Raw genomic sequence first — 121,896 nt, 5'->3', positions numbered from 1 at the left:
TGGATCTAGAGTAGGCCTACAAATGGGAATGTATTGTAAAGGGTATACCCAAATATCTAACTTGTTTAGCAAGGCCCCCCATTGAAAGTTATACTTACACACCCATGCGAGGGTGGGGGGGGCGGGGGGTTTATCCACCCATCCAAGAAGGATAGATTTGGTAGAAGAAATCTTGGCCCCAAAGGCTTCACAAAATAGATCAAGTTTCGACATCAAGGACTCCATTTTTGCCTCCTCGAGTTCTAGGAATAATGCTTGCATGAGCATATATGTGAATTTGTGCTATAATAGAAACCGCACAATCAACATAATAAGATGCCTTTATTCATGCAGTTCTTTTTCTATAAGTTGTAATTCTGTATCTTCCCTATTGTAGTTAGCTTCAGTGCACAAGTCCTTTTTTGTTGTATCTTGCACCAAGAGTAGTTAGCCTTGGTCTGCAAGTCCGGAGTAGTGAGCTTCCTTTTTGTAAAAGATTTCTATATAGTGATCATTTCTTGAGTTGGCACTCACCATGGTTTTTTCCAGTTTGGGTTTTCCATGTATAAAATATTGGTGATCATGTGTGTATGGTGTGAATGACTTTATGATGTTATCATTTAATACTCTTTGAAGTGAGTGCTTGGGATAAACTTGTTAGATGCAAGATTGAATTCTGAAATTTTAAATTAATGTTGATTCACCCTGCCCCCTCTCAGCATCCAACATGTGTTCAACAATTTTCACTCACCCAATCACGTGAATATCATTTTTTTACTCAATCCCCTACCTGCAGCTGCAACTGTTGCCCACAAATTCCATTCTTTACCTCTGAAGAATAGAAAGCATAACTTGCTAGCAAACTTGATCGTAGAAAACAATACATTGAAGAAATAGGACAATAGTGAGAATAATAGTTAGACGTCCGATGACTAGGCAAATGGTGTGAAAGGCTGTTGTTAATAACAATGATGCACCTTTCCCTCACTGTCTTCCTCATGCTAATGCTCATTTCCATCATCGCAACCACCCCTTGTCTTGGTAGGTCCCTCATACGATGCTATGTAGCATTTTGTATGATGTAATGTATGTTATAATATCTTAGACATGCCATTTTGTAGGGAGAATAGCCACATCCTCACAAAGTTATGATAATACCATCCAAGTGTCCACAGTGAGTTTTGTCTCATGAATTTGTACATGGGATTACAGTGGCACAGATATGCTTCACATATAGTAATTTCTTTGCTACTGGTTTCTTGTTACAAAGATTTTTTAAGATAGATTTTGTTTATATACAGTATATTTGGTAGTGAACTATGCTCAATTATTTTTAGATAGTAGGTTATTCTTTCTAATAATTTGTACTTTTACCACTTCATTTATCAATGGAAAGAAATATTTGAAAGTAGGAAGAAAAATAAGAAGCAGCCATGCTCCACAAAGTTTTAGTGACTAGATTCTCACATAAAATGCACAGTATAATTCTTTTATTTTCTTGGCAGTCTATTTAAATTTTCGTTGGACTGTTTTAATAAAAAACCACTGAATTTTTGTCACACGTTTAAAATTAGTCATGTTATTTTAAAAATTTAAGAAATTCAACCATCTACAATGTCATGAATCAATGATGACTGTAGGGGTTTTATCCAGCAATTCAAGCATGTAGTTTTCGTCCCACATGTCCCGAAACGTTACTGGATTGGAGAGTAGAAGCTTAACGGTTTCTGTTACAATTTCTTTCCTCCATTCCTCAAAACGGGCTTCTCCAGATCGATCTGCAAGCTGGTCACAATACTGTAGAAACATTACCATGTTAAAAGTAGATCTAAAAATTTCTTAGCTCCAATGCAAAGATATTAATATAAGATATTTTGGAAGATAGAATGGCAAATATATTAATATAAGATATTTTGGAAGATAGAATGGGAAAATTAACGTAAACATCTAGAAAATTCTATTAGAAAACATGACAAACCGATTTTGGATGATCTAAAATTGCTATGGTAATCAAATGACAAGAAATTGAAGTAAGCAAATTGAACAAAGCCTAGTAAATATGCTTATAATAAGTTGTAGGATAGCTGTGCAACGCTCAACTGTTCAACATCCTTGTTCTAGCCCAGTGAGGATTCAGGGAGATCATCCAAGCTACAAACAAGGAATGAATCTGATGGCATCGTCAATGAGGTAGGAAATCAGATCTAGAGAAGACTTCAAATGATGAGAAACCGTGTTGTTGGTATTTGAGATATGGCCTACAATTTTATACGTTTGAGTCATTTTCTGTCTATGCATGAAAAGTTGTTTGATACTGTTAACTTACGTTGTTCACGACTCTTTCTTTATAGGGAAATTGAGTTGAGCGTTTTCATGTTTTTATTAATGGCATTGTATATACTGCCTTGGTAGACATCTTGGTGAGTTGATTGATTGATTAACTTGACAGATTGGTGTTTTTTGGATGTTGATTGAAATTTATGCTTTTGTTGTTCGCTGCTCTTCAGTGTTGAATATGACCAATGGAGCTGACCAAGGATTTCAAATCAATTATATGTTCCATGTTGGGTTCGGAACCTATCCAATACAAGTTTTCCTAAAGGATTATTTTTGTTTATTGATATAGGTATTGAACCAATAGAATCCAATCGAATAAAAATACTACATCTGGCAAATGCAATGGGCTGAATTAGAGTTCTTTGGATGTTGACTGAAATCTACGTTTGCACAATTATTAAGGTTTTTGTTGCTCACTAATCTTCAGTGTTGAATATTCCCAGTGAAGCCAACCAAGGATTTCAAATCAATTAAGTTCCATGTTGGGTTCGTATGTCATCCAAGGTTTCTCAAAAGTGGAGTTTGTTATTGATATAGGCGTAGAATCAAATCGAATAAAATTATTGCATCTGGCAAATTTGATGGGCCTTATATTTGTTTTTTAATATACATATTACAAAATCATTGAATACTTTATCGAGAGCATGAGCGTAATAAGCTCATACTTCTTCTATAGTGGGGGCTAAATGTGGTGTCATAAATTGTATCCTCATACAATTTCATACTCACTTGGACCTCACTTTAATGTTTTTGCCTTCTATGCCCTAATTATATTTGATTTTGCTCAAACTAGTGCCAAATTTGTGATCTCTGCACTTTGTTTTGATTTCCAGACCTTGTCTCAGCCTAGATGGACTAGACTAGGGCACTAGGCACCATAGTCAAAGCCAAAAGGGCCCAATTTTGAATCCACGCTCAGAAAAAGTTGAGTGGGAAATGACTTTCGATATTGACAAATTTTCAACATGTTTCATGAGGATAGGTCTAAAAGCAAGTCTTATAGCCTCATTTGAAACATCTCTCTACAAGTTTTCAATTCAATTCCAATTGAGCAAGCAGTCAAGCATCATTAAGACAGTGAATGAGAGGTCAAGTATTCAAGTTTTCAAGCATTTAAGATGGCATCCATGATCAATTTATGTAAAGACATGCATGAGTTCTACATGACAGAATCAACCTTTTTATGAAGACTTCAAGGCAAAGGAGATTCATAAATAAAGGTATAACATTTCAATTCAGCATTTATTCTAGATCTAGTCTCTTCCTTGCAAGGGTAAGCTCTCTTTTCTATTTCATTCATCATTAAAGAATTAATTCCAAACCCGGGGTTTGACCTAGGAAAACCCCTATCAACTCCAACAACATGTTTCCTCTCTTGTGTGTGCAGGTTTCAAATTCAAAAGAGAAGGAATACAAATCCATAAAGTGTAGATTGAGACAAAGAGAACCAGATTTTGAAGTAGAAAATCTTGGACAGTCAATCGCTGAACAATGTCCGACATTTTTTTGATGAAGTTTCAAGAGAATATTTTGATTGACATCCTGATCTCGAATCTGTTTTCAATCTTTGCATCTGACACCTTTAGGACTAGGTTGCCTAGCTCCATAGTCCAACACTTTTGGGCTCAAATTGCAGATGTAGGTTTCTCTCTAACTCTCATTTCCAAATCTGTACTTAGAGTGCATATGAGATCTATAACTTTCTATTTATGCTGATTAGTCGCAAATTTGCATCATTAGTCCTAATTCTTGCATTTAATCATTCTATCTTATCCAATTGCAACAATTCAATACAAAAGAGGTGATCAATCATTGTGCCCAGATTTCAATAGGTTTGAAGTTGGGCCTATTGATCATTTCCTCAATGTGATTGTTGTGAATGGGTTTAATTCTTAGTTTGCATGAATAGACTAGTCAGCCTCATTCCCAACATTACACAAACCATGGAACCTTTCTCGATTAGTGTCATTTAGGGAGTATCCTAATAAACAAATCTCCCTAGATACTTCAAATTAAGGAGTTTTGCTCACTATTGTTTGAAGTGCTTGCACCATCTCCATTATAATTTGGTAGCTAAATCTTGACGATTGAATTCATTTTTTCTACACCCAAGCCACCATGACTTCTAGGACTATAGGCTTGATCTCAACTAACTGAACTCCATTTTTCTAGTGGAGCATATGTGCAATACTCTATTGGATAAGCACGAGTATTAAAAAATTGATGGGTCTATGCTCATTAATTTGTTAACCTAAAGAAAACAGATAAATATCCAAGGCTTTCCTAACGTTGATCACCACCTAATTTTGTGACCCCCATCAAATTAGTATCATCCCCAAATTGAAGGTGGAATTGTGAGTCAAAGTCTCAAGCCCAAGACCAACCTTGTATAAGACCATCAGCTTTTTGAATCTTAATTAATTTTCCCAAACCTTTGGTCATTAAGATAAAATGGTAAGGAGAAAGGGGATCTCCTTGGTAAAGTCCCTTGGAAGTAGAGAAAAGAGAGGAAAGAATACCATTGATAAGAACTAGGGAATAGGAAGTGGTGCAACTCATGACCCAAGCAATCCACCTTGAGAAAAGCTAAAATATGATAACACATTTGTACGGAAAGACCACTTGACCTTATTATAAGACTTGGACATATCCAACTTAATGAATATACGTTTTTCCCTAGAACAAGACATAGAATGGATAGCTTCAACAACAATTATAATACCATCTAGAGTTTGATGCCCTTTAACAAATCCACCTTGCTTGGATAAAATAAGAGAGACCAATAATTCCTTCAATTGCTCAACTATTAGTTGGGTGATTATCTTATAAGTAACATTGCAAAGGGTTATGGAGCGAAAAACATCAAACGAATTAACCCCCTCTAATTTGGGAATCAAGGCTAGAAAGGTAGAATCAATAGCTTTAAACATGTACTTGTTGGCCTAGGATTCTTAAATCACCTCTAAATGATCAAGTTTTAATTTATGTCTTCGAATTTCTGAAAAAATTCTATAGGAAAACCATTAGGACTTGATGATTTTCCTTTCTTCATATGAAAAACAACTTTATCAAGTTTTTCTATAAATATTGGTTTCATAAGTAGACTATTCCTATCAAAAGAAACCAAACGGGGAATCCAGTCCAAAATGAGCCGCTCCTTCTCGAAAGCCCTAGGATTATTTTTCTTGAATGAGATAAAAATGCAAGATGGCTTCTTTAGAGATATCTTGGAAAGAAGAAAACTAATTATCTTGAGATGAGGAGAGAGATGAAACATTGCCACTCTTTTAACAACATTGTGGAAAAAAGAGGTACTTTTATCCCTTCCATGAATTTAATCAAGTCTTAATTTTTGCTTCCGAAATATCTCCTCTTTGAGCTCCCATTCATTAAGTTCTTTAGAATAGGCAACTACAAGGAGGAGCTCCTTGGTCGTTCAAAGTTCCTTATAGAAAGTGATAGCATCCAATTGTTCTAGGAATTATGTTTTTTTCCTGAAAATATTACCAAAAGAATTTTTGTTTCATTGCTTTAGCTTGAACTTAATAAAAGGAGTCTTCTGAAGACATAATGCATAGCCGTACCAAAAGAAGGATTTCCCTCCAACCACTATGCAACCATGTATTCATGAATATGAGGATCCTTAAGCCACATAAGTTGAAACATAATTGGAGGATTTCTAGGAATAGAAAGCAATAATAAGAATTTTTTTAGCCAATGATCTAATCCCTCGCACCCCAAAATATTAGAAGAAGAAGCCCATTTATCTCTAATCCAACAATTAAATACTAGAAAATGATCAATCCTTTTACAAATGGTATAAAAAAGTCCATACATCCAATAGGTTAAGAACAAACAAATTATCTCTCAATAGGGCAAATGATGGACCTAGTTGGTTAGAACTCCCAAGTTTCTTATCAAGCTAAGGATAGCATTAAATTAATACACTAAGATCCATGGAGATCAAGAAGCTATAGATCAAATAAATCTAATATTGGACCAAATTAGGACCTTACCTTGAGAATTGGTAGGAGCATAGACATTGGTAAGGAAGATGGAAGTACCAAAATCAAAGTAGGAAGCCACCACTTGTAAGGAGTATTTTCTCGTTGTCCAACAAGAAGGTTGAACTTACAAGGGTCCTGTAAACAAGCCAACCCTCCCATTGAGCCTTGCACCCAATACAGTTACACTACCTCTCTCTCCAAATTATAGAAGAAAGTGAAACTATTTCCTCGATAGAGAGTTTAGTTTCTTGAAGAAACATAATATCAATCTCTTGATCCTATATAAGATCTCAAATACCATTTTGATGAGGGGTGCTACCTTATTGAAAATAAATTGTTGATAGAAATATTGTCATTGATGTCAAAGAGAGACTAATGATCAGATAACATGAGGAAAGTGATGAAAAGAAAGAAGAGGATTACTCAGGTGAGAAGTATGATGCTTCAAATGGCTTTGGAAATAAGAAAAAATAAACACTAGCTTGGATCACCAAGATGAATGGAAATATATGTGGTCCTTTTTCCTCTTAGGAATATAATCAAATGACCATGATGCCATCTCTCTTTTGAATATTGTCCCTTTTACTCGAAATGAAACTTGTATTTTTCCATTCGTATCGTAATTATATTGTATTAGTAGCTCGATCTAACAATAAGTAGTTTTTTAAAGATAAATTTTAAGAGTATGATATACTTTTTTGACCAACAATATGAATTGTATTGAATGTTCCATATTCAATTGATGTTTACTATTTCTAATTGCTAGTGTAGACAAGAATGAAACATTTCGATAAAATGCTGATTCAAGAGGAAGTAAGACCTAAATTGGAAAAAAGAAAGTCAAATCCAAGAGGAAGAGAGTAACCTCAAAATTTCCGATGTCATGCATGAGATGCTTGTATAAACCAATTTTCTCCTGGTGATAATCATATGACTCCTCCACAGTTTTGATCATGTCCCTTCTTGACGGAAGCTTCACTTTCCTTGATAATATGCTTGCTATCCACTTGGATTGTAACTCAAAAAAAGGGAAACTTATAATCTACTGCCAATCACAAGGATCCATTTGCATAAAATGGACTAGTAAGGTCAATACATGCATAAAATAAGTTACTTAAAAAGAATGGGATAGAATTAGTTTATTGGCTATTTCATCGATATGTTGCCAGTCAAATTCAGTACATCAGAACTAAGAATTCAACCATGTTGGAAGAAAACAGGAATATCAGCAGTTACAAATTGCACGCAGCAAAAACATACCTTATTGGGTATCCCAACAAATGAAAGAGAAGGAGCTAACAATGGAGGAAATATATGCTCATATAATGGACTCACACCTGTATTCTCCACTATCACCATTCCATTCGTATCAAGAAATGGAATAGAATAAGAATACCTACAGAAATATTTTATAAGAAAAATAGAATGTAAAGAAGAGATTAGAAGCATATAAAATCCAAGCTCGATAAATAAGGTTGGAAGCAGAAAAAGTATCAAATTTGACTACCCTGTGCAATGGATAATTGAATCAGCAATGATTGTGGAACCATCTCCAAAGACCACAATTCCATCTTCATCTAGATAGGTTACCTGCATTAGAAATAATAGTATAAGGAACTGCCTCAACTTTATGTTTATTCTAAAATCAGGTTCTTACAATGATTAGAAAACAAGGAAATGGTATTACAGATACTAAATAATTTTTATTTTAAATATCTACGTTGCATGATATTTTACATTAAACCATTAGGTTATATGAAAAACTTACCAGAGGATGTAGATGCACATTGGGGTGATGCAAGTCGATGTGAATACTTGCATCTTTTTCATGTTTCATGTGTGTCGATCGTATAGACATATGAACTTCCTTTGCCACTGTCTTTAAATCCGATAAAATATCATATGCACTTGCTGAACTCCCAATAATAACCACAACCTTTCATTATATACACGACATAATGTTAAATGGTACTGAATAACATAAGGCAATGGCCATTTACAATTTAACTGATGTTTGGATTAATTGGATGCACATCGAATCAAACTACCAATGGGATTGAAATAAATAGACCATGCCTATGATCTTGTGGATTCATCATTCACAATTCTTGACATGAATTAATTTTGATTTTAGCTGCATTCCAATCTAAATAGAACATATCTTACATTGTTAACTTAGCATTTTATTGCTTGGATGCAATCCTATATAAGTTTCTAAAATCATATCTCCATTAGAAATGTACCAATAAGTCTTAAAGTTTCTTGTTGATAATATCAATTTGGCTTAGTATTTTCTTTTTATGTGAAAATTTGGATGCAGATTTAATAGAAGATTAGCTTTATGTTTATAAAAGACGAAAGAAACTTTCTTTATTCACACCTCAATTATGAGATCTAGCAATATTATGGCATGATTTATCCTTTAACACCAATAATTACCAAGCTTTGAAACAATTAAGTTGGTTTTGTAAAAAACAACTATGTACATGCCATAAACTCACTTGTCTGGACCTGATATAATGGAAAACTTGGTGTGCGATTATGCTTGAAGCAACCAAGATCAAAGAGACCATAAGATAGAACAATGATAAGAGAGATAAAATATGACAAGAATAAACTGTATTCCTATCAAGATGCAAAAGAGATCAACTGGATCATCAGAATTGTTGTTACATACAATGTAGATGAGTATGCTTATAAAGGCAAGGTTAAGAGACAAGAAAGCGCACAATGATGACATGTGGCTCAATGAGATGCAAGGGTAGGTAGGGGTAGGTAGGAGAAATAGTAAAATATTCCACATGAGGTGGATCACCCACCGAAAGTGGAATTATCACTCCACAATAAGTGGATATGATAGAGTAAAAACAAGATCACACCATAAAAGGTGGAAATTCTCCTACATACACACCCCCAATGTATGCACATCTCCCTAAGTGTCTCATATGCAAACTATAATGTTGTTCATGTACCTAAGTAAACTTAAGTAAAGTGTAATTATATCCAAGATGAATAAATAATTACACCAACACCCCCCTTAAGTGCAACTTAGAGGAATGCACTTAAGTCTACAATGCAACTAAGCAATGCAAGATGGGTCCCGGCTACGAGGCCGTGTTAGGTACCCATGTACAAATGCAGATGCACGCAAACCAATGTACTCTCTCATAAAACAGGGAAAGAGAGAAAAACCTTCCCCCAAAAGAGAGATGAAAACTATACAAAGAACTCTCAAAGAAGCATGTGAGGAACAAAACCCCATGTGAGGATAAAGTCCCCCCCCCATATGAGAGAAGAAGAGAAGCTAGGTAGCCCCCCCTCAATGTAGAATCTGCACCAATAGTAGAATCTCAAGAATGAAGGAAGAAACTGCTCCATGAATGTCAAACAACCTTCTTTCCCTTGGGAAGAAACAAAACCAAAGGTGTATCCATGAAGTCTCCCTAATCATGAAGGGAAGATGTAGAAGAAAAACTCATGATGAATGAAGTCTCTGAAAATTGCTCAAGTGTCCCCATGTCGATGCTGAAAGATACCCCCTCCAAAGGTGGTGAACTGCTCCACACTGCTGAAAAAGGCACTCCAAGATCTAGTGGAGAAGAATGTAGAACAATATCCAAAAACTCACATGTCTCCTCTAAGGATAAAGAGACCTCCTCCAATTGTTGTACATAAGTATCCACAATCATGTCAACCTCAAAAGAATGATCATGCAAAGAATGAACAAGAGGGTCAGAGTGTTCCCTCGCAACAATCGAATAAGGATCATCTTCATCAAAGAGAAGATGAATATCATCAATGATGTCTCCCAAATCTGCAATGTAGGACTCCACAAACAAATCTGCAATGTCTGTCAAGTACTCATCCCATGAAACTGAAGTTGGAAATCAAGATATATCCTGCTGCACTGAATCACAAGAAGGCAAAACTGTCGCACTAGCTGCATCATCAGGTGCAATAGGTGATGTGATATCAAGAGGAGAAGATGGAATGCAAGGCTCAAGAATGGGGTCACATGTGAGAATCCTCAAGTTCAAGTACCCAAAGTTCTCCTCAAAATTTGAATCATCATATGTAGAATCATCATGTGAAGAATCGTCACATGTAAAATCATCCTCATCAACAAAATCTGAAAAGGAATATAACCGAGATGCATGATCCACCACCCCAGTCGCAATGATAGCTCTAGTCTCCAAGTCTCTAATGAAAAATGACTCAGGTGTGAACTCCACAATTTTCTTTGTTGCCCCATGTGTGATTTGATAGATGGAAAGAAGATTGTTTGTCAAGTGGGGTACTGTTGACGTGTATTTTGTACACTGCCTAACATAGAATAAAATACCCAAAGGTACCTTATCCTCTCTTGAGTAAAGCCTCTGATTGCTGAAGATATAGCGAAAAAGGATCAATCAGGATGACTCCAAGGTTCTTGTATGTAGGGTCTCTACGTGTGGATAAGCTCTCTGTGGTATAATGTGATTTGCTGGAATCACAAGGGGACTTACATTTGATGATTGAACATCTGATCTGCTTTGAATATTGCTGGAACACAGGCTCTTACTAGCTTTGATTTGAAAAAAAGGAAAAAAAAACGAGGGCGAGGAGAGGATCTAATCCTAACACTAAGGAATGTAGGAGCAATGATTGATCTTCGATGAAATTCTAACTAAGTCTTGTTTTGACATCGCTGGACCATCTCCACAAGGCTAGTGCGATCTTCGAAGGAAAGCTTTATGATGTTCAAATCATCACTGCAAGCATAGACACCATCACGCTGATGCATATCAATGAAGAAGCGATAATTGAAGTTAGGCTTAAGCTGAACGATTCCAGTTGACTACGCAAGGCAAGTCTGCAATCAACAAACTGCTAATAGTATGGATATACGAATTTCACCATCAATCAAGCACATTTCTTCCACTCATCTAATAACATGAAATCAAATATGAGAAGTATAGAGACCATGCGAATTGTCGAATCGACCCATAAATTTCACCATTTCTTCAATGAAGTTACAAGTCTTTTACAACAACATCTTGGCAACAATCTTTGCCTTCTCTCTCTACTCTACTCTAATTGCTATTCTATCAACTAGCTAATCACCTTCTAACTACTCTCTATCTACTAACTGCTTCCAACTATTTCTATTCTAACTATTTCTAATTGCCTTTACAAATGAAATGCCAGGGCTTATATAGTGCCCTCAATACAATTCGATGGCTTAGATCAATTCGAGATCAATGGCCAAGATTCAACAATGAAAACCCTAATTAGGGTTTGTTACAACCATTACATAACATTTAATGCCTGACCAATGATAAAATTGTATTGCTTGGACACATGTCATCTCTAGAAAATTCCACCAATGGATAGTTGGGGTAGGTACATCGGAGTTTGTGCCACCTTCCATGAGTTAGGTACATTGAATCTGGAAATGCTGAGGTGGACCACACTGATTGGAGAAGTGATGACTAGGATGCCACCTCGTCTGACACTTGTAACTTGGTAGATATTCAACTTGATGTTGTTGAGAAGCTAGCTTTAATTAATTCATCTGGAACTATCTGCTTCTTCAACGAACCCTTGTTCTAACTTCTTGTGTCCTTGATGTGCAGGATGATTGATGTACCTCGCCTTGGAATACTGGATTGGAGAAGTCGCCCTTGATGACATTAGTCCAAAGAAGGCCGTCCTTGTCGATGCTAGGCTGGATCGAAGAAGGTCATCCTTGTCCTTGCTTGATCGTCCTTGATGAGAACCTGCCGACTTGTAGAACCTCCGGGCTTTGGAGTCGCCATCTTGATACCTATACAACATTTCAAAATTAGTAATATATCTTGAAATCTAAAAATTAAACTTTAAAAGGAAGATTCAAGATTTTAATTTAGGAAACCTCATGATAAATCTTGAGTTATCATTTCCTAATTAACCATGTAATACTTAGATTTTCCAAAAAATGTCTAAAAAATCAAACCTTGAATAAGGGTGTCAAGATGATTTTGCCATACCTCCTCTTGAGAATTAACTCTAAGAAATGATGTAAAAATAGATGAATTTTGCTAGGCAAAGTGTAGATCAAAGCTCTCCCTTGGATAAAATGCACCTCCTTTAGCTTGGAAAAGAACTCCACCTTCCTCTTCAAAAATCTGGAAATTCGCCTTCAAATGTCTTCAAAAATCTGGAAATTATCCTCCAAACTAACAAGAAATATGCCTCTCCAATAGCCTTCAAGATGAATTTCGCCCTCCACTAGCTTCTCCACACTTAGTAGAAATTCGCTCCACTCCTCTGGATTTCGCTCCTCAAATTGCTCTCCAATTTCGCACTTGAAAGGATGATTGAATGATTTGAATTGTGAAACAACACCTCCAATATATAGAGCGCTCACCTTCTACATCTCTCCATAGGCCGACTTGGTGGAAAAAATAAACAAAGATTAATAAAAGGAGAAGGCCGACTTAATTAAGCAATAAAAAATGATACCTCAAGCGCTCTTCTTTTTAAATTTTAATTTAATAATAATTAATTTCGAAATGCCTCAATTAATAATAAAAAAAAAACGATTTTCCAAGGCTCAAAATTAATTATTAAATGCTATGCGCTTTTCATTAAATGCCAATTTAATTAAAAAATTTTAAAATATTTCGAAGTTTTGGGCGAACTTGGCATCTAGTGTGATTTGCTAAAATAAGGCAAAAAAATAATGAATTTTGATAACTTCGCTCTGGTCCCTTGGAGAGGGACAGGAGCGTTTTGCCTTGGTCCCTTGGAGAGGGACAGGAGCGATTTTGCAAATCCAAGCTTATCTGTCCTTTGTTAGCCTTCCAAACTATCTTCAACGGGCTAAAAATGCCTTCTTTCATTCGTTTCAATCACAAAACTTGCTTCGTCCTTGCAAGAAAATTGCACTTTTTAGAAAATCGCTTTGGACCTTCAGCAAGGGACAGGAGCGCCTTTTGTCATCTTGGTATATTTCCTTGCTTGTGGACCACTCAAATTATATTCAATGGACAAAACATGCCCTCCTTGATCTCTTCCAATCATAAAATTGTCTTGATCCTGCAAGAACAGTGCAAATTTGAAATTCAAGCTCCGGTCCTTCAGTGAGGGACAAGAGCGAATTTTGTCTTCTAGGCCAAAATGCTTCACTTTTCACCATGAAATGTCTTGGCTAAGGAAGATATCATCTTGTTACACGCCATGAATAAGAGTTCAAGTCTAAGAAAGGTCTAAAAAATGTGTATATAAAGAAAATCGCTCTGGTCCCTTGGTGAGGGACAGGAGCGAATTTGACCTTCTAGGCAAAAACTTCATCATTTCATTGTCTTGTCTGGATGCTCTATCATGCTCATTTCGTCCTTCACCATGCCTTTGATGTTCCAATTTGACCAAACAAGGTCAGGAATGACTCAAATAAGCCTTTTCGCCCTGGACCCTTGGTGAGGGACAGGAGCGCTTCGTCTTGGTCCCTTGGAGAGGGACAAGAGCGAAATTCGCTCTGGATCCTCAGTGAAGGACAGGAGCGAAATTTGACTTTTTGAACTCTCTATCAGGATAATTTTTATGGAATATAACATTTAAGTATAAGAATACTTTAAGTTATATTCCATATATACTTTCAGGATGTTTGAGAGTGGTTCCAGACCTCCAGGAGTTATATTGCAAAATCTAGTTTTTTGAGGTTTTTCAGTTTCCAGACTTAGTCAAATTTCAGGATCAGGACATTCCAGACTTAGCCAAATTTCAGGATCAGGACTTTCAGACTTAGCCAAATTTTCAGGATCAGGACTTCACTCCAACAGGACTTGCTATCCTATTGATCTCCCCGACAGCACTCAAAAATGCAAAAGCCAACTAACAAAACCCTAAAAGACCCAAAAACAAACCCTAAAAAGCAAAAAAAAAGCAAGGGTCCCCATTTGCAATGGGGTGATGTGTGAAAACATCACAACAGGTACACACAACACATCATTGAAGGAGTTATCCCCAATGGCAATAGTTCCTTTCCCAATCACATCCATGTATGTATGATTGCCTATCAAAATTTGCGGCATGGTGCAAGGCTCAAATGTAGAAAACATAGATTGCGAAGATGCCATATGATGAGAAGCCTTTGAATCTAGAAGCCAACTCCTTGAATCATGACTTGTAGTAGCACAAAAAACTTTTCCTTTTCTTGTCCCAAAAGAGTGAGTCTTCCCACTTGTAGAAGCCATGAATGCTTGCCCTTTCCCTTTTGATTGTGAGGAAGTAGAAGGTGATGAATCCTCCTTGTAGGAATTAGGCAAATCAATGTTGTGCTTTTTGAGGATATGTATGAGCTCATCAATCTTCTTAGAATGGCAACGATGCTCCTCATGACCAACCTTTTTACAATAGGCACAAGTAGGTCTCTCCTGCTTTGGTGAATTGTCCTTCTTGGAAGAGGATGAATCTCCTTGGTGTGGAGAAGGTGGTGCTTTGTCCTTAGGCTTTGATTGCCATTTCTTCTCGTTTGAGTTGTCCTTTCCTTGATTTCCTTTGTTCCCTTGAGTTGCCACATATGGTTGAGACTTACAAGTCTTAAGAATGCCCATGCTTATCAACTTAGTTTGTTCCATCATCAACATGTCGGTGAAAGCATCAAACGTAGGCATTGTGTAGCTTGAACCCATTGTAATCCTATGGGTTTGGAAACTAGAAACAAATGTTGCATATTCTTGTAGAAGCTTGCCCATCAAATTGAAGATCAATTGAGTATCCTTCTTATCAATGCCACAATCCTTGAGTTGTGCCCTCAACTCTTTTGCCTTAGTGACATAATCTTGTATTGTATCAAAGTTCTTGGGATCTAACATGGTGAGATCACTATCAATTTGATATCCCCTAATCTCATCAACTTGACCATACAAGTCTTAAAACTTTTGCCAAGCATCCTTAATTAAGGTACATTTTCAATATGAAAGATGAGATCCTTTGATACATACTTTCTTAAGGTACCAATTGCCATGATATTTTTAGTGATCCAATCCAAGTGTGCATTAGGATCAGCCTTAGGATCAACGGGAGCAACAATAGTTTCATCAATGTAATGAGTTAACACTTTTTCCATAAGTTTACTCCATGCATCAATTTTTCGAGTAGCATAATTATGAGAAGTTAAGAGAGAAACTTAGGAGAACCCATAGAAGCAAAAGGAAAGAACACGAGAACAAAAGCACACGAGACACCCCCCCAAATTCACTCAATCAAAGTACCCCCCCCCCCCTTACACTTTATATGTAGTGCGTGTGCAATAGGCCACTTGCAAACAATGGCAAAGTGGACTTCTGATTTTGTTTTACAACTTCCCCAATAGGCTGATAACTACAATGCAAAAGACCAGAAAGATAGATCTATGCAATACAAGTGTCAAATTGGCCAAAAAAGACCATATGCTGAAAGTACAATTTCCACTCACAATCACTGCAAAATGATAGAAGATTATAAAAATAGATGAAAAATCATGCACTTTAAAAAAAAACACCTGAAAAGGAGTTCATATGAGCCCAAACAAAGTCCCAGAAGTTGCAAAAAAAGGGATTGGACAGGTACAGTCACCAAAAACTGATTTTTCTAAAAAATCTGTCCACCAAAATCAGAAAATAATACCACCATGTGAAATTAAACGAAAAATTAGCCCATTTCAAAAAACATTGCATCCAAAAAGGAGCAAAAATGAGCAAAATATCGCCATTTGAAGTTGAACTGCAAAATCAAAAAGCTCAATGGGAGGGGCCTGCCAAATTTTCAAAAAAAATGATGTCAGAAAATCACGAGATTAAATTTGACGTCTGTATGACCGTCACAAAAACTTCACCTCCATGGTTGCATGTCGTCCGTACACTACAGACGTGCTGACGTGGCGCGAATATGGCTTGATCCGTACGATGATGTCGTAGATGACGTGGCAGTGACTGCACACAGGTGTCAGTACGAAATGTGATGTGGCAGTACAGACGAGTCTGTGTGGCAAAGTACAGATCGCTGAGTTGTTTGATTACGTGGCAGTCCACGTGTCGGGTGACGGGGCAGTCTGCATGGAAGATGATAAGGCGCTGTTGTGACCATTTCACACATCGCCCCATTTGAAATGGGGACCCCCTCTTGTTGCTCGTTTTTGCTCGCCTTTCGGTTTGTTTTTTTTAGGGTTTTGGTAGTTCGTCAGTTGTCTGGATTTAGGGTCAAGCCTTAGGGTTTTCGTTACTGTCTTTTCAGGCCAGAGTCCAGTCAATCTTGAGAGCTTTTTAAGCTTCCTCTCGCAGGATGCAATTTTGAATGGAATGAATTCGCCAGAATGGTTTATTTTCAATTGGAATTTTGAGTGCAGAGTCTTAATTTGTCTAGGTGTTGATGATGAAATTGCGAATTTTGTCCAATTGAGTGATTTTGACCAAATTTTGAGTTTTTTGATATTTGATCCTGGGCGTGAGGAATGATTTGTTTTTGCCTTGTGAAGTGATTAAACTTGTGAAATCATGATATTTTGGCCTGTAGGAGCAAAATCGCTCCTGTCCCTCAGTGAAGGACCGGAGCTCGTTTTCAAAAATCTTACTATCTCTGTAGGATCAAGATGATTTTTCAAGTGGAAGTGGTAAAGAAAGGCGTGATCTTTCCGTTGAATATAAATTGAAGAATTTCACGAACACGGAAATGCCTCAGGAGTCAAAATCGCTCCTGTCCCTCAGTGAAGGACCGGAGCTTAAAATCAAAATTTGCTTTGTCCTTGCAGGATTTTAACAACTTGACGATTTAAAAAGGTCCAAGGAGATGTGTTTTATCAAATGAATATAACTTGAAGTGCCGTCATGAAGAAAAATGAACCAAAAGGGAAGAATCGCTCCTGTCCCTCAGTCAGGGACCAGGGCGAAATCCATTGTAGCTCCCGTCCCTCTCCCAGGGACCAGAGCGAAATCCTTCATAGGGCATGTTCTGGGCGAAGATCAAGCAAGTTTTAAGTTTGAAGGCAAGAAAGGAGGTAAATTGAACTCGTTGAAGACAAATTGAAGATTACCAAACACCAACAAGGGACCCAAATGCCCAAGTTCGCTCCTGTCCCTCAGTCAGGGACCAGAGCGATTTTTGTCTCAGACAAATTTCTTGCCAAGTTACAATGAATTCCAAGGCATGGATGAGTGAAAGAGAGTGCAACAAGACTGTTGAAGATAAATTTTGAGGATAGCAAAGTGAGATGAAGCCTACAAGAGCAAGTTCGCTCCTGTCCCTCAGTCAGGGACCAGGGCGAAATGATGATTATTTTGCTTTCTACCTAAGTTCAGGACACTCCAAGAACGAAGTACAAGGTGGCGAGGATGTTTTAAGGCGTCTCAATCAAGAACGAAGTTACAAAGACCACTAAAATGAAGGATTTGCACCAAGACACTCAAGTTCGCTCCTGTCCCTCAGGAAGGGACCAGAGCGAAATCCTCATGAAGGCCTAGATTTCGAAAGTTTATCAAGTATTAAGTGATTAGGAAGGATAAAAGGACTTCATTTTACACGATGAAAGTAATTACAAGTCAATAGAAACAAAGACAAGCTCAAAACCTTGAAGTTCGCTCCTGTCCCTCAGGCAGGGACCAGAGCGATATTGACTATATTGGCCAAATCTCTCAAAAATCACGTTAAGTCAAGGTTATGCGAGATGATAAAAGGTCCAAGGTGTCTTTTGAAGATGATATACAAAGGTTTTAAACGTCAAATGAATACCAATTTGAACAAGGAAGCTATATCGCTCCTGTCCTTTGGACAAGGACCAAAGCGATTTTTATTAAAACACTCGTTTCCTTCAAAATCAAGACAAGGCAGGGTCACGCAAGATTAAGGACGTCGTTTGGAAGGCAATGAACGAGAAGTTAAAGGTTAAGTACGAAGAATGTTGGCTAAAACACAAGGATCGCTCCTGTCCCTCTCCAAGGGACCAGGGCGATGATCCTCCAAACATCTAAATGCCTTAATACATCAAGTGAAACAAGCGTGGGATGAAGAAACCATGTTATTATTTGCCTTATAAAGAGGATTGGTGATTTAAAAAGCAAGATCAAAGGGAAACACCAGGATCGCTCCTGTCCCTCTCCAAGGGACCAGGGCGATATTTGCTAAAACACTTGTTATCCTTCGAAGATCATGACAAAACAAAGTTGCAAAGGGTTTGAAACATTGCTTGAAAGGTAACGAACGTGGAGTTGATATCAAGAACGGAGAATTTCAAGTAAAAACATAAGGATCGCTCCTGACCCTCTCCAAGGGACCAGGGCGATATCACATTTAGAGGCACTCATTCACACAGGCAAGTCACTTAAGTTTGAAATTCCTAGCAAAAACGCCAACTTCAACGTAAGGATGAAGATTTTGAACCTCAAAATTGCAAGAATCAAGACCAAATTGATGGATCGCTCCTGTCCCTCAGTCAGGGACCAGGGCGATGAGGTTTGCATTTATCCACTCTCCAATTTTGGCACTCAATCAAATATTTTTGAATTTATTTTAAATGCTAAATTCGATAAGCTTTGAAAATTCAATTAAATAGCATTTAAAATTTGCGCTAGAACATTAATTAATTATTGCCTTGTAAAAAAAAAAAAGATCGAATTTATTAATTAAAAAATGATGGCATTTAATGATTAATTATTAATTAATTTAAAAAAAATTAAATGGAGCGCTTGGATTGTGAGGTCGGCCCTTGTTATTTATTTAAAAATCATTTTATTTGCTATATTTTGCCAAGGTCGGCCTAGTGGTAATTGTGGTAAGAGCGCTTATAAAGGGGAGATGAAGATTGTTATTTTCACATTCTCATTTTACCATTCCAAGTGCAATTTGAGGAAGACAAAGGAAAGTGCGAATTGTGTGTTAGAGGTGCGAATTTTAGTTCAAGCAAGGGAGGCGCAAGTATCATCAAAAGGAAGTGCAAACCTTAGTTTCATTTGTGCAAGTTTGCCAAGGATATTGGAAGATCACGTTAAAGACTTGAAGGGTGGCGAAGTTGCTAACTTGAAGAGGAAATCACGTTGAAGCCATCTAATATCGATTTTGCCTAGGCGATTTTATTCATTTTTGTTAGCTCTCAAGGGAGGTATGGCGATATGGTTTTATTGTTTTGATTTTGAACGTTGATCGTCATAGCTTAAATTTCGAATTTTGAATTTTGAATTCCCCTAGCTCAATCGTTTTTTAGGAAATGATAACTCAAAGACTTATCATGAAGTTTCCTAAAAATAATCAATCTATGTTATGCATTGCAATATCTAGTTACTTATTATGAAATGTTGTGTAGGTATGGCGACCCCGAGGGCGGGAGCATCCACCAGTCGTCCAGCTCTCATGAAGGAAGATCAAAAGACCGAAGAAGTGGAGACCAAGATCGTGTCAAAGTGGAGCAACATTGGAGATACTAACTTGGGCAACTTCAGCACGAAGAAGTTTCGAGATGTCCCTTACATTGGCAAGCCATCACCTGTCGCCTGGAGGATAATTGAAAGTGGCATCATTAAGGCGGCCGGCTTCCCTCCAGCAGTACAGTGTCATGAGTTGATGATCGAGTGTGTTCGTCATTATGATCCTCAATCCAGAACGATCGTGTCCAAGGAAGGAAACACTTTAGCTTATCTTTCAGAGAAAGCTATAAGTGAGGCTTTCCATCTTCCAGAGCACAGAGATATGGTCTACAAGAGCATAGAAGGAGCCAGGTCAATGTACGAGGATGATCCAGATGCGTGTCTAAGCATCATTAACAAGAACTGGTTACTCAAGAGTCGTCCTCGCCTGAGCAAGGTACCGAACACACCACACAGGATTGATTTCCAGGAGGAGTACAGAGATTTGATTACAATGCTCAACCGAGTCACAGGAGCCCCTCAGGCTTTTTACTTTGAAAAGTGGATGTTCTATTTCATCCAGGTGATAGTTCAGGGTAAAGGAACAATTCATTGGGCTAGAATGATTAGCCATTGCTTGGACGTACAGTTGAGGAGACTCAAAGCTACCAAGTCCTTCCACATGAGTTCATACGTCATCTATGCCTTGATCAGGAGCTTCGAATACGCAGGACTACCTCACAGAGGAGTGATTGGAAGAGGACCCGGCGAGGTCAGAGTTTGTGATTCCTATGTCCACTTGCATCATCCGCCAGGAGGCAACTACAAGTTAGTTAATGATACCTTCACTATGAACATCACAAGGACGTTGCAAGGTGGGATTCACAACAGATTATCTCAGGATGCACAGGAATTAATAAAGAGGTATGGTGCTTGGTTTATTCAATTTCCGAAGTTTACTTATATCAGAGTACATGGATGTCCTTCACCTCCATACATGTTGCCGAGATATCCGACAGACAGAATAGTGTTACTTGAAGTAACAAGACAGTTGGCAGCTTATGCGAAGGCATTCAGACACAGACATGGAAATGGAGTTCCGGTACCTATCATATTGGGCAATTCAGTTGAGGTATGTCCTAATGCTTTAGCCATGGATGACGCAGAGAAGGAGTTAGCTTTGTATTCTTTTTCATTCTTTGCCTTGAGGGAGAACTTTGATCCACATGGATATATAGAGGAGACAGTCGGTAGGAAGTTTAAGCATGAGTTTCAGATAGAAGATTTTATGATGAATCTCTTAGACGATCTTGAAGTGAAAAGAAAGATGCATTCTAGGTTGCCTTTGGATTTCATCAGGAAATGCAAGATTTACAGAGTGGCCGACCAAGCACAGGACAGTGGCAGACATCTCCAGTCATCCTATGATCGAGAAAGCAAATCAGTAAGGTTAGATTGGAATGAGCCCGAGGTCGTGGATTTAGATGCTTTGATGGCTCCAATCTTGTCTTGTACTCGCAGATGGGTTGATGTGCAGCATCAGAAGTTGAGAGAGCAAGGCATAGCTATGACTTTCACTTTGGAAGAGAAGCCAGCCGAAGGTGGAGCTAGTGTAAGCGAAGGTAATCCTAATCCCAGAAATGCAAATGAAGGCAACCTTCGAAGTGCAAGTGAAGGCGATCTCCATCCAAGAGGCTCGAAGAGGAAAGAGAGACCTGGAAAGAGAGAATCTTCCAAGAAGAAACAAGAGGCCAGCCGAGATCGTTCATCCGGTACATCTTCTCGACAAGAGAAAAGGACACTTGAAGTGGAAGAGTCTATGGAGTCGATGGTTCAGAATGATAAAGAAGGACAGGTACCTCAAGGGTCGCCAAGTGGATCTCTCCAAGATTATGAGTTACATGAAGACAAGAACAATGACGAGGCAACATCTCCTCACAGAGAAGAAGAAATATTGCATAAGGAGATACAGGTTAGAGAGACAAGATCAGCCATCCCAGATTGGTTGAAGGAAAGACTAACAAAGGTGATTGTGATCGAGGACGAAGACAATGTGATTGATTTAGAGAGCCTTGTTGGACATGCCCAGGAAGTGACAGAGAAGAGAAAGGCTACCAAGATGTCCAAGATGATTAGAGATGAGACTGGATCCAGAAAATTACAGATAGCTACACCGGCGGTGGACAAGTATGAAGGGGAGATCCTAGCAAAGGAATATGATGTAGAGACATTTGAGCTAGGTCCATCCACAGCTGAGCAGACACTAGATGATGCCACAGATTCCTTTGAGGCATTGAAGGACAAGCTTAGAGAAGAAATGGAGAAGAGTAGAAAGCTTGAGAGGGAGGTCGGTGCATGGAGAACATATTTCAGCCACCTCAATCAGCCTTTATGACGTCAGGATCCAGCAAGATCACCTATACAGGCACTTCCCCTTCAATCCATTGGTGAGGCAGAGAGATTCCGGAGTATGGTCCAGCGTATGAGTACTTGGATGGATAAATCTCATACAGTTGCCTTAGAATTTGCAACAAGGATGATGAAGACTATTCATAGGGCTATTCAGGTTCTTGAGATTATCCACAATTTGATGATAACAGTGGCCGCTTTTGCTCATACCAAGGATGTTATCATTCCTGTCTTGAAAGTAATTAGACAAACGTCGAGGAAGGTCTTAGCGCAGGAAAGGATTATGGACGGAGGACCTCACAGTTTACTTCAGTGGTCAACCTTACTCCAGATGAAGGAAGTTCTCTTTGAGGACATCAGTACTAGGTGCAGTCATGTTGAGGAGGTGATCAACCCGATCCAGGATAGAGTATTTGAGGTACTTCGTACCATTCTTGGCAAGAGGATCGAAGTTGAGACAGATGTGGATTTGCAAGAATTGGAAGATAGAATCAAGGTCATCTTTTGCAAGGACATCAATATCACAGATGAGCAACAGGACCAGATGTTTGCTACCATGCTCCTGATCGAAAAGACTAAGGAACTTGAACTTACATGGGACGCAGCTCTTCTAGATGCATTTGATCAGGTCATCCACTTGGAAGAAAGAATGAAGAATCTTCCCGAGATTCCAATTGCTGAGATCGAGGGAATCGTATCAAGATTCATTGCATATGCTAAAAAGGAGCATTGGAAAGAGAATAAGATTCTAGATGAGAGGTTGTTATAGATGACATGGCACCTTAATTGTCATTGGTCTATGTCTCCTAGATTTTCGTGCCAAATTTATAATTGGCTATGCATTTAATGTTGTGCAATAAAAGGGGAACTTTTGTAACAAACCCTAATTAGGGTTTAGGTGTCATGATCTTGACCGTTGATCTGCTTTCAATCTGGACCATTCATTGTAATTGAGGATGCTATTTATACCCTCATTTTCATTTCATTTGTAATAGAGATAGTTAAGAGATTAGGGAGAAAGTTTGATGTATTAGAAAAATTAGAAGCAATTTTTATTTTTGTAGCAAGATTGAGTTTGAGGAAAGGAATTCAAGCAATTGTTGTACATGATGACTTTGAAATCAATGAAATATTGAAGTTATGGTGTTTTGTTGCAACTTTCTTGGTTATCTTCATGGTTGTTCAATTTACTTGAATCATGCTCAATCAAAGTAGTGTGTTAATTCGAAGGACATAGTGTGAGACTTGATCTTTGGTAGGATTCGCTTTCCATACCACTAGCTTCTTGCTGATTGTAGGAATGCCTTGCGTGGTCAACTGGAGATATTTGAATCACTTAACCTTCAATCATTATTGTATCTTGGATATGTACCTACGTGGTAGTATCTTTGATCTTTGATGCGTTGAAAATCATTTGTTACCTTACAAGATCGCATCAATTTCAATTGAGTTGTTATTTTATGGCGAAATTGAAGTTGGTAGAATCTTGCCAAGTTTTGTCCACATGAAGTCATTCTCAGGGTTAGATTAGATTAGACTTCTTGCAAACCCTATCCTTTTGTTATTTTTTTTGAAACCTTCTTTAGTTTAATAAGACTTTCGGAGTGTAAGGCCCCTTGTGACTCCAGCAAATCACATCATACCACTGGAGTTTATCCACACGTAGAGACCCTACTAACCAGAACATTGGAGTCATCCTAACTGATCCTTCATGCGAATCTTCAGCAGTTAGAGACTTTATTCAAGAGAGGATAAGATGCCTTTAGGTATTTTATTCTGTGTATGATGGTGTACAAAATACACGTCAACAGGCGCCAACTAGGCTGTTGACTCGGCCGAGGTGGCACTGACCGAGTGCCTGAGGAGCAAATAATTATGCGCCACGTGTCGCTGACTGTACAGCCGGTGGTAGAGGGGACCGACAGGGAACAGCGGCGGACAGTCACCGACGGGAATGAAGACCTGCGGGGGAGATGGACCAATCGGAAGCGGAGACACGGGCGCCGAAGGAGGCCAAAGCGGGTGCAACCGGGAGATACGAGAGCTGGAGGAGGCCAAAGGGGGAGCCGTCGGGTTACGGGAGGATCGGCAAAGGGCCCTGCGACAAACGCAGGTGTAGAGTACAATAAGGCCAAAAAGAACCTACAAACACATAGGTCGAGTACGGAGGGGCGGGGACAGGGGGTCCCCCCCTAATAATACAATTTTTTTATTTTTTATTTTTTTATTTTAAAAAACTTTTACAATATATATATGCTTTTTTTTTAAAACTACAAAATATAAAAAATGGAATTTAAAAAAAAAATTTGCAGAAAATAAAAATTATTTTTTAATTTTTTTTTTGCAAAATCATACCGCACCACCCTAATTGGGCAAAAATTTCCTCTAAGCCCCGAAATTGACTTTCACCCAATATAGTCGAATTTATAGTCAAAATTCATAGAAATGGCCACCCGGATTCAATGGCGAGGTCGGATCTGGTCTAGGATGCCTCCAAAAGATGCTGCTCCTCAATTCTACCTCTTGACCTCCTTCAAAATCTCTCCAAAGGCTACGCAAAGGTGCTCCAACCGCTCTGATACCATGTGAGATTATGCTTGAAGCAACCAAGATCAAAGAGACCATAAGATAGCACAATGATTAAAGAGATAAAATATGAGAAGAATAAACTGTATTCCTATCAAGATGCAAAAGAGATCAATTGGATCATCAGAATTGCTGTTACATACAATGTAGATGAGCCTGCTTATATAAGCAAGGCTAAGAGACAAGAGAGCGCACAATGATGACATGTGGCTCAATGAGATGCAAGGGTAGGTAGGGGCAAGTAGGAGAAATAGTAAAATATTCCACATGAGGTGGATCACCCACCGAAGGTGGAATTATCACTCCACAATAAGTGGATATGATAGAATAATAACAAGATCACACCATAAAAGGTGGAAATTCTCCTACATACACACTCCCAATGTATGCACATCTCCCTAAGTGTCTCATATGCAAACTACAATGTTGTGCATGTACCTAAATAAACTTAAGTGTAATTATATCCAAGATGAATAAATAATTACACCAAAATCTAGAACAGACAAACTTCAGTTCCACAAACCACCATTATAAACACAAGAAAGAGTATAGCAACATTTATTTAGCATCCACAACTAGTGTCGTACAAGGATCAGAAAATAATTAAAATTCTATCAAATTCTATCAAATCAGGAGTCTCCAATTGATGCACAACAATTCCTTCTATTAGAAAATATTGTTGGCTTGGTCTTGGCTCATCTCAAATTACTCATACGTCGGCCAAAATCCTTCTTGATGTATGCTGCCTCCTTTTAAATAATAGGTTTTCTTTTCGTGACTTCCATTACAAAAATCTTGTGATATGGTCGGAGATGGAGAGGATATGAAAAATTAAACAAGGATTCCAAGTAATGAAATTGCTTATTCTGGGATCATATTTGGTTAGTTTGGTGATTTTGGGGTTGAGTTGACATTGCTCTAGGACAAGAAATTTTTGGAAAGGGAGAACTATAATGTCCCCATTTTCAAGTTCTCTTGCTTTGTAGTTGATTCTGATCTTCTGGGTGTGTGTCAACTTTAGTAGAGTGGTTATTTGATGTTATTAGTGAGCTCAGATGGTCTAAAGAACTCAAAAGACACTTTCTAAAGTTATTTTCTGTTTCTAGTGTGTTCTCTCAAATTCTTGTAGAGAGCGTTTATTTATAATTAGTCACTTGGTCAGGATTGATTCTCATCATTCATCATCGGTATCACTCCAATGCAGTCAGTTTTCAAATTTGATTCCTTCGTATAATAGCTTGTTGGAATGAGAATTTAAAGCTTTAAATGTTAGAGACTGTTAAAGTGACTTTTGATACCAGAGATGTTAAAATAAATCATTTTCGAGGATATAAGATTTAAATGAATTATTAAGATTTTATATTACATTTTCCAGAAAGTCTCTGAGATGATTATTAAAGAAGGCCGAGATATCATTTGTTAGATACAAAAGAATTCAAAAGCTTGTTTATTTTCTCTATGGAGATTCGGAGCCTGTGGCCAAACACTTAGCAATGGGATGAAAACCCCATTGGTTTCTTGGAGATGAGAACGAATACCTTGTGCTGAAAGTGTTGATCAGAGATGGAAACCCTGGATATTGCTGGGCCATTGTAGCATTTAATTCTAAAATCTGAAGCATTTCTCCGACCTGCACATGATTATACTGTGTAATGTCCCGCTTTTAACAGTACTCAAAATAAATAGATAATTAATTTTTTATTAATTTTTATGGAGGTCCAGGCTTGGAGCATTGTAGTTCAGAAAGTCCACGAAATTCACCCAGATTCACCAGGTTTCATATCATATAATGTCGGAACCTTGTATTTATCAAGATTTCATAAAAAATCTTGAATTATTTCAAAGTAATTAATATTTAATTAATTAATTATTTGATATAAAGTGACTTTTAAAGTTAACATTATAAAATCGTAGTCACTTAATAATGCAATAATTAAATTATTTTAATTTAATATTTATGCTGTGATTGCTTTATGACTCCTGTGGATCGATAGCAATAGATGCAGAGATTATCTGATCATGGATTATAACCAGCCGGGAGAAATAAGCTCTTACTTTGGCATTTTGAGGAGATATACCTGTAGCGTCTTCAGTCAAGATAAAGAATACAGTCGCATGTCAAAGTTCAGCATCGAAGGGGAATTTAAGTGATCAGATTATTATTCATAGGCTGAAGACAAGTGACAACGCACATACTGAAGGGACGTGAGGCTTAAGCTGCTTGGTGCGTCTTAATTACCATTGCTGGGCGTCATAGTTGACATGGACTAGTCGTGGATTTACTTCGTTGCTATGCGCAACACTTGTTTCAGGTTTTCTGAGCCTTCATTACGCCGTGGTAATCTCTGAGAAAGTTTGGAAATGTACAATAATTTTTCGGGCCTGGTCGAGAGGCATTGAAGGGGACGTGATTATTGAAAACTTTAGAGCTATATATATATATATCTTCAGTTACTATTCCCGTCACAGTTTGCTTTCCAGCAGATCATGGTAGGTGACAATACTATCTAAGGTTAGAAAGAATCTCATAGCTTCTGAAAATTTCTGAATATTGTTTGCAATATAAGTTTGTCTTTTCTTGCAGCATATTGTTAATTTATCGCTGTCATTGTATTGGTAGTTGTTACTGAAGGTCCTGTTTATAATTATGATGTACTTCAAGTTTAATACCCTTGCAAACTGAACGTATAAAATTACAAATCATGATTACCTACATTACCACAAGATTGCCAACAGTTCGACAAAATGCACATGAAGAAAACAGTTGAAAATTTTGGTGTAAAGTAGAGAGGCTATTAATATTGACATTTCACAGACCTCCATTGTCAGTATGAGGTTGGTCTTTGAATTAGTAGCTTAAACCCGGCTATATTGAACTGAAATCTAAAGTATATGTATATGATACTTTTGTTTTTGTTTTCAGCGGCTGTAAAGGAAGGATGAATCAGTTATAATCTGACATTGTTTTTGGTTCTTAAAGGGTTGTATTTTCCCCGAGTATAGTAAGCATTTTGAAATTTAAGCTATGAAACTCATTTATCTTTGGTGTATGATCAATCTCATTTAAATGGAAAACACGTGCAGAAAAATTTATCACAAACTCAGAAACTGGCGAACACTTGATAAACAAAAATCTACAAAGGCTGTTCATGCAAAATGTTTGACATGATGCTCAGTGGAAAGAAACAGCAAAAATATTGTTGCCACAATCGGGGTTGCCTCTTACAATATATATTTCAAGTTTTGATCACACATTTTTTATTGGAATGCTCTTTATGAGGACGATTATGATGAGATTCATAAAAAATTCCCACAATTGTTTGACAAGACATTTTGCATATAAAGAAAATCAATGATTCTATTATTTAACTTACATTTTGCATAGAAAGAAAATCAATGATTCTATTATTTAACTTACATTTTGCATATAAAGAAAAACGATGATCTTTAAGGGGGGATATATTACATCCCATTTCTTGTCGCCCTCTAGACTATGATATTTCATTGAACATTTCAATTTTGGACTTGAAAACATGAATTGTGATTAACTATGATATGTTAGGTTAATCATTATATCAAGTAGATATATATTGTGAAGTGATGTAATTATGCATTTAATGATGAGCAATAGATGGAAAACTCGTAGAGTACTTGCCAAGTTTCGAAAAACTCGCGAGCTTTTCTACTCGGTGAATATTTATGCCATTAACTTGCACAAAAACTCGCTGAGTTTTTGGCGAGTTTTTCAACAAAAAATGGCGAGTCTTTGGCACAAAACTCGGCTACATAAAAAAAAAAAGGCTCAAACACATCAAAAAATTATCTAATTTTTTTTTTTTGAGTTAGTCTCATTCTCTTCATCAATATATATATTTATGATCTATGAGTTATTTTAGATCTTTTAAATTTTCAGATAGTCAAATTATAGTAATTAATAGGCTCCTATCAGCATTCTCTTGCTCTCTCTATCTCACTCACTTTATCTGCCTCGAATTCTAGACCTGTCTATCTCCCTATCACTCTTCTTTTATCCCCTCTTTCTACCACTCTCTATCTCATTCTCTCCTCTCTCCCCCAAGATCTAGACCTATCTCTCTCACCTTCAGACCCCTGCGAGGGATGCTACCTATTGATGGGTGTTTTATGACCACACCAACACAAAATAAAAATGCCAAAGACACTTTATCCTCCCTTGAGCAAAATCACCTTTTATTCTAAGATTGCAAAAGTTCATAAAAGTGATTCCAAGGTTCCTACACGAACTAGCGACTTTATGATGGATAGAGCTCATTTGGTATGATGTGTGCTGGTAATCCAAGGGGGACTTACGCTTTTGTTGTTCTTTGATCACAATGAGGACTTGGAATGATGCACTCTCTAGGAATGTACGATATAGAAGATATAGCAATGAAGGTTCTCTTCTTTGGATTTTAGATCACAAAATTCAAAAAAAATGGAAAAAAAGGATTGGGTTAGGAATTCTACTCTACTCCTAAGAATTCAAGAGATTGTGAATGATTGGGTGAAAATCAAACCACACTTAGGTTCGCTAAAAGGAACAACTAGATAGAGTGGGTGTGATCGTCAAAGGTTGTGCTTATGATTTTCATACCTTGAATAATTATCATTAGAATGAACGATATTTATCTAAGGATAGAAGTTAAACATCCACAAAAAGAAGCTCAGACTAACCTTACACAATGAAAAGAAATCATCTATTCATCAAAGGTATGAGCAAAAAGATTTCACTACTAATCAACATTATCAAATCTTTGATTCACTAAACAACTTCGAAAGAAACAAATTCTATTTTATTTTGAAGGATAGGAAACCATGCAAGTACAAGACAATACAAATATTCACCAAAGAATCAATGAATGAATTATTATTATCTTGGCAATATCTCAGCAACAATTTCATAATATCTCTCCTTAAGTGAAATGAGGGGGGTAAATCCCTTTATATAGGCCTTCAAAAGGCAATGAGAGCAAACCCTAATTAGGGTTGCAAAGTAAATGACCACCTTTTATGCAAAAAGAACTAGAGTAAAGAACCAATAACTAGATGCAAACTAAGCATCAAACAACTCATCTAGAAGTAAGAGTCCCTTATTTCTCTCTTTGTTGTCAAATTCAATGAACCTGGACATCACTATCTCAAGTTCATCTACAAAGACAAGTAGTCTCATGCTTGTACTCCATGACTATTGTATCCTTTTCACATTGATTGAGGAGTTATTCCAATTTTGCCGCTAGATCACCATCCTCTTCTATATCTTTTCTCATTCGGTCTTTTAGCCACATTGGTACTTATGACGACTGACTATGCACTTCCATTTGTTCTTGTTGTCTTGGCAAAGTTTCATCCTCAAGGAAATTTCTGTTGGAAAAGGGAAAATTGGGATTCCCCAAGCCTCCCACTTCTGTTGTCATATCATGCTAGTCAAAGAAATCCATGATATTCAAATCTTTATCCTGATGGGATTCCTGTTCAATGTTTTCTTGGTGGAGAGGTTCCATGGAAGCATTTTCACTCTATTTGTCAGGTACACTAGACTCAACCTCCATTTGGCTTTTTCCTAGGATGGGATATCTTTTCTCCTGTAAATAGGTCCACTTCTTCTACGCTTGGAAAACTATTTGATGATGGATGAGGTGCCATTGTCTTTTGCTTCTTTGCCTTCCTTGAACTTGGACTTTCGGCAATCTCCTTACCTTTCCTTTGACTATTATTTTCCTATTGGCCCTGTTCATGCTTAGCAGTATCATCGTGTGTTTCCTCAGTAATCCCATCCTAAGTGAATCACGATTCAAGATCACCCATCAAACCATATGTCAATTGGGTACCTTGGGCCTGGAATTTGCTAACCCGCCTTTCAATCCATATCTTGGTTCTTTTAGTCACTTGTCTTGTCAAAGCGTCGAGATCAGATATCTCTGGATCACTCCAATTTGGTGGAAAAATGGGCTTGTTCTTTTCCTTCTCAAAGTCTGGGTTGACTCTATTTTCATCTTCTCCTAACTGATCAGGCACTGAGAAGAGTTCACATGTTCGCACTAGCTTTAGCAACAGTCTGGAAAACATTCTTTTTCTAATCTCAAAATCATCTTTGGCATTTGCCCAATAATCTTCCATGTGTGTATGTCGGCATCTCCAACCATCCGAAGTCCTGATCTTGTTATAAGGATCAAAGTTTTCCCTTGCTATGTATGTGGTGATGTAATGTCCCCATTCTATCATCCCAGGAATCCAACTTTGTGAAGTCTCTAAAGAGACAAAATTGTAAGAGAATACTAGACTATGACTAAATACAAACAGCACGGGATAGAAACGATAACAATAATCAATGATTAAATGAAACCCCATGGTCAACATCTTATGAAGCGGTAAATTTGGGGAAAGATACTAGCAATCGCCAATGATAATTCCCTTAGAAGATGACATAGATGCCAACACTTGGAACACGTCTACAATGTGTTCTGATAGAAGTACGAGTAAGCTATGGATATAGAATAATGTTATCGGTCTAAGACACATATCGGATAGTAGCAGTTAGTTAACATTGATGAGGATTAAGTCAACATCTTAACAAGATCAATTAATCGCAATACCCACAAAGGAATAAAGATTACAGAATGACGCCATTAAGTTTACGAGCCAAGAGTACTGAAGATATCGATTGAGATATCATGTCCGGCAAACTTGTCTAACGGCAATGACTAAAGGAAGACTAGTCAATAATGCCATGATCGATTATGTATGGTGCGATTAAGCATAATAAAAGATGTGATTTAATCGATAATTATTATGTTAATGGAGCATTGATAATGAAAGGCCATAAAACACGACCTTTGGTAAAGTGACTTCTTATCCAAAATATAAGAAGGGAGTTCACAATCTCTCAAGGAATCATCGAATACATATTACCTCTTCTCCTCTCATCCTTTGGATACATTCTATTTAGAGCCAACAGCCTATCAGCTTTACAGGTGCAAGTACGAACAACATATATCAGAGACGGTATCTAAGGAATCACATAGTTTAGATTTTGTACCAAATACAACATCCATTGTAGTGCAAGTATTCATTGATAAGCAGACACAACATTATTTGTTTTCCACTACATAATATCTTTGATATATCCAATATTGTAGTATTGCTATAAGCAATAGATATCAATGGTGTGTTTCCATTGTAAATCAGAGCAAGCATTATCGATCTATCACTGCAAATGATAGAATTCACTGTTCACATTGTATAGATCCATTACATATCAGATATTACAATTGCCATATAAAACATATTGTATGCATTATAACCATATATCAGACATTACAATTATCAGATAACTGTCATGGTGCATATATCTGAGATCACATTTATCTTCATTTATTTTCCATTACTTGCTTAAATCATATTCATTTGACATAGTAAGAAGGAGAGATCGGAGTAATAGTCCCATGAAATATCCTATTGTCTAAATTTTGATGGAATATATGAATTTGTTTAGATATATGCTTGGTGTTTATTTCATATCTTGAATATTCTTGTGCATGCAATGATAAGAACGTTCAATAAATATACATAACAGAATTTTCACAATGGAATTGCAAACCCTTGTATATTACTAGTGGAATGGTGAATTTTGGCACTTATTACAATAGCATTTGATGCTGCAATTACTCAGAAATTTACAAACAATACATGCAACACATACCCAATTCTGCAATCATTTCCAAACATGCCCTACAAGGGGTTGCCCAAGCTAGAAATATTATAGAAATTCATGTAACCTTCAACCTGCAACATGGCTCCATTATTGTGTCCAAACCCTAGCTGGAACTTCCACAAATCTGCTCAAAATTCTGCAAATAAGCTCAATGATGAACTCTGAATGAATCCACCTCACAAGTAGAGTTAGGTTTCCATCCAACCTACAAATATCCAAGGAGTTTCATCCTCAGAAATGGCTGTCACTGTCATACAGCAACTAAGGAGAAATATCAAGTATCAAACAATCACATAATATCCCCTTTGGAGAAGGTCTAGGCTCCTTTATAAAGACTTCCCAAAGCGTTGGTGAGCTTCCACTCTCAATGTGGGATTAAAAATCGCTTTATTTTATTTACTCCTTATAAAGTCACTTTATGACTTTATTATCATTTTTATAAATAAAGTCATTTTACTTTAATAATTTTATTTTATAGCATAAAGTAACTTTTCTCACCAAATAATAATATAAGATCTCATAAAAAATATTCCACCTTCTATTTCTCCACTAATAGAAATTAATGATGTGACCAGCATATCATCCCTTATATCTCCTAATTAGCCTATTGGGATGACGTGGAATAGGCTAATCAAATCTCTTGTGGTCATTGAGGAAAAGGGGACATTACATCCCAACATTCCTTCTTAGTCCAATAGGGACATTACAGGTGAGTTCGTAGAACTGCAATTCCTCAGCTGACTTCTCGGCTGCTAAAAGTGGCAGACGAACTTCGTATGCATTTCCCATGATGAAGGGAAACTATAATCCTTGCTTTTTCTTCTTCTTCTGAATTTTGTCATATATTGTCAACTATCTTGTTACCTTCAATAGGATTATTTTATTTGTTGGATATCTTGGTAGCCGAAGAGGATTGCTATCAAATCCTTGGACTTTGATATACATGAACTCGGGGAATTGGGTGAACCATGCACCATACTTTTCCACTAATTTTCTAGCCTTTAAGGATAACCTCTTGTGAAAACCTCCTTGCAGACTCCGAACAATATGCATTGGAAATACATCATTCACTCTCCTGTAATGAATATTGTTGGTCAATTGTAACTGAGGAAAGTATTGAACTTTTCTTCACCTTGTCCATTCAATCCCTGGCATATGAGTCCATCATACTTCTGAATTTTGGCAATCAAGTAGACTAAGTATGAACTCGTGTATAAAGAACAAGTTTGCTCCAAGTTCCTCAGTTGCTCATTCAAGTTGTCACTTATCAATCTGAACTAGTCTATAGCTCTGATTCCCTGTATACCTTCTAAAATGTAGAAGAACATCCATGGTTCATAGGCATAGGCATGTTGACTTCCCATGAGTCTGTTCATCAGGATCACCAGATCATTGTATTCCTGCCTGAAGTCCATTCTAATGAGTTGTTTTGGCAATTTGGAATGATGAGGATTAGGCTTCTCCAACCACTTGCGATTGACAGTAGCTGCACATTCATCTACTCCTGCGTGGTAGAACTTCAACGCTTTCTCTTTATTCTTATACTCCATAGAGAGGTATGTGGTGATTCCAAATGCCTCTGAGATTGCTCCTGGAGTGAGGTTAGCTAGTAACTTGCCGTTAGGAGTTGCAATCGTTCTTCTCTTTGGATTGTAGTGTTTTGCACATTCAACAATCAATTTTGGACACTGAATGGAAGGAGGAAATCCAATTGCATGGACGATTCCACTCTGGACTATTGTTCGCGCCACTACTGAAGGAACTATGCCATCATGCCCTAACATCCTTCGCCTGAAATCTTCTAAGTTGAACATCTGGAAGTTGATGTCGCCAACATTTTCCCACTTCGATTGGATTTTGGATTCAAGAATAAATCCTTTTGTTTCCCTCTTGATCAGTGCCTATCTAGACTTAGCTATGACCTTGACTTCCGCCATTTAATTTCCTAGAATTCCAAGGATGAATAATGTTGAAATTATTTCTTTTTAAACTTGGAATTTTTATCAATCCACCCTATGGTATAATCTTCTATCACAAGGATTAATAAAATATAAATTCAAAATTCTTGACTGGAAGGAAAAAATGAATAAGTCCATAGCGTGATTTTGGCTAGAATGACTGCATACTTGGAATTCCAAATTTGGAAAATAAATAATTAACCTTGCCAAGAAGGAATTTCAAAATTAAAATAATGAAGAAGAAAAAATGCCTTGGTCAAATTCGCTCCAACTTATCCTTCTCTATAAAGTCGCACCTACCCTTCTAGCTATGAATAAAATGAATTACCAACTTACTTTTATAGGCAATTTTGCTTCTTGAATTCGCACCTCTTCATCTTATTGGTCGATTAAAGGGGAAAACAACCAATTTCATTTAGGGTTAATTGATTTTACTCAATTAATTAATTTTTCTCCATATGTGGACCCCACACCCCAAAAATCATTAAAAAATACATTAAAATATTAATTATTTCTTGTTCCACGTTTCACATCTTCCTTGGGTGCACTTTTGTTAGGGAGAAGGATTTTTTCCTTGCAGAAAATTCCTCCTCAGAGTGGATTTTCCTCTCTTGGGCAGATTTTTGGCTTGGAGGAGGATTTTTTTATTTCGTCAAATTCATCCTTCGATGAGAATTTCCACTCTTGGGCACACTTTTGGCCTAGAGGAGTATTTTTTTTCTTTCGCCAAATTCCTCCTTCGATGATAATTTCCACTCCTAGGTGTACTCTGGCCTAGACAAGGATTTTTTTTTGCCAAATTCCTCCTTCGATGAGAATTTCCACTCCTGAGCGCACTTTTGGCCTGGAGGAGGATTTTTTCCTTATGCACTTACTTCTTTTAAACTTTGCATTTCATCTTTGTTCTACTGGACTTGAATCTAGATACTTGCTCCATTTATAGTCAAGGTTCACATGTTGCTAAATATAGCAACTGCTAAAAATAGAAAGCTTTGTCCAAATGCGAAATTAGGCCAATCGGGGCCATAGCTCAAAAAAAGTTCAAATTTCACTGGTAGGCCCTTTGAAACAGAAAATTTTGTCCAAACGCGAAATTAGGCCAATTGGGGCTACATTGAAACTTTCTAAAAATAGACATTGCTAAAAATAGAAAGTTCTCAAAAATTGCCCAAATTTCACTAGCAAGCCCTTTGAAAGATTCTCTTTTCAATGCAAGCCTTTTCTTTCAGAATTGGCAAGACAAAAATGCTAAAAGTTGATGACATTCTGAACTTGGTGATGTTTAGTTTATTTGCATTACCCTTCAACACTTGAAATTGGGAAAGTCACAAAGATACTGCCAAGAAACCTAAAGCAAACGATCATGTGAGCAAAAATGAGGGGGTCCCCATTTGCAATGGATGATTTGTGAAAAGATCACAACACTACCCTCAACCTCATTTTGGCAAGGTGGAGGAGCCACATCGGACTCCTAGGACTAGACCCTCTAGTTCTACCTCTCCCCTAGTTTTCACTAGAGCTGGTAAGAGGAAGATGTAAAATGTTTTGATGTTGTATTTACTTTTAGTTTTACAAAAACAATTTGCTATTTCATTTTGTTTCAAACCATCAGCCGTCAACATTCCACATAAGGATACCATTTTGTACCCAATTTGCATTTAAGTCAATCAAATATATCGAGACTCAACTAGTTTCTTTTGTGTACTCATTTATTGACTCACTAGATGCATCTCATTGAATTTTGCAAAAAATATGCATTTCTAATTAAATTTAAGAAAAATTTTAAGTTGCCGAGATTTTGTCGAGTTTTTTTTGGGCCTTGGCGAGATTTTGCTTTTGGCTAGTAGTTCAACTATGATCATGGCAACGAAAATCTACATATCATTGTTTATATTTTAATTGAATTATGTTGATATATTTGTACATATTTTAATATTGGACTAACTACACTCTCTTCGGTTAGTGGAGTGGATGCAGGATAGTGTTTTCCCCTCAAAGGATGAGAAGAGTATCACCAAAGAGAGAAGAATATGTGGAGGAAAATCCATGCTCATCAAGGATCCAAGAACACTCATACATTCATGCACTACCAGTTGTTTCTTATGATTGCAATATGGTATCATGCCTTACTCCTTGTGAAAATAGTAGTTGATTTCGTGAATATGCATATCTTGACCTGCATGACAAATGTGTTTTGCATATGAGGATCTATTTGTCTTCAAGTGACATTTGTTATACTACTGGTATGTCTCTCTTAAGAAAATTTTGGTATTTTGAATTATGCATTACTCAACTATGATACTTCTATAGTATGAGTGAGTGATTAAAGGTTTATGATGATAAGAACGTAATTGTATATACATACATGTATACCTATGTAAGTATATGCATATATCTATATATATACATGATTAAAATACATATATATATAGATAAAAATGTATAGTTGTATATGTGCGTGGTATATGTAATTCATACATATGTAGTAATTATATATTGCATATTACATATTAATATGAACACACACACACACATACATACATACTTACATACATATACATATTTTAAATTCTGGAATTCCCACAAAGTGAGAGTAAAGGAAACAAAGAGCAAGTGGAGAAAATCCACAAAGAGGAAGGGAGATGAGGATTAGTGTCTTTCAATTTTCAAGATTTGTCCATGGCTTTTAGTACACATGGGAAAAAGTATACACTTTTGGGGAGACAATCACCACTAAGTGAATTATTAGCTCCCATAGGATGGAGAAATTACTCAAAGAGGGTTCTTATAGTATAGGGGAACAATTACATTTTATAGAAGCACATGATGTGACAACTCAAGATTGACCGAAATTCAAGAGCTCATGGACATCGTCAACAAGCATTTCAAGAATCCAAGGTTCTATCTCTAATCAAGTAGCATAATCATGACATTCAATCAATACCAAGAATCATTGTTCATCCCCAAAAAGTGCCTACTTATCCTCTATGATTATGATTAACAAGGAGAATCCACAAAGAATGTGCTTATATTACAAAACGATCAACAAGATTACTTGTAAAGACAAGTTTCATATTCCTATTTGTTGTGATGTTTTCACACATCACCCCATTGCAAAGGGGACCCCCACTTTTTTCTCGTAGTGTAGTGTTTTAGCTTACTCATCTAGCTTGGCAATAATTTTGGTATCTTTAAGCTCTTGTTTGTGAAGGGATGCAATGCCTTTGTTGTCAAGATGTGATCAAGTCAGGTGGTCTAGCAGCAGTCAAGGCCCCCTCTAGACTAGTTTGGAGTCTTCTCAGCTCTAAGTGCTCTGATAGACTTATAAAGCACTGAGAGGGGGGGGTGAATCAGTGATAGCAAAAACAATAACACTTTAAACACAGACCGGTAAAAACAATTAACCAGTTTACTTATAACTATGCATGCAATCCAAAGTGTTATTGTTATCAATAAAGCCTGTACCCTTTGCTAAAGTTGTGAACTTTAGCTGCCTATTGAAACATGGGAACACTTCAAGGTTGTGGGTAACCTAAAAACTGAAGTGGACCTCCAGAGTAAGCTGGTTCTTTTCAAAATCTTCACCTAAACTAACAATTTCTTCAGGGAAAAGAGTGAGGAGGAGGACATAGGAAACTAAAATCTAACCTTAAGGTGATGCACCAAAATGATATGTTGAAAAAACTTAAAAGTAAGAAAGAGTGACACACAATATGACAGTAATAAAACTCTCTTTCACAACCCAAAAAAAGATAACCTTTGCATCAGTAATTTATAAGGAGGCTAGATAACGACAGTCCTAGGAGGAAAGAAAAACTTTCACAATCCAAAACTGATAACTACTAACAAACAGCTTATAACCTGCAAATGATTATTCCCCTGCATGAAGGCACCAATATGAAAAGATATAGCTCCAAGGACAAGAAAACTCACAAGAATCTGCACTAAACAATAAGGACCTACAATAACCAAAGAAACTGGGAAGGAGTGAACTAATTATTACTACAAAAGGTATCACCAATCTGTACTATTCTTGAAAATGTGTTACAAAAACATTCCCTTTTGCAGAAAGAACTCTGAAATTACAATCTGCCAAAAGATGAATAATCAAGAACCCCTTACAAAAGAGAAGGAAAGCAGTATATATGTTGCTTCCAACAGCTGCATCCCATAAAGCAAACCCTAACCACTTGGTCGAATTCAACCCAAAAAGCTCACTTTTAGGGTCAAAAACAAGTGTAAAACTGAAAGGGTTTGAACAAAAAGTCAAGACACCCCATCCTCTGCCATAAAAGCTCCTAAATGCATCATAAATGGCTCCAAAATATCCCTGACAGGCCTGCAAGCCTTCATTAATGCAAAAAATATCTCCTTGTTGACCTTATCAAATAAAAATAAAAAATACATCTCATAAAGTGAATTTTGAAATTTAATATTTAATTGAATATTTGTTTTATTTCATGTTCATGTTTAAAGGCAAAAATGGTAATAAATGAAATAATAATAAAAACAATTTAATAAAGTGACTTATATCACTTTAACAAAATATTTAATTTTTTCATTTATTATTATTTTGATTTTTAAGTATAAAGATGAAATAAAACAAATATTTAATTAAATATTAAATTTCAAAAATACTTTAATTAATATATATTATATTTTTGATTAATTGACTTATGCTCTAATGTCCTCATGAAAGAAAAATTTATTAAGTGATTCATAAATATCACTTAATAAATAGTTACATTGAAAAAAAATATTATTAAGTGAAATTTATGAATCACTTAATAAATTTTTAACAAAGGGAAACTAAAACATGACCTTAGGCTTTCACATGGTATTTGAAAAAGAAATAAAAACAAACCAAAGGCAAAAATGCCTTAAGGCAATGATGAGGATATAGGGAAAAGAAAACCCTAAAGTCTTCATCTCATTCATTCGATACTTTCAATCTTTTCCTTTGCTGGAAACTTCTGGGTGCCGCCGTGCTAGGGTTTGGGCGAAAAGAAGGGGTATTTGTGACAATTTCCTGCAGATTCCGCCATTAATGGGTGTTGGCGTGACTGTCTCTTCACCTTTGCTGATTCTGGGCACATACTGGGGCTGTCGTGGCCTGATTTTTGCATACTCTTTGCCAAAAATAATAAGCTGGGTGTGATTCTTCTTACTTCTGGACAACTTTCTGCGACCTCCATGCATATTAGGGGTATCGCCATGTTTGATTTGTTGTGTTGATTCCATTGTCGGGATGTCTGATTTCCTGTGGAAATTCTGAAAACGACCTGCAACATATACTATTACCAGCCGTTTCAGGTAAGCTATTTCTTACGCACTCCAACTCGGTTTTTGAAGAATTAGTGACTAAAAAATGGAGAAAAATGCTGCCTCTTGTATATTGCTTCAATATGAATTTGTGTTGGCAATGGTTTTCGATTCTTTTTACTGATATCATCATCTCTTACTGTCCATGATTATTCTTGAATGTTTCCATATCCTTTGAAATGAGGATCCACGTGGTTTATTCTTGCTATTACAACAGTCGCATCAACTGAAAATCACGCATTTCTCACATTCGATATTTTCAATCAAAATGGTGGCCAGAGATGGTCTAAAAGTTCACTTCACGTAGCATCACAATGAAACTATTCGTACCAGAAATTGTGCTTCCCCATTTCCATTCTACCCCTTCAACAACAGCTATAATGGCATTACCCTTTTCTGCAACTCTTTCCATTCTTGATACAGCATCATAGAGGCCTTTTTTTGTAATAACAAGCGAATCTATGGCCTCACCATTTTCCACAATAGGCAAGTGTCGAAAATCTCCTTGAACCATCTCTTTTTCCTTTTTGCTTCTACCGCTAATAAGTCAGCCATTACGAAAATTGAGCTCCCTGTCATCACTTTGGACACAAATATCTCTGTCGGTTTTAAACCTTGTGCTATAACCCTTGCTTCTTCTTACAGTTGGTATGGTACTCTGTCCATCAAGAGGTGTTCATGAAATAACTGTGACAGTCATTTAAAATTCTGGAAAGGTGCCTCTTATTGAGATCATTGTGCACTTGCCCTTGCTTTATGGCTTTGGTGTTTGTTGTTGCAACTGCTCTGACACTGTTGTTGTTGTCAAAGATTTCTCTTGACAATGAGTTACAAGGTTATTGCTCATGGCATGTAAGTGGCTATTTGGCTGGGACTATAATCACTGTATTTCGGCTTTATAATATGTTCTCACTGAGTTTATGAATATATATATTAAATGCACTGTCCCTTCACATCAACCCCTTTCAGAAAACTTTTGCTCTTTGCACGAGACCCTTTGTTAATAAATCATCTCGAAAGCATACTCAATGACTAGCCTGCTTAGTGTGAAAAATGGATCCTTTTCACTATAAAACAACTTTGTGCCAACTCATAATTCATAGACCTGCTGCTTATATTGATATTGATGTGACACTTCACTATCTTCGTGAGGCTGAAGACTGCTATAAGTATCTTATATGACTGCTGTAACTCACAATTTGTTAACAAATACTCCTCCATTTCTCATATAACTGTGATAAAAATGGTTCTTTGCTGTTGTATACCCTTGCTTCTTGGAGATTACTCCGATATGTATACATTCTTGCACACATCTTCTGAGATATGACTGCATGCCCTTGTTGATTTCATATGAGCTGGACTCAACCCTTGTGGGAGCCTCATTTACCCCCACTCATTTGCGAAGTTTACGACCAGCAAGCCATCTTTTCTTGCTCCTACACATGAAGCAAACAAGTTAGAAATAAGATGCATTTGATTTCTCTTGATCTGATATTTGCTTCTTCCGAGATCTTCCGTGATGTTGACTATATGCACCTGATGCATGTAGGGACTATATATACATGCATGCGTTAGTATACATGTTAGGAATGTGATTAGCCATTGCTTAGAACAAAATGTTCCAACCCATTTTATATTTTATTCTTTTGTAGATGCTAGAAGGCAAAGGCAAACAAGGACGAAGTAGCAATACAAAGGCAACATCAAGGCTACTCCAACCATACCAGTCATTCAGGCAATGACTGGTTCCACTCTCAACATGCTCTCTTTTCTTTTATACTCATGCATTTGACTATGTATTTCTTTCTTGCACCAGTTGTGTATAGCTAGTCTCACGACTCTTTGTGTGAGACGCATGCGTTTGAATATCAATAAAAATACTTCCTTTTTTTAAGATGAGATGTCTCTCTCTTTTGCTGCTATGAACTAGAAACATTGAAATGTAATCTTTAGTTCACTCTTCCTTAGTGCACTTGGAATGCAATATAGCAGAAGTAATATGTATCTTTGTTCCATTTTGTAAAAACAAGCAGAACTTAACCTATTTTTCAGCTAGAAGCGAAAAATAAGTAACAGTTATAAAAGCATCCACAACAAGTAAAACATCCACCATAATACAAGTGTTTATACATGGAAAACCCAACTGGGAAAAACCACGATGAGATGGGACTCTGGAGAAACAGGTAACTGACTGGTTAAGGTCTACAAAGTGCTCTGCTAGGAGCGAATCTTGTTAAAGATCCCAAAGCCCTGTTAGGAGCTATACCCGGTTAAAGGTAGTACCCTGTTAGGAGTAACCTCAGTAGAGGATTTAAAACCCAAACTAATGGATCACCTGGTTAGAGGATTTGTACAATGAAGCTTGTTAAAGCTTACTCGGTTAGGGGATTCAACTGTTGTAGTGATTAGAAAACGACAAGTGGTATGATCTAGAAATAGCACATCTTGCCTGTATAGATCCTCTTCTACTCACTCAATACTGCATCACCGACATACTCTGCAATTAGCATCAACTCGAACTCATAACATCACTTGTATCTCGCATCATCAAAATAGTTCATCACAATGTCTTTATATAGACATTAGATTTCATGTCGACCTCAAGAACCTCATCACAATTTCCTAGGTTCAGTGTATCTAGACAATCTTTCATAACACATCACAGAATACCGCCAAATCTGTCGGTTAGACATAACTCATCACGACCGGTGATAACTCATCACACAATCAATGAAACCAGTTGGAACATCGATACCGGTTGAGTGTTAACCGCTTCCAACTCATAGACCGATTGTCCTCCATTTGCCTCCTTGTTGATCTCCCCAGTATCTCCAAACTGGTGTCAATGAAAATGACCAAAACCAATTGTCATTCTTGCATATACCAGTTGTCTACATATATCGGTTAGACACCTTCAAACCGGTTGGACTTCTCTATATGTAATGGACACCCTAGAATGCCCAAAAACTAAACCAACCGCTAATAGGAATTTGGTCAAACAGTTTGCAGCCAACTCCTTATTTCACCGTTTAATGTTTAAACCCCTTATGGCTTCGGAAATGAAATGCTTGTTTGTTTTTATGTCTTTGCATAGATTTGAAATCGCATAACATGAACAAGAAGGAAACTACAATAATATGCAAACTGAAGATTGAACTACTGCTAATAAGATGTTATTTTCAGAATCAATAAAATCAAATACATGGCAGATTATCAACTCACTAATTATTCCAGCATTATTGACATAATACTCCAGCAATCATTTTCAATCTTGTTGCTACAGTGACATGAATAGTACCCACGTGAATAGTGTTGCGGCAATATTAATTTGTCTTCAATAGGTTCAATATCTTCATAAAATCATCTCCTCAAAATGGCATAAGCATCGGACAAGTAGGGAAGAAGATATGAACAAACATTAAATCTGCCTGTAGCTGGAAATGCACCCAATCTGCCTGATAATGAAGTTGATAGCAATGGATTCCAAAGGCCAAACCCCAGGGGAATGACGTCTAGAATGTCACAAGAGAGGATAGATGTCCTCTAATGCCAAGAAGGGATCTGCAACTCACACATACCAATTCTTCTCATATTCAACATGTTGAATGAAGCCACAAAAGCTTCCTTTTATTCTTTCTCCAAGGGATGACCCAACTCACTTGAGCAATGTGGGATAAAAGATGTGCAATATAAAACATATTAAAATATTCACTTATGTCTCCCTTGGGTGCCCCTTTGATTTGCACACATCCCCATAAAATAAATATTAAAGTAACACTTTAATATTTTACAATTAAATTAAATGTTACTTTAATAACACTTCAGGCATTAAAATATATTAGCAATCGGACTTCGAATAGCGCGAGTGATAGCTTGTCGGAAAGCTCTCGCCGAGGAGTATCGAATCCAATCACCAAAACTAGCCTCTGTTGTGTCTTGCTGACTTACTAAAAATAGTAAGTCTGCCTGAAACTAAGTAAATCAACTCCATTTTGGCCCAAACTGGAAATGACTAGGCCAAAACACTCCAGGATCCCCTTAAACCTTTCGTTAGCCCTCGGGACCATGTAGAGATAGGCTAACACACATACACTTGGTCAACTGCTAAAGTGGGGACATTACACTATACAAATGATACCGGTTTGCAATACTAAGACTTAGGAGTAGTACCGGTTTGTCTTAACTAAGATGACTATGACAATGTGAACATATGTGTGTGTATATGTGCCATCAATGACAACACATAAAGTCATCCATTACAAAAATCATCATCAAGCCAACAATCTCCCCCTTTGGCATTAATGGCAACACTTAGAAAATTTTACAACTTTACAACTAAGTGTGCTTACAAAAATTGTACATATTTCTACTCCCCTTTACAAACTCCCCCTTAACAGTACATACAAAATTTTCACAACACACATATTTCTACTCCCCCTTTGACAACAATGCCAATTTGAAAAGTAAAATACATATATATTATATCAAAATTTGCATCAAAAACTACATATACATAAATATAAGAGTTTTTCAAGGAGTGTTCACTGCAATTTTTAAGAAAATGTCACTGAAAGTAATCTTCATCTGTGTAAAATCATTATCCCATGTTTCCAATAATGTTTCAGTGATCTCAATAGTTGTCATAACTTATGCAGTGAATTCTTCAATTGCATCCACTGTGCTCATCTCCGGGGTCGCCAAAACCGCTTCTAAATCCTTGTAGGCCCTTTGTAATATGTCCACTTTTGGACTTAACTAGTTCTTTAGTTCTTTCAAGGATCTGAGTCGCTTAGCTTGTTCAAAATCATAAACATCTAACAGATGTTGCAAAGCATCAACTGATTTGCCAAAATCTAAGGTTGAATCCTATAATGGTATGTAAGCATTACATATCTTCTCCAATTCCTTTTCTGTCTCTTCTCGCCTCTTTTTCAAATCAGAATAGAAAAATGAAACGTTAGATGTATAGGCCAAAATTCTTCCCCCAGTTTCAACAACAGTTCTCAAAATATCTTTATTCACAGATAAAGCAATCTTCCCTTTATCAATATCTGACATTAGTTGCTCTCCCCTTTTCTTTCTGTAATTCTTTTCAGCTAAGGTATGTGTTGCTTCTTCAAGTGATTTCAGTTGGTTAGTAGCAACAACAACCAACTGTCTAAGCTTGTCGATAGGGGTAGACAAATTGCCAATGTCAGTCTCTGGTAGGAGACTTGACAGAATGTCAACAGCAGTTTGTATAGTTTCTGCTTCTTTTCTTTGCTCTTTTAACCTTTTATTTTGAGCCTGGGATTGCATCACTGTAGCAATCTCCATTAGTTCAGATGCACTCAAATTTTCTACATCTATAGGTCCTTGAATGCTTATTGAGTCATCCTCATCATCAATTTGCTGCTTCGCCTTTGCTTTTTCCATTTCATCTGTTTTCTCTGCTATCTTCTCCTTTGTTTTCTCTTTCTCTTCATCCTTTTTTTTTCCAGTCTCCTCTTCAACCTCTGTCTTCGGTTTCTCTTTCTCTGCCTCTGTTTGTTTCTCCTGTATAGCTGTAGTGACCGGTGGCAGTTGATTTTCAACTTGGTGTTCTTTTTCTGGTGGCGGTTGAAGATCCACACTTGGTTCATTGATCGGTGCTTCAGTTGCTTCCTGTGTTTTAGTAATGTCCGATTGATGTTCAGTTTCCTTGACTGGTTCAATGACATTACCAGTTGTGTCAATATGTCCTGGATTTCTTCAATATCATCTACAAAGAAAATAACCGGTGGAGAAGTTGTGTCATCCTTTTTCTTAACGGGATAGACAACATCCGATGTAATAAACTCTTCAGCATCTAGCTCCGGTGGAGCTCCAGTCTCTGTTTGGTCAAGTTTATTTTTATGAGACTTCAATTGTTCATTTCATCCTTTGAATGTCTTTAGCTATCCTGTGAGTATCATCTTCAACGGTTTGAATCTTTCCATCCAATAACCTCAATCGTCTTGACTTAGAATGAAACTGTCCTTTGAACTTAGCAAGCAATGCTAATAATTCATCTCTAGATAACTCAAGAATTTTTTATTTTTTATTTTTAAATAATGCCTGGTAAACTTTTTAACGTGACCAGCAACGCTGGCATGACACACCCTTCGGCTCCACGTGAAACGCTTTTGAACCGGAGCTATGAACCGCTAAGGCTACAACCGAGGGACCTCATCCCCACACTTCACTTGTTCAAACCCGCGATCACAATGGCCCAACGAAGACACAAGGCTTGCGAGCACAATGGCCCAACAGGGGTTTGAACCTTGGTGGCCGCTTCACCAATGAAGTGTTTTAACCGCGACACTACATGTCCAAAGACAACTAAGGAAAATATTGAATGAAAACTCTATCAATAATTTCTTGATCCTGTTCTACAACCATTTTCCATTTATTTTCAAGAATAAGATACAAAGAATCAGAAATGTCCTTTTTAATATCTTGAGGCAACCAATTGTATTGACACAGATGGTTGATTACCTCTTGAATAATTTCTTGTTTCTATCCTTCATCAAATGAATCAAAATATTCTTTTACATTATCAAACCGTTTCCTCCCTGATGTTTTTAATGTCCTCTCAAAATTTGTCATTGGTTTGTATGATGTAACATTAATAGGAGTACTTTGCTTTGAAATGTCTCCTACTAGTTTGGATTTCTTACCAATCAATTTCATCTTCTTTGGTTCCTCTTCAGTGTCAGTATCCTCAGATTATGCTTGAAGAATGAGATGTCTACCTCTCTTCTTTGTTACCGTTTGCTTCTTTGCATATACTTTGGGTACCAGTTCCTTTTTGACTTGAATACTTCTTGTCACCCTTGTACCGGTGGTCACAGAAGCTGCTTGCTCAACTTTCTTCTTTTTCTCTTTGGCACTACTAGGTTGAGCAGGTGTAATCCTTTCCTGGTAAGTTCCCAGTCTTTTCTTCTTCTTATCCTTAGGAGATGCCAAAAGGTTGTTGGCATAACCGATTAGTAATTCATAGTTGACTTCATAGCTCATTTCTTCCATCTCTTCTTCTCTGGGTTCGACAGCCTCCATAAGGCAAAAGTCAGTGGTTACAGTGAAACAGATGTCTTTTTCAAAGTGTTTCACCACTTCATCAGATAGCCTTAACCTCATGCTCATCTTCTTTTGAAACTCATTAAAATATTTGTTCATGGCAATTGGAAATGTGTTCTTCATAGCCTTAATGCTATTCTTGATTTGGGTTGTAACCGGTATGTCCTTCGACCATTGAATGTCACCAATTCCTGGTATGAAATTCTGAAAATAGAGGAATAGACCAATCAACAGTTGACCATATTTAAACTTTTGACTATTGTCATTCTTGATTGATTTTAAGTTCAGCGTCAATTGACTTCTCATTGCCTCACATAAATCATAATCTGCATTCTCTATTATCATCCTATAGGTGGCATGCACAACAGCAGATGGCACACTATTCATCCTGTTGGAATGGAATATCTGATAGCCAATAACCATAGTTCCAAATCTGACTGTTGGATCTGCAATGTTGTTTACCGATATAGCATGACCGTCAACAGTGGTCTATGTCAGTGCAATCATAGTATCTTTTGAAATTGTCCTCAATTTTGGTACTTCACCGGTTTGCCAAAAACTACTCACTGCATGAATTGTTTCCATTGTGATTGTGTGCGACCTATCAAGATACATATTCTCTCCATGTACACAACTAAGGATAATCCTAACATACTCTTCCTCAAAATCTTCAAGAAAATATGCCGCATTATGAAAACACTTTTCATAAACCCTAATGTATTCGGGTTTGATTTTCCCACTCTTATCACACAAATATTTGAGTTGCGAATAGATTGACAGTGATCCTAGATCCTCAATTTTACAATCAATGTAACTAGACAAATCTCCTTTAATCAAAATACCATCAAGAACTTGAGACAACGCATTATATGATTCTATTTTATCTGATTCCATAGACTCCATAGCTTCAACAGTGATCATAAGTCTCTCTGTTGGTGCAGACGACGACGCCATTCTAGATAATCTTGATTTGAGAGAGATTAACAAAAGAATACCTTATTCTTTCCGGTTGATCTCTCGAATGCACACCCGTTTCGCCTTTTCTTATTTTTGAATCTGATTCAACTTTAGATCCGCAACACAAATTCGTTCACAATCTTCTACCAATGCTCTGTTTCGCTCTGCAGGTGCTCAAAACTCTTCTTCAAATGCAATTAGGGTAAAAAAAACTTAGTAAAGCTTTCTTTTATAAACTTACCCACTACATTAATTGCACAACCGATAGGGTAACAAACCCTAACATACCGCTTAACAAACTCGCCTATACCGATAGGTATATAACCGGTTGGTAATCCTTAGAAAACCAATAGATAATAATATCAAGAACTCTCATAATACAACTCGAAATGCAAAACTCTCTTACCATACACTCTTCAAGGGGTCCGGAAGTAGATTTACCGCTATGCTCCCCTTAGGCTTGTTGAAAAGCTCAGTTCACCGGTGCAGGATTCTCCACACTAGGTGAAGGGTTTGATTCTTCTGCTGGCTTGTCCTCACTTTTCTTCTTCCAAATTTTGTTCATCTCCGCTCTGGGTTCTTCAATATCAACCTTTTGCTTACCTTTCTAATCTTCAGAGTGGTTAACCGATTTGTTCTTCTTGGTTCTACAGAACTTAGCCATGTGTCCCGGTTTGTGACAATGATAGCAAGCCATCCCAGATGCTCTCCAAGGTCCTGCATTACCTCTTTCAGTTCTCCTTCTGCAGTTCATAGCCACATGTCCATAGTTATTGCAAATTGTGCAAATCACATTTGTTACCTTCTCCATCTCATAAGGACTGAACCGGTTGACATAGGGTTTTTGCCAGTTCATGTTTCTCCGGTTATCATAGGTACTTCTCCAGTCACCGATAGGTCTTGGATTCATGTGAGGTGCCAGATTGTTCGCTCCATATCTGCATTCAACTGATCTATGTCCATACATATTGCATGTGTAACAATGACCTTCAAATCTTCTAGACACATATCTAGCATTAGCATTATAGTTTGTGTTCTCATTAGGTCTACTTCTACACACATTAGCAGTATGTCCAGGTTTGTGACAGATAAAGCAAACAGGTTTGAAAGCTTTCTTACCGGTAGGCTTCTTAGCCTTAGGAGCAGTTTTACCTTTATGCATGTTGCTCTTGGTACCGGAAGATTCTCCTTTCTCTGATGTATTGAAACCTAGTCCAGATGTGTCACCTTTCATCCTCTGAGATTGGATCTGCTTATCCAGCATAGAAGAACTCTTATTGAATTTTTCAAGTTTCCCATTAGCCTCAGTAAGCTCTTTGGTAAGATCTTCATTATGCTTTGTCAGAGTCTCTCTTAGAGACATTGTCATTTCAAGATCTAACTGTAATGCTTCTTTCTCTTCCTTCTCCTCATGCCAATGTTCATGCAAAGCTGCATTCTCCTACTTGATCTTAGAAATCTCATGATCTCTCTCTTTGATTAGGTCTTTAGCTGCCCTTCTTGCTTCTAGTTCTTGACTCATACGGATTGTTAGGGCTTCAAGTTCTCTCCTCAGATTTAGCTTTTCACCATTCAGTTTTTCCACTTCTTCAGCCAGTGCATCAATGTTGGCCTCATCTAAAGAACTGTTGTTAGAGATCTCCAATAGTTGCTCAGTCAGTTCTCTCCTCTTAACTTGTGAAGCTTTAAATCTGCCTCTTAGGGTTTCAAGTTCTTCCTTGGTTGCATCAAGCACTCTAGCCATCTCTCTATAACTCATATCCCCCATAATGGCTTTAGGGTTTCCTTCCAAGCGATTAAGCCTTAAGGAAGTTAAGCTCTGATACCAATTGATAGACTTATAAAGCACTGAAAGGGTGGGGTGAATCAGTGATAGCAAAAACAATAACACTTTAAACACAGACCGGTAAAAACAATTAACCAGTTTACTTAAAACTATGCATGCAATCCAAAGTGTTATAAAAGCATCCACAACAAGTAAAACATCCACCATAACACAAGTGTTTATACATGGAAAACCCAACTGGGAAAAACCATGGTGAGATGGGACTCACAAGTCAACTATCTGCAGAAATAGGTAACTGACCGGTTAAGGTCTACAAAGTGCTCTACTAGGAGCGAATCTTGTTAAAGATCCCAAAGCCCTGTTAGGAGCTATACCCAGTTAAAGGTAGTACCCTGTTAGGAGTAACCTCAGTAGAGGATTTAAAACCCAAACTAATGGATCACCTGGTTAGAGGATTTGTACAATGAAGCTTGTTAGAGCTTACCCAGTTAGGGGATTTAACTGTTGTAGTGATTAGAAACAACAGGTGGTATGATCTAGAAATAGCACATCTTGCTTGTATAGATCCTCTTCTGCTCACTCAATACTGCATCACCGACATACTCTGCAATTTGCATCAACTCGAACTCATAACTTCACTTGTATCTCGCATCATCAAAATAGTTCATCACAATGTCTTTATATAGACATTAGATTTCATGTCGGCCTCAAGAACCTCATCACAATTTCCTAGGTTCAGTGTGTCTGGACAATCTTTCATAACACATCATAGATTACCGCCAAATTTGTCGGTTAGAGATAACTCATCACGAGCGGTGATAACTCATCACACAATCAGTGAAACCGGTTGGAACACCGATACCGGTTCAGTGTTAACTGCTCCAACTCATAGACCGATTGTCCTCCATTTGCCTCCTTGTTGATCTTCGCAGTATCTCCAAACTGGTGTCAGTGAAAATGACCAAAACCAATTGTCATTCCTGCATATACCGGTCGTCTACATATACTGGTTAGACACCTTCAAACTGGTTGGACTTCTTTATACAAATGATACCGGTTAGACACCTTCAAACCGGTTGGACTTCTCTATACAAATGATACTGATTTGCAATACTAAGACTTAGGAGTAGTACCGGTTTGTCTTAAGTAAGATGACTATGACAATGTGAACATATGTGTGTGTATATGTGCCATCAATGACAACACATAAAGTCATCCATTACAAAAATCATCATCAAACCAACATGCTCAAGTGATAGGTGTGAATCAAGGATGATCACCGAATGATGCTTCATAGTACATCTTCTAGGCCAGGTCAGGGTGAGTCTTAGGTATGATATGCAGCTGAGCAAGCAAATGGATGCCCTTAGGAAGTGAGGTGATTCAAGGTCTAAGTGATGATGAAAGGAAGGAATACACCAAGTCAACCCTATGAACACGCTACTGAACATTTGGTAAAATCAATAATTGATGAGGTCGAAGTAGTTATCCATGACTCACCAAAATCCGTGACCTAGTGATGATGACTCCAACTAGTCATTGAGTGCAAGAAATTCACAATTGGGGGTCATTGAAGGTGTTGATTGAGTGAGTTGCATCATCCTCAAGTGTTGATGAACAATCTTGAACATGGTGAAGTGAAATGAAGATAAAGTCAAGGTGGAGGTCGCACTTGTAAAAATTGTCCTTGAGTTGGCAAAATCCACGACTTGATGAGGGTGATTCCAACATCATAATATTTGATCTAGCAAGCAACTAAGTGTGATGAAGTGATCAATGCAATCAATAACTTGGAGAGGCAAGTGAATTATCCTTGGGTGATGAAATTCCACACCTCACCAAAATCCACGACCCTCCAAAATCCATGTCTTGGCAAAATCCATGATTTTATGAGGGTGACTACAACATTGATCAAGTGAGCAATGAAAGCATGAAATGTTCAAGGCATCAATGAATTGGATGAAGGCAAGCGAATTGTCCTTGAGTGATGAAAATCCATGAATCTCAAGAATCCACGATCAACAAATATCCACACCCAATGAAAATCCACGAAATTGTGGATGGATGTGGATAAGGTAAGGTGATAGGTCGGCCAGAAAAGAGAAGGGAATTCACACAAGCAGACCTAAAGGGCAGATCATATTAAAATCAGATCATAATCTTCAGGCAGGTCCTAATTCGCATTTAGGGAAGAGCAGAATAAAATGTTGGTGAGCGAATTGGGTTGAATGAAGATTGATTCACCTTACATTTATATGTATTCAAGGGAGAAGATTGCATCAGGCCGACCTGATTGAGTGAAGCAATAAAATCCCTCTTAGAACATAGTGAAATGTCACAAAACATGTATTAGGGCCGACCTGAAATATGCCCTTGAACACAATAAGGGTGCGCTCAGCCTTGTTGATAAACCCTCCTAAAACCCACCTAATGGGAATAAGTGCCTAAGTTAGCCAATTTCAAGTAAAATTCAATTTTTGAAAAGACATTAAACATTATTCAGTCAACCCGAATATGCATTTAAAAAGATTAAATCAAGGTCCTAGTCGGCTGAATGGTAAGGAAGTAAGAAAGAATGTGAAAGGGTGTAAAGGGAAGATATAAAAATGAGTCACAACATTCATTTCAGAACAAATTCAATAATTTAACGAGTGAATAGAAGGCAGATCAGACAATGAGTTACAGCAGAGGAATGAGAATCTGAGCATGAGAATCAGATTTCCAAAGCAGATTGATGAGCAAAATTTTGTATTGAAGACAAAATTAAGGGCTGCTTGAGGACAATTTTGGATGAAAATCATTTCAATAGTGCAAATTTGTGTTCAAAAGAATTTGAAACGACTCAACAGTAGATCAAAGTGTATTAAACCAAATCAAAAGAGACCAGCAATCTTGGGGATCTTAAGGAAAATTCGTCCCATTTTGAGGTGAATTGACAGACCAGCTACAGATGCGAATTGTGCAGACCTATTTTCATCTCTACATTGGATATCGGGCGAGTTTGAGCAGAGGAGCGGACCTCAGTGACAGATTTGAAGCAATCTTCTCATTAATTACCTTGCATTTAAGGCAAGTCATTCATTTCCAGGCCAAGGAGATATGAGCCATTATCAGAGTGTAGGTAGATTAGAGGCGAAGTGTAGAGGAGAAAGGTGTTAAAGATGGTAACTTCAGTAGATATCATGATGCCGGTTTATGAAACTCTCGAGCTCTACATTTGGTTTTGGTTTGCCTCTTTATAGTTGTAAAGCTCTGATACCGGTTCTTGCCTATTTTGGCTGGGTCCTGGTCCTGGTCCGTGCCCGGTCCTGGTCCCAGCCTGGTTCACTCTGGGTCCCACCCGGGTCCTGCCCAGGCGGCTGGGTTCCCTGTGGGTCCTGCCCCTGTGGGTCCTGCTTGGCTGGGTCCTGGTCCTGGTCCGTGCCCGGTCCTGGTCCCAGCCTGGTTCGCTCTGGGTCCCACCCGGGTCCTGCCCAGGCGGCTGGGTTCCCTGTGGGTCCTGCCATGCAAGACCCACAGGGAACCCAGCCACCTGGGCAGGACCCGGGTGGGACCCAGGGCGAACCCAGGAGGACCCGGGTGAACCCAAGAGGACCCGGATGAACCCAAGCCTGTGGGTTCCCAAAAACGGGGCCCACGGGTTAGAAAGCAATTAAAAACAATAAAAAAACAATTTTTTTAATCTTATTTTTACATATATAATTTTGATGTTTGAAGTTTGAACATATATATATATATTAAAAAAAATTAAAATATATATATATATATGTACGGACGAACCCGTACCCGTACCCAAAAAAAAATTTTTTTGGCCGAATCCGAACCCGAATCCGAACCGGAACCGGTAACTTAGTTGTAAAGTGTATCGGTTTAATCTTCCTTGTATCGACTTCCTTATAGCTGTCACCGACCTTGTCTAGCTGGCCAAAAATTTCAATAGCTCATGAAGTATGTCGGTGTTGGTTGGCCTTCCACTTTCCGTATTCTTCTTCTTGGATGCTATTGGGTCTTTGTGTGGGCTATATATACATATGCTGAGGGTCAAATAGAGTGTGATTTAAATTCTGTTTTGATGATCTTTTGGTTAAATTCTCAGGAGAAGGATGATGTGACTATGTATCTATTCTAATCTTCAGGGATTATTATCTATGTTCAGCTGTGTTCTTTGAGGTGTGCAGATTCATTCTATTGGCATCATATTCTACATTATTTTGTAAGCCATTTTTTGACAGTCAGCTTCTATTTGAAGCATTATCAATCATTGTGAAAAAGACTGTCTTCTAAGTGTGACAGATTTGTACTTATTTTGAGCATTCAATAAAATTTATTTTGGTGTGGCTGGGTTTTTCACCCTCAGATGGAGGGTTTTCCCAGGATAATTTGCTGTGTTCTTGTTCTCTTCAGTTTTCTTAAGTTCTTTTATCTGTGTTTATAGCATTCTGATTTCAGTTTTGAACAAAAGGGAGATCAGAGGAGTCAGTGTCAACCAATCCTAAATTCACATCTTAGAGAAGGAAAAATCAGACTTGAAGTGATTAAAATTAGACATGAAAATCAGATATCAGAATACTTAGAGTGGAATATCAGATATATTAAATCAAAATGTATTTGATAGCATTCTTGTTTGTTTTGAAGGTGACTGATAAAGAGAGTGAAGGAGCAGGCTGCAAACAACATCAAGATAGAAGATGAACATTCAAGGCGAGCTTCATCAACAAATACAGGTGTGCAAGGGCAGTGCACAGAATGATTGAGTAATGATGAAGAAGGCCATTTCAGCAGCTTGAAGAGGTGCAGCTCATCTGGATGCATGACCCAACAAGATGGTGAAGGGGTCAAGATTCACTAGCATAGAAAAGGCAAATCAGCATCGCGATATTGCAATGAAGATGAGGAATTTTGCAATTATCATGAATTTCCTTTGGAAATCCAAGATCCAAGATTAGTACATCATGAAGATACCCAAATGTTAAGTACAAGATGAAAGTTCAGCATACAAGGAAGAGAAATTATGAAAGTGACCAAGACAAGTTAAAAGAATCAAACAAGATTAGAGGGTCGACTTGAGCAATATGGTCATCATCACTGGCTTGGAAATGTTGAGTATCAAGATATATTGCCTGAATCACAGACTCTTCTTTGTGATAATATACAAAGTGTAAGCTGAGGTGGTGACAACTCACCTTCACTCATCAATCAAGGTCAACACGTCTAGATACATTGAACCTAATGCATCCAAGAGTAGAGCAAGTGACACATCACTTCATCAAATATTGTTTGTCTTACCTAACCTCATTTCCTATTGGTAAAAGTTCAAGGAGGGACATGTGTCCAAAAATGTAATTTTGTCATTGGTCAAGCATTAAATGTAATGCAAAGTTAGTTGTAACTAACCCTGATTAGGGTTTCTCATGTAATCTCGGCCATTCATTTGTAAAGGGAAGTCTATAAAAGGCTTGATCTCCTCATTTGTAAAGGTCAATAGTTGATAGCATAAGCAGTTAGAAGTAGAAGTAGAAGTAGAGTAGGAGGAGAAGGCAGAGATTGTTGCCAAGCATGTAAATAAACATGATTTTCATTGAATTTATGGTGAATGGTGGTGTTTCTTTTGCATATTGTATGGTTTCTTGTTATATCCTCATGTTAGATGAAATTCATTGATTGTGATGGAGTAATGTGTGGATGTTGATAATTCCTTGGTTCATACTATTTGTGGTTGGATGATTTTCAATTACAATGCATAGTTAGCCCGAACCTCAAAATGTGCTAAGTCCAATTGTGGATATGTTTATTCAAGTTGCACAAGTGTATTGGGTATTTGGATGAATGTTCATGATTTGAAAACCTTTCATTTCCTTGGAAGATTGCATCGGTTTTGTGTGGTTGTTGGCAACATGGCAAAACAAAGCTCACTTTAAGGAATGTGTCCATCCTAGGATGAATGAGTGCTATCATTGATCTTAGGAGGAGATTAGATCTCTCTAGACCCTCAATCCCTTTTGTATTTTTTTTCAAATCAAGTGAATTTCCACATTCCAGCCACATTCAAACAATCATTCATGCAAAACGTAAGTCCCCTTGTGATTCCAGCAATATCACATTAAACCATTGAGTTATCCATACGTCAAGACCTAATAGTAGAAATCTTGTAGTCACCTTGTATGATCACATAGCTTAGCATTCGAGATGATTTTGTTCAAGAGGATAAAATACTTGGTATTTTATTCTGTGTATGAAGTGCGTAAACACACAGCAACACTATTGTTAATGAATTGGAAGATAATAAATCCTAGGTAAACAATCCAAATATGTCATTAGGGTGAAACAAGTACAATACTTACGTAATGTGGTGTCACCTGACAAAAGGTGTTAAGATGGATCCTAAGAAGATTGCAGCAGTAAAAGAGTTACTAAAACCTACAAATATTAAAGGTTTGAGGAGACTTTGGGGCCTAACAAGAGACTATGGAAGATTTTCTCATATCTATCATCATATAAAGAAAGATTCTCTTTCAAAATGTATTAAAGTGAATGTCCAAAAATTTGTGGCTGAATGTATGATATGCCAACAAAATAAAGGAGAAACTATAAAGACTACGGGTCTCTTACAACTTTGGAGTGGTGTCACCACCTAAGAAGGCCTAGTATTAAATATTGGTATGGTATTGTCACTATTCAATTTGGGTTTATGTCCTATATTGCAATAGGCAAAAAAAATAAAAAATATGGGGGTATAAAAATATCAAAAAGGGACATTATAGCCAGTTAACTTTTCTAGTTGCACATTTTTTATGGTAATGTAAAGTAAAAATTGCAAACCTTTTAATGTTCTAAATCACTGAGTAGAGCATGACTTTATAAGTATTTGCTGATTCACAACTTTGGAAATGTGTCACCACTTGCTCAGCCATACTTTCACTTTGTTTTTATTATTTTATTGCTTGGTTGCAATTTCACTTCATGCTACCTCTTACCTAATCATGAATTGAACTTTTCATTGTCACCTTGTTTATCTAGATTTGGGATGACAACACAAAGCAAAAAACGCAATTTTGTCTCTATTTTTAACTTGGCATGATTTCCTTAATTCTTCACCAATTAAATAGTCACAGATTTTATATTATTCTATCCATTATCATGTCATGATTATCTAATGGTATTGCCATTGCCAAAATATGATTTTGTTTGCAATTTTCAAGTGTTCCTTCTTTGGCAATATTTTCTTAACTTGCTGCCCTATTTGGCATGATAATCTGCCTAGCAAGTAACTCCAATAATGAGTGCCATACTTATGTTCTTCAAATGTACTCAGTTGGGTGCAGCTTTAAGATGATTGAGCCACCAATTGGTGGAGTTTTTAGGACTAGTTATGCCAAAGTCCTTAACTTTATTTCTTCCTTGGTAGAATTTCTCTTGGCCTACACCAACCTTGGCATAATTTCTTGCTGGTTGAGCTGCCATTAAAGTGTGGTTTAACCATTTGGAAAATTGCATTTGTTTCCTTATTGCACCATTATACCTTATCTGCCATTGATTTGCTATTCTCTTCTTGCACTATCATTCACATTTGCTTTTATTGAAAAGAGCAATGAAGAGACTTTGTCAATCATTTCATCCAATTGTTCTTGCCTTTCGAACTTTGTCAATGTATTGTGTTATATTTCACACTAGAGCCTTCAACCATCAAACGCTTGACTCATTATAGTTTGCCATTCCTTAACCTTGAATAATTTGCAAGCATGGCTAGTAGACAACCTAGGCTTAACTTGATAAGTTGACAATGTGATAGAAGGATTGCTTAACTAATCGACTAATATGATGGGGATACTAACTATAAATCTAACATGAAATGTAAAGTTTTGTAAGGGTACCAATTTTGGTTCTAACACTAAACCTACTCTCTTTCCTATTTCTTTCATGATGGGTAATAGTAGAATTCATCCTACAATTGTTTTTGTCTTTACTTGTGTGATAGACGTTACTCATTATACATTTTTCCTCTACTTTGTAGATGACATTGAGCACACATGTCAAAGGATGGACTTGCACACTGAGAGCTAGCAAGATCTATTGCTTATATGAACCTTGATATATTTTTTATGTTTGAAAATTTACTTGACATGCATGTTTGTGAGTGTTTACATACTTTGAGATATACAATCACTTTAGGATTCACATGCACCTCAAACTAGGGGAAAAATATAATGGTAAGATTTGCATATCCATTCCTATTGCAATTTAGTTATGTAACTCTTTTGAGGTAATGATTTAATGCAATTACATATCAACAAATGATGCAATCTTGTGTGAAGTTGAGCTCATTCCCTCATACTGCTACTCATTCCTATTTAAACATTCTCCCACACCCCATCTTATCCATACCTATACACATTTGTAATTTCCATTTCTCAAGCCTAGTCAATTTGGTGATAGTTAGCCTATTTCTTGAGTTCTCGTATGCTAATTGGTAGGGAAAAGGGGAATCAAATGTTCTTGGGAGCACTAGTTCATCTTTCTTGGTTACTATTTTTGGCAGTGAGCCCAACTGGCAATTAGAATTTTGAGGACACTTTCAAATGTGTTTTCTAACATTTGAGGTTGTATGCGGGAATTTTTATACGTCTACAGAGGTGTTCTCCAAACTTCTTGGAGACAACATCTATTTTTAGTAAGTCGCCCTGTTGGGGCTCCAATATTTATCCTACTACTTTAGTTTCATCATGGTGTGGTCAGAGTTGGATTCCGATATCGTGATATACTTACTACAACTCAAGTGAAATAGTTTAAATATGCATTTAAGTGTCTAATGTTGAATTAATAAAGTTTTTACGTAAGTGTTATATTTTTTTAAAGATGTTTATGTCCCCCAAAAGTGGACATCTAGGAGAGAAAAGGGGGTTCTCGCACATGAAATGATATTTCACGTTTCAAAAAGGTCTTTTGAGGTGAAGATGGATTATACAATTTTTAAATTGCAAATTCCACCCAAAAGGAGGTGTTGGGGCTTATTTTTGCATATATTGATGCATGATATTGTTATGCTACCAGAATGAACTTGGGTTTGTTGTGAGGTATTCACAGTCACACACATCGCCCCATTGCAAATGGGGACCCCCATTTTTTTGCTTTCTAGGTTGGTCTGTTTGGTCCTAGGTTGTGTTAGAGTCTTTGCTATTAATCTTTGCATTGAGGGATAGAGTTTCTCAAGTAGCTAGACGGTCATCATGTCAGGTTGGTCTCCTGAGTAGAGTGAGGTAAGTCATCAAGCATGTTGCAAGAATGATTTATGGGTGAAAGAATTGAGGATTGAACAAACTGAGCAAAGTCAGGTGAAAGGACTAAGTCAAGAATCTTTCCTAAGGATGTGCACCTTGCTCCCTCACTGGAGCGGAATTTGCCTAAGTACCTTGACCCCGTACCTTACTAAGGACATAGACTCCCGTACCTTCCTAAGGGTCCAGAACGAAATTTGCTAAGTTGAGTACCTTGCTAAGGATCAAGGGCGAATTTGTTCAAGCATGTACCTTGTTGAGATTTGAGATCAAACTCTCCTAGTAAGTCTTGTACCTTCCGAAGGACATAGAGAGAAATTTTTTATCAAGTCTTCTCCTTGGAGAGGTCCAAGAGCGATTATCAAGTCTTGTCCTTGCCGCGGCCCAAGAGTGATTTTTATCTTCAAGGTCATGTCCTTCCAAAGGACGTGGAGCGAACTTTCTATCTTGACCTTGTCCTTGCCAAGGGACGTGGAGTGAACTTTCTATCTTGACCTTGTCCTTGCCAAGGGATGTGGAGCGAACTTCCTATCTTGACCTTGTCCTTCCAAAGGACATAGAGCGAATTTCACCTCCAAGTGGCGTACCTTGCTAAGGGTCCAGAGCGAACTCCTCTTCGAATGATGTACCAAGTAAAGATCAAGAACGAATTTGTCCAAGTAATGATCAAAAACGAATTTGTCCAAGTGAAGATCAAAAACGATAATTTTGTTTACCAAGATCATGTCCTTCCAAAGGACATAGAGCGAACTTCTTTATCTTGACCTTGTCCTTGGAGAGGACGAAGAGAGAATTTTCATTATAGGTCTCGTCTTTCCTAAGGACGAAGAGCGAATTTTGATTTAGGTCCTGTCCTTGCAAAGGTGTAATGTCCCCGATATAATTAAATAGTCCATTTAAATAATTTATTGTATGGCCCCGTACTTCATAATATATTTCGGGCCCCTTTAATTAATTAGTTAGTCGGCCCGTTTGTAACCCTTCGGGAAACTTCCTGGAGCCCATATATATGGCCAAATTAGTCATTGTTGTAGGTATGCGAATTGTGATATTTTGTTCTCTCCTGTGCGAATTCCTGTTGGAGTTCTGGTATCCACCATTTCGGAGGTGAAAGACCCTCCCTATTTGGTATTTGCAGTTTCGGTGAGATTCACCCTTCACCCTATTCTGTTTATTTGTACTCGTTCCGGATTTGGCAAATCTTGAATCTCATCCTTGTTTATCACTCCAGTTGCATATTTGTTAATCCGATACATTCAGAATTTATTGCTTACGGAAGATCAACCCTTCACCGCACATTCACTGGAGCTTACCTCCCACCGTACGCATTTCCTCCACCGTACGCCCATTGTACGCCTACCATACATTCATCGTACGCCATTCCTCCACCGTACGCATTACCTCCCACCGTACGCCTTACCTCCCACCGTACGCCATACCTCCACCATACGCCATTCCTCCACCGTATGCCGTCACCTTCACCGTACGGTCACACCCACACGCTCCCCATATTTCCGTACATTGGCAAGGGAACATTACAAAAGGACATAGAGCGAACTGATTACCTTGACCTTGTCCTTCCAAAGGACATAGAGCGTATCATGTGTGTACCTTGCAAAGGACCCAAAGCGAAATTCATCAAAGGCAAACATTTTGGCACCCAGATCAATTCAAAATTGGAATTGCTAAGAAGAAGAAGTCTGATCTATTAAGTCGGCCAGCATCAAGGAAGACAACTTATTTTTGTTTTCTAAATCAAGTCGGCCTTGCACCCCAAAAGACATGACCTTTACCCTAAGCGCCTATAAAGGAGAAGTTAGAATATTCATTTTAATTATCAACTCAAACATTTTCTTTTATCCAAGTGCGAATTTGGGAGCAGATTTAGCGAACTTCTTCAGCTAGGCATCAAATTTTGTCAAGACATAGGCGAATTTCATCAGAATATAGGCGAATTGCTCCAGCAAGGACGAAATTGCACATTGAAAGTGCAGACCTGGTAATCAAAGAAGATAAATTCGAGCATTAAAGATACAGATCTGATGTTTTAGGAAGGCGAATTTACCATGAAGAATCTGAATTAATCAAGAGGGAGTGAATTGTACTCAGCTGGGAGACATATCAATCAGTAAATTTGATCATTAAGGCAGCCCAGATTTGCCCTAGGACATTAAGTTTTCTTTCCACACAGTGAATTCATTGATTATTCTCAGTCCTTTGATCAGATTTAGAAAGAAATCATTAGAAATCAAAGATTAAAGTTGTATATCATGTGTATTTGATGTGCAATTGTTCGTTTTGCAAGAGGTAAGGAAGGAGATCAAATGGGCCAGGTTGAAGGAAGATCGGAATAAGGATCTCAAGGAGAGAATTTCAGCACCAAGGTCAAGATACAAGGAAGATGCCTTCAAGAAGCTTCATCAACAAACACAAGAACATCAAGCAAGGGAAGATCTCAAGATATTCAAAGATTCCCACCACACCATGATGACATGAAGAGATCAAAGGATGCAAGGAAGAATCCACTCAACTACCTCAAGGCACTAGAGCATAAAGGAAGGATAACCTACATGATGGAAGAATGTTTGACAATCTTGAATTCCCTTCGGGAATCCAAGAACCAAATTCAGTACATTGAAGAGCTACATTCAACCAAGTGCATCATCCACTCAAAGTACATCATGAGCAAGAGAAAACCAACCAAAGTCATCACAAGACCCACATCGAGCATGATTGAAGAAGCAGATAGTTTCAAAAGAGTTAATCAAAGTTTGCTTCTCATCATCATTGAAAGATCCCAAATGGATCCTTTTGCTGTTGCTGCTGTAAATTCTTAATTAAACATACTATATTTTTGTAATTTTCCGGTGATCTTTTAGAATAGACAGAAGTTGCAGAAAGGGATTGTTTCTTTTTGGGTTTTGATGTTATAAGTAAAGTAATTGATAAATAGCAGCAACTGTAAATAAAACAGTAAACAATGTTCATATGTAAGAACACTTAAGCAATCTGAAAATGCTGCAAATCATTCCAGGCAAATAACCTAGTTTTGTATTCAGCAAGAATCCATACATTTATTTGGAGTTGTTCTCAATCTGGATTGATGCCAGATGGAGGAATGTTACTGGCAACGAACAAGGAAGACCAAATAAGTTGAATACAACCCTTCAAACCAACATACAAACAAGGCGTGGAAGCTGCTGCAAATCACATGCCAGCTGAAATAGACCAGCCGCCCTATTGAAACCCCCAATATGCACGCTGAATCTTCAGGCCAAGAAGATGTGTCTTCTACCTCTGACAATCTCTGTGCAATCCTGGATAAATCCACTGTCAACTCCTGCTAAGGGCTACGTCCCAGCAAGTTCAGACCTAGGGTTTACGTCCCAGACCAAAATCACTCTTCCAGAGCAATTCCCAAACTCGCAAGTTTCAAAATGATCAAAGATGCTATTAATTAGGTTTTCATCTCCTTATAACTCCTTTCCCTTTGCAAGTCGAACCCTAAAGAATAATAAAGCTTGCGCTTTATAATTAAAGTGACACTTTCCTAATTATGGCGTCAAACTATAGAAAAATATCACTTTATTGTGAATAAATAGCTTCAAGCATCCAAAAAGACTCTAGGAGGTGAGAATCATGTAGCAAAGTTCAAGAACTTTCCAACGAGCTATAACACATAGGCATATCAAACCAAATGAAGCCAAAAACCCCTTATTACTCCGAAATGGCTATATACATAGCCTTATTTTAATTTATTTAATCGCTTAGGAAATATTTAAATATATTAAAATATTTCCATAGATCCAATAATAGCCCAAAATAACCAACCAAACATGAATCTGACTTCGTCACCTGTCTGTGACTGATGCCGAACAAGATAGGCCAACTGGCAGTCCCATCCCTAAAATCTAGGTATACTCCTAGAAACTAGGAAACACACCCAATCTTCCTGAAACTGAAACCATGGTATGGTCCCGTGGAACCTCAAATATGGAAACTGCCACAACCTCCTAAAAAGTAGGGAAACGCCCTAAAAAATAGGAACCTCTCTCCAAACACCTATAACTGCTCAAAAGGATCCTGCTCTACTCCTTGGTCCCCCAGGTGGTCATTCAGTCAACTGCCAGTTCTCCCTAAAAAATAGGAACTATCGTCAAAAGGTCCAAAATGGCTCACAGAGCCCTTGCAAAGCTCCATGACCCTCAGAATGAATCCCCTAAACATGTCATTGACCTACGGGAACTCGAATGGTAGGTCAACCCCTGCTCATCTCATGTCACCTAGAAAAGGGGACATTACAATCATCATCACTTGAAGCAAACTGGATAATGTTGAGTATCAAGAGATATCTCTCAACATCCCTTCATGATAATGAATCAAATCAAGACTACGAAGTGCAAGATAAAGGTGGAATCCTAGTCATCGTCCCAGTCGCTACTCCACCAATCAGAAAGGTACACATCAGCATGTCTAGATGCAACGCACCTAGTTCATACATGGATGCACGAACTCTGATGTAACTATCCTTGATATCTATTGGTACACATTCACTGAATGTAATTTTCTCATTGGCTAAGGAGAGTTTGTTGTAACAAACCCTAATTAGGGTTTTGTTGTCCTCATTTTTGTTTTAAAAAATGAAGGACCATTACATAAAAGAAATTGTCAAAAAATGAAAATTTTACTCTATGGAATGCTTCCTGAGCCAGAATTTCACCTAATCCTTGGACTGGCTTAATCCTCAGTCCATCCTCGAACCACGTTTCAAATTTCATCGCATTCTGGGTTCGTTTGCTATGTCTTTCCTTCAATTTCCGGTTTTTTCTCCCTGACTGTAGGTGGGAAATTTTCCTTGAATTGCAAGTTTTAATGATTTCTTTTGTTTTGGTCTTTGTAGGGAAATTTTTGGCTAATTACAAGTGCACTTTATTGAAAAAAGAACTTGTAACTTACCTTTTATTTCCCCCTTGATGCCTTTTGGCTTTTTAAGTTATGATAGGGATTTTTTGGATAAGTTACAAGTTAATTTTAAATTGCATATTTATAAATAACTTGTAATTCTTTTCTAAAACCCCTATTTTAATGTCTTTTGATTGTAATAGGGATTTTAAACCCCTGTTACATATGTGCAAGTTATTAAAACTTGTTGTAGGGTTTTTATTTTCCCTTTACAAGTAATTTGTAACTTGCACATCTCTCTCCAAAACCCGATTTTGCCTAGAAATGTAATAAAGTGACATTTTAAACTTGCTATTTTGCCCAAAAAACCCGATTTTCTCCATAGAGTGCAAATTGAGGAATTTTGAACTTGTAATTTCATTTCTAAAACCCGATTTTTCCTTGTTGAGGATAAAGTGACATTTTAAACTTGCTATTTTGCCCAAAAAGCCCGATTTTCTCCATAAAGTGCAAATTGAGGAATTTTGAACTTGTAATTTCATTTCTAAAACCCGATTTTGCCTTGTTGAGGATAAAGTGACAATTAAAACTTGCTATATGGGAAATAAAACCCGATTGTCTCTATTGCATGTAAAATTAAACTTGCATTTCTTTTCCAAAAACCCGACCAGCCAAAGGAAGGCAATTTTATTGGAAATTTGAAGCACTTTTTGTGGAGATTTTTTGGGAGATAGAAGGCGTTTGAGATTCTTCCCTATTCTCATGCATTTGCAAACACATATCGCGCCATTTGAGATGTATGATTGCTGGTTTTTTGGTGTTGAGTAAGCAAACATGTTGTTGCCAAAACCGCGATTTTCTCTCCCAAGTTGCCACAGATCTCCAACCTCCTAAGTCGTTTTTGCTTGCTATGCTAAGGCGTTGAAGTTGGAAGGAGATTTGACCACTTCTTGGGCCATTTTATTTGCATTTGGTGCCACGTTTTTTCTCTTATGGCATTTTAGTAAAAATGTGGCTAGGGTTTTGGAATGCGGTTAATCTCTATTTAAGAGCTATCCTTTCTTCTTTAAAAAACTAATCATCTTTTGATGAGGCATTTTTAGTTTGAAGCAAGGTATGATTTCTTTCCTTTCTTTGTTTCATTTTCTTGTTTTCTTGTTTTCTTGTTTTTCCTTTCTTGCTGTAAATTTGTGTATATATTTATTTTGCCCCAAAAATCGGTTTTGTGAGAGAGATTTTTCCCTTTGAAAAGCAATTTTTGAATTGTATTGTTCTTCCCCATTTTCCCTCTTTACTTGTATTCGGGATTTTAAATCCCGATTACAAGTTGGATGAAAATCATTGTTCTTCCCTTACGGTTAAAAAAATTTAACCATCTTTTGTTGAAATTCTAAGTTGCAAAGATGAAAAATACCCATCCTTCCAAAATCGGGTTTTTAGAACCAGATTGCATGTTCAAAGTTCTTGTCATTTTCATGAAAGTGTCATTCCCAAAATCTTTCCATTTTTATCCATCCATATCGCTTATATCCGTACTTCCCGTTCACGTCATTTCTCGCAAGTCTAATTCTCATTTTTCACTCATTTCTCCATTTTCCATTTTACAAGTATACTTGCATTCGGGTTTTAAAAATCCGATTGCATGTACATTCTTCCCAAACTTGTATACTTGTAAAATTTTCCCCAAGATCCGAAATTGGTCAGAGTCAAGATTCCTAGCATTTCCCATTTATTTCCCCTTTTTCTCTCACAAAAACGTGAAGTGCAACGGTTGGAGTTCTTCCCATTTGAAGGAGGAAAAATGATGGTTGCGGCTGATTATGATGTTGCTTTAACACTTTTAAGTCTTCATCGCAGTATACCAAGTTGTCCTTCAATGTCAGATTTGCCGTCATCTCCAATTCCAAAGAAGATGAAGTATAAATATGACAAGTATCAAAATGAAGTTTCACCTTCGCAAGTCTCTTCTCCTTTGGATCGCATAAAAGATACAAAGATAGGGCATGTGGACATGTCAGAATTTGTCAAGAGGGTAGAGGATCCGCAGGATAGCAATATGCAGTGGCTGTTGGACAGCCATATCCATCACGCATCTTCTTTTCCAGTGGCTGCCCTAGAACCTGAATTTGTTCTCACTTGCGCCCATGGCTTTGTCAAGGAGACGAGAACCATTAAAAATGATGATGGTGAAGCAATAATCCGCCTTGACGCAGATACAATTGAAAAAGTCTTCAGAATACCACCAGCACCTGTTTATATGGAGATTTCCAAAGATAGTGCAGCTGAGTACTATGTCAAAAGGGAAAAGGACTGCAAACGTCATATTAACAGGTGGATTCATGAGCCATGAGCCGCCTTCTCAAGATGGGCTAAGTTGTACCAATGTGACTTCAAGTGGGAAATTGGAGACATCATAACTCTCCTCAGCAAGATGATGGGTCTTGAACACTCCAATGTTTTTGAACCCTGGACGTATCAATTTACCATGTTCATAAGGCAATCCTATCATATATCATGGGGAGAGATTATCAACGATGCTTTGTGTGAGCAACTTGCAGCAGTCCCTTCCACCATGACTTTCTACATGAATTCATACTTAGTGTATTTGACAGCGTCACTCAGACATTTCCCTGGTCTTTCTACCAAAGGTGATCGCTCGCTTATACTTGTATGGGAATATTATGATCAGCTGCCTTTGAGACCTAGCAGATTGCATTTTAGAAGAGTTCAAGATGCATTCTTCAGTTACTTCATGTGCCAGTTTGACAGAACTTTAAAGAACAGAAGGGTGTCAAATGAGGCATGGGAAAGAGTGAATGAGTATGGGTGCTTGTTTCTTCAATTCCCGACCTTTACCTATATGAGAGTCGGATGCTATAGTGGGCAGCCATACATGCTCCCTAGATACCCGACTAATAAGATCATACTTATGGAGTTGGGAAGACAGGTCATGGCTATGCACGCTCATCAATCTGTCAGACAAGGTCAGAATGGGGATTTCTACAACAAACCCATTGAAAATTGGCCGGTATTCTCGTCACTTCTGTCAAAGCCAAAGCTATGGAGACTGAAATGCAGGAAATTAAACTCAAAAGGTTTAAGTCCAGAGCTGATTTCAATTACCAGGGTATGAAGGAAAAGATCATAAAGTCCTTCGTGCATGTGCATCGTATTGAGGATATCTGGGTAGATCTCCGCACAGAAGTGGAAATTCTGAAGATGGATTACTACAGGCTTTTGGTTGAGCAGGTTATTGATTTGAACTTGGTGGATATTCCACAAGGGATGATTGATGATGGGCATGTACTTGATCTTGAATATATTTCACGAAGGGTTGAGGAAGCTCCACTTCCTTTAATCCAATGGTCGCATAAAGAATGCACATCCATTCTTGAAAGATTTCAGCCTATCTTGGCTAACACCAATACTTGACTCAAAGGTAATGGTGTTAGACTCATCAAGATCAAGGTTGGGAAAGAAGATGATTCTACGGGGCCTCTCGAACGTAAGTCTGAGATTCAGATTGACAATAAGGAAGGTGCATCATCTTCTGGCACCATGATCAAATTGCGAGTTAGTCGGGCAGTAGTGCTTCCTCCTGAGGAGGTGACAGTTCGTGGAGAGGAAAAGTCACGGTTTCATGTTCAGGTGATCGATCTTGATAATCCAGAAGAAGGACAGCAATCTAGTGACGCTCCTAAGTCTCCATCTTCGGACTCACCTCATGAGATTCCTTCCTCAATTTCCATTGAGACGCCCCTTTCTCCTCCTAACATAATGGTGGAAGAGTCTCCTCAGAATGTTGTTCCTATTTCAGCATACGAGCCGCCTCCTGATCATCAACAAGAGAGTTTGTTGGAAATTCCTGAGGATACTCCTGCATGTATCCAGCTATCAGAGATTGATACCTCCACTTTTGGTTTTGAAGAATTTATGAGGCAATCTTCATGCCCATTGGTTACTGAGCAAACCATGGTTGCCACCCAAACAGATCCTCCTCCCAGGGTGACCACAGCTGTTCAAACAGAAGTTGCTTCTCCTTTACTCGCAGTTGCTACTGAAGGAGAGTTGATGGATTTACCTCCATGGCTTAGTTCTTTTACCCCAAAGAGGAAGAAGCAATAAATCTTGCCTGATGCCTTTGATTATCAGCAACTTAAATAGTCTAGACTTAAGGTTGCTAAAAAGGCCAAGACTATCTCAAGAGTAACTGTTGATAGCAACAAGATGAAAGTGGCTGAAATTGTTGAGACTCTAGCAGATAAGCCACTTGAGGAGATGTCAGTTGCTGATTACAAAGTCACAAGGGTAGAATTGGGCAAGCAAACACATAAAGTGGTTAAACATGATGCCCAGTATTTTGTAGCCTCACTGGTGCAACGATACGATGAACTTCTAGCTAAGAAAGATAAGCTAGAAGATGACAACCGACAACTTGTTGCAGTTGTTCGTAAAATCACAAAACCGACTGGTGAAGTGAGTAATCCTACAAGTTCTTCTGAGGCACGAGAATCAATCCAGGGAGTTGAGAGAGTTGCTCAAAAGGTACAAGCACTGGAATCTTGGGTTGATCAGCTTCATAATCTATCTACACAAGTCTTGAAGGAGTTTTCCAAATGATGGCTAAGTTGAAAACCATTGAAGAACAATTGAACCAAGTTTCTGATACTTTCAAACGGAACTTGGAAAAGATAGAAGACAGCTTGACTATTTGGCTTAAAATTCCTCGGCAAAAGTTAAGCGTTCTTCTAGAACGTCAGGTAATTCCTTCAAGAGTTGTGTACTTGGAATATCAGGAGCTCTTGGAGAACAAAGCCCTTGTTCTTAAGTCATTTATTGAAGACATTGATGATGCTATGAGGCTACGAATGGAAGTTTTTCAGGATATGGTCTCTCATTGTCAAAAAGCTTCTTGCACCATCATGGGTCATGATGGAGAATTGTTGATAGAAGAAAAGGTTCTTTCTGATCTACAGTTGAAGATCCGTCAAGAGTGGAAAAGTGAACCATTTTCAGCATCATCCATTCAAACCTTAGTGACTTATCAAGGTTACTTGCAGGAAATTCAGTCTTCCTTTGAGAGAAATAATGCCACAATCCTTCGTTGCAGCGATGTTGTCGTGAAAACCATGATCGTGGCCAAGAACACCCATGAACCGGATCCTGATGAGCTGCAAATGATCATCCAAAAGTTCGAAGAATTCATGTCTTCAAATACTGCAGCTTAAGTGTTTTTCAACACTAGTTGTATTTTTCCAAATTTGTAATCTTTTAGTTGTAGTTTATCTTTTGACAAGTTACATGTAAAAGCCTTTTTGTAAATTGCAAGATAAGTCATTACTTGCACTTTTGTAATTACATGTAAGGCAACTACAGTTTGAGTTCAATTAGGACTGTAGTTGGACTAAGTCTTAGTTAGTTATTGAATAAGTCTTGGTGGTTGAGAGAATCTCTCAAGTTAGTTAGGATCCTCCCACCTTTTTCTCAAGGCTCCTCTTCTATAAATACTTGAGGGGTCTATTGTAATCTGGATCTTTTGAAAAGCAAACAAAAACTCTACCAAATTTGCAGCAAAGAAGTCTTTGAGCTTTTATGTGTAAATTGAAGAATTGAAAGGAATAGAAGAAAATTGCTCAAGCTTTGAGTCTTTGTGCTACATTCTTGAGTTTGTGTTTCATATTTTCTTTCTTGCAAGTGTTTCTTTGAGAACTTAATCGAGTCTGATTTGCAGTCTTTGAGCTGTAAGTATTGAAGATTAATTTAGTTAAAGTAGAAGTTCTATTGGGAAAAAGTTGTAAGACTTTGTTCTTACACTTGTTCGTAACAGAATTTAGAAGTAGATTTTGTGAGAAATAGCTGTGAGTCTTTGAGCTTATACTACTTCCCATTGTTTTATGTAGAAAGGATAAGATATTTCAGTCTTTGTGCTGTTATAATTTGTTCTTAATCAAATTAGTATAGAAAAGGGTAGATAGTACTTCACATAATCAAGTCTTTGAGCTTGATATTGTTGTCCCATCCCGAAGGAAGTGACGGAAGTCTTTGAGCAATCAAGAAACTTCATTTCCTTTCTCTCATTTCATTTCGAAAGTTGTTACTGTTGTTTTATATTGAATCGCTATCACTTTTCTGTGAAGAGAAAAGGATATTGTCTTTCTTGAAAGAAGAAGATAGATTGTTGTCCCATCCTATTTTATTTTTAAAGTTGTAGTTAGATAGGGGGAGCCTTCCCTTAATTAGGAGAGTTTTACTTACACACTGTGGTTGAAACCACAATTTTGTATATTTCCCCAAGTGTACAAAATTTTCAACCAACAGGTTTCATTGTAAAATCTTGGTTGTTGATAGAGATTTGATCCTGGTCATTAATTGTAATGATCTCTCTCTATATAAAGCTCAAACTCTTCATTTGTAAAGGTTAATAGCAATAGCGAATAGTTAGCTAATAGTGATTAGAATAGAATAGCAATTAGAATAGAAGTTAGATTAGGAGAAGGCAAAGATTGTTGCCAAACCTTGTTGTAAAGAACAATTGATTTCATTGAAGTTATGGTGAATTTGATTTGTCATTTCAACAACTCGCATGGTCTTTGCTTCTCAATTTGCTTTCATGTAATTAGATTGAGTGGAGGAATTTGTTGAATGTATTTATGTGGAATCTGCCTAATCCATACCACTAGTCTCTCGTTGTTTGTAAGCGTGCCTCGTGTGGTCAACTGGAATGATATGAGCCTAACCTCAAATAGTTCTACACTCATTGCTTATGCATTAACTTGAATGGTGATCAATGTTTGATGGTATTGATTCGAACATCCTTGAAACGTCCTTAGAAGATTGCATTGAGCTTGTGTCAAATTGTTCAAGTTGATGGTGAGACCTCGCTCGGTAGAGTTCCACCTAATCATTCACTCATCTTCTTGCATTCTTAGGATTAGAATAGACTCCCTCAACCCTTCCTTTTGCCATTTAAAAAAAAAAACTCGAGCTAGTTTAGGATCAAAAGCATCATCAGATTGTAACATTAGATTATCTAAGTTCCAGCAAATCAAGCATTCAGGCATTCGAATGTAAGTCCCCTTGTGATTCCAACATAATCACATCAAACCAATGAGCTTATCCACACGTAGTGACCCTACATTCATGAACCTTGGAGTCTTCTCAAGTGTGTTGTGAGGTATTCACACATCGCCCCATTGCAAATGGGGACTCCCATTTTTTTTGCTTTCTAGGGTTAGCTCTTTTAGTTTTGTTGTTGGTCGTTTTAGTGGCTCAGCCTTTGCATTGAAGGGATTGAGTTTCTCAAAGGTCATCAAGCTAGGTGGATCTCCTCAAGGTGGAGTGAAGGAGGTCATGTTAGTTGAGTGATTAGGGGTTACTTAGATCATTCCTAGGGTTTTTGTGTACTACCCGGTCACCCTTCAAGTTGCTAAATCAAACCTTGGTTGAATGCATAGTGTCCTCCTAGGTCCCATCCCTTACATCAAGGTCAGAGCAAACTCGCCTTAGAAGTCTGGAATGTCATCCTGATCCTGAAGTGTCTTGAAATTTGACTGTCTGGAAATTTGAAGGATCCTCCAAAAACTAGATATTGCATTATAACTCCTGGAGGTCCGAAACCACTCTCAAACATCCTGACGATATATATGGAATATAACTTAAAGTATAAGCTTTTCTCTTTCTTATACTTAAATGTTATATTCCATATATGAATCCTGACGGAGAGACTAACTCATCAAATAAACTTCATGTTGAAGGAGAGGTGAGCGAACTTCATGTTGAAGGAGAGGTGAGCGAGCTTCATGTTGAAGGAGAGATGAGCGAACTTCATGTTTCACAAATATTGGAGCGAAGTTGCTTTCTTCCCAAGTCTACACTTTAAAGCATAATTGACAACTTCGTGTTCAAGCACTTTGGAGCGAAATTTCATGACCTAGCAAAACGAAGCGATCTTAAGAGTGAAATATATCAACTTCGTGCATTGAAGGAGAAGAGCGAAGTGCTTACTTCATGAGTTGAGGGGAGTGAGCGAGGTTTTAACTTCAATAGTTGAAAAAGGTGAGTGAACTTCATGTTTTCACACAAGAGAGCGAATTTCATGAGCATGACTGAAATTGAATAAGAAAACAGATAATCGCCTAAAGAAGATACAATATCAAATGAACTTCATGATCTCATTTAGAGGAGCGAAGTGGAGCGATTTTACAACTTCAACTTCAAGGAGAAAGGAGTGAACTTTGGGTTCAAGCAACCAAGAGCGAAATAGTAACTTCATGAGTTGAGAGTTTGGAGCGAAATTGCTACTTCATGTGTTTGAGAAGAAGAGCGAAGTTCATGATCTTGTCAATAAGAGCGATTTGTGAATGAAGTTGGACATAAATAAGAAAAATCAAATAAGGCAACTTCATGTTTCACCAATTTGGAGCGAAATTATTACTTCATGTGTTTGAGACGAGGAGCGAAGTTGTTACTTCATACACTCATGATTTGGAGCAAAGTTTTTATTTCACAAGTTTCTGATTTTGAGCGATCTTACAACTTCATGTATTGAACAAAGAGAGCGAAGTTCTACTTCACGAGTTGAGGTTTTGGAGCGGACTTCAACTTCGTGAGTTTGAGTGAATTTTCTACAATGGTAAACTTCAGGACTTTGAAGATTGGAGCGAATTTCATAAATAAGCAAGGTGATTGAAGCAAGTTGCAAGTACTCCATCTAGAGCAATCTTCATCTTCAAGCCTACATAAGCAAATCTCGACTTCATGAACTTCACAAGTTCAACATGCAATAGTAAACTTTGTGATTTGACCTACATGAGCAAACTTCACAATTTGAAGGGTATGAACGAAGTTCGAGAAAATGAAGAAGATTAAGGCAAGGATAACTTAATGAACATCAAGGATGGAATACACTTAAAGAGCTCCTCTATAAGAGCAAAAATCAACTTCAAGAAGCTCCTTTGTGAAGATGAATTCCTCTAGATCTTCTTATCAAACTTGCAAAACACATAAAATCAAGGGATATATCAAGCTAAGAAGAACTATCAAAGTTATATATTATGTATTTGGTATCATGTTTGTTTTGTTTTGCAGATGGGAGAGGATGGTGATTGCAAAGCAAAAGGGAGGAAAATTGTAAGACCTACACCACCATGCAAGAGGAGAAACTTCATGCCCAAGAGGAATTTCAACCTTCACCGCACCATGGAGACATGAAGAGATCAAAGGAGTACGAAAGAGAAGTTATACAATCACTCAAAAGCAAGCAAGCAAAGATTCAGCTACATCAATAACTCCCATCACAACTATTTTGAGCGAGCTAGATTGTAATGTCCCCGATATAATTAAATAATAAATTTAATTACTTTATTGTAAGGCCCCAAACTTAATAATAAATCTTTCGGGCCCTTTTATTTAATTAGATTGGTTAAGTCTTAGTTGGACGTGTCGGCCATGGCCGAGTTAGTCTTTGTCATAGGTAGGTATGAATTTTGGTATTTTCTCTTGCTTGTGCGAATTCCAGTTGGAGTTCAGCTTGTCTGTCATTTTGGAGGTGAGAGATCCTCCCTACTTGGCATCCGCAGTTTTGGTGGGAGTCCTCCTCACCCTATTCTGCTTCTATTCCAAGTATGTGTAATCTATCGTACGATCATTATCAATATCATTTCCTGTGCATGTGCAAATATTCATCATCTACACCGAAGTCTCTTGTGCCTGGAATAATAATAATAATTCATTCCACTGACTAAGTGTCCGAAGGGTTCGAAGGCGGAACTCGGCAAGCATACACCGACCGTACGGCCCTTACCGTACAAACATCCACCGAACGACCTTGCTCCACACCATACGGCCTCTGCTCAACACCGTACGCCCTGCTCCTTATACCACCGTACGGCCTCTGCACCAACTCCACCGTACAGCCCTGCATTGTACCCCCGTACGGCCTCTGCACCAACATCACCGTACAGTCAGGCCCAACACCACCGTACACCCAACACCATCAGACGCCCAACACCATCAAACGGCCAGCACCACCATACGCCCACCATCAACCGTACAAGATCGTACATACTGTACGGCTTGGCACAGCCTCACCGTACGGCTGGCACAAACACCACCGTACACCTTCTTTGCAATCTTCGCAGCTTGCCGGAGGGGTTTCTGTGAGCTGATCACCTCGGGAACATTACATAGATAATGTTGAGTATCAAGAGATACCTCTCAACATCCCTTCAACATGATGAATCAACTCAAGTCTACAAAGTGCAAGAGTGAAGTGGCATCCAAGATGGCATCCCAATCTCTACCAATCAAGGAACGTCTACCTCAGCATGTCTTGATTCAGTGAATCAAGCTCACCAGTTACGACACAAACTTCGAGGCACCTACCCCTGATTTCTATTGGTCCACACTCATGGAATGCAATTTTCTCATTGGCTATGGAGAAGTTTGTTGTAACAAACCCTAATTAGGATTTTATTGTAAAATCCTGGCCATTGATGGAGAATCAATCCTGGCCATTCATTGTAAAAGAGCTCTCTATAAAAGCTCAGACTCTTCATTTGTAAAGGCTAATAGTTAATAGCTAATAGTGAATAGTTAGCCAGTAGTGAATAGAATAGAAATTAGAATAGCAATTAGAGTAGATTAAGAGAAGGAAGAATTGTTGGTATGACTTAAAATGAGATACTCTTTTCATTGAAGTTATGGTGAAATTTGTTATTTCAAAAAGCCTCATGGTTCTACTTCTCAATTTATTTTCATGTTGATTAGATTGAATGGAAGAAGTTGTTGAATGTATTCATGTGGAATTCGCCTAATCCATACCACTAGACTCTTGTTGCTTGTAAGTGAGCTTTGTGTGGTCAACTGGAATGATATGAGCTTAACTCTGAATCATCCTACACTCATTGCTTATGCATTAACTTGAATGGTGATTAATGTTTGATGGTATTGATTTGAACATCCTTGAAATGTCCTTAGAAGATTGCACTAAACTCATGTCAAATTGTTCAAGTTGATGGTGAGACCTCGCTCGGTAGGATTCCATCTAGTCATTCACTCATCTTCTTACATTCTTAGGATTAGAATAGACTCTCTCAAACCCTACCTCTTTTGCTCTTTTTTATCTTCTAATTGAATAGATAGGACCTAAGTTCCAGCAAATCAAGCATTGAGGCATTCAAATGTAAGTCCCCTTGTGATTCCAGCATAATCACATCAAACCAACTAAGCTTATCCACACGTAGTTACCCTACATTCATGAACCTTGGAGTCTTTTCGAATGATCCTTAAGCTAATCTTCAGCATCCGAGAGATTTTGTTCAAGAGAGGATAAGATACTCTGGGGTATTTAATTTTGTGTTTGCATGTGTGTAAAAAACACATCAACAAAGTGATCCTTAAGCTAATCTTCAGCATTTGAGAGATTTTGTTCAAGAGAGGATAAGATACTCTTGGGTATTTTATTATGTGTTCGCATGTGCCTAAAAAACACATCAACAGGGTTCTTCCACAATCTTCTCAAGACAAAACCCTCTAAAAATTTCTAGTTTTGGGGACGAAATGAAATACACCAAACTAAAATAATAGCAATTCTGAACTAAAAACTGATTTGTACACTAAATTAACCATGTCAAAATATTTGCACATGTCAACAATAAACTAATTCTCAAATATTAGATCGCTAAACAATAATTCCAGATTACTAGTCCTCAAAACAATAATCAAATATCTTCATTCAGTCTTACAATGCATATATCTCAGATATGAGCTATTCCATTACAGGGGTGAGTCTTCAGATTATGCAATCTTGAGGGCAAGGTCTATTACAAAATATAGATTAACAGGCACAGCAGCTCCACAAATGGGCTATTAATCATGCATAAAATTAACAATCATAAATAGACCCAAATCTTCATGAATACAAATGTGAAGTGAGCCTCATGCATATATGCTTCTAATGTTGTTACTTCACTAACTAATGCTCAGGTTCGTGCCTCTATCTTAGGCTCTGACTCTTTAACCTTTTGCCACGATTGTATTCAGATTTGCACAGAAAGTGACCCGCCTATGTAGGCTTGTTGTCGTCTGGACGTGCAACAAGTCTGGATGCAAGAATATCACTAGGTCCGAACCATCTACTGGTGTTGCTTGATTACCACAAATTGGATATGAGAACTTGGGTTGGCGTCCAAGCATGAATAGGAATGATCACAGGGATTTCAACCTATGAAGACCTCCTTCCAAGTTTGCGTCCAGAGAGGAGATAACATCCATTTAATGCAGAAGTAGTAATAACCTTTGATGCCTGAATGCACTCAAAACACACCTATAAATATCTGCCCAACTAAGTTGGCCATTACAAGTAAAAACTAAGACAAATAGAAACCGCCACAAAAACATCATGTGATCCTCACAAGGCAAATCAAGTAAAAATAAATAAAAAGGCAGTAGGTTGGCCTATAGAGGCGACCTTATAAAATTTATCAATAATTAACATTTATTATAAATTTAATTTATTTATTATATAATATTTAATTTTTTCGTTTAGCCATTGGGCTGGCCAACCCAATTAGAAATTGGCGGCATTATAGTCCTTCGTGTCCCTGAGATTGCTTGTCCTCAAGTAATCTACAACTGTATGCCAAAATTGAGTGTCAAGATCCAATACCAACCTCGGAATCACTGTTCCACCATTCCACTGTGCTATTCTAGGATAAACATCTCTCTTCCAAAATCCTTCAATGATCCTGTCAATCTTGGAACAAAGGAGTGTGAATGTTTCTTGGCCCACCTCCATGTAAACAGAGTGCATAATCATGGGGTTTTATAGATAAACCTACAATTCTTCTTCATGGCACCCAATCTCAAACAAAACCATCATCACAACATCACTGTTAATATGTTGCATAATATCGTATGATCCACTCATTCTCGTACACTACGAATCATCACAATTACATGATGTATTTTTGTCCATACCAAAAATTTGGGATACTATCGCTTGGATAATACTATCTTCTGTTATGGAGGAGTCCTACTTGACTACTTGAAACTCTAATCCTTCTTTTTGTACCATTATCATCTCATCTTCCTTGATCTCTTGTGTTTCTGCATTCTTCTCCATTTCAGGTTCCACCCTTGCTGCTATGGAATATTCCTCTTCTTTTCTTATTCGTCTTGTGTTGTCATATAGTTCCTTTTTGCTTAGATTTATCCAATCCAAAAATCTCAAATAATCTTCAAAAGGAAATATAGACTAGTTTGATCAGATAGCCCTAAATATTCTTCAAAAATTTTGATGGTTTCAAATGTGTACCTTTTTTTATCCCATCGTTCCAATCCGAAACTCTCCTTGCAGGCTTTCTCGCCAAATATTCTCCTTGCTCCATATGTTTGAAGCTCAAAATACTCAGTAAAGGACAAATCTTGACAAATGGCTAGGCCAAGGTTCATATATTTGGGATGACATCTGCCACTACTTTAGTAGGTTCTTCTAGTTGTTGTAATGACATTAAATCCATAGCTTTGTCTTTTCATGAGGCTGCAAGGCTTCTCACAAGGTGGCAGGAAGGTGGGTCTGATACCACTAAAATACACCAAACAGAAAGAATAACAAAACTGAACCAAAAATTGATTTATACACTGAAATTCACTAGATCAAAATGTTTGCACATCTCAACAATAAACCGATTCTCGGACTATTAGATCGGTAAACAATACTCCCAGATTACTAGTCCTTAAAACAATAATCAAATATCTTAATTTAGTCTTACAATGCATATATCTAAGCTATTCCATTTTAGAGCTGAGTCTTGTTGTGACATTTTCACAAATTGCCCCATTGCGAATGGGAACCCCTCCTTTTTGCTTTCTAGCTTAGCATTGTGTTCTAGTTGTCTTTAGCTTAGCAATAGTCATAATCTTCAGCCTTTGCTCGTGAAAGAGGAGGTATGTTTTGTCCAGGAATGGGAGTGAAAGTGATGTTGCTAAATCCTATTAAAAGTGTGGTTGGAGGTTGTCAATATGGTGGGAGATTGTCAATGTCTTCAAAATTGCAAAAGTGTCAAAATGCAAATTGAATTGCTACATTTACGTGGGATATTACTTGCAATTCCGTCAGGAATTGCAAGTATTACATATGAGTCTTGCTTTACAATGTTGAAAGATGAATAGTATAAAATAAGAAAGTAGGAATTGCAAGTATTACATATGAGTCTTGCTTTACAATGTTGAAAGATGAATAGTATAAAATAAGAAAGTGTGGAAATTGTCGAGTGCAACAATGAAATTGCCGAAATGCAAAATGTTATTAAAGTGATGCAAAATTAAGAAAATCAACAAATGTTGCAACTTCATTGTAAAAACGTTGCATCTTTGTTACAAAATGTTGAAGTATTGCATTTCTAATTCATGTTAAATTCTTGTAATTTGCAAATTGAATTGTTGAAAAGGTTAAAATTCGCACTAAGGCAGAAAAATTGTCAGACTTCCCTCAAAGTCCGCCATTCACTGATAAAACAGATTGCAACTTGAAAAAATGTTGATGAAGTTCTAAGCCTGCCAATGATGGTGAATCTTCAATTTTGCACTAAAATGTTGATGCTCCTCTAAAATCTGCCAAAGAAAGTTAAAATTGTTCAAGGAGGCTTAATTTCTGCCCTTAGGAAGTGTGAAAGCAAAAAATTGAAGTTTATCAAATTGTAGAACTTGAACAAACTCCATCAATTTTGGGTGGAAAATGTTGAAATGCTATAAACTCCGCCAATTTGGGGTGGAAATTGTTGAACTTGTTCAAAGTCTGCCATTGAGGAGCAAAAATCGTTGTTGCAAGGTGAATTTCCACACTAAAAATGCTAAACTTGACTAAAGTTCACCAATGTTGGTAAAATTTGCAAATAAAAAATGTTAAACTTGGTCTGAGTCCGCCACAAAAATGTAGGACTACTTCTTAAGTCCACCAATGATTTCAAGGGTAAAATCAGCAGGTCAGACATAATCAGCAAAGCAGAGAAGAATGAATATCATTGTGAGTGTGGGTTGTGTTTGAGGAAGTCCACTCAAACTCTTATTTATACCTTCAAGACACAAGGAACATGGATGGCCGACTTGAAGCTGAAAAGGTTTGCAAATAAAGTGAACTTATGTGAAGAAGCCGACCTGATGAAAAATTGAAAGCAAATTGAAACTTTTGGGGGGGAATAAGAGAGTAATAAACCCTTGGCCGACTCCTTTAATTAAGGTGAGGAGTGTTGTCATAAGCCCTGTAAGAGGAGGAATCAAAACTTCATCCAAACATTAAGTGACTTGGAGGAGCATTAAGGTGCAGAATTAAGAAGCAGATCCGAAAAGAAGAAGCAGATAGGCAAGTTTGTGAAAATCAAAAGTTGATCAAATGCAAAGCTAAAGAGTAAAAATCAGGAACTAAGTCAATTCCAGCAGGAGTGCAAGATTAAGTGCAGAAAATTAGACTGAAAAGAAAGAAGATCAGATTTGGAAGGAGTAAATCAGACTTGAAATCATATATTACAACACCTAAAAGTGCATTTCCAGTATTCCTAAGGCATCATTTCCAGATTTTAAAGGGTTTCAAGAGGCGAATTTTGTGAATGATCTTGCATTTTCCTTACTTAGGGTTTCTTTCACAATCTTGAGTTAAAGTGTTTTCTTTGTTTTTTCAGGTGATATATAATGGATGCAAGAGGCGATGCATGAAGAGGAGGACACTGTAACATGATGCAGGACTCAACAACAACAATGGATCTCGTGGAATGATCTAGAATGAATTTCACAACTAGAAGGAAGGATTCAGCCATGACAAAGGCTTTCAAGACAACAAAGAATCCAAGTTCAAGACATTCAAGTTAATGTGAATCAACAAATTGAAGATTATTACACTACAAAGAAGAATTCAAGATATTCAAGATTGCACAATGATAAAGGACATTTTGCAACAATCTTGAATTTCCTTCAGAAATCCAAGATCCCAAGTTCAACAAGAGGATTCACATCAAGGGAATCAAGGAGTTCGATCACATCAAAGACATATTCCATATTTCAAGAGGACGTCAAGATGCACAAGATCAAAGGATGGAACTCAACAATGTGCACAAGACATTACAACATGAAGGATTGCATGAGGATGAGGAATCGTACAATTCTACAAGAAGATCAAAGCCATCAAAGATATGATATACATTTCAAAGATGAAGTCAAGTAGAAATGCATCACAAGAAGGAAAATTCCCGAACATGATTGAAAGGTGATCAAGAAAGATAGTTTCAGAAGAGTTAGTCAAAGTTAGAACACTTGATCACGAAGATGATGCAATTTGGGAATATGATCCGTCATCATATCGAGTAATTAGAAATTTTGAGTATCAAAAGATATTGCTCAAGGTGGAGGACTTCTTTGTGATGATCTACAAGGTATAAGCAAAGGCAGCATCCTATTCATTATCAACCACTCAAGTTACTCCAATTCGGCACATCCAAGTTCATTGAACCTGACTCATCTAGTGAAGGAGCAAGTGACATGTCACTTCATCAAATATTGTCGATCTTACCTACCTTCTTTTATCATTGGTCCACATTCAATGAAGGACATATGTCCACCAAAATGTAGTATTCTCATTGGTCAAATGGAGTTAGTTGTAACTAACCCTAATTAGGGTTTTATCATGTAATCTTGGCCATTGATTTTGAATCAATTAGAGCCATTGAATTGTAATGAGACCTCTATATAAGGCTCAAACCTCTCATTCGTATGGGATAATAGTTAGTAGTGGATCAATAGGTGATAGTAGCAAAAAGAGAGGAGGAGGAAGCTAGAGATTGTTGCCGAGACATGTTGCAATAAAGACTTGATTTCATTGAAGTTATGGTGGAACTTTGTGTTATTTCTTCAATTTGCATGGTTTCTTGTTACTTTCAAATTTAGTTGAAGTTCATTGATCTTAATGGAGAATGCAATGATATGTGATGAATCCCTTGGTTCATACTTTTTGTGGTGTACTGATTGTAAGCTACAATGTAAAGTTAGCCTGGACCTCATTATCGTGCTAAGTTCGATTGTGGATACTTGTTCAAATTGCACCAGCATTGGGTATTTGGATGATGTGTTTGCATTATGAAAATCTTCCATTTCCTTAGATAATTGCATCATTTTTGTGTAGTTGTTGTCATCATAATGGAGCAAGGTTTGATTTGAAGGAATTTGTCGATCAAAGCATCCTCCTTTATCATCATTGTTCTTAGGATTAGATTAGATCTCTTAACCTTTTCCTTTTGCCTTTTATTTTTCCAAAGTCAATTAGTTTCTAGTTTCAGTTAAGATTCATAAACTTAAGTCCCCTTGTGATTCCGGCAATATTACATCATACATCATTGAGTCTATCCTGAGCATAAAGTCGATTGTTCACATTGTAAACCTTGGAGTCATCTCATTTGATCTTATTCATTAGCAAATGAGGTTTCTTTGTTCAAGAGAGGATAGAATACTTAGTATTTTATTTTGTGTTTGAGGTGTCACAAAAAACACATCAACAAGTCTTCAGATTATGCAATCTAGGGTAGGTTCTATTACAAAATATAGATTAACAATCACAACTCCACACACGGCTATTAATCATGCATTCAATTAACAATCATTTACAGAACTGAATCTGCATAAATACAGATGTGAAGTGAGCCTCATGAACACATACTTCTAATGTTGTTTCTTCCCTAACAAATGCTCAGATCCGTGTCTCTACCTTAGGCTCCGACTCCTTATCCTTTCACCACAATACTATTCAGATTTGCATAGAAAATGACCCGCCTATGCAGGCTTGCTTCCGTCTGGATTTGCAATGAGTCTAAATCCAATAACATTGCTAGGTCTAGACCAGCTATTGGTATTTCCTAATGAGTGTGAATCGGATTTGAGAACTTGGGTTGGCATCCAAGCATGAATAGGAATGATCATAGGGATTTCGTCCTGATAAGACCTTCTTCCAGGTTTGTGTCCAAATAGGAGATAGCATTTGTTTAATGTAGAAGTAGAAATAACCTTTGATGCCTAAATGAGCCCAAAACACCTCTATATATATCTGCATAGCTAAGTCAACCATTACAAGTAAAAACCAACACAAATAGAAACCGCCACAAAAACATCATTTCGGCCTCACATTTCAAAGCAAGTAAAACTAAATTAAAAGGCAACATGTCAGCCTATAGAGGTGACTTTATAAAATTTATTAATAATTAACATTTATTATGAATTTAAGCTATTTATTCTATAATATTTTATTTATTTGTTTAATCGTTGGGTTGGCCGACCCAAGTAGAAATCGGGGACATTACATGCAAACCCCTTAGCTAGATCGGTGTGATTTCATTCAGGAATCACCATTGTTGAAAATTCAAGGTTATAGTTTTTGGTTTTCAGCCATGGATACATTTGATGTCTTCTAAGTTGCTAGTTTGATCAAGTTTGTGAAGGTATTGTTGAAGTTTGATGGAGTTCTTGAGTTTCTTTGAGGGCGTCTGGAAAAGATATTACTGGCCATATGTGATGTCCCCTTCTAGCTAGACATCAATGTCAGGTAGATTAGCTTATCATTTTGACCCTCATAGGCTAATGAGCCTGGACAGATGGTCTTTTGAGGCAGAGACTTGGTCAACAGAGATTCTTGTCTTCTCCAGTATTTAGTATGTTCGTTTTGACGTTCGTTTGGCTTCATTTGGACTTCATTTGCTATACTTACTATAGATCAAGAAGGACCCTTTCTATTTATAGCAGAGCATTTGGTCACATAGGGATTAGTAGTGTTGACTCCCATTTTAGACAATATGGTGAAATAATAAGTATTTGGAGAGTTATTAATAATTAAGTGGCCAAAATGATATTAAATTATTAAAGGGGGCTTATTATTAAGTTATAACTTAACTTTATAATTGAGGGTCAATTCTTCATAAAAGGGGCCAGTTGAGTAATTAATATTAAATGCTCAACTTAATGAATTATTAAAAAAAATTCCTAAGTTCGATGCAATAATATTATAAATTGTTATTAAATGGCTTTTTGAGCAAAATTGAACTTCATGAAGAATATAAGGCTTCTCAAGAGAAAATGGAATCACTATGTGATTGCCATTTTTAATTATTGATATTGGAGAGCATTGGGATTTGGAGGAGATGAGGGTTTCTGCAAATTTCAGATCTTTTTGGCATTGGAGAACGTGGAGACTTCATTGCATCAGCGATTCGAGGGTGTGAAAGATTCACCTGAAGTTGATTGTTGCATTGGCTTCATCCAGAGGTCAACATTGTGCAGATTGGAGACTATTTCACAGAGTTTGTTATCAGTCTTCTGGGTCAGATTGAAGAAGTGTTTGTGAACAGCGATTGGGAGGTCATTGGTGTGGTTTCCAGGCTTGCACAGCCCATATACTTATTGATACCATTGCTGTAGGTGGCACCAATATCTGGGAGGTGCGATTTTGGTTAAGGAAGCCTTCAAAATTCATCATAAAATTCCAAAAAGGGTGCAAGGAGACAGAGAACACAATTGCAGCAGTCACTCAGTGATATATTACAGATTTCTTGAAGTTTGATGAATTTCTGGTTGCTTTTTCGCACAGCTGAAGTTTGTCATAGGAGTTTGTTAATTACCGGGTATGCATGTTACTGTAAAGCCCTCCAAATTTAATGAATAATAATGATTCATGTTTTCAACACTCAATTTCCATAGTATCTTATGTTGAACAGTTTTTAAGAATTCATATATAATGAACAGCTTTTATGCATTGCTTTATGAATCAAAAACGCAAAAAAATTACAAAACTTTAAAACCAAAAAAAAACAAAAAACAATACCAGTATCAGCAGTTAGAGCCAGTTGGGTTCTTACAGCATACCATATTACTCATGTTTGGCCGTACATATCATCCACACCAGGCTGTACAAATCATCCATATTAAATCGCACAATCTTGAATATAGGTATAAGGGCATTTTGGTTGTGATTTTATTTTCTGTTTGGTTGTGTTGATCTCATCCTTGTAGTCCATACAATGCCAAAATGGAGGGATGAATGATTGAGGAGGTCGTACCATTGCAGGAGGTTGCTTGTCAAGGGGTGTGTGAGACTCCATGACCCAAGATGCTTCTTTGAAAGGGTTTTAGTGCTGATTGGAGACACCTTGACTCTAGGTGACTAGTTCTACCTATTTGGGGATTGCATTTTTTAAATTTGGATGTTTTCAAGGGGTTCGTACAGCCTACTATACCTATTGTACCATAGTATTTCAGACCTGCAAATGGCTGATATCCATTTTCAGATTCATGTTTCATGTTTTCAGTGAGCTTTGGTGTGTGTTAGAGCTATTGTTTAGGTGTTGATCTAGCTTGTGATCATTTTGGCATGTTTGGTGTGAAATGGTCAAGTCTTCTGAGCTTTTGATTGCTGCCAGCCCTGTTGCAGCTCATCTTCCGGTACATATCAGACCTGTATTAGAGATTCCAGTCATTATCATTGAGGTATATTGTTGTTCCTTACAAGCTGGGAATTTTATACATGATTTGGGGTACCTCGGGTTGTGTTTTCAGCATTTGAATTCTCTTATCAGTACTTGTATCAGCATTATTATGTTTATCAGTATTTTGTAACAGGAGATATATCATCAGTCTGGCATGATTATGTTTGAGTTAACATTTTAACACTAGATATCGCCAGTGATTTGCTATTGCTTATTGCTAGTACTTACCACACTGAATGAGTGGTTGTAATTGCCCACCACTGGAAAAGTGGAAGGATTTTGCTTTACTTTTCATTATTTTTAAGCTTAATTCCCACTGCAAGTCGATGTGCCCCATAAGCTTGTTATTTATTTTTAGTTGCGTAAGCTTTCCCACTGCAAAGTGGACATGCCCCTAAGCTTTCCCGTTGAATGTGAAAGTGCCATTACAATTCTCACAAAATAAGTGGACGTTTACTTCCTTTCATACTGCACATGCATCCCACTGAATAAGTGGCTTTGGCTGGCTTACTGCCTCATGCTTTCCTTTCAGCAGTTTGTTTTCTATTCATTGTAATCTTGAACACCATATTCTCCCACCTTGCCCTTTCTGGGATCTAGGTGATCAAAAAGTGGAAAGGAAATTGTTATGCATCTCAATTACAGTTGAAGCTAAAATAGTTTCAAAAAAATAAATTGAGCGAGGTTATTACGACATTTCCACATATCTAACATTTATTATGTCTGTTATTTCTGCCATATTTAGGCATTCACTCCCTACCAATATATTAACATTTCCTTGTCTCAAGTCAATCCCATAGGCATAGGATAGATCTCTTACCCATGGATCTAAAACCTAAAATTTCAAAATTTAAATTCAAGCTGGGTCAATTTCTACCATTACATTAGTCATTATGAACCAACTAAATGCACGCTTGCATGATTTCTATGTACTTGTATTTAAATTTTAAAGGCATTTGATTGCATTTATTTTAGACATCTAGAAATCATCAAATAACCATTCACGTACAAAGAGCATTCTAGAAACACTTTAATTTGGTGCACTAAAATCAAACAAAATCTACATAATCATTCTAGGGCATTTGCATGTTAGCAAATTACTTTCCTCAATCACTTCTACAACTATAAAGTCAGTCCTATCAAGGGGATTGACCTTGGAAAACACAACCCCTTTCATCCAATTATCTCCCCTTGGTGTTTATAACATTGCTAGTGCTTACCCTAGAGTAGACCACACAAAATGAAGCAAACTCGAAAGTAAAATTGTGCAACAAGTAGAATCAAAACATGCCTTACTAGACATCCGTTTTTGTGGAAACAATGTAGAATCATGGACTAGACCAAGAAAAAGTGATAGGTCAACACAAAATTTGAGACAAAGGACACACCCAAAGCATCTAACGTTTTGCATTAGATGATCAGAATTAGTGCATAGTCATAGATTAAAGTTATCTGTGGTGTTGTTCCTAAAGCGGAGTACCTACATCATTTTGCATTTAATTTCATAGATTAACATTAATGTTCAATTATCACTCTCATAACCCCTAATTAACTAATCTAGGTTGATTTATGCTCTAGTTGTTGCATGTATTAGTTAACCTAGATTACACTTGGGGAAAGTTTATTTTCTTTACAATATCCTTCAACAAGATTATCTTACATCAGACTAATATAATATATAATTATTTGTTAGTCATTATCCATTGTTAAATCCCGAATAAAAAAGAAAAATAAGTTTAGACTGTATTTTTAATACCTGATTGGCAAATAGTTTGGGAACTCGATAGTTTAAGCTATGGATTTGTTTTCCTGGCCATTTTTGTGCACCTGAAATGTAAACACAATTAGATTATCAACAAAAGGAGCAATATAATCTATCATTGTAAGGCTGAAGATAGATAGCAATAGATAAAACAATTCTTTACATGGAAAGAATAATAAAAGAAATATCATTAGGGAATATTTTACATCCACTAGTAACTTTTGTGAATACTATTTTTTATGTTTAATAATCAGATCAGTTCTATGTATTTCTACTGAATAAAACATTTGGAGACACCTTTATATCAGAACTAAAATTGTAATGATAGGAGTGAAGATGATAAATAGACTGTAAGAGGTTAAAGACATTGTAAATTCATACATAGCATAATACTCTTTGGGATACCATCCATCTTCATATATTTATGCTTTTGTAGCAATGAGACACCACACGTCTTGTTGTGCTGCTTAGGTCAAGAGTTTGCATCAATTTCATTGTTCATGAGATGATGTGCTTTAGGTAAAAATCACTGATGCATGTAAACCCCCACACAACATCCATACTATGCAAAAAAAATTGAAGTAATCACTAGAAGCTACAAAAATTTTAACGTCTAAAATTTGTATTGCAGCAAACACAATGTTTTCTACAAAACTCTTCACTGCAAAGATGATCATCGTTATCTTAAGACTGAAAACTCTTTAGATGTTTGGGGTCCTAGGCCGCATAGTGATCCTAGGGGAACACACATTCCTACATTGGTTTTAGAAATGTTACATCAAATTTGTTTCAATGGCACTACACTTTCAATGGCACTACACTCAAGGTTAGTATGCAATTCAACTACAAACCCTTCGAGATATGTTTTAGCTTCTTGCAACCAAGCGTGTTTGATGGTTGTTTACGAAAGTCAAAGGATGGCATGGAAAAGGGTTTCTTAATTCATTTACGAAGTGAGTCAAATTTGTATTTGTGTATGAGAGAAACTTAGAAAATCTCAAGCCAAGTATAAACTTTTAAACACCAATATGATTAACACAGGGTGGAGCATAAGTTCCATGTTGGAGACAAGGTTTGGGTATACCTAGGCAAGCAGAGACTTCAACGAAGTTGAAACCACTTAGAATTGGTCCATTCCAGATCATAGAACACGCATTATTAGATGAAGAAAAAGATGTTGGCTTACCATCTATTGAAAATTTTGCACCTAGGGCACAAGAGGAGTTGGAAGATGATGTCATTGGAATGGATTTGTCATACACCTTGCAATTCTAACATTTGATTTATTATTTATTTGTGAGCCCTCATGAAAAAGAGCATCCTACTATGACTTGGCCATTTTTGCCATGTGTATGGTTTGGTATGACGTGTAAGAGTGTATAAGAGAATTGTTGCGTTGTAAGATGTGTAAGAGCTTCCTTTCAACAAAAAGGTGAAAAGACAAGACATGGCAAGAATGAAACATGATCAATATGTCTAAAAGCACAAATTCCAAGTAAATTCAAGTAGGTTTCTATAGCGTCCTAAAATTGCGACACTTGCAATTTCGACTGCATTTGGGTCTTCACGATGGCGACGCAACGTTGAACCTGAATGGAGACCCCGAAACCTACTTGTGACACCAAAAACTGCATTTTTCTGCACCTTGGCATGATCCCTCCTTGCACCCTGCTGTCCCGGGAGGTGGGACCATGGGGCCCAGCGCCCTGGTCCCCCAGGACCATGGCGCCCAGCGCCCTGGTCCCTGGCCCCATTTTGGGCCCGGTCTCCTTTTGGGCATCGGGTCTTGAAGTTTGCAAATTGGAAAATAATGCTTCTAGGTCGGCCTAAGGTCGGAAAAATCAGTCTCTCAACCCTAATTGACAAGTATATAAACTACTTTTCCTCTCCTAGAAAGGGAGGAAGGAAATGAGCAAGGGCAAGAGGCGGAAGCGATATTCAAACATTCAAACATTCAAGCATTCAAGCATTCCTTCAAGCAATTGAGCATTCTAAGTCTCCATTCAAGGCTAAGTGTTGCATTCAAGACAAGGATTCAACCATTGAAGAGGAGATCACTTACAACACATTACATACAACATACATTACACCTTTGCATGTAAGAATACGAACATTCTTACAACAAGGTATCAGTACTTGTTTACATTACAGACATTTAAATTTACAACATTCTCATTTCTTGGTTAATTCCAAAACCGGGGTTTGACCTAAAGGCAAACCCCTAATCCCTAACCCCCCAATCGTCCTCTCTTTTCTATGTGTAGGTTGCAGGTACGCGGCTGTAATTGAAGATTTGGAATCCTTGTGCAGAGACGAGCAGATCCCCCTTCGTTTCGCGGATTTTTCGGAGGACCGTGTGCACGTCGGGCGCCATCGTCCCGTCAACTTTCGCTCAAATTTGTAGAACAGCACCGTCTCGACATTTTACTGCTAATTCCAGGTCCGCAGCTTCATCCCGTATCCCTATCTCTGTTTATAAGTGAATCTTTCTTACTTTACATGCATTCCTAGTTCAATCATTCTATCTACATTCTTTACAAAAGAGGGTATCCTTGATGTCTTAACCCTTGAAACTCATTTAGAATCCAATACTGCATTGTGTGGGATTGGATCTTGTGGGTTTCAACCCCTCTTTTGAATGTAAAGTCTCTCCTAAGTGAAAACCATCAACCCTAGTGACCTCCCTTCTCTCTCCTTGGAGTTGGGGAGGGGAGAACAACTAGGGTTCGATTTTTCCGCTTTACATTTTGGTGAACCCGACGTGAACATCCTAATTCTGATTATTCATGGTTAGATCTGAAAAATTGGCTTCCTTTATTACATTTCCATGTTTGATCTTTTGCAAATTTTAGAGGCTAATTGCATAAAAACCCTAAAATTTTCTTTTTAGTAATTAAGCTTGTGAAATGTTTAATTGTTAATGCTTGTTTCAGATCTACCCTTCTATTGCAAATTGTCAATTCATATTTGTGCTTTAATTCTGAAAATTAAGTGGTTAAGTGTCAAAACCCTAATTTTTAAAACCTTCTTGGTTCAACCTTTGACTGATAATTTCACTAATCAAAACACCTCCAAATCGGCTATAACTTTGGATTCCGCAATAAAATCACAATATCTCTCATCCCTGAAAATTTGGAAAAAAGTTGCGAGGACCGTGTGCACCCCGAGCGCCATCGTCCTCGACATTTTTTCTGAAATTTCGGGAGCTAGATCTTACTGTATTTTTCTGCTAAAATCCAGAATTTTGGCTGATTTTATCAATTCTAACACTTTCAAAATTAAAGTCAAAGTTGGTCTAGTGATTGCTTGGATAAAGGCTTATAATCATTCAAAAATTGTTGAAATTAAAATTCATATCAAAATTGTGTTCCTTACAGTCCTAAATCTGAAAAGTGTGTTGGCATTCATTCGAAATTTTAGTGCTTTATTCAAATTTTTACAATTTGTGACTTTTGAAATTAGGTGTTTAATTACAACAACTTTGATTTCCACTTTCAAATTTGAATTTTGCATGAAATCGAGTCAACTTTTAAATTTCAAAGCCTGCATTGCTTTCAGTATTCCCTCTAAAATCATAAAATTCAAAATTTCAGTTTCCCTCTCTTTTTCAAAATTCGAATTTTGCATTTTTCAACAATCTTGGTAGGGTTCAATTTTGAGATTGCAACTTTAATTTGGCCTATCTACGGATCGTAAAATCACTCAATTTTTTCAGATTAGCTTTAAAATCATCGTAACTTTCATCCCTAAAAATTTTGAAAAAAGTTGCGAGGACCGTGTGCACTCCGTTCGCCACGGTCCCTGACATTTTTTCCGAAATTTCGGGAGATTGTCCTGATTGTATTTAACAGCTTAAATCTAGGAGATTGGTTGATTTTATTGAAATTTGCTACCTATAAAATTCGAAATCTTCTCTCTCTCTTTAGTGCATGAGTTTTACAACAATAAGCCCTACTTACACTATTCCCGTTAGACGAAGCCTTAGAATTAAGTCTTTCCAAGGTTTAATTACTGAGGAGATGGAACCTAATTTGAATGGCCTTTTTAACGAGGACATGGGTAATTCCTCTAATCCTCTTAATGATGAAGAAGCTCTCCATGAGGTTTCTGTAGAACAACTTTCGAAATTGGATAACCAATTTGATGATTTTCGACAATGGATGTCTCAAGAATACCCTGATAGTGAAGCTCTTTCATTAATTGAGGGTCTAAAACGTATGGTTCAAAGTGATAAGAATGGAATTGATATTTTGCGTGGTATTGCACACATTGTGGATTCGAATGTGATGCCTATGAAGAGTTGTGCCGAAACTTTAGGTTATACACAACCTCCTACTCAAGTTAATCATTCTATTCCTTTGACAACTCCTATTGCTAGTATACCTACTTTTACATCAAACATAATGACTACTTTAATACAAGACATTCCTCCTATGATCAATAGTCATGGGGGCAATCCCTCTTCTTCAATCAACCCTCTTCCTTCATTCAATCCAACTTCTTCATTTATTCCTTCAATAAGTGTTCCTATTATATCTCCGCAAATGAACATGACACAAGGGGGCAATTCATTTAACCATTCCATTCCTCCTTGTAGTGTTCCTCCTTTCCAATCATCTCCTATGACTAACTATCATAGTGTCCCACCACCTTACTCTCAATCAATACCTTCTTTCAATAACATAATACCTCCATCACAATCTAACACGTCTAATATGAACTCTTCGACTAAAGCGACCATTAACAATCTTGCACAAACTGTCTCTTCTCTACAGCAACAAATTGCTTCTATGAATCAATCTAAGTTTAGTGTGCCCACATTTGATGTTGCGAGCCCACTCTCTCTTGACATTGTTCGAGCTATCCCCCCTAAACATGTTGAAATTCCGCATTTGGAGCTTTATAATGGTAAGGGTGATCCTCTAACACATGTTAAGACCTTTCAAACAATATGTACCGATTTTGCTTATGACGAAAGGTTGCTTGCAAAACTGTTTACTAGAACATTAAGAGATAAAGCCCTACAATGGTATTGCTCATTGCCTTCTTATTCTATTACTTCTTTCGAACAACTTGCCAATGCTTTTATTCAACAATTTCAAAACAATATAAGTCCTAAAGTTACTTTGATTGATTTAATGCATTGTAAACAAGGTGTTAAAGAAAAAGTGACTGATTTCATTGGTAGATATAAGCATTTGTATGCTCAAATTTCTTTTCCAATACCTGACAATGATATTCAAAGAATCTTTATTTCTAATTTACAAAAAGATATTAGAGAAAAACTTCTGTTTTCTGAGTTTGCTTCTTTCCAACAGTTGTGCGCAACTCTTCACAATTATCAACTGACTGTGAGTCAAATGGAACAAGCAAATCCTATGGCTCCGAGTGATAAGGGTGATAGTAGTCAACAACCATTTGGGAAGTTTAAACTGAACAGAGAGTCAATTAAATTCAATGAAAACATCATCAACAACAATGTGAATGCAGCATCAGGTGTGCCTCCTATTTCTAAGTTTTTCAAGAAAGAAAGAAAGTTTACTCCTTTGAATGAATCATTGCATAGTATTATGAATAAGTTATTGGAACAAAATGTGCTTACTCTTCCTCCTATAAAGCAAATAGATCCTGCAAAGATTAACTCACCCTATTTTGATAACAAATCTTTTTGTCAATTTCATCGTCATCCTGGGCATGATACTGAAAAATGTTTTGCTTTAAAGGGTAAAATTCAAGATTTGATTGATAATAATACTATCTCTGTTTCTGGTGTGAATGATAAAGGCAACACATCTGTAGCTCCTCCTAACCAAAATCTTAAGATTTTTACTGATCCATTACCTTCTCATACCTCTAATGTGATTGATACTAATGATTCCTCTGTCTCACCTGATGATCTTGTGTCTATGACTCCGAATGTGATTAACTTTGTGGAGCAGCAGAAAATCCCTAAAGAACCTTCCATCACATTTGATTCCAGTGAAACTATCAGGGCACCTGATTGTCCTTTATATATAGTTGCAAAAGTCAAGAATACACCTTGCCGTGGAGTGCTTATTGATCCTTCTTGCATGGTTAACGTCATTACTGAAGAATTTCTTTTTACTTTGCAATTGAATCAAGTGATCTATGACGAAACAAATGTGGTTGTGAAATTATTTGATGCATTTTCTTCTCCTGCAATTGGTTCTATTACATTACCTATTGAGGTCCATAACAAATCCCTTGATGTGAACTTCGCTATTATTCCATCATCCGAACAATTTCGTGTGAAGCTAGGCTATCCTTGGCTATCTTCCATGAAAGCTATTGCTTCTCCTATTCACAAGTGTTTGAAATTTCCCCATAATGGTGAAATTGTTACTATCAATCATAGTCTCTTTAAACCAGCTGAAAGAACTTCTAGCGTTTCTATTGATTATTTTTGGCCTAAACAATTCCAATCTCTTCCACCGCGGAGTGATCATCTTTTCAAATCTTATCAAAAGTGGAAAAAAGATATGATCCTATCTCTAAGTGAACCTAGAACACCCAAACTTGATATTCCTATCATTCTTGAGAAGGAAGTTCTTCCTTTGAAAGATAAAACTAATGTCTTTCCTCAAGAAGATTCCCAACCCATCCCTATGAATGTGACTATGCCTATATCTAATAAACTTCCTAAAAGTAGACCTATACCTCCTCGTCATGATGGACTTGGTCTCCTTCCTAAACCAAATATTCCTCCTTTATATGGAGCAGTTCCTCCTCCTTCCTCTTATAGAGAGAAGAGACCTTCCTCTTCTCCTATTATTCAACCTAAGAGACCAAAACCTAAACACCCAAGTGATAAGGATGAGAACATTCCTCCTCCTCAATCTTCTCAACTTCCTACTAAGACTAGACGAAATCGTTCTGCACGTGAACGCCGACGAAAGCGTCGTCTTAGAGCTCAGGCAGTTGCTTCTCAAACTTTGCATCCCCAAAAACACCTTCAGCTAGTATTATTTCATTTTCTCCTCAGCCGAAAATTGAGCCAAAATCTCCTAAACATAAGATGCATGATGGTCTTGATCCTGTGCGAGTTAAAGATCCTATTTTTCTAAATCTTGATGAGGATATAGATGAAAATGTTATTTATGATGAAAATGTTACTCCTCTTGCTTCTTTTCATTCTGATAGTGAATATGAATATGTTGATGTTGATAACCATTTATCTAACGAATTTTCTAAAGCGCTTATCCTAGCTCCTAGACAAGAACAACGTGGCTTGGAACATGAACATAGCCCTTGTTTGGATCTTGTGATAGCTCCATCTGCTGTGTTGGATGTTCCTCCTCTAGCGTGTTTCCTGCCTTCCCGAAATATTGATCAGCAAGATCGGGGGGTAGATGACGTGCTGGACTAGTTTCATTAGCATAGCAGACTCTCTCATCCTCTCTTGATCTCTTTTGTTACTTCTTCTATGTGTTATTCTCATTCTTCTATTTGTTGTCCTTAGTGTTGTCTACTTGAGGACGATGCAAAGCATTGAGATCTCTTTTGGTCTCTCTCATGTTGACTCAAAAGACACATGTGTTCCCTTCTTCTAGGTGACCTTCCTTGATTGGGGAATGAAAAACAATTATGCATACATACATATGATATACATGAATTATCATACAGCATACTGACCCTGAGGAAAGCGAAGTCACCTTGTGCTTTGTGTTTTGTGTCTATTATCCTTGGGCTTATCTCACACTTGGGGGCTAAATCCTTGTGGTAACGTGCTCCTTTCTCATTTCTTATATGTATCACTACCTTAAAGCAATCACCCCCGGTGAGGCGTGTGCGATCGCTTTAACGTAGGGGGGCATACATCCCGTTCATATCTTTTCAATATACTTGAAAATTTCTTGACAAATTTAGCTTTGCCTTGAAAATTTTTGATATCTTTCTTGCATGACTCATAGTGAGGGAACCTTACTACTGACAGTCATGGTTCTCCCTCGTGATCTTCCCTTTTACTTTGTCAATTGAAGTCGTAAGATCCTTAGTCCACTGGGGGCTTGGTGTATCTTGCCTCCTTAACGTGGTGAAAGTTTTTCAATGTTGTTTCCTTGTACTTTACCGGAAGTATTGGCGTACGCTTATACTCCCGCTAAAGTGGGGGCTAAATGTAGCGTCCTAAAATTGCGACACTTGCAATTTCGACTGCATTTGGGTCTTCACGATGGCGACGCAACGTTGAACCTGAATGGAGACCCCGAAACCTGCTTGTGACACCAAAAACTGCATTTTTCTGCACCTTGGCATGATCCCTCCTTGCACCCTGCTGTCCCGGGAGGTGGGACCATGGGGCCCAGCGCCCTGGTCCTTCAGGACCATGGCGCCCAACGCCCTGGTCCCTGGCCCTATTTTGGGCCCGGTCTCCTTTTGGGCATCGGGTCTTGAAGTTTGCAAATTGGAAAATAATGCTTCTAGGTCGGCCTAAGGTCGGAAAAATCAGTCTCTCAACCCTAATTGACAAGTATATAAACTACTTTTCCTCTCCTAGAAAGGGAGGAAGGAAATGAGCAAGGGCAAGAGGCGGAAGCGATATTCAAACATTCAAACATTCAAGCATTCAAGCATTCCTTCAAGCAATTGAGCATTCTAAGTCTCCATTCAAGGCTAAGTGTTGCATTCAAGACAAGGATTCAACCATTGAAGAGGAGATCACTTACAACACATTACATACAACATACATTACACCTTTGCATGTAAGAATACGAACATTCTTACAACAAGGTATCAGTACTTGTTTACATTACAGACATTTACATTTACAGCATTCTCATTTCTTGGTTAATTCCAAAACCGGGGTTTGACCTAAAGGCAAACCCCTAATCCCTAACCCCCCAATCGTCCTCTCTTTTCTGTGTGTAGGTTGCAGGTACGCGGCTGTAATTGAAGATCTGGAATCCTTGTGCAGAGACGAGCAGATCCCCCTTCGTTTCGCGGATTTTTCGGAGGACCGTGTGCACGTCGGGCGCCATCGTCCCGTCAACTTTCGCTCAAATTTGTAGAACAGCACCGTCTCGACATTTTACTGCTAATTCCAGGTCCGCAGCTTCATCCCGTATCCCTATCTCTGTTTATAAGTGAATCTTTCTTACTTTACATGCATTCCTAATTCAATCATTCTATCTACATTCTTTACAAAAGAGGGTATCCTTGATGTCTTAACCCTTGAAACTCATTTAGAATCCAATACTGCATTGTGTGGGATTGGATCTTGTGGGTTTCAACCCCTCTTTTGAATGTAAAGTCTCTCCTAAGTGAAAACCATCAACCCTAGTGACCTCCCTTCTCTCTCCTTGGAGTTGGGGAGGGGAGAACAACTAGGGTTCGATTTTTCCGCTTTACAGTTTCAAAGAAGGAGGTTGGGAAGAGATCTTTCCCAATTTATTGAGTTCCTAATAAATTTTGGTGGCCAATAGCCTCTAGTGGGGGAAGTATGATTTGAAAATGGGAACCTGACAACCTAGTCCTAGGTCATGGAGAGTTCGCTTTAGTCGAGTACATGACACATAACTAGAAGACCTTTTGCCTCAAAAAGTGACATTTCTTGATGTGTCACAATTTGTAGAGCTGATTGGAGAATAGCAAGTATGTTTTGGAACATATCAATGACTTCATTCAAATTGTAGAAATCAAATTTAAGTGGAAAAGAAAGAATGGTGAAATTGTCGCTTTGTATATGCAATGAAAGCACCATCCATTGTGACAAACACTCAAATACCACAACGAACATGAGCATACTGCGGCAATTGAACAGTATGGTACAACAAATACCCAGATACTACATCGAACACATGAGAGTCAATCTAACAAAAGTGGCGAACTCATTCTATTTGGGAAAAAGTGAAAAATGAAGGATTTTAGCATATGAATCAATTGGTTTCATGTAGTTCCTCCATTTTGAGATGATAGAGGGACAAAGGTAGATATAACTTGTGTGAAAACAACATTGGAAAGATTGGCTCTTGCTGGAACCTTCACATTTCTTCATTTTAAGAGGAAGAGCTAGTGAAGTAGGCAAGGTCTTGAGTTGCAAGCGATTGCATAGTAGTTGTGGAGTTAGATGCTTGTTCAAAGGCCCCAATTAATCTTAAAAAATTGTTGTAACAACTATGCTTGATTGAGATAGTGACATGAGAAACAAATGCTCAATCTTCATGTATTTTCAGATTAAGGTGTCTTGGTGTTGTGTGCTTGATCTTGTGTTTTGTTTATGCTACGTTTTAAGCTGTTCCATTTTGCTCCTTCTATTTAAACATGTTTATTATTGTTTTACATTCACTAAAGGTGAATAAACAATGATTGAGAGGTACGATGTGAGTTGAAATAAGTATGCCCAAGGGTATAACCCCTGTTTTTTACGAATCACTAGGTGGTTGGATAATTAGAGGGTGACAAAAAAAATTATTTTCAATGTTCAAATTACAGCCACTACCCTATCTAGGTGATAGTCAATCAGAACATGATGTTGCAACCTTTTGAACTTGAAATGATATGGTTAAGAAGTGGCTATTTAATCCAACCTACCTAATGTGTGTATATGTACACTTAATGTTATTTATATGCATGTACACTAAATTATTGTATGGGTATGTATACATATTTATATGTATATATATGTACATGTATTGAATATAAATATGTATACACATTATATATACACATAAATACACACACACACACACATATAATATATATATACACACAAACATATATAATTTCCTTACCAAGTATTCAAGCAATAGAATGGCTGTTGTAACTTCAACCTATCTGCTTTTGTATTATGTTCCTAACTGCAGGTATACGAGCATGCTCCTAACATGAAGGAGGAACAAAATATATAAATACACATACAGTGATTGTACATAGACACACATTTATGTATACTTTGAATTGTTATACAATGTCCTGCTGAAAACATCATCAAAAGCCGAACACAGATCATACGAGATGATCTCTACGCTCTCCTAGCAAACTCCTTTCATCCGACATTTCAAGAAAACCCACAGAGACTGGCATTGCTATGATGAATTACCCCTCCCCATTCTCTACCCCATCATCTCAATTATTCTCTGTCTGCTTCGCATGAAAACCACCTTCATATAACCAATCCGACTCAGTACATACACGCCCACAATCCCTTTTTCAACATCCAATAAATTAAAAACAAACAGTATATGTAGACACCAAATTACCTGCTCACTTCCCATGTTAATCATCTTCATAAGCCGGATAAAGCCAAACAGTTGTATATACACACATCCATATCGTCCGCCCTCCTCCTGTGGTAATACACCCAATACAAACAAACTAACGCTTCTAAGTTGCCCAGCAACCCCATTGAGTTAAGTCAATTACACGTTTACTCCTATAAGTTTTCGACAGTGTTGACAACTTCAATCCTTGCCATGAGCTATCATTGACAGCATTAGTATAGCCTAATAACCTATCAGCCTGACCTTTAACTCACAAGTGTTATGGTCGTATATAACAAGAGCCAAACATATATAAATATTATAGATAGATATTATATATTTCTCTTTAAATCGACTACATTACATTAAATTAGACATAATTTATCTCAAAATGTCTAGTATATTCTGGGGATATTGTTCAGTATAATAAAAAATATGGCCACAAAGTTCGATCCATATCATTTCACTCCACCTACACACATGGAGAAAAATAACCTACACCTAGAAGTGACCTCACATTCCTTTCCAAAGTACAAATCAAATCAGAACCATTTAGAGCAAAAATGAAAGAGTACATCAAACTATTGAATCAAATTTAAGTCACATTATAAGCTCCCAGATACAAAATAGAATGCCCAATCTGACCCATCAATTTTAAAGCAATTACCTGGAATTTCAGCAATTTTGGGCTTTCTAAAGTGACCATTGCACACAACCACTGCATCAAACACTTCCTCTTCCACAATTCCTGCATTCCTTGCTCTCACAACCCACGGAACTCTCTCATCCATCGGATCGCCATCCATATTCCTGCCATCTTCACCAGTACTAACACATTCCTTGTCTTCACCAACCATCCCAACATATTCAACCTTTGTATTGAATCTAATTAATTCAACCAAATTGAAGTCCCTTGCAAAATCCTTGAGGTACAGAAGAATTTCATGGTGAGCAGGGAACCTTCTGTGGTTCCTCCCCTCCTTGACAAGCAAAGGGTAATCCATGTAGCCCATGGCCTCTCTGGTTATATTTGTTCTGAGAGACTGATAGATAGTCCCCTGGTTGGGTTCTGTTAACTCCAATCCTACTGGATCATTCCCCACATTTGGATTATACAACCAAATGCCACCCACATCTGCATTCTGCTCATACACCACCACCTCAAATCCTTCTTTCTTGAGCTCCCTGGCAGCCACAAGCCCTGCTGGTCCAGCTCCAATCACACCCACCTTCTTAATTTCATTGAAAACCTTCTCGTAAGACATTTTCGCAATGTCAGTGGGGAAACCACTTGCAATTGGTTTGAGACCAACAGGATCGTGCTGATCAGAGAAATCTTGTTCCTACTTGTTTTCATGGCTACTGGTTAAAATTAATTTCCAACTATTTGAATATTATTGAAGTCAAACAGATGAGCCAATGAGGGCAAGATTTCTCAGGAAGAGTCCATATTTTTAAGCTACATTTAAAAAAATATAGTTTGTAACCGTTTAACAATTCAAGTGAGAATTTACGAGGGACAATTCTTTTTATAAAAATGACCTCCGCAAAACTAAAATTCGCTTTCTGTTTTTTTTTGGAGTGAGGGATTATCGATGCACATTATTAATGTGTTTTTTCATAGACTAGAACGTTACATATTTTGTTCAACATCGTTAGGCTACAATGCCACCATATTGAGCAAAACGTAAGACGCGGGTAGATGATAGATACACTTGCGTAACAATTGTGTTAATACTTTTTTTTATTGGATCAAGCATAGTTAAATGTTACTGAGGCAAAAGGGTCACTTACAATTCATCTTTCAATAAATATTCATTCTATCTTTACAAAAAAACAAATAGAGTACAATTAAAAGTCATTAAAATATTTTACACATAATAGTTACTCATTTTAAAAGTCAACTAGAATAACTTCACATATATTAGTAGCTGTCCATTTTATTCACATTAGTTAAAATTTTAATATTGAATTGTAAGAGTTGTACAACTTTATTGGTATCCACAATGCACGGTTATTAAGGCATTTATGCATAAGTATTGGACAAAACAATTATTAGAGGAATATGTATTGTTTATTAGATGAATGTGTATTGCATTAATTATGCAAATTTTTGAGGTGGTTGTAGTGTCGAGTTAATTGGGTGTCTATAAGTAGGTATTGGGTGTCACCTCTAAATAATCATTTTTTTACCTTTCTTGTAAGGCTCCCAACCTTAATTAATTCACACAATTATATATTTGTAGATTCTTCACATAAATAAGGATAAATAACAATTTATTATCAATAATTACATAACGACATAAATACAATCTCAAGGTTCAAGTGCTTGTTCCAACTAATAGCACATGTATTTGATTTATTAGATATAATATTAGCTCTAAGCCATGTGAATATCAATAATAAATCTATGAAGTATATATTTACAATAAATATAAGTCATAACGATTGTCATTGGTTGCCATCAACCCACGTGATCATTTGTAAACCGACAACGAGGGAAAGGCTTAAATCACACGCAGTAAGCTTACACTTCTAGGCTTAAAAGCGTTAAACACTTAGAGTTGACTGACATTTTCTAGGCTTAATATGTTGCTTAAGGTGTGTTGTCACACTAAGAATACACGCCTAGGCTTAAAGTTTTACACATTCAGAGTTGACTAACCTTTTGTGGGCTTAATATGTTGCTTAGTGTGTGTGGATTAAGACTGGTCGGCAATGGGAACATAGCTCAAGATCTTTTTCACTCAACCACAAAGCTATGCTTCTTCAGAGTTCTTCATGATATGAAGAATCATCAACCTTCCACGAAGAGCCTAGCTACCTAAAAAAACAATAGCAAGATGAAAACCATGGTGCAACCCAATACATCTACATGCATTTGTAATAAGGAAATGCAACGTCCTATTATCAAGATATGACAAAGAAACATATTAAGAAATTTGCCAGGCTAATTCAACTATTTTAATGAACAAGGCTTTAGCCAAAGCACTTTAAAATCACTTTTTTTTTTTGAAAAGAGGATCATCCTTCTTTGTTTACCCATATTCGGTACCCCTTCCTGGAAACATAACTTAACACATACAAACAAAAGCAACTACTATTTTAAATGAAGAGAAACTATCAATCACACATATGCCTACATATAATTGATTTCATACATATGATATATATCTCATGATTCTAATACTTTTTTTCCTAATATGATATTATGCAAGATGGGGAACACACTATCATTTGTGTAAGAAGGAATCTACATGTTAATGTGCAAGGTGAACTTCAATATGAACATTCATAAGTCATCCTCTTTCAAATGCAATGATAACTAAATTTACATCTGAACAAACAAACAAACAAACTTATAACAAAAATAATAGAGATTTCACCATCCAAATATTTATAAAAAAGGTATATCACAATTATGTATAAATATATACATATACAATTATAAATGCATATAATTGTGTATGCATTCTTATACTAGAATTAATTAATGATAACTGAACAAGAACAGGTCAACATCATGGTTCAAGTAGTCAATTCCTTTGAGTCTACAAAATATCAAGGTATTATAAAGCAAAGATATATCGTTACAACAAGCATTAAATTCTATACTTCAAATTCACATCTAAACTTTCATTTTGAAATTAATAAATTTCTACAACATATTATTAATCTTTAATAATAATAACAACATTGTTATGCAATAATAAAATGGATAATATGCATCTTTATCCATGTATGCATCCAACAACAATCAAGAATAATTATAAGAAATACACAATATGCTATTTTATTGGCATTCTAATTTCTGACAAAAGATTATACTACTAAACTAGTTATCCCTTATATGAACATTGTAATATATAATATTCAATTCTAATAGAAATATTATTCCCTTATCTTTATCTAAGATTGATCTACAAAAATACATTAATAAGTATATAGCATTTTTTTTTCCGGGGGTGGGGGGGGGGGGAACAACTTATTAATAGCTTATCTAAGAGATATAGGCATTTTTCTATTAACTATTTGATAAGCATTAAGATAACATTGTTTACTACGTAAAACAATATTACTTATTTCTATCTAAAAATAAATCAAATAAAGAATATGTGTATTTAATGTTTCAATCTATTATTTAAATCTGTAACATGAAACAAAATACATATGCTACGTGCAAATTGATAACAACAATGAACGATTACAACTAAATATTCTTTAAATGAAAAATAAAATAATATTCTTGTATAAATAACATTCATTCTTAATAGATTCAAGTTTGTCTCAATTGCTAACTCTATTAAAGTATCTGTAATATGTATATATAAATGACACAGTATTTATATATACATTTTTATATGTATTTATGAATATATATTCAATATAAAAATCATTCTTATAAATGGATTTGCTAAAAGAGGTAATATCAGGTAATAAAATCAAATTTAAATGCTTTTCCAATGAATAAATACAAAAATAAATTGTATCTGGACAACAGAAAAAATTGGTGAGAATTTTGTAACAAATCAATCCAATATTGATTAAGTCTTCAGCTAAACCAATTAATTGAACTAGTTATTTTTGTTCCTATCTTCAATCTTCTTAATTTTGTGTTGAAAAATCTCCTTTTTTGTTCCTTAATGGTTGTTGATTCACTTCTATGAAACCAATTTACTATCTAGCTGTGGAAAACTTGATATTTCTAGTAAGAAATTTTGTCTCAGGAAAATAATAATTTGTTCAAATGTGCTCAGCTATCTAGTGTAAGGAAAGCTACAGTGTGAAAATGCCTTCCAAACGCCAAATTTGCAGAGGAAGTAAGCAAGACAAAAAATTTAAATCCATTTCAGAGTATTAAAATGCACATTTAAACAGGAGAACAAGAGCATAGAAAAAACAACAAGCACACAAGACACAAAGAAACACCAAATTTTACGTGGGAAAACCCTTTCGAGAAAACACCCACACACAAAAAATCAAGCATCTTCTTTGTATTACTGTAATCAATGTTACATACATGCGACAACGGATTTTTTCACAAGCTCAGATTGTGTACAATCTACCTGAATTTTTTCACCATACCTTTCTAACGAATCCTACAACGATTTATACACCACAATTTGTTATGGAATTTGGTATGTCAACCATCACTCACAAAACGGTCAACAAACTCAGTATGCCACTTGTCCAACCGGCGGTCACCGAACTATGTTTGGGCATCACCACTCAGTGGGTGCTACACCACGGGCATCAGCATATGCCATTGTGGGGTTGGGTCTCACCGTACAGCACCATGACACGGCACTATCTCTCACCGTACAGTGAGCAGCCACCATACGGTGGACTTACCACACAACACAGTGAGCAACCACCGTACGGTGGACTCACCGTACACCTCAGTATGTATGAGGCACCCACTTCAACAATCTCCCACTTGACGGGTTACTTACTAATATCCACAGAGTTACTCAACAAGGCTAATAGGAGTTAGGGGCTTTAAGCCCCATCGAGCTTGTGCACCATTTGAACTTAATTGTGCTTATCGTCTTTGTCAATGCATCTGCAACATTCTCCTAAGGACCAACCATTTCTAGCTTTACCTTGCCATCTTCAACAATGTCACATACAAAGTGATATTGCACATCAATTTGTTTTGTTCTGGCATGGAAAGTAGGATCCTTCGTTAAACTTATTGCACTCTGACTGTCACAGAAAATTGTAATTTGCCCTACATCATAACCAACATCTGAACACAAGTGCTTAAGCCATACAACTTATTGACATGCATGAGTAGATGCCATGTACTCTGCCTCAGTTGTCGATAACGCAACTACAGACTGTCGTTTTCTCATCCAACTGATAGCACCACCATTCACCATGAACACATACCCACTGGTGGATCTTCTTTTGTCAATGTCCCCAGCCCAATTAACGTCCACATAACCTTGAATGCTAACAGATCTATCTGATCTAGTTGAATTACCTTGATAGCATAATGCGTATTGTGGCGTACCCTTCAATATCTAAGTACCTTTTTCACAACATCCCAATGTGGCTTGCTCGGATTTGCCATAAACTGACTCAATACTCCCACTGCTTGGGCAATGTCTGGTCTAGTACTAACCATTGCATACATGAGGCTGCCAACAACACTTGCATAAGGTATCTGCTTCATGTCTTCAACCTCATCTAGAGATTTTGGATTTTCATTAACCGATAGCTTTGTTCCCTGCAAAACTGGAACTACTTGTTGCTTGCAATCAGTCATATTGAACCTCTTAAGAACATTGGTAATATATTTTCTCTAGCTGAGCCAAAGTTTCCTACTTGCCCTGTCCCTTCTGATTTCCATTCCCAGAATAAATTTTGCTGCCTCCAAATCTTTCATCTCAAATTTCAAGGACAACTGAGATTTTAAATCTGAGATCATTCCCTTACTATTGCCTATAAACAACATATTATCTACATATAGAGCAATAATAAGTATCTGATCATCTTCAACTTTATAGTACACACAATTATCAGATTTAGATCCCGTAAAACCCAATGATAAAACATATATATCATACTTTTGATACCACATTTTGGGTGATTGTTTCAAACCATAAAGAGACTTCTTAAGCTTACAAACCAAATGTTCTTTACCTTTCTCCACAAAATGCTCTAGTTGGGACATATATATTTCTTCTTCCAGATCACCATGAAGAAACGTTGTCTTCACATCCATCTGCTCAATTTCAAAGTCATGTGCTGCTGCAAGTGACAACAGAAACCTAATGGATGTTAGCTTAGCTACAGGAGAAAATATTTATCCATAGTCAACCCCTTCTTTCCGAGAATACCCCTTTGCAACCAATCTTGCCTTATACTTGTCAATACTGCCATCCGGACCATACTCCTTCTTAAATACCCACTTACAGCCCACAAGATTTCTACCTTTAGGCAAGGGTACCAGATCCTAGGTTCCATTTTTCTCTAATGACTTCATTTCATCTTTCACGGCTTCCAACCAAGAATCTAAATCTGGCATATTAATTGCTTATTTCATAGTCCTAGGCTCGTTAGCATCAATAAGCAATGCATAGGCACAATTAACATTCAACATTGAGTAATTAAACCTCTCTGGTGAATAGCCATACCTATCGGGTTGCCACCTCTCCCGCGTAGATCTCCTCACTTCTTGCGGTGAGGCTTCACGAGGTTCAACATGAGGTTCATGATCATGTTCCTCTGAACGTGTAGAACTACTTGAGATCTCCTCATCCTCAAGCACATTCAGGTCCTCATTCTCAGGCACATTCGGGTTTTGTAATATCTCCCTTTTAGAAGCTAAAGGGATTTCAACTACTTCTTTTCCTTTTTCTGTCTTCTCTGGCAGTGGATCTGTTGAGAGATAGGTTTCATCTCATGGAAGATAATACTTCTGTCGTACAACACTTTTTTAGTGAGAGAGTTCCATAATTTGTATCCCTTCACACCAATGTCATAGCCAATGAAGATGCATTTCACAACTTTGTTATCCAGCTTTGACCTACTCACATCAGGCACATGAGCATACGCCTCACAACCGAAGACACATAAATGTCTTAACGAGGGTTTCTTACCAGACCATGCTTCCATAGGCATTTTGTCGACTAGTGTTGCAGTAGGAGAACGGTTCAGCAAGTAACACGATGTAGCCACTGCTTCAGCCCCGAACTTTTGCTCCAAACCAACATTGCTCAACATGCTTCTCACTCTCTCCATCAAAGATCGATTCAACATTTCAGCTACTCCATTCTACTGCGAAGTATAAGGCGTAGTCTTATGCCTCTTAATACCATGATCTACGCAGAATTTATCAAAATCTGCATTGCAAAAATCACCACCATTATCTGTTCTTAAACATTTAATCTTTCTCCCAATCTGATTTTCAACTAGGCTTTTAAATTCCTTAAAACGACTGAACACTTCTGATTTACTCTTCATAAAATAAACGAATGCTCTTCTTGAATAATCATCTATAAACGACACATAATATCTTGACTTAGACAAAGAAGGAACATCCACAGGACCAAATACATCAGAGTGAACATAGTCTAGCAAACCAGAAGACTTTTGAGAACTAGAATAAAACTGAACTCGACTTTGCTTTCCATATATGCAATGTTCACAGAAATCAAACTCAAGATTACGGTCAGTCAGCCCCTCAACCAAGTTTTTATTCTTCAAGGTTTTTAAACCTTTCTCACCAATATGGCCAAGCCTATAATGCCAGAGCGTTGTTTTTTTTTGTTTAAAATTTTAACTTCCATAGAGTTTACATCATGTGTTGCCATAGCAAGTTTATCGGACTTTACAGAGACACTATTACAACACAGGGGTTTGGCATCTAATCTATACAGTGTTCCAATGTGTTCACCCTTAGATAAAACAATAGAACCTCTAGTCATCTTGCAACCATCATACACAAATGTTACCTGAACTCTAACATCATTCAGCTTGCTGACAGAGAGTAAGTTCTGAGCTAGACCAGGTATATGAAGTACTCCATCAATTCCCTTTACTTTGTCATCGGGGAACTGGATTTTGACTCTTCCTCTTCCAATGATCTCCAGTGTGGAAATGCTTGCCAGAAACACCTTTCTGCCATCGTATGGTTCATACTTTGAGAACCACTCTTTATGAGATGTCATGTGGAATGATGCTCCCGAATCGACCAGCCATACATCATCAAATGCAGGCACTGCCAAAGCTGCTACAAAGGCATCAGCATTACTCTGAGAAGATTCAGTGTCAGAAGTACATTTCTTCTTCTTCTTTTTCTCCTCTTTACAATTCTTTCGGATATGACATTTTTGCCTGCAGTTCCAACACTTTGCCTTGGACTTCTTTCTAGGATTAGCGGATCTCTCTTGTGACTTTGACTTCATGTCCTTCTTCTTGCTTTTGTCCTTAGATCTACCTTGGACAATGAGAGCCTCTTTAGCCACCTCAAAGGATTTCGTTTGCATCTCCTTTGATAGAAGTGCAGCAACTACTTCATCCATTTTAAATTTGGTAGTAGTACTTCCTACGACCATTACCATGATCCCACGAATCGGGCAAAGAGATCAGCAACAACATACAATGCTCTTCTTCACCAATGGACACACCAATAGAAGTTAACTGTGCAATCACCATATTGAACACGTTTAGATGATCTGCCATAGACATTCCTCCATCTATCTTCAGAGAGTACAACTTCTTTCTCAGGAAGAGCTTATTTACCAAGGATTTGTCCTGATAAATGTCTCCCAACTTCTTCCACAAAGAATGTGCAGTTTTCTCTTCATGGACATTCAATAGAACAGAATCTGCAAGGCTTAATCTTATCAATCCTCTGGCCTTTTGATCTGCTAGATCCCAATCTTCTCGCTTCACGCTTGGAGGCTTGTTGCCAGACATAGTGATCCACATATCTCAGTGAACCAACATATCTTCAATTTTGAGTTTCCACAACTCAAAGTTTGTGCCATTGAACTTTTCAATGTCTATTCTTATTGACGTGCCAACCATCTCAATTCTCAAATGTAGACTTTGCAAACTCCTACTGAAAACAAATTTGGCACAAAAAACCAACCCTACCCAACAAGGATAACAACAAATGGCCAAGCTCCGATACCACTTGTAAGGAAAGCTACAGTGCGGAAATGCCTTCCAAACACCAAATTTGCAGAGGAAGTAAGCAAGAGAACAAATTTAAATCTATTTCAGAATATTAAGATGCGCATTTAAACAGAAGAACAAGAGCATAGGAAAAACAACAAGCACACAAGACATAGAGAAACACCAAATTTTATGTGGGAAAACCCTTTCGGGAAAAAACCCACACCAAAAATCGAGCATCTTCTTTGTATTACTATAAGCAATGCTGCATACATTTGACAACGGATTTTTTCATAGGCTCGGATTGTGTACAATCTACCCGACTTTTTTCAGCATACCTTTCTAACGAATCCTGTAGTGATTTATACACCACAATTCATTATGGAATTTGGTATGTCAAGCGTCACTTCACAAAATGGTCAACAAACTCAGTATGCCACTTGTCCAACCGGTGGTCACCGAACTATGTGCGGGCATAACCGCTCGGTGGATGCTACATTGCGGGCATCACCATACGCCATTGTGGGGTTGGGTCTCACCGTGCGCCACTACGTTGGGTCTCACCATACAACACCGTGACATGACATTGTCTCTCACCGTACGGTGGACTCACCAAACAACATGGTGAGCAACCACCATACGGTGGACTCACCATACACCTCAGTATGTACGAGGCACCCACTTCAACATCTAGTAGTGTAAAAATGAGTCTCTATCTCTCTAAAACATGCTAAGGTGACCACATTAAGTTGCAATCAATATTTCCCAGCTTGTCAATGCCCAAATATGGTGCACATATGTAGAGAACATTGTATTTTTGGAGTTATGTTTGCAAAGACACAATTGGCTTGTAGCAAGGTATTTTCTTTTTGAGCAATAATAGAATTTTTTTATAGTTGTATCTTCCTTTCCATTGGTGGCATTTTTGACAAGCCACATAAACAATTATGTTGCTAGTGATAATAGTTAAGTTGGTTGCAATTAAAACTAGTTTCATAAGGGCTGAAATATCACCCCACTGCAATAACTTATAAAATTGGCCAAAGTTGGTGATTATGAGCTCAGTTCAATACCTCATAATTATGTTGCCTTTGCATATACGTTTTAACATTGTTTTGAATGTCTTTCTCATTCAATATGAATGTGAAACATTATATTGGTTTAGAAACTGTATGTTGTGGTTGTTGGGATTAAAGTGCCTCAATCTTAGGAGTTTCAAGTGGTTTTTTAATTAATTATTTAGTTGGTCTTACATGCTGATTTTTATTAGTTTAATTCCAAAGTTCAAGCAACAAGCATTGAGGAGGAAGTGGAATTGTGACACTTGTCACAAGGTAGGAACTCTTGAGAAGAAATTTTCTTGGAGCAAAATAGAAAGTTCTTGTTTTTGGTAGAAAGGCTTGATTTTCTTGGACACCTTGCATTTGTCCAATAAATAATATTTGTATTAAATATTATTTATGAAAGAGTTGTGCAAAAAGGAAGTTTCTAGAAATATGGTGTAGATACATTGAATGTGGACACTTCTGAGAAGCCGCTTCCTTTTGTATTGTAAACTCTATAAATACATTGTATTGGAGAAGAGAAAGATAGTGAAGTATTTTTGAAAGACGTCATTATGCTGCTGGAATTATTCTGGATTTAGATATCACTATTGAAGACACTTGCAAGAGCATAGATTATGCATATTGTTTGTAAAATCTATTTACTGTAATACAATTTATCTGTGCTTTGGTGTGGTGGGTTTTTTCCCAAAAGGGTTTTCCCATGTTAAATCTTCTGTGTTATGTGTTTATGCAAAATCTAAAATCTATTTGTGTGTTTTTTTCTTTCATCTCTAATACTATTCAGGGGTTTGCAGAGAAATTTGCATTCACTCTCCTTAGGGGTTTACATTAGGAAGGTTGTTTCCTCTCCTCTTCTTTCCTTTCAGTGGTGAATATAGAAATGTGACATTTGATTTAAAATGCATAATGCATGTAATGTCCCATCCAAAGGAACAAGGCAAAATTTGGCAGAACGATTTTTTTTAAAACACTATAGACACAACATAACATGTTGCACTTTGTACTACAAGGTGCACACAAGTGTCATGTGGAGCACAATGACATTAAGGCAATGACAACAAGAATGACCTCATAATTGCATATGCAAGGCAATACTAGCAAAATCTGAACAATTACAAGACAAACCTATAAGAGAGAATTAACATCATCTAAAAGATGGTGAGGTAGCACTCACAATCATGTTCTCTCATGACACCACACAATGATAGGATGAGAGATTCCTCAACCTCTAAACCACACTAGGAAGTACTTTAAAACACTAATGACATAGTTAGAAACCAACACCAACAATGGTTAACTAGGATCCAACACAAATCAACTAGAAGAAGGCACTAGCAACCTATCATACCTAGGGACGATCCTCCAAGACAAGGAAAACCTAGCCCAGAAGTATCAAGGGTTGACAATTAGGGTTACCACCTACCCTCCCACTTAAATAGGAAGAAGGCAAAATGGATGAAGGCCTGAAGTCTAAAGACCAACAAATTAGATCGGGGTTTGGGAGCTGGGGGTTTGGCTTACCCGATACTAAACAAGGAACTATGGAGGCCTGATGTTCGATGTTTGACACCTAGGGACTTCCAATGTCCCACTCTCGATAGGCTCTCATTGGGGATTGGGGCTCGAGGGTATAACCTTCTAAGTTTGAAACGAACATTGGAATACTTGATGCTTGAAAACTATCAGGGTTGCAAGCCTAAAAGTTACCTTTGGGGATCGGGGATGTGCCTACCACTTTTTGAATATGAAATGTGAACCTCTAATGTCCAATGCCTGAAACGCTTAGCAAAATCAACAATAGAGAAGATGGTTTTGGGGGTTGGGGGTCGAGGGTCAAGGTTTCGATAATTTTCTACACTAAAGGAACTCTAAAGAGCAAAGGGTTGATCCTCAAACCTTTAAACACTTAGAAGTTTTAACAAATATAAGAGGCCTTTGGTGATCTGGGAGTGATGTTAAGGCAACCTGGTCATCAAAATCTAAAACTACACCTTTGACTTTCACAAGTCTTCACTAGAGGGTCCAAATGGCCCAAAACAACCTAAACTCTAGGCACAAACATCTAGAGACAAGAGTAACATAGGATGGGATACACAATACCACCCCTGACATCAACCAAGACATTAAATTCATTTTAAGTCAAAGGAAATTTTGTACATTCATTAATACTATCATTGCCATTTTCTAAGAACATTGTTCATATTAAACCCCAATTAAAGATTCTTAAGTTCATTTTACCCATTAAGAAAAATTCAAATAAGAGGGAAAAACATACAAGTACTTCATGCTCAACACCAACACCGAGACAATAACTACTTTAATCATCTCATTTATCATTTGGTTACAATTCCTTCATAACGAGGGTCCAATACACGTATTAAAAATTACATAGCATAGGACACAAGGTCCTTGAATTATACATTTTTCATAAATTGAGAAAACTAAAGTGCAAGGAAGGATGATAAGGGAGATATCAATGTCAACTCCAATACTAATGCCTCCATTCCCCAATAGTGGTTACCATGCCACTTGACCATGTGGAACCCATAGGTCCACCCCACCATGCTATGGAGATGATCACATGGCCCATACACAACAAGTACATAAAACACTTAAGGAGAAAGGCTTACACACACCGATCACAAAGTATACACATCATACAAGAGTAAACACCACAATGGAATGGAATATAACATCTCTCAAGTGTTTGATGCAGGAGAATCCCCAGTTCATAGCAATCTTGCATCAACCAAAAATATTTTCTTTCTATTTTGCTTTTTGTTTGCAGTTTCAACTTTTCTTTCTGTGTGTCTCAGTTTTGGCTCACCGGATCCAGTGGAGTTGGTTTCTACTTGAAGACTTGATCATCTTTCTTGTTTCTAGACCACATCGCATTTGGATCATTTTCCGCCAAGATATCGCTATCGGTTTCCTTGACAGTTTCCTGTTACCAGTTGACAATTCTTGTTACTAGTTGCTTGGACCTATTTTGGTGATCTACTGGAACCCCTTCTGAAGCTTGCAGAGCCTTGGGCATTGATTCCGATGTTCCTTGGTGTGTGGCCGACCTTTTTCCGTGATCTACACTTCATCCTTTGGATTTTTTGGAGGAATCTCTTGGCGGAGGCCGACCTTGTTAATTTTACACATTAGGTCTTGTTCTTCGAGTTTTGATCCTTTTTGGACCGACTGGATCCTTTGGATCGTATATATAATTGTAATTGTGCATTAGAATGTAATTAATCGAAGAATCAAGTATAGAGACTGTGCATAGAAGATAGATCTTAAGATTCAAGGTCTTGTTTGTGACCTATTCTATATGTTTTACCAGGCCTGTGAGTCGGTTATGCTGTAACCCGGTTGTTACCGGTTGATTTTAATCAATTTTCATGAAATAAAACAATTTGTTCTGCATTGCCTCCATCACATCTTTGTGTTTTTGTTGTGTTTATTCTTGTTGACCGGTCTGGATTGATCTCTTTGAGGTCCCTCATCACCGGTGACTGCTTTAGTGTTACTCAAGCTACAAACGGGTTAGGTATTATCTATTTATGGAAGGGGGCATGAATGTATGGCTCATGTGAAACTGAGTGGTCCTCTTAAGGGGATGAGGAGACTTGCTCGTACTAACTCAACATCCCAAAGAGGTTTACATCTTTCGCAACTCATCCTAAGGCTCTATAAGCACTCAAGGCATGAGAGGGAGCATACTATCACTCAAATTAATCCATTTCTCATGTTTTGTCTCAATTTCACTTGTTTCATACAATACATCCTATGAGTTAACCAAGTGATTATATATATGAGCCCTCATTGGGAGTCACTCCCATAACCAGCCCTAATAGCTACACCCTAGGATCATCATGTTCTCCACAAACACAAAATTCAATTCAAAATTCAATTCAAAACACAATGCTAAAATTCTCATTTTAAAACTACTATTTACATCATAGACATAAAGTTTCAATTCATCCAAAATGACATGAAACGAACTCAAAATTATCTCAAATCAAAATTTCATAAACTAATTATGTCACCCCACATAAGAATCTATCAAAATTTGACACCAATTCCACTTTTTCAACTTTTCTAATTTTTCATTTAAGAACTAGTGAATAGTGAAACCTCCATTTAAAGAGCTCAAAAACACATAAAAATTCAAACTTAAAAATTTAAAAATATAATGATACCCTTTTGATTCTTAGGTGCCCAACAACCATCTTTGAGCATAAATTCATCATTTTACCCATTCAATAATTTTTTTGGCATGGTAACATTTCTAAATGTCATTTTCCATATTTGTATCATAACTAACTATAATCAATGAAATGCAATGATTTCAACTAATTGAATGTTATTTTTCATCATACAAGTCATTTGGAACAAAAAATAAAGAGAAAGGAATTGGGGGAGATATATAAGATTTAAACCTGAAACTAGCTCCAAATTTGAAATTTGAAAATCTCTAACCATACCAAATGTGAAAGCATGATTTTGGAGTAGCATGAACAATTCAATGTCATTCCCAATCCAATGTAAGACTACCCACAAAATTTCTCCAAGAATCAACCCTAAAATCTCCATTCCAAAAATCAAGTGTAGGGAGGGTTTTGAGAGCTCAAAAATCCCCAAAATAAAAACTAAGTATAAAATGAGCTCTTTCGTCTTATAAAACTCCATTAACATTTTTACTTTTTGATTTAAATAAATAAAAAATACTAACTAATACTCAATTTTCTATTTTTATCTTAATTATGTAGTGTCTTTCAAAATGAATATACATAAGCCCTTATTTGCTATTTTAATATAAAATTGTTAATTCAAATTATAAAACACAATTTCATATTAAATTGAATAAAATAATAATACATTTCTTTTTGAATAAATATGTATAAATAAATATAAGTGCATAACATTTCTAATTTCTCAAACATCAATCTATCCCAATTGTGGAATGCATTTTACAATGAATATAAATGTACACTCTATTACCTTTTAAATATTAAATTGCTATTTGATACTATAAAGTGTAATTTTGCATTAAATCAAAATAAATGTCTAAAACACTTCCTTTTTGCCCATATTTTACCCTTAACCCATGGCTGTCATTAGAAAGCTATTCTTTTTCACATGTCATAAAATATTAATGCATTTAACCAAGCAACCTATTTTATTCATTCAAGTATGATAAACCAATATATAAATCATAAGCCCACTTTTGCAACTAAATGCACGATGAATATAAACTAACATGAGACACTCTTTAGCGGGCATTCACATGAGGGTTTCAGACATTACCAATAAAGGTATCCAGGGATATAATATGGTCATTACATGGGAAAATCATGTATTCAACTGAATATGACAGGTAAGGCTTAGTGGTCTTGGTCAGTGTGATATCTCTAGTTAACCATCATTTGGGGTACGGTCGGATTTATGGAGTTAGGTGGAGGTGATACACAATATTTGTAGCCACTCAAACACACATACGTCAAGTGTGCCTATTAAATAGACATATAACTATCCAAAGTATCAAACGATCACCATAAGAGGATTCTAACATCGTATTCATTCTCATTCTATCTGAATGATGCAAAATAATCCTCTTTACATCTAATGATGAATTAAAGCCTAAAATGTAAACTAGGAAATAAAAATTAATAGATTAATTAAATAATTGTAAATTATTTAATTAATTTGAAGAAATGGGTTTTAAAAATCGAAATAATTAAATAATTCGAAATAATTTTATTAAAGATAAAGAGTGACATTATCTTAAATAATTAAATTATTTAACTAATATTAGACAAATGGATGACAAGAAACAATGAATAAATACATTAGAGAATTTTGAATGTCGACAATAACTTCATTATTTTTTGCTTTTGTTTGCTCATAGTAGGGAGAACTTTTATAGTCCATTAAGAACCCTCATTAAGAGAATCTTATACTTCTATTCTTTTCTTTTCTGGCTCAAAATTTCTTCCACAAGGCTTAATTGTCTTACCAATCTTTGGCTTCAAAATATTACTCACAATCTAGGTAATCTTGGTGATATCAGTGTAGGCCACATCATCTTCTTGCTCCAAATTGTCATTAAGACCAAGATTGTGCTCATCAGAGGAAACATGAAGAAGGAAATCCTCCTCTTCTAAAGAAAATATGTTTTGTTGTTGAGAATCAACTCGACCATTAAGTTTTGCTAAGTATCTTGAAAGACCACTAGAGGGCTCATTGCCACAATAAAGAAGAATTATATGCATGCACTTAACTAAACCCAACAACCACAAAACAAGAGGAAGGTTGAAGGAGACGATCCATAAAAATTCAATGACTTTGCCAAACAAAGTTAGCATCAAGGTTGCCATTTTTGTGGACTCATTTTTTTAGGTTAACAATTTAGAGACGGGCGAACTCACAATAATGGTTCCCACTTTTACCCATGAAGGAAAATCACGGGTGTGGGATTTTTTTTAAGGCGGTTTGAAGGAACTACAGGTGTTCGCACGAACCACCCTTATGGGTTCGATAAAACCCACTTTTGGGTTGTGGTTCGCGTGAACCCAAATTTGAAGTTGGGTTCGCTTGAACCACCCCTTCAAACGAACCCTAATCCGCCATTTTTTTTTAACTGCCGCTATATAAAGGCCAAATGACAGTTGAGATGTCATTCTCAATTGTTCATTTGGGCTCCACCAAGGCAGTTAGAGCGAACCCCACGTGTAGTTCTCGTTTGCGGCTCCTGTCAGCACTCGTCGACGCTCCTCAACACTCGCCATTCAACCTACATTGTTCCAGGTGCACAAAAATACCCTTTTTCTTGTTTAATTATGTTAGTTTTTAAATTTATTGTTAAATTTATTTATTTTAAATGGTGAGTAAAAGAGTTTTCATTTGTTTTTTGTTTTTTTTTCAATTAAATAATTGCATATTTAATATTTATTTTGAACATTTTAGAAAAATGTTAAAATTATTTTAGGAAAATTGAGACGATGAAAAAAAAAGAAAATAGGTTACAAAATTATTAGAAAACTTTTTCAATTTAAAAAAAAAACTTTTGAATTTTTTTTTGTATTACATTACAAAATAATAGAAAATTTCAAACTATGTCCACGTAAGTCAACTTAAACTCAAGTTAAATTAAAACCTTTATGACCCCTTTTAACATCCTAGTACACAACATGACCCCTTAAGACAATATGATGTCCTAAGGGGTCATATGATGTTCTAACACATGTCTGACCCCTTAGGACCCCATATGATCCCTAATGACATCATATGACCCCTTAGAACCCCATATGACCCCTAACGACACCATATGACCCCTTAGGACACCATATGAACCATTAGGACCATATGATGTCCTAATGGTTCATATGGTGTCCTAAGGGGTCATATGGTGTTCGAACACCGTTTGTGACCCCTTACAACTCCATATGACCCTTAATGACACCAAATGATTGTTGGGAACCAATAACACTGAGAGGGGGGGGGGGGTGAATCAGTGTTATACTAGAATAGAAGATTTTAGCCTTAACAAAACATTCATATACCAACCAGTATACCAGTATAAACATAATTGAAAGAAGTAATGCAACCAATAAGCTAAACACATAAATGATAAACATAACACAAAGATTTATACATAGAAAATCTCAATGAGGAAAAACCACAGTGGGATTTGTGACCCACAATATCAATTCACTGGCCATATGAAGAGATATTACAATATATGATGGGCCTGCACTTGCAAGAAGGCTTACAGCCTAGACAACACTACTCATCACAAAAGGAGCCTCACTGACTACATAACAATCTAGAAAACAATTCGGTGAAGTGTGAACTTCTTAATATAGCATCTCCTATGTGAGAATACAGTTCTGGTTTAAGCTTCGCCTGTTCCAGTTAAAACCCTAAACCTCAGTATCAGAATAACCCTTACAATGAGTTCCTCACATACATAGTCTCTCTGATATATTTCGCATCACATTACATTCATATATCCATTCCACATGTCTATCCCATTTCTCTTGTTCCTGCAAAATGATCTAATCAATCTCCCCTATATACCCTATACAAATTTATGCCTTATGTCAACTTACAAGGATATATACAATATCATATTACATGTTGGTCATATAACATAAATGAATAAGCATTAAAATAAGTTGTTGATGCAGGATCCAAGATGTGTCAACCTCCAATACTGATGACCTTTACTATACCATGTCGGCATGCATTCCAAATTATCAAAGAAATCTTCTATCCTGTCGGTGCTAGTGTAGAGTCTGTGAAGTGCCTACCGGTACACCATATGAAGTCGGAACCCAAAAACATGTTGCCATCAATGACAACATATTGAAACCAACCAATAGAGTGTCAATTGCCAACAATCTCCCCCTTTGGCATTAATGGAAACACTCATGTGAAAAATGGTCATGGTTTCGACTGTTGGTTTCATCCTGCCCTACTCCCCCTGAGCTGAATATGCAAAATGCTCCAATACTCCAAAATTCCAAAAACTCTTTAACTCCCCCTAATGTATGCAACCCTTGCAATCCTTTTTCACATCACTATCTCTCCCCCTATGACATCAATGCCCAAAAATTGTAAAAAGAATGTCAAAGAATGATAACTGTACACTGAATATCTCCAAAAATGTCCTACCAGAGCTTGACCAATTTCAAGATTTTCGGTTAAGCTTTCTCTAATAACTCCACATAAGTATCCCAGTCAGTTTTTAATGTGTCTGAGATAGATACAAGTCCACTCAATAAATATGCAAGCGATTCTTTCTCATTAACTTTTGTCGGTGTGGGCTTACCAAGCATATCCAAGCATTCCATCTTATGTACACCAAGTGAGTCCAATCTTGGACTCACCAAACCTTTGAGACTTCTGGCTCTCCGAATGATCTTATCTCTTTCCTTTTCAAGAGCATAAATTTGGTTCTCCAAAGTCAAAATTTGTCCATCAATAGATGTGGTCAATGAAGCTAATCCATCAAAAGAGTTAGCAATATTAGCAATTTTGTCTTGTACCTCTTTTATCTTTTCATCTACTTTTGTTGTAAGAATCTTTGTATTGCAACATACCTTGTATATATTAGTGCCTTGTTTCAAATAATTTTCTATCAAAATTAACTTCTCCTCAATCTTTTTCTTCTCTTTGTCAATGATTTGATCAAAAGCGACTCTCTTAGCCAAAGTGAATTTTTCAAGTGCTAGCCGGTTAGAGATCTGTTGTAATGATTGAAAATCTTTAGAGATGTGTTATGTTATTATCTTAAGCTTGCCGGAAGGGCTTGCTTCATTCTCAATCTTGCATTTCAGGACCAATCTGTGCAAAACAGTTATGGATTGATCTATAATCCCTTTGTTTGGGGTTCCCTCCTTCATTAGTTTTTGAGCAGCCATCATCATCAGCTCTGTGGGACTCATCTTTGTTATGTTTTTCTTTTCCACTAGAGAAGTGTCAATTATCAATAATGATGTGCCAACAACTGGTTCCTTACTGAATTCCCTTGTTTTCTATGGTGATTTAACTTTTATTACCTCCTCACTTGCATCGGTGGCTTCGCCACTTGGTGCAATCTGTGCAACTGCCAGTTCCACTCTAGGAACAATATCCTCAACCTGTACATTAGTATCCAGAGGACAAGTGTCCTCAATGTTAGTATCCTATACAATGTTATCTGCATTAACCGGTGGCTCAATTTCCACTATCTTGATATTCTTCAAAACTGAGGGTGGAGTACCCATAATTCCTTTGCCTTTCCCTTCATCTGGTATATCTACAGTATCAGTCTTTGTCTCCGGTGAAGTGAAGAATCCTCTATGCTCTCCCAAAAAATTTATCTAACCCTTTTGTGTTTCTTTTATTATCTCATTCATTCATCCTAACATTAGGCTAGTTATTCTATGTTTGTTGTTGAATACCTTTCTATCTATAGCCTAAATTGTCTTTTCCATCTCATCTGGAGTTATAGCAACACATATAGCTAAAAGTTCTTGCATCTTAATGTGTTTATCTTCTTGCATTGCAGATAACCTTCTAGCATCTAACATGTTGTACAACTCTGTTGGTATTTGATTTTCTATTTCAATTAATGCTTTCTTATAGAAATCTAAATATAGAAGAATTGCTTCCTCTACCTCTCTCTATTCACCGACTTCTAATGTATTATAATAAGACTTAACATTTTTCAGCATCCCATCCTTAGTTATTTCATCTACAATTTCAGCACAAGTATTAGGCGGAATAAGTGCTACATTACCAGTCTCTAGTGCCAAATCAGTGTCACTCTTCTTTCTCCTTCTGGTAGTACCAGATGCAGTTGATGGTGTATCCTTGGGTGCCTGCTTTTGTGTCGGTAATTTGATGGTGACCTTCATAACCGGTTGTTTCTTTGGTTCCACTTTAGGTTCTTCTGGTTTCTTCCTCACAACCCTTTTGAATGCTAATGGTGTGTCATCTTCAGGCTCAGAATCTGCAGTCATAGGTTCAATGTGATATATCGGATCCTTCCTCTTTCTCCCTTTCTTCTGGACAACATCAATGGGTGCCTTAATGTCCTTTGAAACTTCATCTACAAACTTGCTTGCCTTACCTTCTTGTTTTTTCCTCTTCTTTCGATTGAACTCAGTTTCAACCTCAAGAGTGTTTTGCTGTGCTGTTCCACAAGGTTTTTCTGCTTCATTTATATCTGCATCAAGTAGAATTTTAGCATATGCATCAAGAATTAATGCATCCACCTCATATTCCATTTCCTCTATCCAAATCTTCCAAGACTTGACTGCTTCCATGAGAGTCACATCCTTCTTGACCATGAAACATATGTCGGTAGAGTATTTCTCTACAATATGCTCAAGTATTCTAGTCCTAAACCTCATAGATTTCTGAAAAGCCTTGAAGTAACCCCATACCTTGTCATCTCTAAGACTTCCCAATGCAGCAGTTGATTTCTTAAGCTGTCTTCCTATGAGGATGTCAAAAGCCCATTGCTTCCTTCTAGAACCGGGGGTATCATTCAAAAAGTATAACATTAAGCATACTAACATATTTCCATACCGGAAGGTGCCCTTCTTCTCACCTTTAATCTTCCCTAAATTGATCAATAACTACTCAAGCATCTAGTCACAAATATCTAACTTGATATTTTCTCTCATCATTCTATAAGCGGCCAAAATACATGAACTGGAAACTGAATTCAGTCGGTTAGATTGAGTTACCTTGTAGCCTATGATCATGCTTCCAAATTTGATGTCGATGTCGGTGATGGTGATCACCTTCATCGATCTCTTGTCTGATGTGGCACTGGTGATCTTCCTTATGAAGTCATTTGATACTTTCGTATCCGAATGTTTCTCTGTTGATGGCAAACCAGTAATTGCCCGGATGGCTTCCTTAGTGATTTTGTAGGGTCGGTCCAGCCATATGAATTCCCCATGTACTCTGCTCAGTACATATCTAACAATTTCATCCTCAAACTCTGAAATATCCAAAATATCATTGAACCCTAGATCTTTGATGTGTTTATATGCCAGTTTGATTTTTTACCAGATTCTCCCATGAGTTCATTCATATACATCCCCTTGATCTCTGAAGTGCCTAAGTCCTCTATATGACAATGAATATAGGCCCTAACATCTTCCACTTATACCACTCCCTTCGGGACACGAGAAAACACTCCAACCGAATCTTCCTTGGTAGCCACATGTGGATACGGTTTGAAAATTGGCCTGGGGCGGTCCTTAACTTCTACTATAGTTGGATTTGCAATGGAAATAGGAGCAGAAGATGATCCTAATTCCATGATTGAAGAAAAATACCTTTAAAACGCTTCTGGTGAAAACCTCTAACAAATCCTTCCAGATGTCGGTGTTATCGCTCAAGAAGAAATCTGATCGCCTCTGAATAGCTTCTGATTGCACTAAGTCGCTCTGAAGCACTCTGAAATCGCTCTAAATGCTGGGTGAATAATAATGAAGTGTAATAGACCTTTTATCCATTGAGAAAACCCTAATTTTTGGTTGACATAAATGACTGTCGATGAATGATACCGGATCTCACTCTGAACATATTAATGCCGAATAATCCTCTCCAATATCTGGAAAATATTCCAGACACTCCTCCAGGGGCATATGCATCATATTCCATGAAATTTGCCTACCCCTAAGGCATTTGCCTTAGTTACCGGATGAGCTCACTACCGGTGCAGGAGTAGCCTCTTCTGCCGGATAAGTAACTGGGACATTCCCATTTGATGATTGCTCTTTTGTCTTTCTAACCCATCTCTGAGTATGATCTTGTTGGATTTCAATAACCTTCTCTTTGCCTTTATCATTTGATCCTCCATTGCCAACCGGTGGATTTTTGCTTCTGCAAAACTTAGCAATATGTCCAACTTCATTGCATGCATAACATGTAACATTATTCTTTTGAATTGCCTTGCTAAAACCAATGAAATTGCTCGACATGCATTGATTAGCCATATGTCCAAATTTTCCACAAGCATAGAATTTTACATTCATTCTGCAATCTTCTGCCTTATGACCAATTTTATTGCATTTAGAACATTTACCAGGAGCAGAATCAGGGTTCTAATTTGCTCTGTTTCTACATTGCCTAGCCATGTGACTAAATCTATTGCAAACAAAACATCTACCATTGAATTTATAAGCATTGAATTGCCTTATCGATGCCTTATGGTTTTGATGTTCATTAGTAGTACCAGAACTCTGTCCTTGCTCAAATCCAAGTCCACTGGAATCTCCAATCTGCCTCTATCTCTTCAGTAACTCATCAAGTTGTGCTGAGCTGATCTTGAATTTTTCTTTGTACTCACTTGCAACAGTTAAGTCATCTCTTAGTACTATCATTTGTCTCTCAAGCTCTTGCTCATTGCTCCGGGATTGTACCAAATTAGACATTAATATCTCATTTTCATGAGTCAACCTACCACATTCTTCAAATTTGTTCTTCAAGGATTCAACAAGATTTTCTTCCTTTTCTTTTATGTCCTCAATATCCTTGGACAACCTCATAGTCATAGTTTGCATTTGATTCTTCATAACCATGTTCTCCTGACTCAATTTCTGACATTGTTCCTTAAGTGCATCTTCATCATCTTGATTTTGCAGAAGTTCCTTCCTCCTAGCTTGAACATATGAAAGTCTCTCTTGTAGGACAAGAATTCAACTCATCTTGTATCTTTAAGTTCTTCAATCTTTCAGCATCATAATCTTCAAGTGCCATCTCAAGCTGCTTCTCCAAATCCATATTCAATAGTTCTGGTTTCAAGATCTTCCTCAAGCTGTTAAACTTCCTTTGAGGCACAAGGCTCTGATACCAATTGTTGGAAACCAATAACACTGAGAAGAGGGGGGGGTGAATCAGTGTTATACCAGAATAGCAGATTTTAGCCTTAACAAAACATTCATATACCAACTGGTATACCAGTATAAATAGAATTGAAAGAAGTAATGCAACCAATAAGCCAAACACATAAATGAGAAACATAACACAAAGATATATATGTGGAAAACCTCAATGAGGAAAAACCACGGTGGGATTTGTGACCCACAATATCAATTCACTGGCCATATGAAGAGATATTACAATATATGATGGGCCTACATTGGCAGGAAGGCTTACAGTCTAGAGCACACTGCCCATCACAAAAGGAGCCTCACTAACTACATAACAATCCAGACAACAATCCGGAGAAGTGTGAACTGCTTAATAGAGCATCTCCTATGTGAGAATACAATTCCGATTTAAGCTTTGTCTGTTCCGGTTAAAACCCTAAACCTCAGTACCAGAATAACCCTTACAATGAGTTACTCACAAACATAGTCTCTCTGATATATTTCGCATCACATTACATTCATATATCCATTCCACATGTCTATCCTTATTCTCTTGTTCCTGCAAAATGATCTAATCAATCTCCCCTATATACCCTATACAAATTTATGCCTTATGTCGACTTATAAGGATATATACAATATCATATTACATGTCGGCCATATAACATGAATGAATAAGCATT

General features: G+C 37.1%; 1 protein-coding gene and 1 long non-coding RNA gene across 5 annotated transcripts; one reads left to right on the top strand and one right to left on the bottom strand.

The window, feature by feature from the left end:
* Positions 1 to 1,395: 1,395 nt before the first annotated feature.
* Positions 1,396 to 98,695, bottom strand: LOC131075791 (flavin-containing monooxygenase FMO GS-OX-like 8). 3 transcript variants are annotated; one of them, XM_058012681.2, is made up of 7 exons: positions 97,814 to 98,695; positions 85,925 to 85,995; positions 8,092 to 8,202; positions 7,831 to 7,913; positions 7,584 to 7,719; positions 7,189 to 7,365; positions 1,396 to 1,776 (listed from the first exon to the last, which is right to left on the bottom strand). In XM_058012681.2, exons 1-7 carry the CDS (start codon positions 98,409 to 98,411, stop codon positions 1,597 to 1,599), a joined length of 1,356 nt encoding a protein of 451 aa, XP_057868664.1. In that variant the 5' UTR covers positions 98,412 to 98,695; the 3' UTR covers positions 1,396 to 1,596. The 3 variants fall into 3 exon arrangements, with proteins under 3 accessions (XP_057868664.1, XP_057868663.1, XP_057868665.1); XM_058012680.2 differs by having other exon boundaries at positions 8,092 to 8,259; positions 97,814 to 98,693; XM_058012682.2 differs by lacking the exon at positions 8,092 to 8,202.
* Positions 26,628 to 55,015, top strand: LOC131075792 (uncharacterized). 2 transcript variants are annotated; one of them, XR_009113257.1, is made up of 3 exons: positions 26,628 to 27,142; positions 36,303 to 36,455; positions 54,117 to 55,015. It is a non-coding gene; the product is annotated as an uncharacterized LOC131075792 (long non-coding RNA). The 2 variants fall into 2 exon arrangements; XR_009113256.2 differs by lacking the exon at positions 54,117 to 55,015 and adding an exon at positions 41,314 to 41,545.
* Positions 98,696 to 121,896: the final 23,201 nt, after the last annotated feature.

Source organism: Cryptomeria japonica, chromosome 3 (assembly GCF_030272615.1).
Source record: "Cryptomeria japonica chromosome 3, Sugi_1.0, whole genome shotgun sequence".
Lineage (NCBI taxonomy): Eukaryota > Viridiplantae > Streptophyta > Pinopsida > Cupressales > Cupressaceae > Cryptomeria > Cryptomeria japonica.
Note: the sequence above shows the minus strand (reverse complement) of the source record. Positions and strands in the feature narration are given on the sequence as shown.

What these genes read in the sequence shown, in the direction of transcription:
- LOC131075791 (XM_058012680.2), bottom strand. Translation starts at nt 98,411, where the DNA reads ATGTCTTACGAGAAGGTTTTCAATGAAATTAAGAAGGTGGGTGTGATT. An exon ending in CAAAATTGCTGAAATTCCAG is followed by an intron (nt 85,996 to 97,813) that starts GTAATTGCTTTA and finishes TTTACATTTCAG; the next exon opens with GTGCACAAAAATGGCCAGGA. An exon ending in ATGACATCGGAAATTTTGAG is followed by an intron (nt 1,777 to 7,188) that starts GTTACTCTCTTC and finishes ATGTTTCTACAG; the next exon opens with TATTGTGACCAGCTTGCAGA.